At 42.6% G+C, this 144,179-nt stretch overlaps 1 protein-coding gene across 1 annotated transcript; it reads left to right on the top strand.

The window, feature by feature from the left end:
• The first annotated feature begins 1,375 nt into the window (after positions 1–1,375).
• LOC148526546 (uncharacterized) lies at positions 1,376–64,376 on the top strand. Its single transcript, XM_088470170.1, has 10 exons — positions 1,376–1,460; positions 15,229–15,264; positions 22,447–22,716; positions 47,024–47,311; positions 47,934–48,044; positions 48,277–48,387; positions 53,730–53,816; positions 58,752–58,859; positions 62,058–62,089; positions 64,009–64,376. Exons 1-10 carry the CDS (start codon positions 1,376–1,378, stop codon positions 64,273–64,275), a joined length of 1,395 nt encoding a protein of 464 aa, XP_088326296.1. The 3' UTR covers positions 64,276–64,376.
• The last annotated feature ends 79,803 nt before the right edge of the window (positions 64,377–144,179 follow it).

Raw genomic sequence — 144,179 nt, forward strand, 5'->3', positions numbered from 1 at the left:
CCTTTAGGGCCTCATGCCCTCAGTACCACGGCCTAGCGTCAACTTTACAGTGCCCATGGCCTAGCGCCAAACTTACCAATGTCCACGGCCTAGCGCCGAGTTAACAGGTCCACAGCCTAACGCCAAACTTTACAGTGCCCACGGCCTAGCGCTGAACTTTACAGTGCCCATGGCCTAGCGCATGTCCTAGCACCGATCTTTACAGTGCCCACTGCCTAGCACCAAATTTACCAATGTCCACAGCCTAGCACCGAACTTTACATGGCCACGGCCTAGTGCCGAACTCTACAGTGCCCATGGCCTAGCAACGAATACCTTTGTCCATAGCCTAGCGCCAAACTTACCAGTCTTTGAGTCTTTGGCTGTGCCAAGCTGGGCTCAGCCACAGCCTCCGTGTGGTCTTCACTGGAGGTGGAATGCCTTCCCCCTCCTGAAGACTTCACCGGCCTCACTCCGGGTGGGCATTGGCCAAATCCTCTTCAAACCCTTTTGTCCTGGCCGTCGCCCTCCGGGTTTTCTGGTGACTTCTTCATTCTTCTGTCTTCTGGAGCTCTTCACCGCGCCTTCCCAGCAGACGGACTCCTCTCCGCTCCCTCACACCAGCTAATAGAAGCCGGCACCAGGGGGCAGGGCGATGATGCGGGGAGCAGCCATTGGCTTGCAGCGACCATTCCCTGCTGGCTGCCGGGTGCAAGCCCTAATTGGCTCACAGTCATCGCCAAGTTCAAATTGACACGTGCCGATTGGCGAAGTCTGAATCCTGGTAGATTCAGACCTGCTGCCATTACACACATGGAGCAGTGGTGGTAGTCCACCACTACCTCCACATCCGCTGCGGCAGGTGGGGGGCAGGATCACGACCGAACCTGGCCCGCCGCCCTACCTGCTGCTCCAAATGGGCCCCACCACATCTTTGCTCTGGATCCCATCCCACCATGATGCCTGGGACCCCCTCTGACCCAAGATGCCCCCACCCTCCAGGCGTGGAAGGTGAGGATGCTTAGTAGCAGGGCCAGTGACCGTACCAGTACACTGGCCCTTGCTTGAGGTCCTCTGCATAAATAGAACCCCCAAATCTAAGACAGAACCCTGCTGCCTATCATGGTCATGAATCGACCGAATACTGTATTAACTGCCAAAACTGCCACACGCAGACATTTTAGGACAGGACATTCTATAGCCAACATCAGCTCGCATGTAAACTAATCTGTCTCCATGAGTTGGTGATATACTGAGTAACACCACCCCTCTGTACATGTTAAATCTTATCTCGAATCTTACACTCTCTTAAATCTACCTGTGACTTGCCTTTCCTCTGATAGCCATCTCTCACTGCTGCCCACCAAACTTCCCACTGACGTAATACAGACTCTCAATGAACCTCAAAATCATTAGATGCTCACTGAAAGCTCACCTCTTTACTAGGGCTGACTCTAATCCCAACTATATTACACAGACTGGTACAGTAAAACCACACAGCTATCTCAGTCTGTACTCTATGCTACACTTGATCCCCATGTGCCCTTTTCCCATGAAATTGTCAGCCCTCTCCTAAGCAGCACTCTGCTTTCGTGTCTGCTTTTATTTTGTTGCTCTAGTATGTCACTGTTCTATGTATGCTGTTTTGACACTGCCTGGCTCTGTGGAGCACTGGGGTCTTTATAATCCATGACAATAATAATAACAATATAAAAGCTTGGTGGTTATTTCTGAAAGTTCCTAAAATATATGTACGAAATTAGTAAGTTTTTAGGATTTCAGTTCATATTTGAGGTCTGCACAGTATGAGCCAGGTAGAGAAGTAAAACTTATATAAGGAGAAATTAAAAGCAGAAGAAAATTGGTTGCAAAATATCTGCTGAATAAATATGTTTTGGGCAGGGATAGTCCAGGGACTTCAGTTTTGTGCAATAGTTAATACAGCACTTCCATCAGTCATTACATCTCGGTGAGTAGAGGCTTAACTCTGTAATTCAATAGGTCAGACCCCATCTGGCTGCCTTCATTCATGTCTGAAATGTTTGTATGTATTCTATAAATTATTGAAATAGTTGCACATTTCTGTGGGAACAGGTCTTTTCACATTGGTGCTAAGATCTAGTGATATAACCTACTGTATGAGTTGCAATTGTTGATTTTCTATTCTATGGAATGAGTACTTCATACTGTATTTTTAAATTACGAATTCAATGAGTTTATATTCTATGGGGTTAATTCAATTAGCCACAAAGAGGGAAAGTAGTCATTGTGAAAACACTGGCAACTGTACTTCATCTCACCCTCTTATGGACCAATCTTGCCCCAGACTTGCAGATTTTTGTACACAGCCAGTCTGGAGCTACCATAAGTGCATATATAGAGCGCTCTTAGGGGTATGTTTACTAAAGTGCGGGTTTTTAGAAGTGGAGATGTTGCCCATAAACCAATCAGATTCTAGTTTTTATTTTTTAAAGTTGCTAGATAAATGTTAAGGAGAATCTGATTGGTTGCTATGGGCAACATCACTTTTAAAACTCACTTCTAAAAACTATCACTTTAGTAATTTACCCCTAGAGATATAAATGCCCATCCCTCTAGTAAACATTCGTATGAGGGACACTAGAGGTATAAGTTCCCTCACCTCTAGTAATTATTTTTTGCCAATGACGGGATTGGCTCCATATTCCGGTTGCCATGACAACTGCAGCAAGTCCAGACAAACCGAAAGTTCATCAGTATAGGTGAAAAGAATTCTATTAAGGTTTTAAGGTATTTGAAAATGCTCTTAGAATTATTTTTAACCTAAGTTATTTAGTTTTACCTCAGGATGTGTTTTAAGTGTGTGATATACCCCTATTGGATAGTATTAGGATTATTGCTGCATCATTGGCTGTCACTAAGGGAGGGTCATACCTCCCTATTTAAGACCTGTTTATGGACATTTGCACCATCACCTTAAGACTGAATCGGTCGAAACGCGTTGGATGGATGGTGCAGTTTGGATGACTCTGCTGTCTAGGAAGGATACATACTCCACTGAGAAGTTGAGGAATCCGGGACTTTAACTTTTTTTAAGGTGGAGTAATCGATATTATTGTGCTGCACATTATTAAATATACCCCCTACTCTCATAGACTGTCAGGGCAAATCTAATTGAATCAACACCTATGGATAGATTTGATATGACATATTTATCTTATTCTGTGGTGGTGTGTTTTTTTAAGCCAAATGTAAAAGGAGACACAAATGTTATGGAATAGTTTTAAAAATGTCTCTTATCTCTACTGTACACTGACATACAAATGGAACATGTTTGAAACAGGTTAATGGTGGAGACAAGCACCTGGTGCCATTCACATTTTGCACCACTCATGTAATGATGTTCAATAGAAGAGGTAGAAGAGGTAGGTCTCAGGGTGACTCCATTTCCCTCAATTAAACATGTTCCACCTGTAGTTTAGATCATCCAGAAGTGTTGATAAATAAGGGAACCTATTTTATGTTAACAATCATTGCACTATAGAAAGTGTCCATTGAGCATTATCTGGTCCATTTTTAAATATGTTATTTTTAAGGGAATCACTTTTAGTTTAAGAAAATTATCATTTAATGATAGAAACAAGTCATCCAATGTGAGGTGGATTACACAAGCTTAAGCCATATTTAATTTTAGACAAAGTACATGGTAAAATCAGACATGAAAGGCTTTTAAGAAGAGCTATCTGCAAGGCTTAGGTACATAATGTAAAACATGGTACAAAGTTTGGCATTAGTACAGCTATGTAGTTGGAATTAAGTAATTGCAATAATGGTCAACGTGAGACAAAGGTAGTTCAGATGTTCTCTAAAACCGCTTTAACGGAAGAGTCCAATGATCTTTTTGGCTCTTAGAGATATTTGCTCATGTGCTTCTCTTTACATTTTCTTCTACTCTTTACTCCCCATAAGGGCACCTAACATGCGACTGCCAACTCCCAGCTGCTTATTGTGAGAGCTTTAATCGCTATAGTACTGTTTACTGCTGCTTGCCCCAATAAGTCCCAGTTAAAAACTGCTTTCTGGACTATTGAAGCATATTTTTTAACCCAATCCCTTTCACCTACAGGTGATTGACCCTACACAAATAATGTATTGCTATTTAATTTGACTGGTATATGCTATATGTAATATATGGGGACATTCGCATGTACTGTAAACACACACACATATATTATCGGCTTATCCATACTGGATCTGTACATGTTGCTCAATAAGAACAAAGGTGCATTGATATAATAGTGTACAATATTTTTTTCAAATATGCACAGAATGAATGGATTGTTTGACATACCTCCTGCAAACATTTTGACTTGATCAATTAAACTAAACTAAACCATATTTACATCTTAATACATTTGCATTTTCTTATCTCTGCTTTAAAATCACATGTAACCCTATGTCTCCTACAGTATGTTCTAGGACTCTGCTATTCCAGTTCTCCCTGAACATCACCTGACAACATGATACTAAGCTGTGCGGTCCTGATGGGTGAGTAGAGAACAGGAAACATACAGTGCATGTCTAATAAGGCAAAGTAAATACATTATGTTTTCTGAGGTACAGTAGGAACGTGTAAACCTTTATATTATTCAGCATGGTTTATTTAATGAAATACAAATGTGCAAACCAGCATCACAAATGCTATTATAACATGCCCAGGTTTGCTCAGTTGCACCTGGTTTTACAGAGAAGTGTTTGATTGTTTTTTAGATGGCAGCGTGAATAGGATCAGGTATAGTCCACATGTGTGTGAGTAAGGGGGTTCCATATATGAGAATGTCGACATGGTCGTAATGAAAACATTGAAAATATCAACATGCTTATGAGTCATCACTCAGCATGTTGACACGGATGTTATAGCAACATTGTTAAAATCTTAACATGTTGGTTTTTATTTCATTCTGCACCTAACCCTAACCACAATGGCAACACTAACCCTAACCACAATCATAACCCTCCGAGAAATATTGAAATTTCCAATGCTGACATTCAGTTAATGTCAAAATTGTGTAGGTGTCAACATTTAAGTATTTAAACATTTTAACCATCGACCTTCTGCTATCGACATTGTGAATGTTGACATGTTAGTCAACATATTACTGAGTAAGGCGCTTATGTGCACCTACTCTCTGTGCCTACAGGAATAAACATTATTTCATCTTGTGGGACAAGAGGTGGGAAATAAAGGTAGGAAAGGGGAATTTTTAGGTATATTTCATTTTCCAGGAGTGGATACAACCTTTTTCTCCCTGCAAGAAAGTCTGATTTCTTCACCATCTCTGACATGACAGAGCTAGCATCCCTTCACACTCGTCACCGTCTCTGACATGACAGAGATAGGATCCCTTCACACACTTCACCATCTCTGACATGACAGAGATCGCATCCCTTCACACACATCACCATCTCTGACATGACAGAGATAGCATCGCTTCACACACGTCACCATCTCTGACATGACAGAGATAGGATCCCTTCACACACTTCACCATCTCTGACATGACAGAGATAGGATCCCTTCACACACGTCACCATCTCTGACATGACAGAGATAGGATCCCTTCACACCCTTCACCATCTCTGACATGACAGAGATAGGATTCCTTCACACACTTTACCATCGCTGACATGACAGAGATAGCATTCTTTCACACACTTCACCATCTCTGACATTACAGAGATAGGATCCCTTCACACACTTCACCATCTCTGACATGACAGAGATAGGATCCCTTCACACACTTCACCATCTCTGACATGACAGAGATAGGATCCCTTCACACACTTCTCCATCTCTGACATGACAGAGATAGGATCCCTTCACACACTTTACCATCGCTGACATGACAGAGATAGCATTCCTTCACACACTTTACCATTGCTAACATGACAGAGATAGCATCCCTTCACACACGTCACCATCTCTGACATGACAGAGATAGGATCCCTTCACACACGTCACCATCTCTGACATGACAGAGATAGGATCCCTTCACACACTTCACCATCTCTGACATGACAGAGATAGCATTCCTTCACACACATCACCATCTCTGACATGACAGAGATAGGATCCCTTCACACACTTTACCATCGCTGACATGACAGAGATAGCATTCCTTCACACACTTTACCATCTCTGACATGACAGAGATAGGATCCCTTCACACACTTCACCATCTCTGACATGACAGAGATAGGATCCCTTCACACACTTCACCATCTCTGACATGACAGAGATAGGATCCCTTCACACACTTCACCATCTCTGACATGACAGAGATAGGATCCCTTCACACACTTCACCATCTCTGACATGACAGAGATAGGATCCCTTCACACACGTCACCATCTCTGACATGACAGAGCTAGGATCCCTTCACACACTGTACCATCGCTGACATGACAGAGATAGCATCCCTTCTCACACTTTACCATCGCTGACATGACAGAGATAGCATTCTTTCACACACTTTACCATCTCAGACATGACAGAGATAGGATCCCTTCACACACTTCACCATCTCTGACATGACAGAGCTAGCATCCCTTCACACACTTTACCATCGCTGACATGACAGAGATAGCATCCCTTCACACATTTTACCATCTCTGACATGACAGAGATAGGATCCCTTCACACACTTCACCATCTCTGACATGACAGAGATAGCATGCCTTCACACACTTTACCATCTCTGACATGACAGAGATAGGATCCATTCACACACTTTACCATCGCTGACATGACAGAGATAGCATTCCTTCACACACTTTACCATCGCTGACATGACAGAGATAGCATCCCTTCACACACGTCACCATCTCTGACATGACAGAGATAGGATCCCTTCACACACTTCACCATCTCTGACATGACAGAAATAGAATCCCTTCACGCACTTCACCATCTCTGACATGACAGAGATAGGATCCCTTCACACACTTCACCATCTCTGACATGACAGAGATAGGATCCCTTCACACACTTTACCATAGCAGACATGACAGAGATATGATCCCTTCACACACTTCACCATCTCTGACATGACAGAAATAGGATCCCTTCACGCACTTCACCATCTCTGACATGACAGAGATAGGATCCGTTCACACACTTCACCACCTCTGACATGACAGAGATAGGATCCCTTCACACACATCACCATCTCTGACATGACAGAGATAGGATCCCTTCACACACTTTACCATCGCTGACATGACAGAGATAGCATTCCTTCACACACTTTACCATCGCTGACATGACAGAGATAGCATCCCTTCACACACGTCACCATCTCTGACATGACAGAGATAGGATCCCTTCACACACTTCACCATCTCTGACATGACAGAGATAGGATCCCTTCACACACTTTACCATCGCTGACATGACAGAGATAGCATTCCTTCACAAACTTTACCATCGCTAACATGACAGAGATAGCATCCCTTCACACACGTCACCATCTCTGACATGACAGAGATAGGATCCCTTCACACACGTCACCATCTCTGACATGACAGAGATAGGATCCCTTCACACACTTCACCATCTCTGACATGACAGAGATAGCATTCCTTCACACACATCACCATCTCTGACATGACAGAGATAGGATCCCTTCACATACTTTACCATCGCTGACATGAGAGTGATAGCATTCCTTCACACACTTTACCATCTCTGACATGACAGAGATAGGATCCCTTCACACACTTCACCATCTCTGACATGACAGAGATAGGATCCCTTCACACACTTCACCATCTCTGACATGACAGAGATAGGATCCCTTCACACACTTCACCATCTCTGACATGACAGAGATAGGATCCCTTCACACACTTCACCATCACTGACATGACAGAGATAGGATCCCTTCACACACTTCACCATCTCTGACATGACAGAGCTAGGATCCCTTCACACACTTTACCTTCGCTGACATGACAGAGATAGCATCCCTTCACACACTTTACCATCTCTGACATGACAGAGATAGGATCCCTTCACACACTTTACCATCGCTGACATGACAGAGCTAGCATCCCTTCACACACTTCACCATCTCTGACATGACAGAGATAGGATCCCTTCACACACTTTACCATCTCTGACATGACAGAGATAGGATCCCTACACACACTTCACCATCGCTGACATGACAGAGATAGGATCCCTTCACACACTTCACCAACTCTGACATAACAGAGATAGGATCCCTTCACAAACGTCACCATCTCTGACATGACAGAGCTAGGATGCCTTCACACACTTTACCATCGCTGACATGACAGAGATAGCCTCCCTTCACACACTTTACCATCGCTGACATGACAGAGATAGCATTCTTTCACACACTTTACCATCTCTGACATGACAGAGATAGGATCCCTTCACACACTTCACCATTTCTGACATGACAGAGATAGGATCCCTTCACACACTTCACCATCTCTGACATGACAGAGATAGGATCCCTTCACACACGTCACCATCTCTGACATGACAGAGCTAGCATCCCTTCACACACTTTACCATCGCTGACATGACAGAGATAGCATCCCTTCACACACTTTACCATCTCTGACATGACAGAGATAGGATCCCTTCACACACTTCACCATCTCTGACATGACAGAGATAGCATCCCTTCACACACTTTACCATCTCTGACATGACAGAGATAGGATCCCTTCACACACTTTACCATCTCTGACATGACAGAGCTAGCATCCCTTCACACACTTTACCATCACTGACATGACAGAGATAGGATCCCTTCACACACTTCACCATCGCTGACATGACAGAGATAGGATCCCTTCACACACTTCACCATCTCTGACATGACAGAGATAGGATCCCTTCACACACTTCACCATCTCTGACATGACAGAGATAGCATCCCTTCACACACTTCACCATCTCTGACATTACAGAGATAGGATCCCTTCACACACTTTACCATCGCTGACATGACAGAGATAGCATTCCTTCACGCACTTTACCATCGCTAACATGACAGAGATAGCATCCCTTCACACACGTCACCATCTCTGACATGACAGAGATAGGATCCCTTCACACACTTCACCATCTCTGACATGACAGAGATAGGATCCCTTCACACACTTCACCATCTCTGACATGACAGAGATAGCATTCCTTCACACACATCACCATCTCTGACATGACAGAGATAGGATCCCTTCACACACTTTACCATCGCTGACATGACAGAGATAGCATTCCTTCACACACTATACCATCTCTGACATGACAAAGATAGGATCCCTTCACACACTTCACTATCTCTGACATGACAGAGATAGGATCCCTTCACACACTTCACCATCTCTGACATGACAGAGATAGGATCCCTTCACACACTTCACCATCTCTGACATGACAGAGATAGGATCCTTCACACACGTCACCATCTCTGACATGACAGAGCTAGGATGCCTTCACACACTGTACCATCGCTGACATGACAGAGATAGCCGCCCTTCACACACTTTACCATCGCTGACATGACAGAGATAGCATTCTTTCACACACTTTACCATCTCTGACATGACAGAGATAGGATCCCTTCACACACTTCACCATCTCTGACATGACAGAGATAGGATCCCTTCACACACGTCACCATCTCTGACATGACAGAGCTAGCATCCCTTCACACACTTTACCATCGCTGACATGACAGAGATAGCATCCCTTCACACACTTTACCATCGCTGACATGACAGAGCTAGCATCCCTTCACACACTTCACCATCTCTGACATGACAGAGATAGGATCCCTTCACACACTTCACCATCTCTGACATGACAGAGATAGCATCCCTTCACACACTTTACCATCGCTGACATGACAGAGATAGCATCCCTTCACACACTTCACCATCTCTGACATGACAGAGATAGGATCCCTTCACACACTTCACCATCTCTGACATGACAGAGATAGGATCCCTTCACACACTTCACCATCTCTGACATGACAGAGATAGGATCCCTTCACACACTTCACCATCTCTGACATGACAGAGATAGGATCCCTTCACACACTTCACCATCTCTGACATGACAGAGATAGGATCCCTTCACACACTTCACCATCTCTGACATGACAGAGCTAGGATCCCTTCACACACTTTACCATCGCTGACATGACAGAGATAGCATCCCTTCACACACTTTACCATCGCTGACATGACAGAGATAGCATTCTTTCACACACTTTACCATCTCTGACATGACAGAGATAGGATCCCTTCACACACTTCTCCATCTCTGACATGACAGAGATATGATCCCTTCACACACTTCACCATCTCTGACATGACAGAGATAGGATCCCTTCACACACTACACCATCTCTGACATGATAGAGATTGCATTCCTTCACACACATCACCATCTCTGACATGACAGAGATAGGATCCCTTCACACACTTTACCATCGTTGACATGACAGAGATAGCATTCCTTCACACACATCACCATCTCTGACATGACAGATATAGCATCCCTTCACACACTTCACCATCTCTGACATGACAGAGATAGGATCCCTTCACACACTTCACCATCTCTGACATGACAGAGATAGCATCCTTTCACACACTTGGAGCCGTATTTAATTTGAGTTGGACTCGCGATACTTTTCTGCCTCCTGGGCTTTTCGTCTGTTTTGAAGGCGGAAAAGTATTGCACTTGTCCCCGTGTATCCCCGTATTCAAATTGAAAGTATGCAAAAACGGGACCCGGCGAAACTGAAGCAAGCTGAAAGTCCTGTCAGATTTGGGGAAATCAGCCTATGACCCCCCAAAAGATGCCTGACATGGGGGTTAGCTATGGTTACCCCCGATTTGGCTTGCTGAAGGTATTTGGTGTTTTTAAACGGGCTCAATAGCTGCTAAATAGCGTTTTTGTATACCGTATACACTCGAGTATAAGCCGAGTTTTCCAGCACAAAAAATGTGCTGAAAATGTACCCCCTCGGCTTATACTCGAGTGAAGTGTAGCGCTAACCGGACGGAGTTCGGTCAGCGCTACACACTGCCAAACACACAGCCGCCGGAGCCGGCAGCTGTGTGTTTGCTGTAATCAGCAACCGCTGAGAGTCTGTCAGACTCTAAGCGGTTGCTGCTGCTCCCGCTGCAGGAGCCATTTTCCGGCTACCGCAGTGGGTGATGGGAGACACGTCGTCATGACGACGTCTCTCGCATGCAAAGCGGCCGGAGGAGCGGACATCGGCGGGACCAGGAGCGGGAGTTTCAGCTAATTGTTTATTTTTTTTTATTCTTACCACGTCTCTCTCTACTAGGGGGCGACTACTACAGGGGGCACTACCAGGGGGCGATTACTACAGGGGGCACTACCAGGGGTCGATTACTACAGGGGGCATTATCAGGGGGTGATTACTACAGGGGGCACTAAAAGGGGGGATTACCACTGGGGGAACTACCAGGGGGGATTACTACAGGGGGCACTACCAGGGGGGGATTACTACAGGGGGGATTTACTACAGGGGGCACTAAAAGGGGGGATTACCACTGGGGGAACTACCAGAGGAGGATTACTACAGGTGGCACTACCAGTGGGGGATTACTACAGGGGGCACTAAAAGGGGGGATTACCACTGGGGGTACTACCAGGGGGGGATTACTACTGGAGGCACTGAAAGGGGGGATTACCACTGGGGGCACTACCAGGAGGGATTACTACTGGGGGCACAACCAGGGGGAATTACTACTGGGGGGACTACCAGCTGCTGCCATTTCCCACACTAGGCTTATACTTGAGTCAATAAGTTTTCCCAGTTTTTGGGGGTAAAAGTAGCTCGGCTTATATTCGGGTCGGCTTATACTCGAGTATATACGGTAAGTGGTAAAGAATAGTATTCAGGAGGTTATTTTTGCAGAAAATAACTTTTCCCAGCAAATTTGGGGTACTTGAAAAGGGGGGCCAGCATATTTTAACATTGTTAAAGTTAAGTTTAAAAAATCATGAAAAATCCACCTTCCACAAGCACCTGCAATGATAAAACACATGGGGTATACTTGAGGACCCCCCTGGAGTCTAGTTCACTAGTTTTTAACTTTGTCCCCCAACTTTTTTTTTTTGCCTCGAAAATGAAAGTTATTTTTTGGGGTGTTAAGTGTTTTTTTTTTTTTTGATGCAGTCTCCTTTTGGGGGATGGTCTGAAAGCTGCACAGGGGTTCCCGCAACGTTGCACCCCAAAACCCCAATTCTGCACTTTTTTCCGCCTGCTATTCATAGGCAAAACTTTTTTGCCTATTACATTGCATTGACTTTCCGCCTAGTTGGAAAGTCTTTGAAATTGAATATGGTAATAAATGAAGCTAAACCATGCTGTATTTTAGGAGGAGAAATAATTGGAAAATGCTAGCACTATGGACAATGTTAAAACTAAAACGTGTTATTAATACAAAATAATATTGTGTATATGATTGCAACACTAATTAAGTACTTTTAAAAGCATTAATAATTTAATTTTAGAAATTGGAGGTGAGATCATCTCTATGCACCGTCTCGTCATGTGTTACCAATGGCATCATCATCACCAGCATTAGTGCCGGGTCTGAAAGGGGTCTCAGCCGTGTCACACCTGGGTTGGGCATGAGAATATAATCCCGTGTGCAACCCAGCATACAGATGTAAAAGAGGTTTCGGTAATCAGGACCCTTCCCCTCTAATTTGTTCACAGTTTCTGGAGTTTCGATTTGCAAACCTCTCTTCTTTAGTTCTCCCAGCCTTAAATAGTCTCCTCCCTATCCCACCTGTGGCAATGATAGTTCCTGCTTGCTGGTAGCTGAACCTGTATTTCTGTGTGCTGTCACATGTTGCTGACTTGGGGCCTGATTCAGACCCACTCGCGAGCGGCTGTCCGCTCGCAAGTGGGTCGATGTTCTGCACTGAGCATGCGCACGACCGAGGGAGCTCCGTCGTGCGCATGCGCCAGACACGACGAGCGAAGGACTTTCCTTCGCTCATTGTGTCTGATCAAAGGGGGCGTGCTGTCGATGTTGATTGATAGCACGCCCCCTTTGGTGGGCGTGCCGGGGGCGTGCCTCCCTGCCGGGGGCGTTCCTAAGGGAACGCCTACCGTCAGAAGCCGGCCCACTGACATCACTAGTGATGTCAGTGGGAGTGATTTTGGCTCTGATAGAGAAAAAATCACTCCGGGCCTTGCGGTTGAAAACCTCAACCGCAGGCTCCGGCTCGCAGTTTCGATGGTCGCGATGGTCAAGACCATCGCGGCCATCAAACTGCACGCTCGTATAGGCTGTGGGTGGTAATCCACAGCTATACGAGCGTCCAGGAGGACGCTCCATAGTTAGGGAGGACGGCCCTAATTCAGAGCGTGCGCTCTGCTCAGAGCGTACGGCTCTGAATGAGGGCCTTGATTTGTAATTCAGATTCTGCCTAGGTCTCCTTCCCCTGACCTTTCCCTGATCTTGCATTACAAGTCTGTCAGCCATGACCCAGCATTGTCTGATCATTACAGTCTGCCTGTCTCAAGCTGTAACCCAACATTGCCTAAACAATTCTGTCTGTCTGCTGCAAGCTCTAACCCATCATTGGGCCTGATTCAGAGCCGGACGCTAATTGCGCTCGCTCGTCAAGAAAATAGGGGTGGCTATTCAAATGAACCGTTCGCTGTTTGCGGTCTGTTCATGCCTCTAGGTCTGAACGAGCGTACAAAACTTGCGGTCGTTTTTTGGGAAACTACGCCCCCTGGCCGCTCGCATCCTACGTCATGTCCGCTATTTATTAGATTAATCGAGTACATCGAACAGGGTATGAGTTGCTCGCTATTCCTGTGGTTGGTTTTTGCTACCACAATTTTGCGAGCAGTTCAGGCAAAAAAAAAACCCGTGACGTTGTCAATGACGCTGAAGTTTTAATTATGCACACCCATAAAACGCCCATTTTGACCTTTAAGCACGCCTGCGATCGGATCTCCTCTCCCCGTTTTCAAGCACCTTCCCCTGTTACCACCCACATACACCTCATTCTGTCACTCAAAATAGCAGCGATTCGCTATTTTGCAAGCACACGATTTTCGGCCGCACTGAGTGGTTCGCGCATGCGTATTACGATCTGTATGCATGCGCAGTTGGGCAAACATCGCTCGGAGCGAACGAGCAGCCACTTGCGTCCAGCTCTGAATCAGGGCCATTGTCTAATAATTACAGTCTGCCCTGATCCAGCATTATCTATTATTGTATATTTAGTATATATATTATTAGTATGTTTGCTGCCAGCCCATATCAGCCGATCGCCCGTACACAGGGGTGTAGAGAGGGGGGTGGAGCCGTGAGCGGGTACTACTAACCCGGGTCCGGCACAGTTCCCCATCCACAGCAGCCCAGCACATGCTGCTGTGTGCTGGGCTGCACTGGGAGACTGTCTGAAGCTGCTAATGCAGCAGCCCGAGCAGTCTCCTATGCCAAAGGGGGGAGCAATCACACTGCGCTCCCCCCTCCCCAGCACGTGGCCACGCCTTCCGTGATTAGGCTACGCCCCCTACCCGCCGGGACCCGCTGCAGCATGCAGATGATGGTCGTTCAGTGTGTATGAATGACCATCATCTGCAGATCACTCGATCTGCAGATATATCTGTCAGGTGTGTACCCACCTTTAGTCTCCTGCCAGCATCACCTTTGTGCAGATGACTAGCACATCTTAAAATCTCAGGAACACCTTGTGATGATAAGTATCTAAGCACTTTTAAACATGTTTTGGTTTAAGGGAAAGGTTATTTGGTAAAGACCTCATAAAGTGGTAATAATGGTCTTATCATCACTCTACAGGCACTTCCTTATCAGTCAGACCCATTTGCATGCATTGTGATAGCATTACAAATGTTAGTAAACACAGGTAATTTAATAACAGTGGGTATGTGGCCTCTCACATGTACTATACAGTATCAGCAGTAAAGAGTTCAAAAGAATTGTTCAGGAAATGATGGATCCACTGAGATCCATAGATTCTATTGCTGTGATTTTGTTTGCCTGTAGTTCAAACAAATCCTTTGATGAATTAAATTGAATTATTAGTTTCTAAATGGAGTAGTGAGATATTTCTGTATTTGTTGCAGTATGACTATGAAAGGTTTTGTTATGTGTATAGTTAATTAACATTAGTTTCATCCTGTGTTTCAGCCATACTATGCAACAGATCTATATGTGACCTAGTAGGTAAGCATTTAACTGTGTGCTTTCTTAAATGATATACAATATGCTTAGTGTGTAAACATTATATGTCACTCTCAAGTTACATTACATTATTAATAAATAATATAAAATATTGCTTAAGGGGGGCATTCACTAGACAGTTTTATCCCTGTCCAACCTCTTAACGATTTGCCCTTGAAGTTTCCCTTGAAATTTGATCTTCCACTCTGAACAATTTGCAAAAGATTTGCAAAAGATTTGCAAACGATTTGCAAAAGATCTAATGATAAACTATGTTCTTTCAATCTGTGATTGAGAGCTTTCAGCTATAGTGGGCAGATTGTAGTTCATCGTTTGATCGTTCAGCGTAAACGATGTGTAAACGATTTGTAAGCAATCAAGTGAAATTGACCTGCATGCTCAGTCGATGGAGGAGACGATCAAACGACCAGCGGGAGCGCGCATCGTACATCGTTAGAAACAATTACTGCACGATTTGCAAACGATGTTCAAACGATTATCGAACGATTATCGAATGATTTTATCATTATCGTTCAATCGTTCAACTTATCCTCTAGTGGATACCCCCCTTTAGTGTGTGAATCTATATAATATAATCGACTGCTGATAGAAGTTATGCCATCACTTTGGCATACAATGACAGTGGGTATGACCTTTGACCCCTCCCACCTGTGAACAGGAGAGAGTAAAGATGGGTACACAGACCAATGGTTATCAAACTAGGTCCTTAGGACCCCACACAGTTCACGTTTTTTTCTGTTGATGTGCACAAATAAGTAAACTACTGTCCGTCCATCAGCAATGAGTGATAACAGTAATACTCGCCAAGTTTCTCATATGTAGAGTAACATTTGAAACAGTGTCCAATGTATCCAAGTGTGACAAAGAGTATTTCAGTGAGGCAGCTAATGATATAATGTTGTAATTCCAATGAAGCTAGAACTGGATAAAACAAATGACTAATGCAGGCTATTCCTGGAGCTATAAGTAGTGTTAGTGCTGGGTGTATAAGGCTCACTAATACAAATGTAATACCCCGGAACTGTGGAGTATTACGAAGCTTCTGATAATTTGACAATTCTCCTCTCAGCTACACCTAATGGTAATGTTGCTAAAAGTTACTTTTCGATGATATATGCAGTCTCACATTTTTCTCCCAATGTAACAAGTCAATTGGTACTTTAACACGTTTCTTTTATTAACAATTACCTTGATAACAAGATAAGGTTTGAACACATGTGCGTATACTTTTCTAAACATATGAATTAGATCAATACATTCAATCACAGTTTGGCACATAAAATACACAAAATAACTGAAGTTTTATTATTCTGGAACAATCTCGTCTCTGGGCTGTGGAGCCAAAAATGGTTAGACCAGGGCATACAATACGATTCAAACACATCAGACCAGATCCTGCTCTCTGTAACATATAATCTACCTAAGTATACTGGTTCAAGTCAAAACATTACACACGTTGCTGGCCAGTTAATTCTTTAGAGGCGGTGCACTTTATGGAATTATATCCTGATTTTAAGTAAATTATTCTTGTTCTATAGTTATTTTCCGTTGCCCAGGATAATATTTTAAATTGAAGTTTCAGACACATTAGCTTCCTCTTCTATTAAACTTTGCTACCTCTGTATAACAAGTTCTGCAACTTTTTGTCCGTTTAGTAATAAAACTGGATACTTTAGGTAAGATAGTGACATTAGCTACCAAATGACTCTTGAACTGTTACTCCAAAGTTCAATTAGTATATAATGTATCTGTGGTGGATCTCTTTCCTCCCTGCAACTATGGGGTTACCGCTGCTTAGTGAATATATCCTTTTCTAAGGCATAAGAAGAACCCCACTTCTCTCCTGAACACAATGTGCTGGTTAGCTCCATAAAAGATAAGCTGGCTAGTCTCTGTAACTGGCAGCAGCTATATTGTACAGTAATTATCTATATGTAGATAGTGTTATTCCTGTGCTGTCTGATAGGGTAATTACTTTTCCTCAGAGTACTATAATGGGTATGTATGTCTCGGTGGAGGAATCAGGGAGATACTCCTCCTGCTTACCCATCTCCTGCAGTGTTGCTCACTGGGAACCACCCTCGGTCTCTGGGTAGGTTTGGGTACACTGGGTAGTGTGCAGGGCATTGTCTGATTGTAGCCACCTCGATCTGCCTCCACCTCTTGGCATCCGCAACAAAAGACCAGCAGTCTAGGTCACTGCTCCAAAGATTTCAGATCACCGTACCATTTATTAGCGTTACTCTGCGTCCCGGTCACGATCAGCGGTTACTGGACACCCGTAAGTAAAGCTGCGCAGCCCCTCTCCATCTGACAGCCTGCTCAGGGCTCCCTGTAACTGCCCTATACAAGGGCACACTACTATAAGTGGTACTCCTAGTATCTGGAGTACCACACAAGGGCATACAGTAACTCTGGTAACCTGGGTCCTCAGCTCCTGCACAGGACGTACTCATAGACAGGATTGTTTGCCTGCTGACATAAATCTCTGCATGTATAACTGTGACCACCAGGGCCATATTAAGGGCCACATGAGCCTGGGGCCAAAAATATTCAAAGGTCTATACTGGGAACCAGTGCTGTGTGGGCATGGCCAGAGCCACATGGGTGTGCACACACCCTACACTATCAGTCCCAATGTCTCCTTAAATACGTAGAGATTGAAAAATGGCATAACTTTATGCGAAAACTAGAAATACAGTTTTAATACTTATGATCTGTGGCGGGCCGTGTGTCAGCTAGGCAGCTGGTCATCATCATGCTGCCATGATGTTAGGCTTATTTTTATGAGGAGGCCTGTAGCTGTAGCTCCTTCTGCCCCATTGTTAATCTGGCCCTGGTTCCCACAATGTAGACAAACTGTGGAATGAGATGCAGTAACTGTGCCTCTGTCTGGAGCTGTGGATGCCTGTGTCCATAAACGCATCTCTATGGGCTCCATTTACTAACGAAACATAACCCCTTTAGCGCTTGCTAAAGGAGTTATGCCACCTTTCTGCATTAATAAACAGCGGTAATCTAAGATTACCGCTGTTTTCACTGCATCACACACAGATAGCGATGCAGTCCCCATTGCCGGCAATGGAGACCCAGCTTCAGCGAAGCCTTCCAGGCGCTGCCGGGTCCCCCTGTCATGCACATGCGCAGACGGACCTTCGCGCATGCGCATAACACTGTAGCCCCGTTGCTAGCAGCATTAGGCTGCCAGCAGCCCAATGGAGGACCTCGCCGAGGACCTGGACTTCACTGGAGTTTGCGGGACCTCGCTGGAGGGGTAATTATTAATAAATACTAGTGGCATTTTCATTTGTATCACAGTGATACTAAATTGAAATTTCCACTGGTATTTTCATTCGTTTATAAATGGGGCCCTATATAAGGAAACAGGCAACCGCAACTGCCGACAGAGGTACAGTTATTGGGCAGGATGTACTAAGCATTGCATTAGCGATCCAGTACATCCCCCCTGACTTCGGGTACATACCGTGGTTCATTACCACGGTATGTGCCAAAAATTTCACAAAGGACAGCTCTCCTGATAAGAGTTGTCCTTTGCGATGCTGCCGGGCAGAAAGACTTCCGGATTTAACACCCAGAAGTCCCTCTGGCTGTTTCAATTTCTACTTTACCTATAAGAAACTTGGCAAGTATTACTGTTATCACTCATTGCTAATGGACAGATGGTTGCCTACTTATTTGTGCACTTATATAGTTTAATATAGTACTAGACATTAGGATTTTTTTTTTGTGCTTTCTTAGTATATGCTAAGCTCCACTGTTATTGTTATTTTTGTTATTTATTTATATTATTTATATTTTTATTTAGTATTGATTAAATGTCATTGATATTATCTACTAATCTCTATTTATGAATTCCAAGCACTACACTACCTTTCTTTAAGGACATTGGTGTAGACTTACAAAGCAGGGCCTTCTGTATACAGTTGCTTCTCAGCGGGTTTGAACTGGACATTTAAAGCAGCAGTAATATAAAGTGCAAATAACATCATAATATTATTGCCACTTTAAATCTGCCGAGAAGTGATGTCTTAGTAAATATTACCCCTTATTTTGGGATTAGGAGAAATCCTGCCACTTCAACACCATAAATGATGGGGCACACGGTAAATGCTTTATGTACACTGGCCATAAAAAACATATATGATTTGATCCTATAAGTGAAAATGTGTCACTTTGGCAATCAGGCAAATGTTCAAGATATAAATGTTCAAGCGTCAGACCCTACAGCTATTTCCTATACATGTGAGTACTTTTGCACTTATATTGCTGTTGCAAAGTTGTGCAAATTGCATGCACGAATAATGAAAATTTGTCATATCAGTGTAGCCCTCTTAACGGCAGATTGGTGTTTTTTGTGATGGAATCACATTGGGAAGTTTGTTGTAGTATTATCTGCCAGCATGGTGTAGGAGAGATGTATCAAATCGTGGAGAGAGAAAAAGTAGATAAAGCTAAAGTGCCAACCATTCAGCTTCTGTCATTTTACAGGCTCTGTTTCAAAAAATGACAGTTTGAAGCTGATTTGTTGGTACTACCATTTAATGATTGTTCTTTCAACTATGTATTAAGGCCTCTGCTGGTGTGTGGGACTAAATCAAGAAGCTAGTTCCCCATTGGTGCAAATGGGGAATGTCTGTAGCAGACATATCAACATTTTTTGGATTTTATTATTAACTTTTTGACTGATTTGGTCAAAATTACATTATTGAATTAGTTAATAAAAAATGCATGCTTGTTATCAACTGATTAACTCAGCAAGAACTAATTAATTAAAAAATATGAAATCCAGAACAGGATTAAAGTGTCCCTCCTGACATGGGTCATGTTAGTACAGTACGCCTGGTATAGGAAGTCTGTAAGAAGTGGAGGACACAGAATATAAGATATGTAGAAGTGAAAAGCAGGAAGCACCAGAATAGAGTAATATGCAATGAGCTGGCAGGTGCAGCCCGACAATAATACAGGAACTAGGAATGCTGCAGTTTTAGTAGTCTTGGCAACAATAATGTTTTTACTGAAAATATACTCACATTTAATTTATTATAAATGTATTTTCAACATGGAAAATAAAGTAACTAGACAACACTTTACATTGCACATGTTTCATTGAAATACAGTTATCAAATGAAAAATGAGCAATTCCAAGAATGGAAAAAGGATAAATGAAAAAAATGCTGTTAGTAATAAATTACACCTTGATAAGATAAATACATTGGAGATGTAATCCTAGAAATAACATTCCAAGAGACCTTTCAATCAATGCGGTGGCTCATGTATGTCAATTTGCAGTTTGCATGTTTTGACAAAGTATTTTGAATTTACGTCTGTCTGCACCAGGGGGCCAGGACAGGGGGGATGGAGGGCTGGAGGGTGCATGTAGTCCCAGCCAGATTACAGTAAGGGCATGTTGAAATGCGTTCCAAGATAGCAACTGTTCCTGTTTAGAGAGGGGTGACTTAAGGGTACATGACCCCTGGTATATGCTGCGAGCTCTTGATGATTCACTGAATAAGTCTTAGACACCGATTTACTGTATACAATATAATATAACTGTTGTGGCTGCAATCCAATGGCAGGATTATAGTGCACACTCTTTTTTACAAAACATATCATGATTCCTACTATGTTTATTAGCACAGCCTTGGTATTTGTTATCTACACTTTCTGCTCATTTACTGTAATGTATATGAACTGTATATTCTGTTTTTGCTCGTCTTTTGTAGTCACAGTGAAGCCACACTTCTTGTCCTATTCCACACTCTATGGATAAGAAATGATGAGTGTATGAGGACACATCTGTAAACTGATGATAGCTTGTGGCTTCTGTTATACCTTGTAAACTCATTTATTTCAACATAAACTTTATTGCTATAAATAAGTAGGCAAGATAACAGAATATGGCATAAAAATTGTCATTTGTTGATAGCAACAGCAAACTATAGCGTCAATGAAAGGGCACCCAGAACCAGAGCCAATGGAAGGGAATGAAACTATCATACGCATTGGGCCTGAATCTGAGCCAAATGAGAACCAAACATGTTTTAGGGCCATAGTGGGTTAAAGAAGGCAGCAGCCTGCCCAAGGTGCCTGTTCCAGCAGGGCTTCCACTTCTTCATATTATGTCTACTGTGTCCCAGATAGAATGGTCATGTCATTGACCTCTGGCATTGTGGTATCAGCCAAGCTCATTCTGTAGTGATTAACACTCAACTATTGCACTAGTATGCTACTGATCTGCCCCTCTTTCCCACCAGAAACAAAACACAGTACCTTAAATGGCAGGGAGGGTGGAAAGATCAGGAACAAAGATGCCTAAGTCACTGCAAGGCTAGCAAATAAAACACCCATCCCTTAAACCACCCCTACAACTCAGTTTATTGGTCTAGACAATATGCCATGATGCAAAACCCATCTTCAGGGTTTAACCCTTCAGGATTATGGGCAGCCATCTGTAAGCATTCAGTGAAAAAAAAGTTTTAAAGTTTGTCCTTTGATGTTAAGGGGTCTATTTACTAAGCAGTGTTAGGAGACAGAGTGAAAAGTGATAAGAAAGTGATAAGGTGCCAGCCAATCAGCTCCCAACTGTCATTTTTCAAACACAGCTTGTGAGATGACAGTTGGGATCTGATTGGCTGGCACCTTATCACTTTCTCATCACTTTTCAGTCTTTCTCCTAACACTGCTTAGTAAATAGACCCCCAAGTTTTTTATATTGTTCTCAATGTGTTATACAATAGAACTTCCATATTGTGTAGTTTGAATAGTTATATGAAGTACACAGATATATGTAATAAAGTGTCTTTCCGAAGTATACAGTCCCTTAACAAATGCTTTAATTTTACTGAATAACAAATGATTCACTGACATTTTGTTCTGTGATATTTTTATTCCAAAGAGCTAATACTCAAAATAACTTTTTCTATTGTGACATTATTTTATGGGACCCCTTTTCTTTTCTGGCCTAGGGCTGCCTCTGCACAGTAGTATATTTTAATTGTAACGTCCCCTATATGTTATTTTGCCCATCAGGAAATCATTTATACTGTACATTCACAGCTACAACATGTTAGCTGGCGTGCAACATCTAAAACCTTACTGGGGACTTCAGCAAATGTAAATGTAATTCCAAAATTTTTCTTTCAGATGCAAAATTAACCCCAGTACTCACAGCAGACCCTGACTACCATGTGTATGTAACAGGAGAAGCAGTTAAACTGACATGCAAGGTTCCTGATGAAGAAATACAACACAACATTATGTTTTTTAAGGACAGTACCATGTGTGCTTCAAAGAACAGCTCAACTCTTCACATCCCGGGGCTTGATTCCTCTTATGTGGCGATTTACACCTGCAAATACAGGGACTCAGAATCCACCTCTCCACGAAGTAACCAGAAAGCAATCCATGTGCATGGTAAGAAACAATGGAACTATTGTTATTATTACTTTATATATAAATAGTAGACCAGCATTACGATCACTGTTTGGATTGTTTGATTCACACACAGAGCTAATAATGGCACAGTAACTGTAATGGCTGCATTGTGACTTGTATATGATCCCTTCAGTCACTGAAGAAAGATGTGAGAGGAGGTTACACTAGCTCTAATATACTGTAGACTAAATTCAATAGGTTTTAACAGAGCTTCAGTGTATCTTACCTTCATATTTAATATCTGAAAATGTATTTGATAGAGCTGGAGTGTCTAAGTAAGGCGGCAACTACCATTTATCCGCATACCATGTTTAAGTGGCTGGATTGGTATTCTTTATGGGAGGATGCTGAGTTTTCTGAGGCACATGGTCAGACCTTTCGATGCTCCTCCCTTACCTGATCATGTTATTTTCACAGTTGGTGTTGTTCCCGAAAAAGACATCCGGTGTTTAACATATGATACAGTATCTCTCTTACCTATCTGGGGAATTGGTCAATGACGCAATTCCTGTGGAGGTCTGATGCGTGAGCTATCAGTCTTCTGATTTTGCTCTTGCGATGGTATGTTCCTTTAGAGTTGGGTCCCTTATGGCTAAGGTGGATGTTGAATCCACTTTTCGAATATTGCCTTTGCATTCTGATTCTTTCAGGTTCATGAGCTTTAGACTGGATGATGGGTTTTATCTGGATAGGTGCCTTCCCATGGGACAATAATCAAAATAATGTTATATTCACAATAGAACATAGCAAGACACAGATCAATTCTTTGGACAAAACCATCTTCATCGAAGATGTACCATAAACAGGTGGACATTAATAGTTTTATACTATCAAGTAGCAGGCACCATGAAAACTGACTCAAAAATACCCCCTAGGACAATTTAAGAGAGTCAGGAGAAACTGCAGTATTTGAAAGATTACCACACACACGGAACCAGACTTAAAGAACAATTTATAGAGAAGGTATATCCAGAAGACCAGATACACAAGGAATTTCAACAGGTAGAGAGTGAGCACAGGAACACACTGCCAGAATACAAAGAAATAAATAAAGATGATAAAAAGAAATTCAAAACAGCATTCATCACACAGTACAACAAAAATAATAGAAAGCATTGGCGCATCCTTTTAGAGTATAAGAACCTCAATGACATCGTACATAACAACCCCAAAATCATATAGAGGAAGGCCCCAGACCTGAAAAAACATCTGGTCCATAGCTACATCACCAGTTATTCCTACCAGCTAATACCCTCTGAACCATCCCTTACATTCCCCACATTTGAGGTTCATGCTATACACCTCTACACATCTATACACCTCTTCCAACCAGTACACCTCAGAGTAGCTGTCATTTACCATCCCCCTGGTCCTCCCTCTAAATTCTTTGTCAACTTCGCTTCCTGGCTCCCTCACTTTCTCTCCTCAGATCTTACCCCCATTATCCTAGGTGATTTTAATATTCCAATAGACATTCCCACAGAATCCTCTGCCTCTAAACTCCTTACCCTCACCTCTTCATTTGGTCTCTCCCAATGGACCTCTTCACCCTCCCATGTGAGTGGGCATTCACTTGGCCTGGTCATTACTTACCGTTGTGATATTTCTGATTACTCCAATTCCCAATTCCCCCTCTCTGACCATCACCTTCTCTCTTTTAACTTATCCCTCTCTCTTTCCCCTTCTCTACCTCCTAAGGCTACCATTACTAAGCATAACATTGAGACTATCTACACCGTTTCTTTTTCTTCCCTGCTTGACTCATTTCTCTCAGCTATCCTCTCTCTCTCCTGTCCTGAACAAGCCACTTCTCTGTACAATGCCTCCCTTACTTCTGCTCTTGACTCTGTTGCTCCGGCAATGACTACTCACCCTCGCAGAACCACATCACAACCTTGGCATTCAAACACACCAGATACCTGCAAAAGTGTTCACGAATTGCCGAGCTTCAGTGGAGGAAATTGCGCTCTAAGGCAGACTTCCTCCATTTCAAATTTATTCTCTCATCCTACATTGGTACCCTGTCCCTCTCCAAACAATGAAGAACTTCATCTCCTCCCAATCCTCAAACCCCCAGAGCCTCTTTTCCACTTTCAACTCCCTCCTCTGCCCTTCCCTTTTTCGCATCCCCTCCTTGCTCTCTGCCCTTGACTTTGTCACCTACTTTACACCTAAAATTTACTCCATATGTGAGGGCATCATATCCCATCAGACCCTCAGCACTCCTGCCCCTCCTTTCCCTGACCACCCCTCCCTATCTGTCTCACCAACTCTGACATCCTTCTCCCCTGTTTCTGGAGAGAAAGTCATGGCCCCCCCTTGACCCTATCCCTTCCCATCTCCTCTGTTACCTGTCTCATTCTCCCTATTCCCATGTTGCCCACCTCCTCAATTTCTCCCTATCATCTGGCACTGTCCCTTTCTCATTGAAACATGCTCTTGTCTTCCCCATTCTTAAAAAACCTACCCTTGATCCTAAAATACTCTCCAACTACCGACCCAACTCTCTCCTCCCTTTTGCTTCCAAACTCCTTGAGTGTATTGTTTACAACTGCCTTACCACCTTTCTTTCTTCCCACTCCCTCCTTGACTCATTTCAATCTGGCTTCTGTTCTCTCCACTCCACTGAAACTGCCCTCATGAAAGTATGCAATGACCTCCTTGCTGTCAAATCCAAGGGCCACTACTCTCTGCTCATTCTCCTTGACCTTTCTGCTGCATTTGACACTGTAGACCACCCTCTCCTCCTGCAAATCCTTCACTTTCTTGGTCTAGGTGGCACTGCCCTCCTGGCTGTCATCCTACCTCTCTGATTGTTCCTTCTCTGTCTCCTCTCATGACTCCTCTTCCCCCCCACTTTCACTAACAGTAGGTGTTCCCCAAGGTTCTGTTCTTGGACCTCTGTTATTCTCCCTATATATGTCCTCTTTAGGTGAGCTTATCAACTCTTTTGACCTCCAATATCATGTCTGTGCTGATGATACTCAAATCTACCATTCCACCCCTGAACTCTCCCCCTCTCTCCTCACCCGTATCTCCAACTGTCTCTCTGCTATCTCTTCCTGGATGTCCCAACACTTTCTTAAACTTAACATGTCTAAGACTGAGCTGATCATCTTCCCACCCTCTCCCATTACCTCACTTCCCACAATTTCATTATCTATTGATGGCACAACTATCTCATCTAGCCCCAAAGTGTACTGTCTTGGAGTTTCTGACCAGTGGCATCCCGACAGCTGGGATTTCATACCCAACTCCTCCCACACACCCTTATTTTGTATAATAACAAGGACATTTAACAAACCAAGCACATCAGCAACAGGGACTGTCAACAGGCTAAGGTGGGTAACAGTGTTTTAATCATGTCTACAGTTGGAAGATGTTATTATCATCCTCACCCTCATCATTGTTGTTATCATCATCACACAATATTAGCTCATCCTTACTGGAAACCAACGTTATTGAAGTCTCTGTTCTTTGTTGTTGTAATTGATGGCAAAGGTCTTCCTCATAGAATTTGTAGTCCATTTTTATGAACATCAGTTTTTCCATATTTTTAGTGAAGAAGCCTTCTACATCGATCATTTGCAATGTTTCCGGCTGTGCTAAATACTCTTTACAAGTACACACTGGAGGGTGGGCAGCTTAAGTAAAGCAAAGCTAGTTTGTACAAATTCCAATTTCCCCTTTTCTTTCCCAATATTTAAAGGTACTTGAAGGGATTAATATTTACATTGTCATTAAAATTATTCTCCACCATTCTATTGATGCATATTGCATCAGGTTGAGTCATGGTAGAGGCTTCAATAATTTTGGTTACTTCTTTTAATCCTGACCAGATGTCATAATGTTGATTCACTTTCATGCTCTGAATTGACTCCTCATCACTAGTGGGTCTCTTGTGAAAGGTTAGTTTTTTTCCTGGCAGCAGCAGTTACAGGAGAAACTGATGAAGGAGATGTTTTGGTGCCATGTGCCACTTGAACTGTCAACTTTCTGGGAAGAAGATCTTTGCATCTCTTAAGATTTGGGTCAGTCAGGAAAAAGACATTACATATGATTTAAACCTAGGCTCAAAAAAGGTTGTCAAAATGTAGTGATCAAATTGCAAGATGTTGCAAACCATTTATACCTGGTAAATGGAATAAAGAATTTGATCTCCAAGTCTGACATACTTAGTGGTATCACTTAGTTTCATCTCCTTCTTCAGTTTCTCTAGCTGCTTTTCTTGAAGTTTAACTAACTGAATTACCTGACTTAGGCTGGCAGTTTCTGAATTCTTTTCATTGGTTACTATTTCAAATGGTTTCAGTATTTTGCATAAAATGGAGAGTATTCTCCACTGTGATGGATTTGGGTACATTCTCCTCTTCACCCTATGTCATGGCTTGTGGTGTAGGTTTGAATGGCTTTTTGTTGTTCCTTGAGTTGCTGAAGCAAATAGTGGGTGTAATTCCACCTGGTTGCTACTTTCCTGCTTCAGTTGGTGGTATGGCAAATTGAACTGTTCTTGCAGCTGCTGCAATCTTTTACATGTGGTGGCTAAATGCTGAAAATTCCCATAAATGTTGCTGGTCACAGACAACATCTCCTGCATTTAATTTTTCTTAAATTCTGAACCAAGTTTATTGTGTGGGCAAAACATGGTACATGTTCAAATTCAGGGCCCCCCAAAACCAGCCCAGCCAAAAGAAACCAAGGGCATAATACTGGTGAAAATTAGCGGTGGAGTGTTACAGATTATCAGGTGTGTGAAAGCAGCTACCCAGTTTTAAGAGTGTTACAAGAACAAAACATTTACCCCAAACAAACCTGAAATTACATATTCTTGGAAGAGTCTTAGGGGGGTCAGCCATTATGATATGACATCCCTGAGTTTTTTCAACAGGTTGATACTGGTGTGCCTCTTAGTGAGGCCAGTGATACAAAGAGTAGCCTGCCTGTGGAAGAGCTTGTGTTAGATACTGCTGCTCCTGCCAAAGATGATACACCCACCCAGTGGGCTGTCACAGTCATGTAATCTTTCATTTGACAGTACCGCTTGTAAACAAATCTGTAGTTAGATGGATACTCAGGATGATAGCATTTTTTAGGCCAAGAATAAGGGTATTTTTTAACGTCCTGGTAGAGGTGAGAAATTGCTGATTTGGTAAAATGGAATTGAGATGGAATTTGGTAGCGGGGGCACATGACCTCAACTAACGGTCTAAAGCTAGATGCATTGGTGGTAGATATTGGATGTAGATCTAATGCTAGCATAGTTGCCATGACTGTGCAGCTGGATGTTAACTTTCATACTTGTTTCTTCTTGCAAATGATTGTTTCATAGTCAGTGTTGTTGGAAACTACTAGTCTTCTTGGTCCTCTTCTGTGTTGAAGATTCACTACCAGCAGCAACAGTGTGCAAGGATTCTTCTTGGGAATCCTTGATATGGGAGTCAGTCTTTGCAAATTTAATGAAGGAAGACTATCTCAGACTAATAATAAGGAGATTGATGATGAAGATGTTGGCAGTGGAGATTGTATGTTCTGGGATCTATCCCTGCTGCTGCTAGCTGATGCTGTGGTGCTTGTTATTATTTTTTACAGGATTTTTGAGAATTTCCCAAATAATTTGCATGAACTTGCTGCAAATGACGTAACAGGGAGGAGGTTCCTAGGTGGCTAATGTCCCTACCTCTACTTACTTTGGCTTCACAAATGGTACAGATGGCTTGACATACTGTATGTTGTCAGGATTTGAGTAAAAGTATTGACACAAACAATATCCTCCTCCTGAATTTTATGAACTTCTTCTTGTCCAACACTTTCATCATCAACATTCTCATTAGCATCAGATACACAAATATCCCCCCAATCATGTTGCACTTCTACAGTAGCATCCTCACTTTCTGTGTCACCATCCTTACCTTTACTGACACTCATCCCACATTTGCAGAAGGTGCAGAAATGCTGGAAGGAGGCTTCTCTAGGATTGCAGTGTCAGAATTGTCAGACTCACACATAGCACTTGTGAACACCCTTAGGTTGTCCTCAGGGATTTGTAAAGTTTGTGAACACAAAGTTTGTTCTTCAGTCTCAGTGGCTTTTTTTTGTGCACCGATTTTACTGTTTTAAAAGTGACATCTCTAGACTGAGAACGAGAAGGTGTTGCATGTGAGGTTACAGAAGATGCCTGACTGTGTTTGGCCCTGGCTTCTGCAATAGCCATTCTAGGGCATGAAAAAGCAGTAGCTAGACCACCACTCTCAAAGAAAGACCATGGCAATTTTACATTTTTCAGCAGTAAATTTCCACGTTATTGTTAGAGGTGATGCTTTTTTTCATTCCGACGCAGATATCATACATATTGTTCAAGATGGTAGCTCATTGCATTGTCCAATCTTGGATCGTGCAGTGAGCATGACACGTGTAATGTATCATTACTGCATCATATAGTGTGTACTCAGCTTTAGCTGAGTCCCAATGAATAAGGGTAATAGTTTAATCTACAGTATATACCCTCATGTAAAGCCATTTCTAACCAGTTCTCACAGCATACAGTAGCTTATTTACCTAGTATAAATATTAACAACTGCAATATCTTACTACAATTACTTACTACAATTAGCCCCCACTCTTTCTTACTAACGCTGGATTAAAACTACATAAATGACATTCCTAGTCATATATGTCTTTACAGACAATAAAGTACATGATCATAAAATATTCAATTATTAAGGAAATTTATTGGTGCTGAAGTGTTTGGAAAGATATAATTGATTACATTGCTGCAAGGTCTCTCACCAGGCTTTTTCAGGCCTTCTACAACCTCTTTCAGTTAAAAAAAGAAGTTGTAGACCCACATTTTGATAGATTTCATATGTAAAGGATATTTGAAAGAGCATTTCCCAAAACCCCCAATTTCTTTGTGGTTCCCACCTTGCTGACATCGTAATCAAAATTGTTTTGATTTTATATGGGTTCCCACTGGAAATTGTCTGGTAAAATTGTGACCAATGTCTGGAGAGCTCTCTGACTTTTTGTAGGAAATTAAGTGAAAGAAATATTCAGCTAGACTCCTAAATACCACTATCAAGTGGCCAGAATGAAAGATTCAACCATGTTAATAATCAAGGCAATATACATTCATTAATAAGTATGCTGAGTTTGCCCACAATACCCACATTCATAGCAAAACTTATTTCATAACTGTATATGTTACTCATCCACAACTATTATGGTGGGTACACACTGACAGATATATTGCCCGTTCCATTGAATGGGCGATATATTTATAGTGCATCGCCGGATCTGTACAGCGGATATGTCTGTGAACAACATCGTTCATAGACAAATCTGATCTGGTGTGCAGCACAGTAGATGACTGATATATCTGAAAGAAAAATCTGTCAGCTGCTGGTATGTACGGGCGACACGCCGATCGCCCGTACTCATGCTGCGGTGACCCAGTGGTGATTGACAGCTCAACTGGGTGGTCAATTTAAATGCCCACCCAATTGAACTGTCAAGCCTGGCACATCGGGCAGATCATTGGTAAGTGTGTATACACTTACCAATCGTCAGATAGGTCAGCAGGATCGGCCGATCTAGTGTGTACCCAGCATTAGATCCATCTCCTTAATCTACTTGTGTGCCAGCTGCTGAATACATCATAATTAGTCTGTCTGGTCCATTTAGCTTGTACTTGTAAAGCTACATATTATAAACAGGAAGTGGCAGATAAACAACAAAGGTCTGTTCCTCATTTAAAACCATGAACAAAGAATCTCAAAGTCAAACTGAAAGTAATGGTGCATACACACGGTCAGATTTTTCCTTCAGATATGAACGATAACGATTTAAAAATCGTTCAGTCGTTCATATCTGAAGGAAAATCTGACATATCTGACATGCCTGAACGATGGACGATCAACGATGCGCGTTCCCGTTTGTCAGATAATGATATCTGGCATCTGATGTGTTTGCAGTCAGACTTGGACGATTCCATTCATTTTAATGCAGTCAAAAATCGTTCAAATCGTTCAAAACTTTGGTAAAATCGTTCAAATCGTTCAATCGTTCATCTGACAAATCTGACAAGTCTGACAAATCTGACCGTGTGTATGCTCCATTACTTGCTACAGGTTTTATTGTTCCTTAAAAAGTCACTGAATAAATCAATAAAGTCTCCTTTCATTTCCAGAACAGATGCATGAGTTCTGGGTGACCCAGGCGTGCACGCCTAAGGCGCAGCCCAATCTATGGCCTTTACCTAGTGTGGAGCAGCGGCAGGGCAGCACCTTCTATTATTGGGTATGTTGTGCTGGGCTGTGACATCATAGTCCAGTACCACACCATCAGGCACTTCCTAATATGGAGGAGCAACAATTATCAGCTTTACACATAAGAAGCTGTCAGCTGCTGCCTCTCCATGTCAGCAACCAGACAATGAACACTGGGTCTGATTCAGAGCCGGACGCTCTGAACGAGTGCCCGCTCTGAATCAGGGCGTGTTTTTTTTTTTGCAAGGCGGCCTCGTGGACGCTCGCATAGCTGTGGGTTACCACCCACAGCTTATGCGAGCGTCCATGATGATGGTTGCGATGGTCAAGACCATCGCGACCATCGGGCTTGCGACGAGACCCTTGCGGTAGGGTCTCGTCTTCCGCAAGCCCTGGAGTGATTTTGGCTCTATCAGAGCCCAAATCACTCCCACTGACATCACTAGTGATGTCAGTGGGGCCGGACCCAGATGGTAGGCGTTCCCATGGGAACGCCTCCGTCTGGGCAGCCACGCCCCCGGCACGCCCACCAAAGGAGGCGTGCTGTCAATCACCATCGACAGCACGCCCCCTTTGGTGCGAGACCCATAACGATGGCTACCCCGTCGCTATTCGGGTCTCGCGCATACTCACGACGGAGGCGCCTCCGTCGTGCGCATGCGCATTTGGGAAACATCGACCCGCTTGCGAGCGGATCTGAATGAGACCCGCTGTACAGTACACTGCATAAATGACATTGACACCTTTTTAATGTTCTATACACTCTGGCACCCAATGCAACCCTGGCACACTAGGTTCACCTAGTGGTAACACTAGACCTGTTAATCTCAAATGACCCTCTTGATGTCAAATATACCATTTTTATTATGAATCATTGTTATAACCTCTTATACTGAATTATTTAGCTTGTTGCATCCATTTTCCCAAAGCAATTCCTGTGGAGGATCAGCAAATATTTAGAATAAATCATATCCTTTGTCCAAAAATATTTTGGGGATAAGAAAGCTTTTAGATCAAAGCATACAATGTTTATGTTCCTCTTCTTGTTAAACACTTTCAGTTTCTATTTTCCCTCAAAGCAAACATTTCATGGACACCTATTGCATTACAGCCTTCCTAGACACTGGGGCCTATTCATCAACACTAAAATAATGTTTTTAAGGACATTTTCCTTAATTACCATTATTTTAGTATTCATACATTAGTATGGGGATATGGAAATTATGGTAATCATCAATTCCGAAAATTATGTATTTTCGGAATTTGATGGAGTTACTATCCGCGACTGTGAGGTGGCGAATAGCAGGTGAGACTTACCTGCTTCCAGCTGGTGAGGTCCTCCGGCGCTCTGGTCTGTCCTCTGGCTCCGGTGGCTGCTCAGACACTGTGTTCTCCCAGCAGAACACAATAAAGTTTAGAAGAAAATAATTTTTTCTTTCTCTAAACTGTATAGTGTTGTGCCGGGAGAACACGTGTCAGAACAGCCACTGGATCCAGAGGCAGCTGCAGCGGCCAGGTAAGTGCGGGACAGGGGGAGGTTTTCGGAAGGGGGAGAAGGGGTTGGGGGGGACACTCAAAATGACCGCAGCTGTAGGTAGTGCTGCGCATGCGTAGGTTTTACGAATGTAACAGCGCATGCGCAGCACAGATTCCAGCTGCGGTAAGATAGTGTAGAGAGGGAAAACTATCTATTTCCCGAACAGCTGTCATCGCAAAAATGACAGCTTTTCAGAATAGATAGTAATGGAGAGGAATTCCTCTGGTAATTAGGTAGAACTCCATGCGAGTTCTAAACCTAATTACCTCCAGAGAATTTTAAGTTATGATGAATAGGCCCCACTGTCTCTATTGTTAGATAGTTGTGCAATTTATATAACCTACTGTATGTAACTACTATGCTGCTTGCCACAACTTATGGACTCTGATACAGTAACGCATATTAGGCAGCTCGTACAGAGTGCCTGATTCTTTACAGATCGCTATTGTAATCGCAGCACACAGTTCTGCTCCAAAAATATGCTGTTTGCAACTGCTCAGCCTGCATAGAGATGCCGACTTTTGCTCGTAATCCTGCATATACATTGGTAACATTGAGTAACATTGGTCCCTCACGCACAATTCAAGCATAACCAGTAGTTTTTGGTGTGTTGGAAATTGGAGCAACCAAGGAAAAACACCAGGGGGTAAATTTACTAAAGGTCGATTTGATGGTCGATTTGAAGTGTGATTTAGCTCACCTCAAACCGACTCAAATCACATTGTGACTACCCCGTTTTTTTACCGGATTTACTAATGGTCGATTTGTTTTGCAAAACAAATTCGATTTGATTCGGTTTTGAACAGTGATTTGCTGTTCGATTTGACATGTTCAGGTACAAATCGAACGGTAAATCCCACTTCAAACCGAACTGCAAAGCCCCGACTGCATAGAACTGCTTCATGCTATCACCGGGCCCCCCAGCCGCAGCATCCGCCCTGACCGCTAGTCAGCCCAGGCCAGGAATCCCTGGGGAGTTGGGGACCCCACCAAAACGGGGCACCCCTAGCCTAGATTGATAGCCCGGGGCTATCCCCGCCACCCATGGGCAGTGGGTTGATTGTGCTAATGTAGTGTAAAAAAAGGATATGTTTAACATTGTCTTTACAGTAGAACTGCAGGTCCCAGCAAGCCTCTCCGCATGCTGGTACTTGGAGAACCACAAGTACCAGCATGCGGGGCATTAAGGGCCCACTGGGACCTGCAGTTCACCTGTAAAGAAATGTTGAAAGAACATTTCAACATTTCTTTACAGGTGAACTACAGGTCCCAGTGGGCTCTTAATGCCCTGCATGCTGGTACTTGTGGTTCTCCAAGTATCAGCATGCGGGGGAGGCTTGCTGGGACCTGCAGTTCTACTGTAAAGACAATGTTAAAGATATTCTTTTTTACACTACATTAAATCAATCAACCCGCCACCCACCGCCCAAAGTTGGCGGGGATAGCCCCAGGCTATCAGCCTGGGCTAGGGGTACCCTGGAGAGGGGGCCCCCTTTATTGGAGGGGTCCCCAACTCCCAAGGGATCCCTGCCCTTGGCTGACTAGCGGTCAGGGCTGATGCTGCGTCTGGGGGGCCTGGTGATAGGGCTCCCCTGGCTGTGGCATCAGTCCCCCGCTAGAAATTGTCCAGGGCTGGTTTTGTGAATTACAGGGAGACCCTACGCAAATTTTTCCCTGTACTTAGTCAACCAGGACTGGGTTTGAAAAGTCTGGGGCTGGTTGTGTTTTGGGGGTGGACCTCACATTAATTTTTTTTACATTTAACTCTTTATTTGCTTTTTTACAGTCAGATACATGAAGGCATCTCACTGATGTCTGCATGTATCTGTGTCAATCCGACCTGCTCATGCTCAAATCGAAAGCATGAAGCAGGTCTTTTCATTTGGGGATTTGAAGTTTGATTTGAAGTACGATTTTGAGGTCGATTTCAAATCGAATGATAGTAAATAAGGGTTTTGTATGTTGGGCTATGTAAAAGCACCAATGTTTTCCTGATGTTCGATTTGAGGTCGATTTGACTAAAATTCAATTTGAAATTTTACATTCGATTTGGCCTTTAGTAAATACCCAAATGCAAATCGCACCTCAAATCACTCAAAATGTAAAAATCGACCTTTAGTAAATTTACCCCAAGGTGTTATCTACCCAGAAACAAATAATGCAAAAATATACAAATGTAAAATTCCACGTACCTCTTATGGAATAGTCCAGATATTCAAATTCGATCAAGATATAGTAGGGGGATGTATAACAGGTTCTTGAAATCCCTCAAAGTTGTCTCTCGATGTGGAACATAAATATAAGAAACATACAACAATACTATGTATCAGTATAAATATGAGATGCTAAGATTGCATTCTACCCAACACTTTATGTTTAAATAAATGAGATAGGGTATAGATGAATCAAATAACGCTCACATGTGTGCTTACTTGAGAAATATGGGATGGAAACCAATAAAGGTTTCTTTAGGTGAAAAGAATCTTCCTGTATATCAACATTACTCCTACACACCACGTGTACACACGATTCAATTTATGGATGCTTACATGTATGCTTACTTGTGGGTAATCTTTTGTAGACATATAAAGGTAACTTTTTCAGCGGCAGTATAATTCCACCTTCCACTACGCAAATCATATGTTGATCACAAATGATGATTTATTAAACATATTCAATAGATAAAATAAAATACAGCAGCTTGTAGAATGTCTCTGAAAGTCCAGCACAATAAAATCGATTACTCCACCTTAAAAAAAAGTTAAAGTTCCGGATTCCTCAACCTCTCAGTGGAGTATATATCCTTTCTAGACAGTAGAGTCAACCAAACTGCACCATCCAACCAATGTGTTTCGACCGATTCAGTCTTTATCAAGGTGATGGTGCAAATGTCCATAAACAGGTCTTGAATAGGGAAGTAAGACCCTCCCAATAATCCTAATACTATCCAGTATGGGTATATCACACACTTAAAACACATCCTGAGGTAATACTAAATAACTTAGGTTAAAAATAATTCTAAGAGCATTTTCTAATACCTTAAAAACCTTAATAGAAATCTTTTTGCCCATACTGATAAACTTCCGGTTTGTCCGGACTTGTTGCGGTTATCATGGAAACCGGAATACAGAGCCAATCCCGTCATTGGCAAAAAATAATTACTAGAGGTAAGGGAACTTTTACCTCTAGTGTCCCTCATATGAATGTTTACTAGAGGGACGGGCATTTATACCTCTAGTGTCTTGGATGTTAACCCTAGAGGAGCAATTATTTTTCCACTGTTGCGTTCCACCGCATATACTTGAATTAAAAGAAACCTTCCGGAATGCGGACCACATAAATAAATAAACACATTAATAGCAGCATAATGAAATGTACATAAAATATGTTAAACAAATAAAATATCATATGAAATAAAAGGTACCTATAAGTATACACCTAAAATATAATCCATATAATATAAAAGATTAAAATCAAAAGATTGATGCAAATATATGTGACCCAGAATAAAAAAATTTCATAATTTTGAGTTCAAAGTCGGAATTTAGACCAAATGGGGCAAGTGTTTTCATATTATAAATCAGGGATGGGGAACCTCATGCCCGGGGACCATATAAGGCCCTCGGAATCATTTGGCCTGGCCCTCTGAGCTTTTTATGCTAGCCTCATCTGGCTAGCAGAGTGCCTAGAATGGCACCATGCACCATCCTCAGGATGCTCCGGGCATTGCTGTAATCATCGGCCATTGTGTCCCCGCCCTCGTGTGACGTCACCAGGCCCTCGAATAATGTTATATATATATCAAAATGGCCCTCGGCAGAAAATAGGTTCCCCATCCCTGTTATAAATTTATTTCATTTTGCTTTTTACCAACAGGATGTCTCTCTCTTTGTTTCTCCAATGGCCTTCGACTTTTTTAATGCCTATAACATTTCTAATAGAATTTAAAGAGCACTTGTGGGAATATTTAAAATGATCAGGCAATGAATGTGAAATCAAACCTTTTTTAATGTTACATACGTGCTCTGACCATCTTTCTCTTAAAGTGCGGGATGTTTTGCCTATATATTGTTAATTGCAGTCACATTCTGAGATCTACGCAGTTTTGCTATTGCAAATAATAAAATTTTAAAAGAGGATCCAGTGCTGTTTGATGTAAAATTTTCTATTTTATTAGTTGTTTTGGTAACTTTACACGTCGCACATGACCCACATCTGTGGAAACCGATGGTTTTGATGTGCCCTTGTCTTTTGGTAGGGTATGCGCTTTTTACAAGATGGTTTCTCAAATTATTGGTACACTTATAAATACATATAGGTTTCGGAGGAATGATATCCTTAAGTATTGGATCTTTAGTTAATAGGTACCAATATTTACATATAATTTTTTCCATATGTCTATGTTGATTATTATATTGGGAAATTAAAGCAACTTGAGGTTTTGCGTTTTTTTTTTGGTTTCCTTGTTTTTGTATTTAAGAAGGTCCAATCTGTTGATATTTGTAATTTTTTTCACCTGAGTGACTATAGGGGCTGCCTCATATCCTTTTTCCAAAAATCTTAATTTCATGTCACCAACTTGTTCTTCAAAGACCTTAATCTCAGAACAATTTCATCACAATCTCTGAATTTGGTTATTGGGAACAATTTTAAGCCAGTTTCTGTGATGGTTGCTGGTAGTCTGGATATATGTATTGTTATCGGTGGGTTTGATGTAGATGGATTACATTATGTAGTGTGGATTACATTATCTTTGATGTAAATGTCAAGATCTAAAAAATTAACATTACTTTGGCTAATATCGTAGGACAGGACTATATTGTAATGATTAATAATACAGCAGGTCTCAGAAATTGCAAGTTTCGTCACACGCAGTGAGTACTCAAGCTGCGAATGCCGTCGCAGTAGTTAATTTATGCATGCCCAAGAAACGGCATTCAAACGGACAGGCATGTTTGCGTTTCTCTCTGACCACTCCCTCGTCACCACTCCCAAATGCTCATGTCCCATCAGAGCCGTAACCAGACTTTTTGGTGCCCTGTGCCAGAGAGAGCATTGGCGCCCCCCCCTCCCCACAAATTTTTTAAATAGGGACATAAGATAGTGCACCTGAAAAAGAGCCATGGCCTCATGGGGAAGGGCCAGGGAAGAGATAGGGGAGGCCAGGAGATGCTGGGGATAAAAGAAGAGGAAGCTACAAGTGAGGATGATAATAAATAGGAAAATTGACAGGCCCAAACAGCGCCCCCTGCCCTGCAGTGCCCCATGCATGGCACTGGTTGCACTACCCTAGTTACGGCCTTATGTCCCGTCACTCACTCTGCGATGGCTTTCTGTCTGCATGTGTGATTGTAATGTTATTGCAATCCTAACCTGCACATGCGCACTGTGGTGCATATGCAGGTGCAGTACGCACCATCGGCCGATCTGCGTAAGTTGTTGCAATTGTGATCCATAATGAATCAGGCACAGAGACTCTCAGCTCTTATGATGATAACTTTGATATAATTTTGAACATTAACTAAAAATATTTGATGGTACTGAGACTAATTATAATCTATTCAATATCGATGTTATAAGTACTGTAGTATGTTTGAATAAGGGCTCTATTTCTGAAGATTCAGTGATTTCAAACACTTTATATTGCTGATTATCACTATGATAGAAAATATAATATCAACATGAATTAGCAGAAAACCTTGGCAGCTGTAAGAGTAGTACTAGTGTTCTCTGGAAAGTCTGAGTGCTCTCAAAGCGTGTGTGACCTGACATCGCTATGTTATGTATATGCTCTCTAGTTCTCAAGCTTCCAGGAGTAGATATATTAAAACATTTTAAAAGAAAGATGATAAAAAAGGTATGCACCAAACTCCCATCAGATTCCTCAGGTATGTTTCGATGAGATCCAGAGAGTTAGAAAGGTTCATCAATGTAATGGAGGACATCAATCTCATCTCTGATGTCAAATAATAAATCCATAATTGTTATTCTTATTTTTACTTTATATTGCTAGACAAGTGGCTGCAACTGCAAAGCTGTCCGTGTAAAATACTCCCTAATGTGTGGTCAGATCCAGCTTCAATAACGTGGACCTCAGATAGTGGTAGAAATGTCACATAGTCTACGGACTTCCCAGAAGCTTCTGTCCTCCCCAGAAGCGATGCAATTTCTTTCAGAATCCTTTTCTTTCAGAGGCCTTGTCAGGCTGCTTACAGCCCAGGGGAAACTTCAATCTCCACATACTGGTATGCCCATAAGGCAGTCCTCTGGGGAGTTGCCATCCAAACTAGTTCTCACCTAAAGAATCAGTGTTTACAACAACAGTCTGAACTAGAACTTCGTCTAGCACGGGTAGAGGACCAAAAATGGTCCAATCCTCTCCCACCCTTAAAAAGCAATTTGTTGCCCTCTGAAATTATTTACAATACTTCTTTATTTCTCACATGAAAGGGGCTCTGACAAAGATGCAGCAGAAATTCTATACATTAGGCAACAGGGCAGGTAAACTTCTGACCCTTAGACTTTGTAGCTGTCAGGCTAGGAATACAGTTTTGTATCTTGTATCTGTTGAAGCTGGAGAGCACTACTGTGCATACTCCACATTGGTTCCTACAGGGAAGCTTCAAGTCCCTAACCAAGTTGGACACCGACCTTACTTCTGCGTATGCATGGTGCCATCTTGTTACTGTGTTAGAGTGCCACATTGGAAGATATACGTCTTCTACTTCACTTGTACCAGGTATTATGACACTGGTACCACTTGCATACTGCACTGCTAACCATATACAGTATAGTCACAGGCTGGTGACCTGTATGCTCCGCTTCATGTGATAAGTCTGTGTATGCATATGAGTATGGCTGTACATTTCACATTGCTACAGAATAAACTACCACATTGGTTAAGTAATGGGCTGTATGCTGACTTAGGGCATCGGCTGGTGTATACTGTATACCTACACTCTATTATACTACCGCCAGTTGTACACACATATTCCAACAGTATCCCCATTAGGAAAAAAAACTTCATAACAAGGCGGATATCATCAATGCTTTTGCTGATTATTACACTATATTATACAATTTGAGAGACACTGTAGATATGCCCCAACCCTCCAAAATATCTTTATTCTCTTTCCTTCTGGGCCTTCAACTCCTTGTGCTTGATGCTGTTTCTATAGTCCTTCTGAATAGCCCCTGGACTGAACGTGAGATTGTTGAGGTAATAAATTCCTTCGTGCAGAGAAAGACCTAGCGTGGATGGCTTCCCAATCTCATTTAACAAAACTATCATTGACCAGGTGGCCCCTATCCTTTCTACATTATCTAATTCAGCTACAGGTTCCTTCCTGGCTAAAATGCTAGGGGTCCTAATTGTTACGAGGATCATAGTAAATGTGAAAACTATCAACCAATAGTGCTCCTTAATACAGACATTAAAGTCTATGCCAAACTGATCGCAATTTGTTTAGGCCTCCCTATACCCCAAGTGATCAGGACCAGGTGGGCTTTGTCCCTGGGAGGCAGGCATCTGACAACACCTGACAGGTTTTTGATGTTATCAAATTCATGGTTCATTGAGAACAATTGCTCCTCATATCTTTGGATGCCAAAAAGGTGTTTGAAAATCTCCACTGTTCATATCTGCGAGCTGTTCTCCAAAGAATTGGGTTTTGTGGTGAAATTTTGCCATCAATTTTTGCCCTCTACGATGTCCCTTCAGTCAGGGTATTTAGCAATGGGTTTCTGTCAGACAAATTCCTCATCTCTAACAGCACGTGTCAATGGTTCCCTCTCTCCTAAAACTGCATCACCACAGCGGAAGGTTTATGCAGGACCTCTCCAGTGAATGCAAATTTGTTAAATATCTGCTCTAACACAACCTACAGTATATCGCTGTATAGATGCAAAAATATTAGTAGTGTTGAGTGCTACACATCCAATGTTTCATAGTTGTCTGGTAATTGGTTCTTCTTAAAGGGATAACGGGGGAAATTTATCAAAGAGAGATAAAGTGGAGAAGTTGGTCATAGCAATGAATCAGCCTCTATAACTGTACATTTTCTAGCACATCCTGTAAAATTACAGTTATAAGCCGATTGGTTGGTATTTTATCTCTCTCCATTCTATGTCTCTCCAATATTTGATAAATCCCCTCCAATATGTTCAAACTTTGTCTGTCACTCTCCCTCTGTTCGGGTAGCTGCTTTTTCTCCAAAATAACTGTTACTGGAATAGTCAAAAAATATAAAAGATAAGTGAGAAATAGCACCATCTAGTGTAGTATCGTGTAATATTAAGACTGTGTAGTATTTTACATACAGTAACAATGAAGCAGTGCTCAAAGAATTCCAATAATGTGCAACAGTAACGTATATACAGAATCAAAGGCTTCTCTGTGAGTAACTTTGAATTCGTGTTTTCCATAAATTCTTGCATCAGACATCTATAATGATAAAATTAAAAACAAAAACAGAAAACAACATTGTTGTGGCCGGAGGCAGACCACACGTGCTTAAAATGTTTGCCACGGTGCTGAAAGGGTTAACCCCCTGTGCTGCGGCGTCATATTTAAAGAGACAAAGGGCGCTTGGCGCCATGTTTAAATGTATTACCGGTGCTAGGCGCTGAGTGTTTAAACATAAAAACGTATTCAAGATGGTATGTGCAGCACTGAGCCAGGACATGTATTTAAAATGTATGATTTTAAATGTAAAATGGTTTTAATGCACTTCTTGAATATGCCTGTATAAGACATGACCAGCTTGTGACTGTAGGAAACCAGATGCTAATTGTGATTGCCTAGCAGGAGGTCTGATGAAAAGAAAGACCTGTTATGGTCAGTGAACTCTGGCTGGAAGCTTTCTGTGTGAAGGTGTGAAGACAGTCAAATGGCCAAGTCTTCCTGTGATATGTCCCTGAGATTGTTTCTTGTGTGTTTGCACTTTTGGGGAGAAAAGTGTTTGATTAATTAATCATTTCCTGAATATTGCAGGAGACGAAAGCGAATATTATTGCTGGTTATCCTACATAGATATTTTGTCACTGTGTGATAAATGTATCAAAGGATGAAAGTAAATTACCAGTTCCTGTGGAATGTGAGTTGTAATTACCGTACATTTGGGATAGATGGTCTGATTGGGGTACAAGACCAACTGTGGGTGGATTTCACCATGCTGTATTATGTGTTCTGACTATAAAAAGAGGGACTGTGAGCCCTGTATGTGGTACAACCCTGTAACTTCTTTGAGGAGAAGAATTGCTGTAACATCTTATGTATGCTGATTATTCCCCTTCAATCCGAAGGGAAGGTCTTTTTTAAGACATTGAGCAAATAAACACCATTTACCTTTACTTCAATTGCCTCAATCTTGCGACCAACAGAATTGCGCCAAAACGCTATTCCGTTCTCCTGCTGTTCTGGGTAAGAGCTCCGTGTCTCCAAATTCAAGCCCTCTGCCGAGCTACCGTGCAGACCTGGTCCATTGCGAGGCATTAGGTGGGAACAGCCGACACCAAACAGGAGGTGTGTCCGCAGTTAGTCAAACGCATAGGCAGCAGAAGCGGTTCCAAACGCCGATGGTAGAGTTTGGTGGTGGCAGCTTCGTTAAATGCCCACGGCGCAGTGGGCGGAGTCAGTGACAGGCGGTCACTGACGGTGAGTGGGAGTCCAAAAGCGCTAACCCGTGACCAGGGCCGGCCTAGGCGAAAGGCGTCCGGTCACATCTGGTGGCATAGCGGTGGGATAGTCCCAGGCGGCTTTTCGGTCACCCGACGAGAGAAGCCGAGTTACTCAGGAGAGGAGTAACTGCAGTTCAGGAGAACGCGCAGGATGACTGATTACAGCAGGATGGAGTTGCATCAGACGGAGGTGGAAAGTGCGGCCAGCGTAACAATGGATGCCCCTCAGAACGTGGTGAGAGCAACAAGTCCCGCCCCCTCTCGCAGCAGTTATGTTTCTCAGCATTCCCCAGCATGGCAGGGATCCCCACGAATGGATACCCTAGCGGAGCAGCTAGCGGAATTGGGAGAAAAGGCAACGGAACAAGAACGTATGCTCATCATTCGCATGTGGCATGATGAGTGGGTACCACGGGCCGTGGTACCCCAAGCACCGTTGCAGACTGCTGTACTGGGATCAGATCGTATCCAGTTTGCCAAGTTTGCAGACAGTGATGGGGACATTGATGGACATTTGCAAGTATTTGAAGGGACTTCTAAACTACACGATTTATCCAAGCAGGAGTGGGTCAGACACCTGGTGCCCACACTGCATGGAGAGGCCCTGGAGGCCTATCGTGGAGTGGCCACTGAGGACTGCGGTGACTATGACGAAGTCGTAAGGGCCCTCCTACAGCGATACTTTGTCACTCCTGAGTCCTACAGGAAAACGTTCCGGGACTTGCCCAAGAACCATACCAGCACCCATGAGCAGTTCGCCACCCAGCTGAGGCAGTACGTGGTGAAGTGGGTGAAGGGATCAGGTGCCACTACCTGGGACGCACTGATTAATCTGCTATGCCAAGAGCAGTTCTACTGCAGGTGCGCCCCAGAGGTGAAGGAGTGGGTGCTAGACCGGGAGCCACCCAGCTTGAAGATGGCGGCCCAGTTAGCAGACAAGTATGTGGCAATTCGGCCACAAGGGCAGAAGTGCCCGACTAGCAGCAGACCCCAATGGACTATACAACCAGGGGAACACCCCTCTTCTGCTCATCACCCCCCAAAGCGGGCATCCTCCAACCCGGGTGCTCTTGGCCAGCAATCGCCCTGCCCTGTCCCTGCAAATCATCAGAGACCACCGGGGCCCTGACTGGACAAGAAGTGTTATGACTGTGTGAAAATCGGACATCTGAGGATGAACTGTTCCATACCCCAAGCACCCCAGACTCGTGCCCCAAATCCGAGTGCTGGAGCCCGGCTTGCTTGCCTGACCCGGGGAGATGAGCTCAAAGAGACTGTTCCTACTCCAGTCAGTCCAATGGAGTGTGGGGAGAATCAGGTGAACTCTACAGAGAGAGTCACCTGCATGGCCAAGGGGCCACCCCAAAATATGTGGCGGCACCTGCAGACGGTCCAAGTGGGGCCTATGCAGGGACAAGGATTAAGAGACTCTTTGACCTCAATCACTGTTGTGAGCCCCTTCCTTATTGATCCTGCTGCAGTACTGCCAGGTCGCACTACCAAAGTGACCGTGGCAGGGGGAATGGAGCGAGAGGTACTTGTGGCGAGAGTCTACCTGGACTGGGGAGCTGGCCCAGAGTTGAGGGAAGTTGCCGTCATGGATGGCCTTCCACCCGATGTGGTCCTGGAGAATGACCTTGGTGGTGGAATCGTTACCACATTTGCTGACGCCATCGCCCGGAGTCAAGTTTCCGGATCACAGTCTACATCAACTGCACCAGAACCGTCCAGCCCAGAGGAAAAGACTACAGCGGCTAGATCAGCACATCTACCCAGCATGCCTTTTGCCTCTGGTATGCCTACGTCCCCTAGCAATGCAGAGGATGTTGGTTCCGGCTCGTTGGATCCTGTGAGGGTGCCCAGTGATGCTCCTGAACCTAGTGGTTTGCCAACTCCGGCGGTGAGTATGAATGACCACACTGACTTCCCTTTGACTGACCTCAACCAAACTGACCCTAGCGATGCCAACCCATATCCCCCTGTTGACTGTCCCTACTTAGAAGGAAGTGAGGGCCCCAGACAGGAGTTCAGGGAAGCTCAGCTTGCTGACCCATATCTGGAAGGCATATCGTGCCAAGCTGGCAGCGGCCTTTCAGGGATAACGGCAGTGAGTGTGACCTGGCGGGGAGGGTTAAGGTACAGGGTAACCAGGAAGGTAGAAGGGGATAGGCCAGTTAGGGAGCAAGGTCCCCTGCTTGTGCCAAGTAGATCGGGGAAGACACACAGCTTACCCGTGGTGGATTCCACATGGAGCTCAGAGGCTGGTGATCTGTCCGCCATCACTACGGAACAGGTAGCGGACGAGGTGGTGAGAAAAAGCCTAGGTGACAGGGTAGGTTCCCCTAGGTATAGGTCGTTGGAGGAGGATGGTAGGGCAGGTCTGACAGGTAGCGCAGACAGGTGCCAGGTGGAGATGACAGAGGTGCAGTGCCCAGGGTATAGTGTGGGGGGAGACAGGGGTAGGCCCAGACCAGTGGAGGTAGAGCCAACCAGAAACTTTCCCCAGCCGACAACCCCAAGACAGGCACTGACCTTAGAAACTGTAAGGTGCTATGGACGAGTTGTCCCTGACCTTAGTGCTGTAGTGACACCCCTTACAGAGTTGACCAGGGAGGGACTTCCCAAGTCAGTGGACCGGATACCCGCTTGTGAGATGGCATTACAGTCATTGAAGGAGGCTCTGATACCAGCTCCAGTGCAGATGGCGCAATTTCAGGACCAGGACATGGTGGTATGAACTAATATGTCATTGCACGGACTGGGAGCAGTACAGAGCCAGGAGGAGCAAGATGGGCAGGAGCACCCTTTGGCTTGTTTGAGCAGGATACTGCCATGGTGGGAGGTGGGGTATGCCACAATTGGAACACAGTGGTTGGCAATTGTTTGGGCACCACCTTCAGCACTATTTGTGCGACTGGCCCCCCAAAAGGGAAACTGACAGACTGTTGTGGTGGAGCCTTGGACTTCAGTGTGACTATTTGGACATTGTGCACCGACAAGGAAAGGCCCACTGCAATATGGATGAACTGTCAAGGCCGGAGCTGAAACCCCCAGGTAGCTTCCCTGAACCCCCCAAGAGACTGCGGGACCAGGAGCCAAATCGTTGGGACATGGCCCTCTGGTAGCCCACTTGAGGGGGGGGGGGGAGAAGTGTGGCCGGAGGCAGACAACACGTGCTTAAAATGTTTGCCACGGCGCTGAAAGGGTTAACCCCCTGTGCTGCGGCGTCATATTTAAAGAGACAAAGGGCGCTTGGCGCCATATTTAAATGTATTACTGGTGCTAGGCACTGAGTGTTTAAACATAAAAACGTATTCAAGATGGTATGTGCAGCACTGAGCCAGGACATGTATTTAAAATGTATGATTTTAATTGTAAAATGGTTTTAATGCACTTCTTGAATATGCCTGTATAAGACATGACCAGCTTGTGACTGTAGGAAACCAGATGCTAATTATGATTGCCTAGCAGGAGGTCTGTTGAAAAGAAAGACCCGTTATGGTCAGTGAACTCTGGCTGGAAGCTTTCTGTGTGAAGGTGTGAAGACAGTCAAATGGCCAAGTCTTCCTGTGATATGTCCCTGAGATTGTTTCTTGTGTGTTTGCACTTTTGGGGAGAAAAGTGTTTGATTAATTTATCATTTCCTGAATATTGCAGGAGACGAAAGCGAATATTATAGCTGGTTATCCTACATAGATATTTTGTCACTCTGTGATAAATGTATCAAAGGAGGAAAGTAAATTACCAGTTCCTGTGGAATGTGAGTTGTAATTACCGTACATTTGGGATAGATGGTCTGATTGGGTTACAAGACCAACTGTGGGTGGATTTCACCATGCTGTATTATGTGTTCTGACTATAAAAAGAGGGACTGTGAGCCCTGTATGTGGTACAACCCTGTAACTTCTTTCAGGAGAAGAATTGCTGTAACATCTTATGTATGCTGATTATTCCCCTTCAATCCGAAGTGAAGGTCTTTTTTAAGACATTGAGCAAATAAACACTGTTTGCCTTTACTTCAATTGCCTCAATCTTGCGACCAACAGAATTGCGCCAAAACACTATTCTGTTCTCCTGCTGTTCTGGGTAAGAGCTCCGTGTCTCCAAGTTCAAGCCCTCTGCCAAGCTACTGGTCCATTGCGAGGGATCAGGTGGGAACAGCCAACACCAAACAGGAGGTGTGTCCGCAGTTAGTCAAACGCATAGGCAGCAGAAGCGGTTCCAAACGCCGATGGTAGAGTTTGGTGATGACAGCTTCGTTAAATGCCCACGGCGCAGTGGGCGGAGTCAGTGACAGGCGGTCACTGACAGTGAGTGGGAGTCCAAAAGCGCTACCCGTGTCCAGGGCCGGCCTAGGCGAAAGGCGTCCGGTCACAATTGTATAATACTGATAATATAACATATAGTGCCTAGGTGGAGTAAAGTGCCTGTGTAACTTAAATTGTATCAACAACATTATCAATAATAATAATGCTTGTCATTGGCTGGCTTTAACTTATTCATTTATTTACAGTATTTACAGTATTCTCTCGGTCTCCATCTCTTTACTCTCTTCTCTTTCTTCTTCCCATATCTCTCTCTTTCTCTCTCTTCTCTCTCTCTTTTTATTCCCACCTCTCCGTCTCCCTTCCTTTCTGCCTCTTTCTATAACCACTGCCACAATCTCTCTTGTGCATCACTGACACAGGTGGGAGGGGTCAGAGTTTATACCAGCTCACATTACATTCCAACTTAATGACATCATTTTTATCAGTAGTCAAATTCATTATATACTGTAGTTAAAATAAAATACTTTTGTTTCTTACAGAACCTTTTCCTGCACCATTAATTACACTGATCCCATCACACCAGCTAAATTTGGGTGGAAAGCCCATAGGTCTGATTTGTTCTGCTGCAGGTGGCTCTGAGAGGAGACTGTTTCAATTTTACAGGAATGGACAGAAAATCCTATTAGCAGAGTCCTTTTCAGAAATGGTCATCAGTGAAATAGGTATATATGTACAAGTTACTAGTGGAACATTTTCTTGTGATTATCGGATAGAGAAACTTGGAAGATGGATTTACTCACTGACTAGTGAAAATTTGAGCATATCAGGTAAGTCTCTCAGTAATTGCTGTATAAAGGGGATAAATCCTCTACTGTAGGCATAGTCTTATGCATGGGGTGTGGAGGTTGTATGTCTGCACACTCATTAGGCAGACCTAACTCCTACCTAAAGAGTCTCCTCCTTGATTCTCAGCCAGCTGTCAGGGAAGAGGCTGCCTTTTTTGAATCCAAGATTGCCAATGTGAAACTGCTGCATCTAAATAGAACAGTCTCACATCGGCCAACTTGTCTGGGATTCAGAACAAGGCTGCCTCATCCCTCGGGCCACTGAGATGTGGGGAAGAGACAACAGCAGTGACTGCTGCCCAGGTGAGTAGTTTATGTGCCAGTGGGTGTGTGTAGAGTGGGCAGTCTATGTCCTGGGGGATGGTTAGGGCAGGTAAGCTGTGTCCTGGGCGGTGGGTAGGGCAGGTAATCTATGTCCTGGGGGAATTAGAGCATGGGTTAGCCTATGTCCTAGGATGAGGGTGGTGATTAGTTTGAGCAGTCTATGTCCTTGTTTGGTTTAGGACTATACAATATCAATAATTCTTGGCAGATAATCCTCATTTTAAAAAATGTCACTTCTCCCAAAGCACATTAAGCAGTGTGGTTTTCTTTTTATAAGCAGACTTTATAACGGGGATCCCAACCCTAATTACTCGCATCTCCCAGACATCTGAACATCAAACAGAATATGATGTAAACATAAATACATCACCGACACCCTTCACATCTACAGGTAACAATGAACATTCTTTAGTGTCCAGTGTTCAGTGAATTCTCAAATATCCTCTAGCTGTCATCTGTAAATAATCAGTGTCACCTCTGTCACCAAATGTGAATAAAATACTGTACAAAAAATAACAGTATAGAGTGACATCACTGTAACTAAGCAATAGGCACATAATTTCTTCCAAAAGTCCATTTGTTACTATTTTAAAAAAAATTATAATTTTGTGTTCTCTTTATAGCAGAATATACAGCAGTGGATTCCATCTCTATGTCTTCTACCCTCTCCACAACAAAACAAGGCATAAACAATGAGGCAAAAAAGACATCACCAGTATCTCACACAAATACAGGTAAACTAAACAAAAATAAAATAATAATTCTGGTAGTCCAATATTGTTTTAATTGCTGACAGAATTCTTAATTCTCAATAATGTCACTATGTATTGTGAAATTGTGCATGATGTCACTTGTCCTATACATTAAAGACATTAGATGTGAATCAAAGCTGGACACAGTTGCAGCTGTTTTGCAGAGCTGCAGCGGGGGTAATATGCAAATGCTAGTTTCAAGCTGGCCACAGATAGGGGCTGGCTGGCAACTTTTAGCCTGGGGAGCAAATGCATGCAGGCGGCCCTGGCAGAGGAGTAGCGTGTAGCCAGGGTGCCCGAAGAACGTGCGTGCTATGGCGACCCTCCTCTCAAGTGTTCCAGGGAGGAGGCGGGTCCATATGGGATTAATGTAAGGTAAAAATAAAGATTATGGACAGCCCCGTCATGGTGCCCATATGCAGTGCCCCCCTGTGCCCCAGGAAAGGACCCCCTTATGTAGGCCTCCAGTAGTGCCCCCAGTAGTGATCCCCCCTATGCAGTGCCCCTTATACAGTGCCCCCAGTAGTGGTCCCCCTGTGCAGTGCCCCTTGTGCCCCCAGTAGTAAGAACCTTATATATTGCCCCCAGTAGTGGTACCCCCTATGCAGTGCTCCTTATATAGAGCCCCCAGTAGCAGTCCACACCCCATGCAGTGCCCCCAATACTGGTAACCCTTATGCAGTGCCCCTTAAATAGTGGCCCCAGTTGTAGTCTCCCCCCTATGCAGTACCCCCAGTATTGCCCTTTTATAGAGCCCCCAGCAGTGGTCCCTCGATGCAGTGCCCCCAGTGGTAGTCCCCTCCCCCCTATGTAGTGCCCCTAGTAGTAGTCCCCTCCCCCCTATGCAGTGCCCCTAGTAGTTGTCCCCTCCCCTTGTAGTGCCCCTAGTAGCAGTAGTCCCCCCTTGTAGTGCCCCCGGTAGTAGTCCCCCCAGTTGTAGTCCCCCCCTTGAAGTGCCCCTAGTTATAATCCCCAGTAGTGGTCCCCCCTTGTAGTGCCCCCCCTGTAGTGCCCCCAGTAGTGATCTCCCCCTTGTAGTACCCCCAGTATTGGTCTCCATCTTGTAGTGCCCCCAGTAGTAGTCCCTCCCTCTTGTAGTGCCCCCAGTAGTGGTTCCCCCTTTGTAGTGCCCCCAGTAGTAGTCCCTCCCTCTTGTAGTGCCCCCAGTAGTGGTTCCCCCTTTGTAGTGCCCCCAGTAGTCCCCCCCCTTGTAGTGCCCCCTGTAGTCCCCCCCTTGTATTGCCCCCAGTAGTAGTAGTCCCCCTTGTATTGCCCCCATTAGTAGTAGTCCCCACTCTTGTAGTGCCCCCAGTAGTAGTCCCCCCCTTGTATTGCCCCCATTAGTAGTAGTCCTCCCTTGCAGTGCCTCCTATAGTGGCTCCCCCCTTGTGGTGCCCCCAGTAGTGGTCTCCCCCCTTGTAGTGCCAGCCCCCCCAGTAAACACACGTAGTTAAAAAAAAAAAACACTTACCTGAATCCCCGCTCCCGCCACCGCCATCCGCTCCTCCATTTGTCCTCCTGGGCCGGGCCGCTCTGCATTATGGGAGAGACGTCATATGAGGTCAAGATGCCTCTCCCATTACCCACTGCGGGAGCCGGAAGATGGAGCGGCTCCTGCAGTGGGCACAGCAGCAGCTAATGAGAGTCTGACAGACTCTCATTGGCTGCTGATCAAAACAAACACACAGCTGCCGGAGCCGGCAGTTGTGTGTTTGTCACTTGTGTAGTGCTGACCGAACTCCGTCCGGTCAGCGCTACACACGCGGTGCAGTCTGTGTCACAGTGACACAGACTGCCCGTGGCCCGCGGCCCGCATGACACTGCGGCCTGGGGGGCACATGACACCCTGCCCCCCGGCCAAGCCCGCCACTGGCCACAGACATAGCGATGTGCTCACAATCAGCCAATGTGTACGATTTGTGTACTATTTCCCTTGAAACTCTCCGCGGCAGCTCAGCACACGATCTCCACACGATCTGCACACAATTTGGTGTCCAATCTTCATACGATCTCTCCTGCATCCAGACTTTCACAGTGCATCGCTTCCTAGATTGTCAGATCTGCCCTACTGCACGGCAGATCTGAAGATGTGATGTGTGACCACGGGGGACGCCCATCGCATCGTGATCGTGAGTGGGGACTCACATTTACTCCCGATTTTTCATATTTTACATGATCTGTCATTCCAATGTGTCGGAATCGGCCAGATCGGGTAAAATATCACTATGTGTGTGGCCAGCATTAGTCTTCCCCTTGTGTACTAGAGTGCGCCAGACATTCCAAGCCCTAAATGTTTACTTTCAATGTCCATGGATGGTGCAACTCCGCACAACTTGGTGCACCATTGTGTTCCCCATTGACACTTAAACCAGCCTATAGCAGGTGCAGTGTTCTGCTTCTAAACTCCGGCTAAACATGGGCTCTGTGGCTGCAACTCTGCATTTGGGAACACAGCCACAATCACTGACTTGCCTGTGACACTCCCATAACATGCCCATGAGGGTATATGGCTGCTTTAATACCGGCAGCCGGCTTCCCGACTGTCATATCTAGATGTAGACGCCTGACATTTCCCCAACGCCGGGACACCACCTTCGATTGGGATGCCGGGCGCCGCAAGCGGCCAGCCACGGGGGGGAGGGTTAGGTTTATAGCTCCCGGGGGGGACTTAGGGTTAGGCACCCCCCGGGAGGGTTAGAGTTAGGCTAGGGGGAGGGAGGGTTAGGGTTAGGCACCCCGGGGGGGGACTTAGGGTTAGGAACCCCCCCGGGGGACTTAGGTTTAGGCAGCGGGGAATGAGGGGGTTAGGCTTAGGCACTTAGAGGGGGGATTTGGGTTAGGCACTTGGGGGGAGGTTAGGGTTAGTCACCCCTAAGGAGGGTTAGGGGGTTAGGTTAGGTTAGTTAGTACTTACCTATCCACGATCGGGATTTCCAGCGCTGTCGGGCTTCCGCTGCCGGGAACTCTGCTGATGTCGACCAGGCACTGCCGGGAATCGAACCACCGGCCTTGCAGCCGGCGGTATTTCATACCGATTCCCCAATGAGATAGCCTTTTTTTGCGCTCACTTCAGGCCATCTCCCAGATACCGCCCATGAATGACACTGCCTGTTCTAATGTGAACGCCTCCATACGCAACAGCAAACTCCACATACACTCAGGGCAATGCATGTGCCGTAAAGTTTTCAGGACTTCTTGCACATGCTCAGTACAAAATAATTGCTGAACTGCGCAAAAATTGGCTTTAAGTCAACCTCTTAATCAGTCCCATTATGTTTGATGTTCAGAACCAGCACAGGGTAAGTGTATTATGGGTCCAAATTACAGTACTAGTAAATATAACTAGATTAAAAATAGACTTTGAGTCCAATACAATGAGAAATTGCCAATATTATTCTTCAATATATTCATATGGGCTGGGTATGGGATCCCGGCGGTCGGTTAGAATTCCAATAGCGGCATCCTGACAGTAAGAATCCCTACCCGATTAGGGGGCATATTCAATTGGGTGCGAGAATAGCAAAAAACCTGCACCTGCAAGGTTTTTCCTGCAGGTGCGGGTTTTTGCAATTCAATTAGGTGCGTGGTTTTTTATTTTCATGTCGGGAAGTTTTTTTTCTCGCACCTCCAGAACAAGCGTGATCAGTGACGTCCCGCGGTGTCAACTAGTGTGGGGAGGGACACTGTGTACGCACGCCGCCACAAAGGGGTGTGGCCTCACATGATGGGGGTGTGGCCTCGTGGGATGGGCGTGGCCTCGCGGCTCGAACCCCGGTGGTCCCATTCTTGTTACTGCAGGGGGGTGCAGAAGGTGCCTTGTGGCAGCGGCGGCTCCCTTACAATGTCAGGACCCGAGTGCTGCACTCAATGCTACAGTGCAACACTCGGCTCCTGTCACTGATGGGGGGTCTGTACCTTGGTGTCACCCTTCGTCAGGTGACACCCGGGTGCATGGCGCAACCCCCTTGTGATGCCACTTAGCGTGATGTTTCCTAAAATCTTTATTTATTTATTTGCACCCCAGCGGCACCCCCCCCCCTTAGACTAATTAAGCAATTGGAAGTTTCCAATTAGCTTAATTAGTCCTTAATTACTCACCTTCCGAAGTGCTGTATTCTGCATCCAGTGTCGGGAGCCGGCTCTTCTGAAGCAGGGTGACTATGTCAGCGTGTGTGGTGCTAGTAAGTGTGAATGAGAGACTGTGTGTGTGTGTGTGTGTGTGTGTGTGTGAACCCCAATGTTTGTGTTGGCCCCACAGAATGGGTGCTGGGAGAACTACATCTCCTAGCAGCCCTTGCCCCTCCCACCAGCCCCTGGATCCTCCCAGGGGCCCCCGGTACTCCCAGCAGCCCCCTCTCCAGTAAGAAGAGAGAGGGGAAGCCACCGGGAGCCACGGAGACCACCGAAGACCCCCGTGCAGATAAGTAAAGATTTTTTTTTTCGTTTACGCGGCGCAGGGTTTCCAGAGCTGAAAACCCCACGACCACTATTTTATTAATTGAATACTGCTATTGGCCGGAGGGCGCATACCTGCGGTATTCCTAAAATTGGGCTCGAGGGGCGCGCGGTTTTTGACTCGCTAAACCTCGCGCCCAATTGTATATGCCCCTAGGTAACTTTCCTAAACCAAACCCACCTTTCCCATAGCCTAACCCTAACCCTCACACCCTGCAGCCTAACTCTAACCCTCCCTCCCCACAATCTAACCTTAACCCTCCCCCCCACAGCCTATCCCTAACCCTCCCCTTAGTGCCTAGCCCTAACCCCTAACCCTAATACATTCAATTGGGATGCCGGTGGATGGGATTCTGGCCCCGGGATTCCGACTGCTGGCGGGATTCCGGTGCCAGTATTCTGAGCATCATCATCCAGACCTCCGGGATGTTAACTACATCCCAATCAGGTAAACTGTTTCCACAGGCAGCTATCTTTAATATCAACCAGACCTCATATGTCCCAATATGCTATTTGTGCATGAAGTCCAGATCCCTCAGCAGAAAACATGAGCCGCATTTGCGTGAACTTACTATGCTTGTGAGCTCCCCCTTTGCATAAAGGGGCTGCTTATGGATGAAAGCATATGATTTTTCTTTGTGCTTGTAACCAGTATGAAAGTGCACATTATACCCCAAACAATTATGCTTATTTTCAACTCTACATCAGGCCTTAAGTGTCGATGAATGACACATTATTTTTCAAATATGGCCAATATTGGCTAACATTTAATTTTAAAATGTTCTAATAAAAACAATGTTTTTATTGTCATGCTGGCTTGCTGTTGTTTTTAATTGTTGTGTCATGTTTAAGATTTGTTCTCTTTTCAGCAATAATTCCATCTACCTCGCAACACTATGCAATGTCACAGTGGACAACCCACAACAACTGGATGAATTCTTCCTCCAATAGTAACGGTACACATATATTAAACTAATTTTATATATAGATTAATACTTAATGCAAAATTTAATATTTTTAATTGCATACCTAGGTCTGATAATATATAGTTAATATATTTATAGTAGACCGGCTTAGATTATTTATTTTATCATATTGGTCCACTATTTAAACAAAAAAACATAAATGCTTCTTTAATATAAATTTAATATATAAAGTAAATAAATAATACAGTATTTACATTTTAATGCCATCCTGCACTTACATTTATAACAGTCTACAGCTATTCCACTGACAACAAGATAACTGATCACTTTGTTTAATAATTCTCCATCAGTAGATTCAGGGTAGATGCAGTTTTTATGTTTCCACATTACATATTGCATACTATATCATAGTGAATAAAACATGGAGTGTGAGAATAGATCAACAGGTTTATACCAATGTTCGAGTGTCTGGTGCGGCTGCCCAGGACAAAAGGCCGAGATGGCAGCACGATTGTTGACCCGGTGGCACCTGTCTTGATCTTATGGGCTGCCTGGTGTATACAGTAGCAATTATTTAGGACAACTAGGTGCCAGGGGCATAACTAAGTATTTGAAGGCCCCATAGCAAAAGTTTGTAAGAGCCCACTATGTACCACCCAATGATGAAAACTGTATATAACACATGTAACTTTGACAAGGAAGATGGGCCCCCCTAAGCTCTGGGCCCCATAGCAGCTGCACCCTTTGCACATATGGTAGTTACACCAATGTTAGGTGCCCAGCTTATTGCTCCCGGCCTCCTTTTTGCAGAACATGTGTCATGTTGCTCTGTTACAGCACTGATACTAAGTGTATAAAATATATATTATTATACTTACTGCTGATAAAAATTAGGTAATCACCTTATGTGTAAGGAGCGCACCTGCTGCTGAGCTTCTGTAGCAGCCGTATCTAGGGGGGGCTAGGGGAGCATGTGCACCGGGGGCCGGATTTGAGGGGGATCCAAGACGAGATATGTCATGTGACTGATGATGTCAGCTCACCTCCGGCCACGCCTCCCAGTTGTGTCTATGGCAGCACTCCCCTCTCTCCCTCATTGGCTGCGCACAGGCATTCGGGTCCCGGGCAGCAAGGCAAACCAGGTCGCCATAGCAATTCGAAGCCCTCCCTCTGTCAGTCCCCTGCCCTGACACCTCCTCTGGGGCCCCCTGCTGATGGCACTCCAGGATGTAGTGGCTTCTGGGAAGTGTAGCTTCTCCGGTTTCCGGCACAAGGCCTTGAGTGACTGCTGGAGCTGGATGTTTACTTCATGTTGTGAGGCTGCAGACAGGTGTGGGACCCGGCAGTGGCAGGTGTGATGTCAGAGGGCCTGGGTACAGGGAGAACAGCATGTCCTTAGCATCATCTGTGTGTCATGTATTGTTGGTCCATGTAGTCGCACATCAGCAGGGAAGTGTATAATATAGAGCTGGGACAACCTATGTTTAGAGCTGAAACTCCCTATACAGCTGAGCACCCTCTATGTATACAGCTCAGCCGCTCCCCCCCATGTATACAGCTAATGCTGACCCACCCCTATCTATGCAGCTGAGCCCCCACCCCCTATGTATACAACTGTAGAGCCAGATTAAGGAGGAGGCACAGGGGGTATATATATATATATATATATATATATCACTCTTACTATATCAGCTGTTGCACACAGCGGGGGGTTGAAAAAGCAACCACTGGCCCACTAAGTTCCTGATTGGTCTGCTTATATGTCCAGCTCGGACACTTTTTATTTTGAAGGAAGAAATCTCCTGATAAAAGACAGCCAATACTAACAATAACTAGTGAGCTGTCCAGTGAACAAGCCCTGTTGGCCACACGCACATCTGGTGGGCTGATTCAGTACTATACTCACATTGATTTTCACTGAGCCATTGTGCCTACCCACTCATCCCCGATCCAATGCAGCAGCAAACAGGGTAAAGCGACAGTCAGATGGCCTGATTCAGTGTTCTGTGCTAGTCTGATGTACTGTACTCGCAGTTGAGCAATTTTTTTATGCGAAACGCAGAGGAAAATCTCACTGTGCACGCGTAAGCTGTAGTTTTACTTGGGATTTGCAATATCTCCATGATCGCAAGGTCCTGAGCAGACCACTGTGATCTATGGGCATTCCTGAGTGCAGTCGGGGAGGTGGCCAAAAGGAGGCCGGCCCGTGGGCATGTTATGGGAGTTCCAATGTTGTGTCTTCGATCATGGCTGCATTCACAATCACAGAACCAGTTTCAGAGGCCATTTTTAGAGGGAAAGTTGACCCTGAATTTGCATAGCACTGGACTTACTTGAGGAGTTGATGTGCATCCAATGTTGTGTATATTTATAATTGTTCAATCATGTTGCTTGAACAAGTGAATCTGAATTAATTGTATATGTGCTTTTGTCAAATCTTTGTATATCTGCACAATATAGAAACAAGTTTTTGTTATTTTAGTGGGTTTCCTGTCTAATTATTACATTAGTGGCATTGGTAGAGTTTATCAAATGTTTGTAATTTTGTTTCACTAATCTACCCCATAATTACATCACATATTTTTACCCTTCCTTTCCCACCCAGGTCTAGTATACAGTGTATATGATTTTAAATATCCCAAAGTATAAGGCATACAAGACTCTCTCACCTACATATATTTGTTAATTTAGGATAATTTACTCAGAGGTCCATACATCCAATTGCTTCTCCTTTTTGTTCTATGTATGTTTGTCTGTGATGAGTTTATTTATTAACAAAGAGTTACATTTTAGCTGTTAGTATTGTATAGTGTGCCCCACAGTGGTAATTTTCCACCCTTTTTCCTGTTACTAAACATGCACTTGGCACTGAGATACAGATACTATTGAGTGCTAAAGATATCTGTGCTAATAAAGTGGAACTCTGTTTAATGTGCTCCATAATTAGAAAGTTGAAGCTATTGTTCTCTGGAATTAAAAAAGACCAGCATTAGATGCTAATTTTGTTATATTTGCCCATTGTGGATTACAAGTACATGCATGTAATGGGACAGTGACCACCTAGCAAGAGAGTACTCCAATGAATGAACTTTGTGTTCATTTTAAATGACTGATCAATCTGGGGTTTTGCTAGTCTGCTGAGTATTAATCTCTTTTGCTCTTTTTTCATATATACACCCACTATGAGCCTGAATTTTAGTACACTGTTCAAAATTAGAATTAAAATTATAATCTTCCTTTTTGATAATTGAGGGACACACACCACATGTCTAGTGGAGTTGTCATGGCTGCTACTGGTAGTGATTTTATTGGGACTCAGACAAATCAAGCAGAGATGCTTATTTAATGACTAACATTTTCAGCTAACCAGACAACAAGCTGCAGCCTTTGCCATTGCTGATATTTTGAAACACAGTAGTCATTATAGAATAAACTAAAAATGAATCTTAATTATATCCATACTAATAGAGAAACAAAAAATAATGCTGAGGTTTTGACAATACCAATACTAAGTCTAGTTTGGAAATAAAACCAAAGCATAAGTTGGTTCACTCATCTCTACTAATACTACTACTACTACTGTACTACTACTACTACTACTACTACTACTACTACTACTACTGCTGTACTATGACTACTACTACTCCCAATAGTACTACTACTGTACTACTGCTACTACTGTACCACTGTAGTACTACTACTACTGTACTACTACTTCTTTACAACTTCTACTACTACTAGTACTGTACTACTACTACATCCACTACTACTACTACTACTACTACTGTACTACTACTACTGTACTACTACTACTCCCAATACTACTACTACTGTACCACTGTAGTACTACTACTACTACAACTGTTCTACTACTACTACTTCTACTACTAGTACTATAATACTACTACATCCACTACTACTACTGTACTACTACTAATTTACTACTATTACTTTACTACTACTACTACTACTACTACTACTACTACTACTACTACTGTACTACTACTACTGTACTACTGTACTACTACTACAACTGTTCTACTACTACTACTTCTACTACTAGTACTTTACTTCTACTACATCTACTACTACTGTACTACTACTAATTTACTACTATTACTTTACTACTACTACTACTACTACTGTACTACTACTACTGTACTACTGTACTACTACTACAACTGTTCTACTACTACTACTTCTACTACTAGTACTTTACTTCTACTACATCTACTACTACTGTACTACTACTACTACTGTACTACTACTCTACTACTACTACTACTGTACTACTACTACACTACTACTACTACTGTAGTACTACTACTACTACTACTGCTGTACTACTACTACTACTACTACTGTTGTACAAATACTACTCCCACTACTACTACTACTACTACTACTACAACTGTTCTACTACTACTACTTCTACTACTAGTACTTTACTTCTACTACATCTACTACTACTGTACTACTACTACTACTGTACTACTACTCTACTACTATTACTTTACTACTACTACTACTGTACTACTACTACACTACTACTACTACTGTAGTACTACTACTACTACTACTACTACTGTACTACTACTACTACTACTACTGTTGTACAAATACTACTCCCACTACTACTACTACTGTTACTACTACTACTGTAGCACTGCTACTACTAATGTACTACTAATAATAATAATATTAATACTTTACTAATGCTACTACTGTACCACTACTACTGTACTACTACTACTTATTATTATTATTATTATTATTATTATTATTATTATTATTATTATTATTATTATCATTATTATGTGCATGTTGGATTTGTCTTTATATTCACTGTGTCACTTCTGTACAAAAAAGCTAAATAAGTGGCACAAGCAGAATAGAAATGAGTAATTAATTATTATCATTATTATTTGTATATCAGCTTACAACTAGGGTACATTTATTTTTTAGATCTGACACCAACATGGATATATTACTCCATTGGCGGCAGCCTAGTCTTTGTGTCAATGTGTGCCTTAATGACCATTCTCCTGCTTAGGTCATGCTGTATCAGGAAGGGTAAGTCTATTAATCAGTTTGTGAGAAATATATTTGCAGAAAAATAAGGCATTCATCAATGACAGATGTCCTCTGAAACGCACCTCATTAATGAGAAGCAATGGATGGCATACCACAACATCCCTTGGTTTTGCACTGGTGCCCCTATATGGTCTGCCCAGCACATTTCAGGGTGCACAAATAACTTCCTTTCTTGGAAGAGTCTTCCACAAACTAAAATAAAAAGTCTATAGATGCACACTGTGCAACAATGTAAGTATCACAACCTAATATCAATACGCTTCTGATTATTTTGTGCCTACTCCCCAGACCTTGGACCTGTCCCAGTAAGAGAGGGATGTGTATACTTTTGCAAGTTTGCATGTATATTGTACATTAATTGCAGAATCAAGTAGAACCTACTACCACTTTAGGATTACTCCCTTCATTAGCTTAATTTTATTTATTTTAAAAAGGCACATCCAACAATATGAATATTATTTAAAAAATTTGGTGCAAAACTAGCTGCATTTGTGCTCTTAATAAAAACTTAGCAAAGCACAACCTAGTCAGACCAACTCCTCCCATTCGCATGTTCAAACATTTGCACCCCTCTAAACACCACAATTTTGACTCTCATATACATATTTTTTCCATAAATTTGGTACATGTGTATAATGTGTCACAAAAGAAGCTCTGTGATGTTGATTTGCATGGTTCTAAATTTATTTTCTTGTAAGTGAAATCTGCACAGGGTGCAATTCCATGGGTAAAAACATGTGGAAACTTCCCCACAGCAATTTATCCCTGTGTTAGAAAGCACTCGGGTACCCCTGAATTGATCAATGCCAGGGTAATGGTAAAAAGAAAAAGTTAATGTTATTGTGGAACTACAAGTCACAGAACAGCTGATGTGTGATCTGGACATAGGTGGTGGACAGGAGTTTTATTCAGCAAAGGAGAAGAGTTGGGCAAGAGTGAAGGTGTTCCTAATGGAGTAACGAGTAGGTCCATCTGAACCCCCTGGTTTAACTGAGCAGTGCAGAAGCAATATTTCATTTGTGCAGCAAGATTATTGTAATGAGATACATTAAATTGAGGTGGGGGTTTTTATTGACTATGGGGAGAATCTACAAAGCAGCGATTCTGTAAGCCGATGCTTCCAGGTGGGTTGCAGGTGCATATTTTAAATGGCAGCCCGAGGGGGGGTATAAAGTACGCTGGGCTTTACACTGACTCCGGGTGCCGTTTAAAATATTCACCTGCAATCCGCCGGGAAGCAGCGGCCCGTAAATTCTCCCCAATAAATGCTTTTCTCTGCTGAATGTCTGCTCATCTTATCTTCTTTATACTGTACCTCTCCCACACAATAGTATTCCTTTTTATTATCAACGCTGTTTAAAGTTACTAAATGCCTTGTTGATTCATAACATAATAATCAAAGAAACAATTGTATCTGGCTTCTGAAATGTCAGAGGTGTTATTGCACAACCCTCTATAGCATTATACTGTACACATATTTTATTTGATCCATTAGTCTCTCTCTCTCTGTCTCTGTCTCTCTCTCTCTCTCTCTCTCTCTAGTAAATTTACTGAGAATCATGTTTGGTCGAGATTGCAATCTCTGGTGAGTTTAGACATGTTTTTCAACTCGCAAATTTACTAAAGACAAACTCAGGTGAGTTTGGGAGAGTTTTCTATATTTCCACTGAAAAATTCGGGTGAGATTGCAAACCCAATTAAACTCACTATCGGCCAAACTTGAAAGTACTTCACTGAAAGGTATACAACTTGGGAATTTACCAAGAATCGTGATTACAATCACGGATGTAATTGTAGCAAACTTGGACCTATATAGAAGTTTTAAATAGAACACCTCCTGAGCTGCGGGTTTGGATGAAAAATATACAGAGTGGTCTGAGTGTTTTTCTACCTTAACAGATAGTTTTAATAAAAATTAAAAAAAAGACGTAGCACCCCCCCCCCCTAAAAAAAAACAACACAGCCCTGGGCTGCTCAGCCAGTCCTGGTTTCTATAAATATGGGAAAAAAACGAGTAGGGTTCCCCCGTATTATAGGAACCAGTACTGGGCTGCTGAGCTTGTCCTGGCTTGTCCTGGTTTTAAAAATAGGAGGAAAAATAGCGTAAGGGTCCCCCTATTATCAAAACTAGCACTGGGCTTAAATCCGGCCGGGGTGTAATGCCGCAGCCAGGGGACCCTGTAGATCGGCCGCTGATTGGCTGGCAGCTCCAGCTACTGACAGATTCCACGTGGGATGTGCAGTCAATAGCTGGGTAGCAATGTATGTGGTCACACATACATCACTACAGTCCGTTCTGGTGTGGGTGATGGTTTGTTATTTTGCCAAGATCCGTGGATGGAACAGAGACCAGGAAAGTATCGACCAGCTGGCGGTAGGTAGGTATATGTGAGTGTGGAAGGTGTGTGCAATAACATTTTAGTTTGGAATTCAGACAAATGAAAATAATCTTTAGCAAGATTTGTACCTGAGCAAATCCTTATGATTGCTTTAACCATTAGAATTCTGAATTCCATATTATTTTAGTTGACACAGTTATTGATTCCACGGTCTCGTTGTTTTACTCTATTTTCACCACTATTACCCCCGCACCCACAGTCCAGGGGTGCGGGGAAGAGCCCCGGGCTTCAGCTTAAGCCTGGGGTACTCAGGAGAGGGGGGACCCCTTTATTGGGGGGTCCCCATCTCCACTGAGATCTCCTGCTTGGGCTGACCAGCTTGGGGTGATAATGCTTTTTCCGGGGAGACCCAGTTAAAAAGGTCCCCTGGCTGTGGCATTAAACCCCAGTCAGATTCGAGCCCAGTGCAGGGAACCCCACGCAATTTCCCGCCCTATTTTTAAAACCAGGACTCGCTCAGCAGCCCAGTGCTGGTTTCTAAAATATTGAGGAACCCTACTTGTTTTTTCCCCCGTATTTTTCGGAACCAGGACTATGTAAATTTGAGTGTTTCGCCTAAAATCACCCGAGTTTCAGCGAGTCAAATCCAGTTTAAAAATGGCAAAACTCAACCAAACACGATTCTTAGTAATTTACCCCTTTGTCTCTCTCCAATTACAGTATCTGCCTCTCTCTGTATCTCCCTATATGTTATATATATGCACTGAACCCTTCAGTTTCCACTTGATAATCTTGTACTTGAAAACATTGTATAAACAGTTATGTGATCTTTTATTAGGAAAGAAAAGGAAAGGTCTGAAAGGATCCCTGGTAAGTTACTGAATTATTCTTATAACGTAGCATTTTACTTACAGTATTTTTATACAAAGCTACTGGGGTGAAAAAAAATCTTCTGATAACAGCCAAGTGATTCTGTCTGACACATACTGTATGGACAAGCAAAATTTAGAATAAAATAATGAAGATACAATGTTCTGCTCTGCTCCACTATCAGAAATATGCTGACAATTAGAAACGAGAAGGGGCAGCTCTGGAGAAGTACCAGCCTATCACACATTATGTTAATAGTGAAGTTAGAGATGTTACAACTATTATTGCTCTATTTTGGTTCCAGCCTATTACACATTATGTTTATAGTGAAGTTAGAGATGTTACAAATATTATTGCTCTACTTTGGTTCCAGCCTATCACACATGTTTATAGTGAAGTTAGAGATGTTACAACTATTATTGCTCTACTTTAGTTAGAGCCTATTACACATTACGAGATGTTAGAACTCCAGTAACACTGCTCTGTTTTGGTTAGCAGGAATTTATTATTATTGAAGGAAACTTAGGGCCTCACTTATCAACAAGTTTTATCATTCACAATGGGGGGAATTCAAATCCAGCAGCTATTCAATTTAATGCGCTGTGTGCCTTGTCGGGAAGCAGGTAAGTCAGAGAATGCCGGTTCTGGCAACTTAACCTGGGTGTTAAGGCGCAGTAACCGGCATTCTCTGACTAAAGTGCCGGGTGCGTGGGTGTTAGCGTCGCGCTAAGCCGGCAAACAGCTGCTTGCCCGGCACTTTTGTCGGATTTCTCCTCGCATCCCCAGGGGGGTGCGAGTATAAATCTTTTGCCCGCCCAAACAGCGCGTTGAATTGAATAGCTGCTGGAGCTCCCTCCGTGGCTATTCATCATCGCGCTGAATTGAATTCCCCCCAATGAGTGGTAAAAGTTGTAGTGTATGATAAATGGTGCTCCAGCCAATCAGCTCCAAACTGTCATTTTTCAAACAGATGGGAGCTTATTGGCTGGAGCACTATTATCATACTCAACGGGTATTATCACTGAATGATAAAACTCTTTAATAAATGAGGCCCTGAGACTCCGGATTTGGGTAGTTATGTAGGCATCAAAATGAAGTAAATGAATCTGAAATATTCTATATTTCTTGCTACAAAATCTGCATGACTGTTTTTTTACCTTGTTATGTCTAATATTGACTGAAGTAAAACTTTTTCTTTTATAGATTACACTACACTAACAATCATGTTTGTAGTATATTTTCAAAGGCATAATAAGCTTAAAGGTCATACATATGTAAAGATTTTCTGTCCAACCATAGTTGATTGATTGGAATGAAAATCTGGTAAGGTATGGGAGTAACTGATGATCAGCAATTTGCTCCTAAATGCCAGAAAACAGATGAAAATGGTCGTCAGACAAGTTTGTTAAATGTTTGATCGAAACAATTTGTTCAAACAACAGTTTTTGTCCATTTTCTGACATTTGGGAGCAGATTGCTGATTGTCATATACTCCCATACATTACCAGATTTTCATTCCAACCAATCAACTAGTTGGATGGTTGAACAGAAAATCTTTATGTGTGTATGCAGCCTTAGATTGCTTAGAATGTACTACAGTGACATATGCTGGGTACACACCAGAATGATATATCTTTTGTTCGAGTAATTAACAAGATCGTCCATCTGCTGTGCTGCAGAACTGATCCGAATTGTCTGTGAACGATATCATTCACTGACATATCGGGTGTACACATGCCGAAGTACTATAGATATAGCGACAATGAAACGGCTGATATATCTATCAGTGTGTACCCAGCTTAAGATGACTTTTTGCTACACAGACTAGCCTGAAAATCTATACTTAAAATTGTATCAATGTGTTTGTATCACAGATTGAGGGTAAATGATTCTCACAAGCTGTGTTTTTCTATTATTAGTGGATGAGCTCTAACAACCGTGACTCAGGAAAATCAATGAAAACGTCTCCACTAGTGCAGATACCAATGATTGAGCAGGAGAAAGAACAACATTTATATACAGAAATCAATCTGTGCCCAACCTTAGGCAAACCGTCACCTACACCAAGACGTTCAACCAGTGTGGGATCTTTGGTTTACTGTTTAGATTCAGGGGGAGATGTCTACACCAATGTGCAGGAAATTGATGCTCTCTCCCCTGTATATTATACACCAGTGCCACAATGATGATGACTGCAAAGAGAAATAACTGTATGCAGTTACAATGGAGCTAGAAAATATTACTTTATGCAATATGCGTATTATTAAATGAGATGCACCAAGCCCACTGATCAGTTTGGAATTCAGACAAATTAAAATTATCAAGATTTAGCAAGATTTTTACCTAAGCAAATCCTTGTGATTAATTTAACCATTTGAATTCTGAATTCCATATGATTTTAGTTGACACAGTTATTGACTCCACGGTTTCGTTGTTTCCAGGAACAATACTTGGTGACTGACATGATTTTGCCAAACCTTAAAATATGTGTTTATTGCTCCCTTATTATATTCACTATATTTTTGTTTATTGCTGCAGATGTAATAATAAAAAAAATATTTATTTTAACCATTGGTAAAATACATATTAGAAAATAAAAATCCTGTATGATGTGGAAGTAGTCAGCTGTACACATGTATGACTGCCTTATAATGCAAACAATCATTTGGGATATTCACACGTTGTGACTGTAAATCTGATATTGTGAGTGATCACTAAGCACATGGGCAGGTTGTATCATGCATCGCAAATATTTTACCATACATTCTGCCCCTATTCACATGCATACCAGCATGTTTTTAACGTCACTATGCGACAAATCTTACCCTCTGAGACAGCTCTTCCAATATAGGGCCTGATTCAGCAAGGATCGCAACTACCATTATGCACGTAATCGGCTGATTGTTGCTTTCTGCGCATACATATGCATCGCAGTGTGCATGCGCAAACCAGCCATTGCAGTCAGAACTGTGATCGCAGTCACTACGCAGACCCATCACAGAGCAATTGATAGGAAGTAAAGTTTGGGGGTGGTGACGGGGGGTGGTCAATGAAATGCAGGCGTGCCAGTGCGTTTGAACTTTACAGGGGCATGCATAAATTATCCACTGAGATGTTTTACGCAGCTCGAGTACTCACTGCGTGTGACGAGGTTAGCAATTCCTGAGTAAGGTCAGAACTTGAGCAAGTGTGCATGAGGCTTTGATGGTACTCAATGTTACCGATGGTTCACAGTCTTACTATGTATTACGGATGTGTGTAAGGTAAGGTGGGCTTCCTTATATTGTGCTATGATGGCATAGCTATCGCAGTGGATTAGCATATCATCGCAGTGAGACCGCGTGCATAATCACTATTGCATTTACAGTTGTGATCCGTAATGAATCAGGCCCATAGAGCAGTCCCAACAAAGTGTACAAACATCGGCATTGCATCCACCTATGAATCAGGCCCTATGTGTTCTGTTGCCCACCAGGGGTAAAATGTAATAGGGTCAGAGTCACTCGCACTTTTCAGAACTCACCCTCTGTAATGGGTGCGAGCACATGCAAATTCACATGTTTCTCACACTCCCACAACTAGCACTACCAAAACTCGCATCCAGATGTTTTCCCATGGCAAACATACAACTTGACCAATGTAATATTGTGCAAGTTTTTAACTCACACAATATTACTTACGTAAAACTTGCTAATAAATAAACCTGTGAGATCTGTGCATGCTTCTGTGTGAAAAAACTTAGAAAAATGTAAAGATCCAAAGAAAAATAAATCATGGAGGTCCCCAATAAAAGCACAACCAGCACTGGACATTTACGAGCAAGTCCTTATTGTGAAAATACAGGGGGGAACAAATGTAGGGTTCCCCGGTATTTTCATAAACCAGCACTAGGCTCAATGAGCCAGTCCTGGTTGTGGAAATACGGGGGACAAAATGAGTAGGGGTCTCCCGTATTATCCACTACCAGAATCGGACTCTTTAGTAACCTACAGTAGTGGTTCCCACATTTGAAGTCAATGGTGGGAAATGCTCATTGGTTGAGAGAGGTGGAGGCTCGCCTCTCTCAGCCAATGAACATTCAGCCAATGCATTTCTATGGGAAATGCAGTGGCTGAGTCGTCATTTGCGGCTAAGAAAAGCCCAGTGCTGGTTTTGCTTTTAGGATGTATTTTTTTTCTATTTTTACACTTTTAATTAATACTTTTATAGTTTTTTTTTAACACAGAAGCACGCACAGATCTCACTGATGCATGTTTCTGTATAACTTGCACCTTGAATTGAAAGTCGCATGTGTTGTCCATTTAGTGCCGGGAGGAGCAGCTGCCGAAATTCTGGGCTTTCCCCCAGCACAACGAAAAATGGGGAGGTACACACAGTCACACCCATGAAACATTGCACCAAGAGGTGTGGCCTCATGGGTACCCATATTCGTGTCCTTTAAAGTCATGTGCAGGAGGAGAGAAATAAAATGTGTATTTTATTTCATGTGCCCAAATAATTTTATTAGGAACTGTTACTGTCTATACCTGTTACCTGTTTTCATAATGTACTGTTATAAAGCCTACATGGCATGGACCTCTTTCTCAGATATTGTCCACACCCTGGGGAGCTAGTCTGGGGCAATGGGAGGTGTATCACTCCAAGTGCACCTTGTATCAGACCACACACTGAAGGGGGTTACAAATATAATACATAGACCTGCTATGCCTGTAGTATTTTTGGAACACCCTGAAACCTGCAGACATATCTCATGCCTTAATACAGACTACAAGCTTCTGATGAAAATTCTGGCAGATGGTTTGAAACTTTTATTGCCCTCTTTAATTCATGGAAACCAGACGGGCTTCATATGGGGCCATCATTCCCTGGTAAACATTAGAAGGGTGCTTTTGGCAATTTAGTGGCTTCAGTCTTCAGGAATCCTGGATCCTAATGCCATTTTCTTTATAGTTGCCAAAAAAAGCATTCAGCCTGTTCTCCAGTAATCACCTCTTTGAATCTCTTGATCGCTTTGGCCTTTCAGATTACTTTATAGCTGTTATTAAAACCCTGTACTAAAATTTTACTTTGCAAGTTTCCTGTAGAAGATATCTTTCCAACCCCTTTGCCATACAAAGTGGCACCTGGCAAGGCAGTTTACTGTCACCATCATTAGTTGTGATCCCATTGGAGCCATTAGCAATAGAGATATGTAGTTTCCCTTTGTTCCATGGGATCTGGGTGGGCCAGGTTGATTTGTTTGCTGATGAAATGTTGTTGTTTACTTGTATTTCTAAATTTGAATCCTTTGCTGGTTATCTTACTGGCTCGACTTTTAGGTTTACTCTCCTATTACTCTCCTATTACTCTCCTATTTCAAATAGGCCAAAATAAAGCTTAAATACTTAGGGATTTATGTATACTAAGCCTTTACTACATCAATTTTACACCTTTGAATAAAATGATTGCTCAGCTGCTTGACAATTGGATGTCCCTGCCTCTAGCTTTGCTAAGGAGGGTCACAGTACAGAGAAGCATGACTTTCCCAAAATAGTCTTATGCTTATGCCACACTAATCTGATATCTCCCATTGTTTTTGCCTTTATTTTGTCAGTTTCTATGGTGTAACAAAAAAAAAAGAATAGCCATGGTCAAATTGTGTCTACTTAGGTAGAGGGGGTGGTCTTGGGAATTTATTCTTTGAACCCACTATGAAGCATTTACAAATGTCCAGCTTAAAGTACTGTATCCAAAGTATACTGTATATAAAAATCCCCTAAAAGTAAGGGTCTGGTTGCAGAACAGAAATTACATGCAATATGCATTTTACTCATTATTTATACTTATACTAGATTCTGCCATAGAACAACTCTCTGTTATTTAAATGCTGATCCACACAAAAGGGATGTCCAGTAAAAGGCAATAGGATTGCACAGGTGTCCACAGTACTTGTGTATATCTTGTGTATCTCTACAGGGGGTGGTGGGAGATCCCTATATAACTGGCCAGCTTTGTCAAAAGGTTTTGTATCTGTACTGCTTGCTGGGTGTGCACTGTACCTTCAAGCTTTCCTGGCCCTATCTGTCTTCCTCCCCAGGATATGAGCGGTGCATTGAGGGTCTACTAGCAGACTATGCCTGATGTGTCCGTCCTTAGTGCTGATGGATCTTCTGGGCTCGATTGCCTCCATGATTGATGCATTTTTCCTGGATAAGGCTATTTAAGTATTGTCGAGCAATTGCTTCAGTCCAGTACCAGTGTCTTTATCCCTGAGCCATGGGGCTGAATCCTCATCACTTTTGCCCTCACACGGATCCGTCGACCATCTATAGCAGTGATGCCCAATCTCGGTCCTCAAGGCACACTAGCAGTCCTGGTTTGTGATATCCATGCTTGAGCACAGATGGTTAAATTAAAATAACCGAGTTACTAATTAAGTCACCTGTGCTGAAGTATAGCTATCCTTATAACCTGTACTGTTAGTGTGCCTTGAGGACTGTGGTTGGGAACCCCTGATCTATAGGCACTCCAAATGGGAATTGTATGGAGATAAAATGTTTTAAAAGTTTAGAAATAGTCCAATAAATTATTGTTTTATATTAATGGATATATGTCAAAAGGAGAAGGCTTGAAAAGATAACATGTAACAATTAATATGTAACGTGTGACATAAAACAGATAAAGAATAATGTAGTGTGACAGGGACAGCATGCTTTCACATGAGGTTAATGTGGAGCAGCAGGTTTGTGCAGAGATGGAGCAATAAACATCATGGTAATGAGATCCAGTTCAGGTTTTCCTGGGATAAGTTGTAAGCCACAAAGCAAGGCTAATTAGCAGCACCTGTTATCTGTCTTTATAGTTGTGTCAGTGCAAATCCACAATGCTTCTAATGGTGAATCAGTCGCCCAGATGATAGGCTGAGGAGAAGTGGGGCTACAATAGGAAGTCATATGGATGTGTTAGCAACTTGCTTGTGAACTGAAAATTGCAACACTGTGAAGTATATGCTGCCTGATGCTGTTTACCTGCCTGAGAATAAAGGTACTGCTTGAACCTTTTAATCCAGCATATGTGTTTCTTTTCACAGTAGCTTGTACTCAATTTATTAAAAGATGAGTATAACATGGAAATATGATAAAATATCTAAAATGTGAATATAGAACTATAGAGCTACATCTTAAAAGAAGAGTAAGAGAGTCCATATGACAGACAGTTATGTATGGATTAGGATCAGTACTTGTTATTTGGGATGTATAAATGTACTTGAGATATATAGATAAGGGAATATAATATGAAACTCGAAAAAACTCTAAATTTATGGTTATGGTTGATAATATTAAATATAAAGGTTATATCCTAAAGGGAAAGGCTTTAGAGTCCATATACAAACACAGCAATATATGGATAGGGATCAATATTTTTACCATAATGGTATTACTTTAAGTACAACTAATGGAAGCAAATTGGAGGAAACCGATAATGGTGTCATGATATAAGTGGGTTGAGAAGTGAAACTATGTACTCAGATGTGCTAGCTGGTGTGTACAATATAGTTAGAGAATAATGATAACATTTTGCTCATAGGGGACATGTATTTAGATTGTCCTAGATGGGGGAAATGACAATCAGTTGCAGGTTAAGGAAGTGATTTATACCTACAAATTTTAATTTGGATGCATCACTGTCATGTTTCTCCATGAAGTGTATTGGTATGCTGTGGTTATCGCGTCTGATTTTTATACTACATAGGTGTTCTTGAATTCTCACGTGTAATTTGCTTTTGTCATACCTATATACTGGGCATGTCAGAAGGTAGATGATACCTCTAGTATGGCAAGTAATTTGATCCTGTATCTTAAATTCCTTGTTATTTTGGTGAGATATTATCTTTTTCACTGGTCTTTTAGTGTGATATTTGTATGTCTGGTTTTCTTGCAAACATGTTGCATCTGAACAACAAAAATTTTTTTATTTTGTTGAGACAAGTTGCAGTTGTAGATTTTTATTATTATTTTCTATTATGCAGCCCCTTACTACAGATGATTTGATGGTTGGGGCTCTGCTATGTATTACCTTTGGTCGATGGAGTAGTATTTTCTGTAGTCCTACATTGGCCAATAGGATTTGCCCAATGTTTTTCTACGCTCTTTTCTAGCAGAACACTTTGGGCTGTGTAGGTTGATATGAACAAATGATGTGTTTGATCTCTCATGAGTTTATTTCTGAACTCTAGAAGCTCTTTCTAATCAATGTCTTTTACCTTATTTTTTTCTTCCTTTAGCTTTTCAATTTCATTATTTTTTTTTCCATGAATTGGCTAAGTAATTCTTTTCATTGTGCTTGGGAATCACTTCTCTAGAAGAATTTATTTCAATGCTTCTGAGTTGTCCTCCGGGTATGTTTGATAGCCACACTTTGTAGTGGTTGCTGGTAGCATCCAAATAACTATTACAGTTGGTTGGTTTTATGAATGTTTTAGTCTCCAATTGATTATTCTCCACAAAGATGGTTAGGTCCAGGAAATTACTCTTGTCTACACTGATCTCACTGGTAAATACCAAATTAATTGAATTATTGTTCAGTTCTTGGATGAAGGTCTCCAAATCTTCTCTAGTGCCTTTACATATGATTGATGATCATGTCATCTATATATCTTGCCCATAATTTCAGGTTCTCTGTATGATGATCATTGGTCCAAATTGTTCCTGTTCCCATTGTGCAAGGAAAAATTTGTGCAAGAGGGTGCACATTTGGTCCCCATCGCTGTTCTCCATTGTTGTAAGTAGAACTTGTCATTGAACTAGAAGTAATTGTGTCTAAGGATAAAGGAGATTGCTTCCATATTAAATTCAATCTGCTTTGGAGTGAGGTCTGTGACCTCTAACATCTTCTTCACATATGTGCATCTTACTTCATGGTTAATGGATGTGTATAGAGATTTAATGTCACACATAGCTATTAGGAAATCTTCCTCCCATTGTGTCTCTTTCAGAATTTTTAGCACATGGATGGTGTCTTTCAGATACCTTTGTTGTTTTGTTACTATTGGTTGAAGGAATTTATCAATATAACCAGATAAATTTATGGTAATCCCTAATATGATGGGTCTACCCGGGGGTTTATACAGGTTCTTGAGGATCTTTGGCAGTAAATATAATATTTTTATAATTGGATCCTTTGGGTAGAGGAAGTCATATTCCTTCTTTGTAAGGATTCCTATCTCCAAACCTTTTCTTAGAACTGATATAACTAAACCAGTATATTCTTTTGTTGGATGATTGTTTAATGGTCAGTATGCGTCATCATTTCCCAACTGTCTTGATGCTTCTTCTTCATATGCTGTTTTGTTCATAATAATGATCCCACCCCCTTTATCTGCTGGTTTAATAATTATTTCTTATTTTTTTTCTCAGGAATTCTAGGGTTTATTTTTATTTTTTGTAGTAATATCCCATTTTATTTTTCCTACTTTCTCTGGTATATTCTGGATATCTTCCTCAACTAACTTCTGAAAGGTGCTGATGAATTGTCAGTTGAGTTGTTGTGGGTAGTTGATTTAACCTTAAGGTTAGTGAATTTTCTGTCTATCCATTCCTCAGTGGTGTCTTCCTTTTCCTTGTTGATTTTTTTTAAAATTTTCGAATACATTTGTGGAAATCTAGCACTGTGTCAAATTTTCTTAGATTATTAGTTGGGGCAAATATTAGCCCTTTTATGAAAATTTCTGCCTCGTTTAATTTGTAGCTGCTTAAATTTAAATGCCTTGCACTGCTGTTGTCTCTTTGTTCCCTTTCTTTTATTCTTTTTTTGTTTACTCAGTAAATTTTTACTTCTCCTAGTTTATTCTTTCTTTGTGTGATCTCTATTGAGGAATGTTTTATTCTTCCTTTCCGAGGATATGATTCTACTAAGACGGTAATCTTTTCCATCTTCTTTGAATCTATTACTTTCCATCTATTATCATGGACATCTGGGCAGAACTTTTTTGTCCATAATATAGGTTTCGCACGTATCTGGTATTCTTCTGACACCTGTTTCAGAATTCCTAGGATATGGATATTTGTCTGAGTCCTGCGTGAAGCGTCTTTTTGAATCATTGCCACTCTGTGGCCCAAATCTTCTCTCTTCATTCCAATTTCTGAGGTGTTTCTTGTATAGTCATCTATACCCATTAAAAACATGTTTTTCTTTTGTTCTATCACTCTCGTCTCTAATTTCCTTAGTTTACTATTTGTGAGGGCCTCCAGGTTTTTGAAATCTTCCAATTCTTTAAGAAGTTTATTTTTTTTCCTAATGGCATCTATTTCTGCTTCTATTTTGTTGATAGATGTTTCTCTATCATGTATTATCAGTTTCATCAGGTTAATAGAACATATATCTAATATCTCATTCCATTTTTCATTTTTGTTCTATATAGCAGCTCAGTGTATTACTCTCCCACCACTGTTTAATCTCTGTGATCTCTAATCTTTCTAAACTTAGATATAGATTGCAGAAGTTGTCATCTGAGACTTGTGCTCTTTCTGGTCTCAGTTGGTTATAAAAGTTTCCAAATTTCTGTACCTTTCCTCTATTTAGAGCCATGTTTTATTAAAGAAGGAACAGATATATATTTCTAAAGTGATATGCTTAAAAGACTGTAAATGTAATTAAAATCTATTTCAACACTATGATTTATGAAAAAGAAGGGATGGAGGCTGCGCTAATACTGTAATTGGATAGGGTGTGGTCGCAAAAACAGATTGCAACTTCGGTTGTCAAGCACTATGTAGCTTGAAAAAAGGACAATACAAACACCTATATACAGTACATGCCCTGTCAGGGACCTCTTACTAGAAGCAATAAGCAAGACTAGCGAAATATATAAAAGTATTATTAAGCAGCAATGCATCAGAAATAAATTACAAATGTTGAACCATACAATAGACAATATGTGTACTAAAATATGAAACTATACAAATGTGATCCTAATACCTAATAGCGGTACTGATCAAACTAAAGATTACCTGACTGTGACCGCCCACTGGGTGGGTGTATCGCCTTCAGCAGCAATATCTAACACACTGTGGTCCTAATACCGGTATACTTAACATATATGACAAACACAATATAGAAAAGGGTGGAATAAAAAGTGGTATCTTTGCTTTAGATTGTAGATTGTAAGCTCCTAGGAGCAGGGTCCTCCTCCCCACTGTCTCACAGCCTTCTTCTCTAGCACTTCTATGACAGCCTTCACCTTCCCAGCTGTATTGTGTATGGAGAATTGTGTTGCTAATTGTTACTTGTGCTCTGTTTATAAGTGGGTTACTGTATTGTAATGTAATGTTCTGTGTACCCTTTACTGTGTGTACGGTGCTGCGGACCTCAAATTACTGTAGCCAAAGTACAGTATGTAAAAAATCGCCTAAAATTAAGGGGCTGGTTGCAGAACAGAAATGACATGCACTCACTATTTTATACTAGATTCTGTCATAGAACTGTAGTCATTGGCACAAATGTTTTACAGATGATCCAAAGAATACTTAAATGGTGTGCTCACTTTCAGGACATTGGGCATGCCCTTTAGTAGTATCTCCGCCCCCGGGGGAGGAGACATTTCCCTATTCCTTCCATAGGAAGGAACACAGGAAATGTCTGTCTGTCGGCCGTGGCTGGGCATAAACTGCCCGATGTGGCCGACAGTTTACCGGGAAATATCGCATCAGACGGGCATGCGGGACAATCCGGCATGCCCGACCGAGCAATATTTAACCCTCGGTCACCCCCCCACACGCTACAATTATCGGGGCGATCCGCCGATATCAGGCGGATCGCCCCGATAATTGTAGAGTGTATGGCCAGCATAATGTTTTAATGTTTTGCCATATTTATATTCTTCTCTCCAGAAATAGCTACGCCTACCCCTCAATCTGATGTAGCTTAACAGTTTCATGCTTAATGCAAAATGTAATATTTTCTATTTAAAGTCTATCTTTAATATTATATGATTAACAGATTAATTGCAGGCAGGACTATGATCTCTAGTCATGTTCATGATAATTGTTAGTGCAGAAATAAACATTATCTTTTGCCATGCCATAAAAATTTGCAGGCTTTAAAAAATAACTTAATCGTATCAAAAATATTTGATTTAGCTTTTCTGTCTGTTAGTGCAAACCTAAAAAGGCAATAACATAACAGGTATCGTTGCAACATTTAATAAAAGGCTTTCATCTGCATGTATACTTTGCTACCAAAAGTGTTATCGACAATGGCAACCCCTATTATGTATAGGGACGAAGTTACATAAAAGCTCACCCCAGATCCGATACCAAAGCAAAATATCACCTTCCCACAATGTAAGAATCTTCCAGACTTTGGACTCTGCAATTTATACTCCCTGTGATGGTCGCCATTTTCTTTAGGGAAGTGGGGAGTAGAATGTCTAAAGACTGCAGCATTCTGAGTCTTCAGCAAACAACAGTGCTGCAAATGCAAATAATTTAAAGTATTGATATTTTTGTGTTCTATCTGCCAGTCAGTGTACACACGCATGGGCTGACGACTTCTGCGTAGCTTGATCTCAATCAAATACCACCAAATTACAATCCTCTTAACTAAAATAATGACACAACACAATGATTGGCAGTTAGAGCTCAATTAATTTGTTAAATGGAATTTATTGAAATAATTAATAAAGGGTGGATGAGAAAACATTGCTTAACTATCATGCGCCAGAATAGGATGATTAAAACAGAGGGGCATAGCTCATACTGTACACTGGATTGTGAAAACCTCCTTCTACCAGTTAAATATTCTTCATGGATACCCCCATGTGCCCTCACAAGAGCAGGACCCCTCCCCCCCTTACTACAATAGGGAAGGTGCCTCACAATCCACAGGTGCTAAAACCAAAGCTATCTGCTAACACCCATCTTTTAGGACAATGGCAATTGCTACTGGACCCAAAATGAACCAAAATGTCGAATCATAAAAAAGGAAAACTAAGCCTCCAAGAACAAGAAGCTGACCTCATTCTAATGAACATTATTGGGCCGTTACAGGCCAACCTCAGCCAAACCCAAAGGATGCCAGATAGCAGAACAAACTTGGCCACAAAGGATTTGACCTGCAGCTGTAGCCTGTTATTGACAACAGAACCATGTGGACCCCTCCAAACCAGTGTCTGACTAAACCTCCCCACTGCACTGGCACTAGATCACAGACAAGTCAGTCTTAATAGGATGAGATCAATACCATTGCAGTGGCCCAAATCATTACCCCTCTAAAGGGATCACCACCCACTCGGGGATCCCATGTCTGGCTAGCACTGACCAAACAAAACTAAGCAAGCCATCTCAATGTACACCCTCACACGAAACCCACATAAAGACCTGCCATCCTGACATAAAAGAGGAAGGACAAACTAAGCCAAAAAAAGCAGTCTGAGGTGCAAGCACATGGAAAAAGGTGCTAAACCTCCCTAAGAAGTTGAATGAAACAGCACAGCCCATAGACAGTCAACAAACTTCCATCGAAGATGAAACCCATGTAGCAAAATTAATCAAAGTGAAGCTGCAGCAAGTGAAACACTATCTTGATGTTATCCTTCACCAGGACCCATAACCTTGGACCAGCTGAAGAGCATCACCAAATGACTGAAAAACAACACTGCAAACTGTTAGGTCACTACTGTTAGGTAACTGTATGAAATCATTAACTGAAGTCACTGTGTAGTGAGACAAGTGCTGTATCAGATGGTACTTACTGGGAATCTTCTTGGGAACAATGCTGAGTGAGGAAACACACAACCTTAGAAGAAGCTGGAAAAGGAAAGGGAGTCACATACCCAAAAAAACAACTTTCACTGCCACCTTCCCCTGCACAACCTCCAGGAAGTTGTGAGTGGACCTGGCAAAAATGGCAAGTCTTCCAAGAGGGACACTCAACCAATGGATCAAGGTTGCAACAAATGGAGAAGGCCCTTATTTAGGCTATCACCCCGTTTCAATTTCAGCAATGCCAATGAGTGAAAACGTTGCAACTGGGTGACAGCCAGGAACACATTGCCGCCCAGCCCATATTGCTCAGTGACATCTAGCAAAACCTCAACATTTTTAAAACCAAACACACAGAGGCATAGCAATCCTGTTTAGGCTCGCCAAGTGGTGTCTAAAAACTCAGATGGCCAAGGCTCAAGGTAGCAAGCATTAGAGATGTACATTCCACACAGCTAAAAAGAATAACCATGAAATGCCTCCTCCCCGATACACACAGAAGATATAGCCTTTGCCTATGCTTTGTTCACAGTATCAATGACCGGAAAAATATCTATAAACTGGCTGTGATGGACGGATTCTCAAACATAAGGACTTACTCCAGATGTGAGAGCAGTGTTAGCACAGTACACTAAATAACCAACCCGGGGAACCGTTGCAACAGGAAAAGAAAGTTCAGGAAGCCTTGGGAACCCATTATTGTGGCAACATAAGTGACAAAGAAGCACAATTACCAGCTTGTGTGGACATGCCTGCAAACCAGAGAAGTTGCTTGCACCACTGAAAACAGAGCTACCCACATCCAAGAACAGAGAATAAGGACCATGTTCACTGAGAGTATCAAGGTAGGCCACTGTATCCAGAACAGGCCAACCAAGTGACACACCAGAATTGCCAGGGCAAACAACAGGGGTGATGCCACATATCAAAGCATCTGAAGGTGAAGCACACACGGAACCTGAAAAAGACAGCATGTCACACACAAGCCAGAACACTGGAGAAATGGGAGAGCAGTTACAAAAAAAGCAGAAGAAGCAGAAGGAGCAGCCCGAGAATGCTGCCCCAAAACATGAATAGAACTGGTCCAGATGACTGAGGCCAAGACCCACACCATGGAAATAGAGCAATGGGCTGGGAAGACTGGAAATACATGAGGAGTAAAACTGGTTGGGGCACATAGCAATATGCCAAGCCAAAACTCTGGCCATGGCTCCCCCCTGGAGGCAGGCCTAAGTGCGGAGGTGAGACCGTGAGAGAGTTGGAAATCAGAGAGTCAAAGGAGTAGGTACAGCCGGGCAAGACATAGCAGAAAAGAGGCTGCAGGAATAAAAAATGGAAAGATGGAGAAATTCGGATAAGGTGGTATACAGACAAAGGGACTATGGAAAATGGTCACATGATGAAGGTACAGCAGTGTAGGCAAAAGCTGCAAGGCAAGCAGAGATCTAGAGAACTATTGAAGCTGGTTACAGGCTTGATGTGAAGCAGAGCATAGCTAGGGCCTTAACTATGGGTATGCAAGCAGTGCCGCCACCCATGGCACAGAGCTCTAGGGGCAGCAGCATTGCTGCCCCAAAGCCCCTGCATCTGGCTAGCAGGTGCCTGGAGCAGCACCCTGCAGCCAGTTTTCTTCCCAGTGCTGGCGGCTCCGCCCACTGTCAGAGATCAAAACAGTCAAGGCAATCCAGGGGTCAGCAACAGGAGGCAGGTCAGCAGATATCAGAAAAGATGAGATTTTCCATATAAAACAAAGCTAAAAACAAATGGAATTCTTCTTTCCATATGAATAGATGGCTGGGTCTTGATATCATATAGCAGCCACACTAATGTATTAACTATTAACAGCTAAATGAATCAACATAAAAGCAGCCAATAAGAAGTGCCTAGTTAGTTATTCATCACCATCATCTATATCTACTCCATGGAGGACTCTTCCATCCAGCTATGACTGGGAATAATAAGATGGCATTATAGGAAGTGTCATCACCTTTGAAAAAGTCACAAGGTCTGTGATGAAACACATTAGGTATATACTGGTATCAAATGGACATATCTGTGTACAACCTGAATACTGATGCTCCCTAGGACCTCTGGTAATTACCTTGGAATGAATTACTTGGGTGGGTAGCGCACAATCTGGCTGTCGACCTTGGGCAGATTGCCGACACCTCTGCAGCCCACTCGCTGTGATGGAATCTGGACCGGATGTGTTTACTGCCAGCATCCTCGATACAGGTAGGAGCAGGGGACCTGTTACAAGTACCGGTACATGCAGATGGCTCAGTGCTTATTGATATACCAAACTCAGGGACTTTATTGTAGAACCAGCAGTTATTCTATCATCTGGGGCATTCTATCTGTGTGAAGACTCCGGATAGTTAAACTTTCTTCTTAAAATGCAGTTTATTTAATTTTTTTTTTTTTATAGAAATAAAAATGCATCTGAATCTAATTATGTACCTAAATGAGCATGCCCTTTCTGCAGTCAACAAAGCCTTTGCTGCCCTCATTCAGGCTCTTATATTCAATGGTAAAAATAAGCATTAACTTGTAATTGTTATCATCATTAACTGTTTATCTGGTGCTTTATTTCTTTTTTAGATCTGAAACCAACATGGATATATTTAGCCTCTGACGCTAGCCTATTCTTTGTGTTAATGTGTGTTCTATTAACAGTTCTGCTGTTCAGGTCTTGCTACCCAAGGAAGGGTAAGTTTAGTGATTACTGTGTGAGAAGTGTATTTGCAGTAATATAAGGTATTCTCCAATGCCAGAACAATTTTGACACTCTGGACCGCATACCGAGGCTTATTAAGAGAGGAGGAGGCCCTGTGCCAGAGTCTACTGCACATGTGCAGGTCTCTGGCAAGATGGTACAGTAACCATTTCCTTGTGATTTTTTATCACTGCGCATACGCAATTTGCTGGGAAAATTGCAGCCAGGGCATTTTCCTGGTTATTTGTGCAGCTCTGCAGCCTCCAACTCGGGACTCTGGAGTGGTAAGTAAAGAACATGGGTGCAGGGTGTGCAGTGCAGGGTGTGCACACCCATTATATATACACTACTGCTTCACACAGTATGGCCTAAAATAATCAGAGTGTGTAGACCTATGGGCTGTCTTTATTATTTGTACCACATTTGTGTTTTACAGGAGATTTTTTTTTAATTACAGAACACCTAGAAAAGGTGAAATGTAACTGGAGTCTCATAGAACATATAGGATGAGGACTTATCTCCACAGCTTTGAGCTTGTGCAGAATTTCAGGCCTTTTGTAAAGTGGATGAATGTAGACCCCCCCACACACACACACACACACACACGCAAGCACACACACACACTCAGCTAGATACGCTCCTAGAATTCATCCTCTCTTGTTTGCAAAACTGTAGCTGCAATGTGCTTACTCTGTATTTAGCAAGGAGTGTACTCAATCTTTCAGTGTACAATTGTGCTCCTCTGCAATACTTCATTAACTTGTGTGTTTGTCCATACGGCAGGAAATATAGCCTGGCAGCTCCACTGGAGTACGCACAATATAAATATCTTTTAATTAATAAATATAAGGTTGTGGGTTCGATTCCCACTACGGCTCTAACTGTGTGGAGTTTGTATATTCTCCCTGTGCTTGCGTGGGTTTCCTCCGAGTGCTCTGGTTTCCCCCCACAATCCAAAAATATACTGGTAGGTTAATTGGCTCCCAACAAAAATTAACCCTAGTTTGTGTGTGTGGTAGGGAATATTAATTGTATAGTCCACTGGGGCAGGGACTGATGTGAATGGCCAAATATTCTCTATAAAGCGCTGCGGAATATGTGTGCGCTATATAAATAAATGGTAATAAATAATTGCACTGATTCCCTTTCCCTGGTCATGTCTGGCCACCACATAAACTAATTACCCTCTTTCAACTCTCCCAAGTTCACGATAAATAGATCACCTCCCGAAATAGTTTCATAGCTGATCTCCACAAAATTGGCACGCTATATATAATTCTCCCAGATCATGACAATACCCGAAACTGATCTTCTCTATAAAGACTGGCGTTACCTGAATTGATTAGACCACAAATACACACTCTCTGTACTTACTTTTTGCCTTGTGAAATTAGAATTTTATCATATCTCACTGATGAGACTTAGGGCCCTATTTACTACAATCCAGATTTAAAATGCAGATTGTAGTGTCATATGTAATCACAGGGATTTATTAAAAATCCCTTGCAGGGACAGAGCTTGCAATAAAGCTCTGTCCTTGTGAATCCCCACCATAATCTTTTCACTGTATTTTTCGGAAAAAAAACAGTGACAAGGTGCCGCTCATGCGCCGCCAGTCGCCGCTACCCCCCCATATGACTGTGTGTTCACAAACTTCACAAATCCATGAGTGCTATTTGTGACTCTGTCATTTTTGACTCTACTCTTAGAGAAGCCTCCTTTCACCATTTCCACAAACTTTGAAAATTTGGGGATGATCATCAGTAAAAGTAATGATGTTGACATATAAATTGAGAATGCTACTGTGGAAGTGCAACAGGATAAGGGGAATATTTGTGAATCTGACACTAATGAGGATGTTGATAATAAGGATGTTGTTTGTATCAAAGTAAGTCAGCCATCAGTGGCAGCAGTTCTTGTCTGTGATAAGAAGAAGGCCATTGTTATGCCTGGGCATAAGACCAAAAAAACCACCTCTGTTTTTGCAATTATTTTTACCCAAATCTTCACAACATTTTTCAAGCTATCTGTACCATTTGTGAAGCTACTGTAAATTAGTAGCTGTAGGGATGTTATCTATGTAGGAAACTCCTCCCTGTTACATCATTTGCAACGAGTGCATGCTAATTATTTGGGAAAATATAAAAAATCCTTTAACATAATACCAAGCAATCCAGCATCAACTTGCAACTTGTATAGGTCCCAGCACATGCAATCTCCAACACCAACACCTTCATCATCAAACTCCTCATTACTGATGAGAGATAGTCCTCCTGAATCCAATTTACAAAGGCTAACCGAGTCCTCCCCTATCCAGGATTCCCAAGAAGAATCCATGCAAGCTAGGGTTGCTGCTGCTGCTGGGGGTGATATCTTCATCCAAGAGAACTAGTAGCTTCAAACAACAATTGACTTTGAAACAATTATTTGCAAGAGGAAGCAAGTATGAAAGCAGCCTTCCAGTTGCACAGCAGATCACTGAAGCAATTACGGCTATGCTAGCATTAGCTCTGCTTTCAATATCCGCCATCAATGCATCTGGTTTTAGACAGTTAATTGAGGTCCTGTGCCCTTGCTACCAAATTCCATCTCGATTCCATGAATAGCAATTCCTCGCCTGTACCAAGACTTTAAAAGAAAACTAGTTCTTGGCCTACAAAATGCCATTGTTCCTAATGTCCACTTAACCATAGATATGTGGACAAGCAGTACTAGTCAAACTAAAGATTACATTACTGTGACAGCACACTGGGTGGGTGTAGAGCCTTTAGCAGCAGCTGTATCTAACACACAACACCAGTTCATACACAGGCAGGCTACTCTCTATATCACTGGCCTCACTAAGGCACACTGGTGTCAACCTGTTAGAAAAACTAGGGATGTCATAGCAAAATGGCTTACCCAGCTACTGTAGGTCTCTCTTTAGGATTTCTCATTTCCTATAACGCAAGTAACATTGAGAGTATTACAGCTGGGTGAATTTGAACACGTCCTATGTTTTGCACACACAATAAACTTGGTGGTTCTGAATTTTTTACAAAATGACAGGAAAATTCCGGTGGGTGAGATGCTTTTTATCTGGGTTCTTCCATTCTTAGGACTTTTCCTGGTTCTCAGGACAGAACCTAGCAGTCTGAGAACACCATTTGGCACTGTACATCAGGAAGATTGCCCGGGAGTGTAAGATTGTCCTCTTGGACCTCCTGATACCTACATTCCCCAGATTCAGGCTCATGCTGCTAGGCACCCTGTCTATCCGCCATCCTGATTGGCCCACTGTGGTAAGCATCTTATACCTCCTTGCTGCAGACCGGAGACTATAGAGTGGAGTCCTTGACTAGACTGGACTGCTGCTGTTGTCCTAGGTATCCAGCCGTCATTCCTGCCAGGCTCTGTGACTGTCTGACCCTGTGTGTGGCTGATGTCTCTGCTGGCACTGGGCCTGCCCGCATGGGACCAGTGAGGAGGTCGCGGCATGGTGGTAACTGGGAGCTGGCTGTGAGGAACGGTCTCACTCAGAGCCGTAACTAGACTTTTTGGTGCCCTGTGCCAGAAAGAGCATTGGCATTTTTAAATAGGGAGATAACAACCCAAAAAAGGGCCATGGCCTCATGGAGAAGGATAGGGGAGACCAGGAGATGCTGGGGATAAAATAAGAGGAAGCTACAAGTGAGAATGATAATAAACAGAAAATAGACAGGCCCAAACAGCGCCCCCTGCCCTGTGGTGCCCTGTGCCATCGCACAGGTCACACTACCCTAGTTAGGGCCCTGGTCTCACTTACCTGTTGGAACCTTTATTGTCTGACCGAGGGAAAGTTTTCAGTTCTGCCTGTGTGACTGTGACTGGTATAGCTGTCCAAGAGACTCCAGCTTCCTCCCTACTGCTTTTGGACACTGCATTGCTCTGGGCTAGGCTCTATACTGCCACATTTGCATTTTACCTTCAGTGGCCCCTGGCTACATAGCTTTTACCTGCTTATCACCTGGCTATTGTGATTTGAATTGGCTGCGGGTACACTTGGAGCTGAGCAAGTGTGACCCCCAGGTATTCTGGCTCTGCTTCCTTTGACATAAAAGCTGTTTGGAAGCACTTTACTGACCAAGCTGTGACTCTATGGAAGCTTTGTGTTGCCTTATTGCAAGGGGGCTTGAATCAGGACTTCAACTCTACTCCTCTACCTGGTTATCATTATCCCTCGTGATTCCTGTGTCTTTTTCTGGACCCCTAGCTGGAACTGCTTCTCCTCAAGTGGGGCTGCGTTTCTGCTGTTTAGTCTGGACCTTCCCAATTTTTGCATCACTTGGTTCTTGGACTTTGGGACTATTCCCTGGGAATGGTTGCAGATTCTTTTTTATTAGGATAGATGATGTATATCTATGATATTGCTCATATTTTTATATCTCTGTTTAGCATGTTGTTTTACATTAATGTTTTATGGTTAATGTACAGTAACAGGGGTGGGCAACCATTTTTCTGCCGAGGGCCATTTTCATATATACAGTATTTAACATTATTCATGGGCCTGGTGCAGGCCACGCCCCCTCTGTGTGACGTCACATGGGGCGGGACCACAACCGCCGGTGATTTTAGCAATGCCCGGAGCATCCTGAGGATGCTCTGGGGAGCTGTAAGGGCAGAGGTGTGACTGTCTGAAGTGTCCTAAGGATGCTCCAGACGTCACTACTGCATAGATTCTGGGTGCACCCTGCTAGTCTTATGAGGCTAGCATAATAAAGCTCAGAGGGCCAGACCATATGATTCCGTGGGCCTTATATGGCCCCCGGCCTGAGGTTCCCCATCTCTGCTCTACAACTTCTCAAACCTTTAGGCTTCTTTTACTATGGTTATCTTGGTTATGCACAAATATTTCAATATGACCAGAAAGTCTGTTAAGACAAACACCTTACAGGCAAAGTCATCAGCCTCTCATGTTTCTTCTTGTAAAATGAAAAATCACCATAGACTGTGTAATTCATTTGCTTGATGACCTGGCAAAGCTAAAAATGATGTGCACTCTGGACTGATTCAGACCCGCTTGCTAAGATGCGTTCGCAGGCAACCAGCCGATTGTTTGCATTCTGCGCATGCATACGCATCGCAATGCGCGAACCAGTGCGAAGGATCTGGATGCGTACGCTCACTGTGCATAGACTGCCCAGAGAGTGACAGGAGAAGCAATTTGTGGGTGGTGACATGGGCTGGTCGCTAGAAATGGGGGAGTGGAGGTGCGAACGCAGGCGTGCCTAAGCGTCTCAACGCCATTTCAGAGGTGTGCATAATTAAGAGGCAGCGTCATAGTACACATCACTTGGCAGAAATTTACACTGAAGCGCTCGCAGTGCTTGCGGCAGGGTATGGTCAACCACAAGTGCTGCGATCACATCCGATGGTACTCGATGTTACCGATGGTTGCATACACTTCCTGGATATGAGGTGCGCAAGTGGGCGTCTTAAGACAGGCTCATGGGCATCTGCATACACAATGCGATCGCACGCTAAGACAAAGTGGGCGTGCTATTGCCTTGCTGTGCGATCGCCTGCCTTGTCGAATTTGCATACGGATCTAGCAAGCGGGTATGAATTGAGCCCTCTATACTTACTGTACTCTAAATGTATATTGTTCTGGATCGCAAACCTGATGTCTGCTTTTATTATTATATACGTTTTTATAATAGAGGGACACGTATTGTTGTTGTGCTTGTGATTCTGGTTCATATATATAGAGATATATATATATATATATTTCATGTAGCAAGGTCGGGGAACTGGTACCATCTCCTGGGGTAGATGGTACTGCGCAGCAGCTGAGAAATCACACAAAGTTCACTGGTCTGGTGCAACTGGCCTCCGCCAGTTTTATTAGTCAACCAAAAAAAATAAACATAAATAAACACCTTGCCATCTGGCACTAACTATACAGACGTGATCCTAGCTCACTAATATACAAAATATAAGAAGGTGTTTCCAGGTTTAGTTTACCTGCTTTCATAAACCTGATTCTCTCACAGAGACACGATAGACTGTCCTTTCCCAGGCAGTGTCTTCCTGTAATGATCAGCCTTACAGCACTGAAAAACAGCCACACAGCTGAAAACCCTAATTAGCCTCCTATGAAGCTAATAATCCAAAAAGCTCCTAACACAAACACCTTCCTGAGGTTTCAAAAGACATAGGTCAGGAATCTAGGGCAAATATACCTGCCTTCCACTATGATGCCAGTGACCTTGTCACATATCCCCCTCCCCTGTTTCAGCCACAAAACAAAAGATGCATTAGCCAGTTGGGACCAGGCCTATGTTCCACAGTAAATGTAAACTCCTGCAAAGCTAAAACCATCTTGTTACCCTCGCATTTTGGCCTCGCTTTACTGACATCCATTTTAATGGGGCATGATCCGTTACGAGCTTAAACTGTCTGCCCAAGAGGTAATACCTCAAAGTGTCCAATGCTCACTTAATGGACAAAGTCTCTTTTTCAACAACAGCATACCTTTTTTCATGGTCATTGAGTTTTCTGCTAAGATAAACAATGGGGTGCTCCTCCCCATCCCTACTTTGGGACAACACTGCTCCTACGCCTACCTCTGAGGCATCCATCTGAACCACAAACTCTTGAGAAAAGTCTGGTGTTATCAACACCGGTTGTGAACACCAGGCCACTTTCAATGCCTTAAACGCTTCTTCAGTCTCAGGGCCCCATTTCATCAAGTTAGACTATTTCCCTTTTGTAAGGACTGTTAGTGGCCCTGCTGTGGCGGCAAAATTTATGATAAACCATCTGTAGTACCCAGTGATCCCTAAAAAAGCTCTAATCTGTTTTTTTGATTACAGGACGGGGCCAGTTTTGTATGGCTTCAATTTTGTTTGACTGGGGCTTAATCAAGCCTCTCCCTATGGTGTACCCCAAGTATTGAACATCTTCCATTGCAAGGCAACATTTCTTAAGGTTGGCTGTTAGGCCGGCCTTCCTAATTGAGTCCAGTACCGCCTGTACTCTGGCTAAGTGAGACTCCCAGTCTGGACTGTGGATGACCACATCGTCCAGATAGGCCGCTGCATACTGTTTGTTTGGTTTCATAATTCTATCCATTGTACGTTGGAAGGTTGCTGGGGCCCCATGCAACCCAAAAGGCAACATCCTATACTGGAATAGCCCTTCTGGGACAGAAAAGGCTGTTTTTCTTTCACCCTATCAGTTAATGGTATTTGCCAAAAACCCCTTGTCAGGTCCAGTGTGGTGAGATATCTGGCTGTCCCTAGCCTCTCTATCATCCACACGAGACATGGGATACGCATCAAACTTGGAAACTGCATTTAACTTACAAAAATCGTTACAGAAGCATAGGCTGCCATCAGGCTTCGGAATCAGAACTGTGGGACTGAACCACTCACTATTAGACTCCTCGATGACACCAAGTTCTATCATATTCTTAACCTATTTAGAGACAGCCTCACGCTGTGCTTCAGGAATTCTATATGACTTTAGATTGACCTTAACTCCTGGCTCTGTAATGATATCATGTTTTATTATGGCCATGCGGCCGGGCAGTGATGAAATAATTCCTATTATGTTCCTAATAAGCAACTCCTTAGCCTCATTCTTTTGAGCGGCTGACAGGGTTTCGGACACTTTTACTTCTGGAACCAAAGGGACTGACGCTACTGGTGGGCTTGATTTAGCTAACAGAGCTAACCTATCTTTCCAGGGTTTGATAAGGTTAACATGGTAAATTTGTTCAGGCTTCCTCTTGCCTGGTTGGTATACTTTATAGTTAACCTCACCCACTTTCTCCCTGATTTCATACGGACCTTGCCATTTAGCTAAAAACTTGCGTTCCACTGTGGGCATCAAAACATGCACTCTGTCCCCAGGGGGAAATGTACGTACCCGGGCATTCCGGTGATACACTCTCTGTTGGCCTTTTGGGCCTGCTCCGTATTTTCTTTGACAATGGGCACCATGGCCGCAACCCTATCTTGCATATGAGAGACATGTTCAATTACACTTTTATAGGGTGTGGGTTGTCCTTTCCATGTCTCCTTAGCAACATCTAGCGACCCTTTGTGATGTCTTCCATACAACAGATCAAAAGGAGAGAATCCTGTGGAAGACTGTGGCACTACTCTAACAGACATCATCAAAAATGGCAACAAATAATCCCAGCTTTTTCCATCCTTGTCAACAACCTTTTTTAGCATACTTTTTAAAGTTTTGTTGAATCTCTCGACCAATCCATCCGTATGGGGATGGTAAACGGAGGTTCTCAAGTGATAAACTTTAAACAATTTGCACAACTCCTTCATATTTCTAGACATAAAGGGGGTAGCTTGGTCAGTTAAAATTTCTTTTGGTATTTCCACCCTGCTGAAAACACGCACCAGCTCTCTAGCTATACCCTTGGTTGACATATTACGCAAAGGGATTGCCTCATTATATCGAGTAGCATAATCCACTATTACGAGGATATACTGATGTCCCCGAGTGGACTTTAACAAGGGCCCAACCAAATCCTTGGCTATCCATTCAAATGGGCTCTCTATAACAGGCATGGACACTAGAGGACTCTTGAAATGGGGTCTAGCAGCATGATACTGGCACTTTGGGCAGGAAGAACAGAACTCGGACACATCTTTATACACCCCAGGCCAAAAGAACCGCTGCAAAACCCTTTCAATGGTCTTTTCAGCCCCAAGGTGTCATGCAGTTATATGACCATGAGCAAGGTCCAATACAGTTCTTCTATATGTCTGGGGAACAACAAGCTGTTCTACCACATCCTCACCCCTTTTTGTCACATGATACAAGACTGATGAGGTAACTCCTAGGCGAGTCTGCTTTTAGCTTTTCATTCATCTGCTATGCTTAAGTAAAAGTATGCTTTTTGAGGCTTACCGGAGAGAAAGGGGGCCAGCAATCCAGCCCACTGATCCTTAGGCCTACTCTCCAACTCGGCCATCCTCTCAAAGGCAGTCAAGTACGCTGCTACATCATCAGTCTCTGTAAATTTTTTAAGGAAATGTAGCCGTTTCGAACATTTGGTGAAGCATTTCCAGGCCGTGCTGTAAGATGCTGCACCACCTCTTTTAGAACCTCACTGTCCTCGTGCTGTTGCCGCCTGGTTTCCTCAATCTCTAGGTGATGTTGCCACCATGCCTCCTCAACCTCCAGTTAATGTTGTCGCCGTACCTCCTCAATCTCCAGTTACTGTACCCTAGAGTCTTCTTGCTGTGCTGCTGTCACTTGTAGCAACTCCTTGACAATATCCTCCATATTGCTGGGTTTTTCCAGCAACTTTGAAGCCTCTTTTACCCAGGACATGTATCAGTACTGGTTTCTAGCAAAACAGGAAGGTCTGGCCCTTTAACTGAACCAGATTCCACAACTCTGTAGGCAAAGCACCACCTGGACTTGCTTCTATGTGTGAGGCACCACAGCTCCCAGCATGTCCCACTGTGCAAACGCCTCTGCAGAGTATCACACCTGCAGTTTTACTCTGTGACACATTTAAATTCAGTCCAGACAGACACAGACCTGCTTCCTGCAGAACTCTCAAAGCTGCTGCTGACTTCACCTATGCGCAGACCATTGATGCCCACGTTCTCCACCACATGTAGCAGGGTCGGGGAACTGGTACCATCTCCTGGGGTAGATGGCACTGCGCAGCAGCTGAGAAATCACACAAAGTCCACTGGTCTGGCGCAACTGGCCTCCGCCAGTTTTATTAGGCAAACAAACAAAATAAACAGAAATAAATACCTTGCCGTCTGGCACTAACTATACAGACGTGATCCTAGCTCACTAATATACAAAATATAAGGTTTTCCCAGGATAGTTTACCTGCTTTCATAAACCTGATTCTCTCACAGAGACACGATGGACTGTCCTTTTCCCAGGCAGTGTCTCCCTGTAATGATCAGCCTCAAAGCACTGAAAAACAGCCACACAGCTGAAAACCCTAATTAGCCTCCTGCGAAGCTAATAACCCAAAACATTCCTAACACAATCACCTTCCTGAGGTTTCAAAAGATATAGGTCAGGAATCTAGGGTAGATTATGTGATGATAATAATTACTATGATGCCAGTGACCTTGTCACAATATATATATATATATATATATATATATATATATTTGTATTAGGGGTGTGCACCGGCCACTTTTCGTGTTCTGTGTTTTGGTTTTGGTTTTGGTTTTGGTTTTGGATCTTTCTTCGTGTTTTAGATTTGGATTGGTTTTGCCAAAACCACCCTTCCGGGTTTTGTGTTTTGGATCTGTATTTTTTTGGAAAAAAGCATAAAAACAGCTAAAATCCCAGAATTTGTTTTTTTGTTCCTACGCTATTATTAACCTCAATATCATTCATTTCCACTCATTTCCAGTCTATTCTGAACACCCCACACCTCACAATATTGTTTTTAGGCCAAAAGGTTGCACTGAGGTAGCTGGATGACTTTGCCTAGCGACACAAGTGGGCGGCACACAGGGCAGCGTAGCCCTACACCACACAGAGCAGCCCCTGTAAAAATTATTTGGATGAATTAAATAACCCCTCTAAAAATTATTTGGATGCATTAAATCACCCCTTTTTATTTGGAGTGAATATACACAGGGCACACAGCAGCGTACCCCAACACCACACAGGGAAGCCCCTGTAAAAATTATTTGGATGAATTAAATAACCTATTTTTATTTGGAGTGAATTTACACAGGGCACAGGGCAGCGTGCCCCTACACCACACAGGGCAGCCCCTGTAAAAATTATTTGGATTAATTAAATAACCCCTGTAAAAATTATTTGGATATAGGGCAGCTAACACCACACAGGACAGCCCCTGTAAAAATTATTTGGATGAAGGGCAGCGTACACCACACAGGGCAGCTCCTGTAAAAATTATTTGTATGAGTGTACACCTACAGCAGACAGGGCAGCCTCTGTAAAAATTATTTGTATGAGTGTACCCCTACAGCAGACAGGGTACCCCCTGTAAAAATTATTTGTATGAGTGTACCCCTACAGCAGACAGGGCACCCCCTGTAAAAATTATTTGTATGAGTGTACCCCTACAGCAGGCAGGGCACCCCCTGTAAAAATTATTTGTAAGAGCGTACTGCTACAGCAGACATGGCACCCGCTGTAAAAATTATTTGTATGAGTGTACCCCTACAGCAGACGGGGCACCCCCTGTAAAAAATATTTGTATGAGCGTACCCCTATAGCAGACAGGGCAGCCCCTGGACAACACAGCACTACAGTCAGCCAGCCCCTATGGACAGGACAACAGCCAGCCCCTATTTGGACAAGGACAACAGTAGCCAGCCAGTGCCTATGTATTGTATATGGAAAACAGTAGTCAGCCAGCCCCTATGGTCAGCGTCAGCAACAGCTCCCTCCCTCTTCACAGTAGCCAGTCGTACTTTATTATTTTTTATTTTTATAGCAGTCCGTCTAACACACTGAGTTCCCAGCTCCCCCCTAACTCACAGCTGGAATGAAAATTTGCGGTAATCACGGGACCTTTTTTAGAATCCAAAACCCGTGAGATCCCGACAGCAGGATGATGACATTTTGCCTCGATTTCAGATCTGAGCCTGGCAGGAAAACCCGAGCCGGACTCGGATTCCGGCTCGGATCGGGGGAACACGGGGAGGTTCGGATTTCAGAAATCCGAACCCGCTCATCCCATATATATATATATATATACACACGCTACCGTTCAAAAGTTTGGGGTCACCCAGACAATTTCGTGTTTTACATAAAAACTGACTTTTATCAAATGAGTTGCACAATTAATAGAACATATAGTGAAGACATTGGCAAGGTTAGAAATAATGATTTTTATTGAACTAATAATTTTGTCCTTCAAACTTTGCTTTCGTCAAAGAATGCTCCTTTTGCAGCAATTACAGCATTGCAGACCTTTGGCATTCTAGCTGTTGATTTGTTGAGGTAATCTGAAGAAATTTCACCCCACGCTTCCTGAAGCACCTCCCACAAGTTGGAGTAGCTTGATGGGCTCTTCTTGCATACCGTACGATCAAGCTGCTCCCACAACAGCTCAATGGGGTTGAGATCTGGTGACTGAGCTGTCCACTCCATTACAGACTGCCTGCTTCTTCCTTAAATAGTTTTTGTATAATTTGGAGGTGTGCTTTGGGTCATTGTCCTGTTGGAGGTGGAAATTTGCCCAATCAAGTTCTATCCACAGGGTATGGCATGGCGTTGCAAAATGGAGTGATGGCCTTACTTATTCAAAATCCCTTTTATCTTGTACAAATCTCCCACTTTACCAGCACCAAAGCAGCCCCAGACCATCACATTACCTCCACCATGCTTGACAGATGGTGTCAGGCACTTCCCCAGCATCTTTTCACTTGTTCTCCAAACACCTCAAACTTTGATTCGTCTGTCCATAACACTTTTTTCAATCCTTCCTCTGTCCAATGTCTGTGTTCTTTTGCCCATATTAATCTTTTCCTTTTATTGGCCAGTCTCAGATATGGCTTTTTCTTTGCCACTCTGCCTAGAAGGCCAGCATCCCGGAGTCACCTCTTCACTGTAGACGTTGACACTGGCATTTTGCGGGTACCATTTAATGAAGCTGCCAGTGGAAGACTTGTGAGGTGTCTATTTCTCAAACTAGAGACTCTAATGTACTTGTCTTTTTGCACAGTTGTGCATCGGGGCCTCCCACTTCTCTTTCTACTCTGGTTAGAGCCTGTTTGTGCTGTTCTCTGAAGGGAGTAGTACACACCATTGTAGGAAATGTTCAGTTTCTTGCCAATTTCTCGCATGGAATAGCCTTCATTTCTAAGAACAAGAATAAACTGTCGAGTTTCACATGAAAGTTCTCTCTTCTTCTGGCCATTTGGAGTGTATAATCGAACCCACAAATGTGATGCTTCAGATACTCAACTAGCTCAAAGGAAGGCCAGTTTTATAGCTTCTCTAATGAGCAAAGCCATTTTCAGCTGTGCTATCATAATTGCACAAGGGTTTTCAAGAGTTTTCTAATCATCCATTAGTCTCTAACACATTTAGCAAACACAATGTACCATTAGAACACTGGAGTGATGGTTGCTGGAAATGGGCCTCTATACACCTATGTATACATTCCTTTAAAAACCAGACATTTGCAGCTAGTATAGTCATTTACCACATTAACAATGTATAGAGTGTATTTCTGATTAATTTAATGTTATTTTCATTGAAAAAAACAGTGCTTCTCTTTCAAAAATAATGAAATTTCTAAGTAACCCCAAACTTTTGAACAGTAGTGTATATATAAATCAATAGAAGAAAACAGCGCCAAATTTGTCCACTCTGTTTAACGTGAAATACCTTTCACATGTGTGTGTTTTTTGTTTCTTTATATTGGTAAATCTAATAGAAATATAATAGAAATATTATACATATATATATATATATATACATATACTATTTGTATATGTAGCACTCCCTTGATAAGTATAAGGTGTCTGCTTGGTCAACAAAAAATGGTGGCCATGGCTAGGCCACCTTGGTACAGGAAACAATATGACAATATAGCTGACCACAAGTGCCTCCTAGTGCATATACAGTGAACCAATTAAACCTGTGCAAATCTCGCAACCTGTGCAAAAACAATTTTTTGTGTTTATATCCTTGTCCTTATCCAGGACCGTGACATACAAGTGACTTTGTGCAATAAATACAACCGTGTAATATATATGAATAAATATATTTAAAACTGCATAAATAATGTGCATAAAATTTTTTTAATTAAATAAAACAATTCATAGACAACACACAATGACATAAATACACAGAAATAATGGATAAAAAGCTAGTACTAAAAGATAATAAATAGCGATTTTTAGTGAAAAAAAAATATATATTTTCTAAAATAAATCGGATTTATAGCTTATCTTTTCCAACAGTATTTTGGGAAGAGTTCATAAAGTGCAAGGTCAGGGTCCCTGACCTTGCAAAAATGTTGACGCTAATGTGTATTATATATATATGAATAGCAAACTACTGCTGCACTTACATAACAGGTCCTAAACTCAAAAATAAAATTAAGTGCGCTGTCAGAAATATATATTTAAAAAGTATAACATTTAGTTTGATACAATATCCAATAAATAAATTTAATTTACATATAATAAAAATGTAAGAATAAAAATGTATGAAAAAACCAGCTTTAGAACGTTACCTTAGTTGAAACAATATACTATGTATGCACAATCTATTTTATAAATATAATAAATTAGTACCAGACATTTTCATATATGAAAAAAACATAGCATCATGCTCCTGGTGATATTATAATGGAGTTAGCACTGGGAATAGCAGTCACTTTTCCTTTTGGAATTAGTACACTCAATTAAAAACAATAGCAGCAACAGATACTAGCAGCAATTCTCTTGGAAGAGATAGGACTCTGTGAAAACAGGGCCGGCTCTAGGGGTGTTTGACCTGTGCGGTCGCACAGGGGCGCCACCTATAGAGGGTGCACCCATCCCCATCATCCCGATTTCAGAGGGACAGTACTGTCCCGCTGTACCACCCGTGAGCCGAAGTGGCCCAAGGGTGGTCAAATCGGTAGGTTGGGGACCCCTACCGCCGCAGCTGTACAACCACGCATGCTATCAGGCCTCAGACTGCGTATGGCATTGGCTAATTTATGCACGCCCCTGCAATGGCATGTGAACGCACTGGCAGGCCTGCGTTTCCCCAACTACCTCCCGTCACCACCCAGAAATGGTGCTTTCTGACAGTCACTCTGCGAGGGATCTGCGCGGCCTTTGCAATCGCAGTCCCGATCGCAATAGCTAGTTCACGCACAGCGATGCATACACATGCACAGAATAAAACAATTGGCCGATTGCGTGCTTATTAGCAACTGCGATCCTTGCTGAATCAGGGCCTTAGACAAATTATTATTATAGATGGGGTAATAGGTCTGGTCGTTTGTTAGGTAATATGGCCAAATTGCAGCATCTGCATCATTTTAGTAAAGCACTACATGATCCTGACACATTGACGCAAGCCCTATCCACTTCAGATATTTTCCAACTTTACTGTGAGACTTTATATATGGCTTCCCCAGAGATCCCTTGATTGCATAATAATTTGTTGAGTGAAGTGCATCTTCAGTAACCTTCTTCTTCACAACACGAGGTTCTAACTAAGGACTTCACTATGGAAGAGGTTTCTGAGGTTATCACACATGTCCATAACAATAATTCACTGGGCCCTGATGGTTTTTCAGGGGAATTTACAACCACAGGTAGTACCATTCCTCACTACCAAGGTATTGGGACTGACCGTCTCCATATGATCAGGCTTATACCATTGGTTTGTCCAACCCCTCAAAAGATCCTGAACTGATAACCTCTTATATGCCAATAACCGTTTTAAACCAGGATTTAAGATATTGACATAAATCATGGCTAATCATCTTCAAACTATTCTGCATCAAATCTTAACACATCACCAGTTAGGCTTTACACATGGTAGATTTGTGTTAGCCTGCCAGATGGTTTAGGGTGGTGCTGTAGTGTTCACCTGTTCACTCTTACCAGAAGGATTAGATGGTCACACTCCACGTCAGAGGTAAAGGAGTAATCCCGCTACAGTAAACGATGATGACTGTTGTCAAGTAAGATTCTATTTATCAGAAGAGGTAAATCTTAAAACTAGTTGGAACAGTGTAATTTGTCTAAGTTTTAGCTCAATTTAACAGAATAATACAATCCTAAACATTCTCAGGCTAGTAACATACACAAAAAGATTAAATTATTTATTTTACTGGAATTCAGCAATATCTGCAGTTTTCTTTGATTAATACGTGTTAGGTCTATGTGACCTTGAGGACATAAATCGGTTTTGACAGTACCAATACAGGTAATCATAACAACACTCTACTACATTACCAAATACAATATGGCTAACACTTAAATCAACAAGCACAATTTACTTCTATAAGCATTAAGATATCAGGAACAATTTAAAATATAGTGAGATAAAACACTTTGGGGAATATTTACTAAAGTGCGGGTTTTTAGACGTGGAGATGTTGCCCATAGCAACCAATCACTATATGGACAAAAGTATTTGGCCACACCTGTTAATTATTGAATTGAGGTGTTTCAATCAGACCCGTTGCCACAGGTGTATAAAATCAAGCACCTAGCAATGCAGTTTCCAATTGCAAACATTTATGATACAAAATGAGACTTCAAGCGTGGTACTGTGATAGGATGCCACCTTTGCAATAAGACGGTTCATGAAATTTCATTCCTGCTGGATTTTCCATGGTCAACTGTAAGTGATATTATTAGAAAGTGAAAGCATTTAGGAACAACAGCAACTCAGCGAAAAAGAGGAAAGCCATGTAAACTTACAGAGCAGGGTCAACGACTGCTAAGGTGCATGGTGCGTAAAAGTCGCTAACACTCTGCTGATTCTATGGCTGAAGAGTTTCAAACTTCCACTGGCATTAACATAAGCACAAAAACTGTGCAGTGGGAGCTTAATGGAATGGTTTTCCATGGCCGAGCAGCTGCATGCAAGCCTCACATCACCAGTCCAATGCCAAGCGTCAGATGGAGTGGTATTAAGCACACCGACGCAGGACTGTAGAGCAGTGGAAACGTGTTCTGTGGAGTGACAAATCACGCTTCTCTGTTTGGCAGTCAGATGGGTGAGTCTGGGTTTGGCAGATGCCGGGAGAACGTTACCTACTGACTGCATTGTGCCAACAGTGAAGTTTGGTGGAGGAGGGATAATTCTATGGGGCTATGTTTCAGGGTTTGGGCTAGGCCCCTTATCTCCAGTGAAGGGCAATCTTAATGCTTCAGCATACCAAGACATTTTGGACAATGCTATGCTTCCAACTTTGTGGCAAAAGTTTTAGGAAGGCCCTTTTCTATTCCAACATGACTGTGCACAAAGCAAGGACTATAAAGACCTGGTTTGATGAGTTTGGTGTGGAAGAACTTGACTAGCCTGCACAGAGCCATGACCTCAACCCGATTGAGCATCTTAGGGATGACCTGGAATGGGGTTTGTAAGCCAGGCGTTCTAGTCTAACATCAGTGCCTGACCTCATAAATGCTCTACAGGATGAATGGGCACAAATTCCCACAGACACACTCCAAAATCTTGTGGAAAGGAATCCAAGAAGAGTGGAAGCTGTTATAGCTGCAAAAGGGGGACCAACTCCATATTAAAGTATATGTATTTGAATACAATGTAATTACAGTCCCTGTCGGCGTAATTGTCAGGTGCCCGAATACTTTTGTAAATATAGTGTATATATACATATATATATAATATATCCAGACTCTGGTGGGGCATCAGGTTAACATTCAAATATAATTTGGTTCCATATTACCGATTCTTTGCCATATGCACAGTGCATAATGTATTTACATGTTGTAATTACAGTATTTACATATCTACATTAATAATACATCTCTAGCTTTAGTGGGGTATCACAGATTCTCTGTAAAGGGGGTCAGCACAGCTTTGGCAGCTATTGTGTCTCATTCAATTTCTCAAAATTCTTCTCCAGCAATGCTTTTGAGTTTAGATGCAGAATAAGCATTTGACACAGTGTACTGGGGCAATCTGCTGAAGATCTTTGTACTACGTGAGTTTGGTAGGTCTATTTTGCAATTTTACCAATCTTTGTACAGTTCTCTGGTTACCTCTCTAATAATCAATGGCACTTGTAGCTCCCTGATCACTTGCCATTTGTCAACCTTGCTGTTTAATATTGCTTTGGACCTGTTACTGTGGATTCTGCAATCTTGGGTAACATTTAGGGGGATCACTGTGGGCTCTCGAGAACTTAAAATTCAAGCATTTGCTGACAACTTACTCTTGTGTATATTAAATCCTGAACACAGAGCCGTAGCTAGTCATTTTGGTGCCATGTGCGAGAAAGCACCGGTGCCCCCCCCCCCACCAAAAAAAATAAAAAAATAAAGAAATAAATGGGACATCACTTTTATTTTCACTTTTTCAATATCTGTTATGCTGGGTTTACTGTGTGCATGGAATGACTGCTCCAGCCAGAAGGCACAAACTTATGGTCTGACTTTTTCACGGCACACACACATATGTAGTCTCTGTAGTCTCAGCACACATGCACACACCCTGCAGTCTCAGTAAACAAACAGATACATAGGTAGGTTCAGCACAGATACATACAAAAACACACATGTAGCCTGAGCACATCCATATATACATGACAGAATTATCAGTAGGAGGAAACAGCAGCACTGCTTTGGAGTTACTGTTGTCAGTACTTACTATTAGCACTGGCGAGTCTCTGCATGCAGGAGAAGAGAGAGGTGGCCAGAAGGGAGTCCACTGAAGAGAGACCTGCCCCTGTATGTATCCATGCTGCTGGTCCCTGCCCCGAAAACACCAGCCACCTGACATCCTTTGCATCAGCCAAAGGACGTTCCGCAGGGGCCGCAGGGAAACGTAGTCCCTTCCACCTCTGTGACACTGGTCACAGAGGTGGAAGGGACTACATTTCCCAGCAAACTGACTTATTGTCATGCCTGTGGGTTGGTTTTGGGTGGGAACAGGCATGGGAGACTGAAGAAGAGATTTGTGAGGCGTGGATGAACTGTGATGGTGGTTTGAGCTAGGACATCCTCATATATAGATGTGAGGAGGTAGATATGGCAGTGCATGATGGGCCCAAAGGAAATAGAACACCTTTATTGAACAGCAGGTTGGATTGGAACTGAATATGTAATACTGAATGAATGAGCAGAATTGGATTGGGACCGGTGATGCTGGATTGAGAGCTGGATGTTGATGATTTGAAGACCTTGATGGAATTGAATCCGATGTTGAAGAATTGATGAACTTGATCGGTTTGAGACCGATGTTGAAGAATTGAAGAACTTAATTGATATGAGTCCGATATTAATGAATTTATGAACTTGATCGGTTGGGACTGATGTTGATGAATTGAAGAACTTATCTGATAAGAGTCCGATGTTGATGAATTGATTAACTTGATTGGCTGGGACCGATGTTGATGAATGTTGGAAGCATCGGATGAGATCAATGGTTGAAGGTATTGGCTGAACCGATGGTCGCTGTAAGAAGTCTCAGTGCAGAAAAATAAGGGTCCCTTGATGATGATGGGCTGCAGGCTTATATGCTTTGATAAATTCATGACAAAATCCCCTTAGATTTATTTGCTGCACACACATAGATTTGCAGTATATTATTGTTAGCGCCGATAGCAAAAGTTTTTTCTGTTTTGTATACATTTATGGCATTAATATTGCCATGCTGCTGGTACCATGTATGATATGGGTAAAACTGAGCACGGGCTTATTTATTTTCTGTTTTTGTTTAAAAATTTTGCCTTGTGCTATCATGGCAGCTTTCATTTAAGGCTATAAGGGCGATATTCAATTGTTATAGCGCACCCGATCTCCCTTCTAAAGTGACGGCAGATCGTGGGGCGCTATTCAATTGCTGCAGTTCTTCTTGCTGATAGCATCCAAAGTGGTCAGGTTTAGCCGCGTAAAGCAGCTACCCCCAACCAAAGTCCTGAGCGCGACCGCGAAAAGTGAGTATATGCTAGAGTATGGACCTGCAGAAAAAGAAGGGGTCCCTTGACAATGGGCTGCAGGCTTATATGCTTTGATCAAATCATGACAAAATCCCCTTGGTTTTATTTGCTGTGCACACATAGATTTGCAGTACATTATTGTTAGCACCGATAGCAAAAGTTTTTCAGTGGTAAAAACAGACTGGTGTGCAAGATTGTATAGGATATTCAGCAACCACATGTAGAAATTTTCAGCAGCTGCAAGAATAGTTAATTTTGCCATGCTACCAACTAAAGCAAGAGGTAGTGACTAGGTGGAATTTCACCCCTTATATACTTCAGTGAATAGAGGAACAGCAAGCCATCCAAACCTACACAATAAGCCATGACATAGGGAGAAGGGGAATGTACCTTAGTCAGTAGGGGGATACCCTGTTTTATGCAAGCTAATGAAGCCATTTGAAATAGTCCAATGAAATGAATTGAGACACTGCCAGCCTAAGTCACGTGATTCCCATAATTAAACTACTGGAAAAACAGCTAAAAAAATTGAGGGAGGAAATTACCCAAAGTGATACTGCTAAGTATATTAGACTTGTAGATCAAGTTCATTATTTGCTTCACCAGAACCAAAGGGTTGTCAACATCTTTCAATTGGATCACTAGATTTTGGCAACCATGCTTGATACTAGGTTTAAATCGAACATAATGTCTTTCTTTCCAACTGACAGATCTTGAGAGATGCAAAGTGTTCCTTGCGAGCAAGTTGTCTGCTCAAGTGTCACATGGCACAACAACGTCTTCTGCTTCACTTTCTGGCAAATGCTGCTGCCAGGAAAAAAAAAATCACCTTTTCTAAGAGATGCACTGGTGAGGAGGATGAGTCAACTTAGCGCACCAGAGTGAACTAAAATTATGACATCTGGTCAGGCCTAAAAGAATTGCCCATAATTATTGACACCTCTAACGTCACTCAATCTGATACAGTAACCATCAATAGAATGCTAGAGAAATTAACATGTAACACAGTCCCTTTGAATACTGGGAGAAAAAAAAAGGAAAATTGGAGCCCCTTGTACAAACTAGCTTTGGTGTACTTACTGGGAGCCTTCTGAGTGATCAGTGTAGGAGTCTGCTTCCTAAAAATTTGGAAAAACTGATGTTCAAAAAAATGAACTACAATGTCCATGAGGATGGCCTTAGCTGCCAATTACATCAAAGTACAGAGACTTGTGTAATGGTGGACTCCAGTGGGGATGAGCTAATATTGTGTGATGAATATATTAATGCTGGTGAGGATGAGAATGACATCTTACAACTGTAAAGATGATTAACAACACTGTTAGCTGCCTTAAGCCCACTGGTAGCTTGTTTTGTAGGGGCCCAAACAAACCAAGCACTTTAACCACAGAAGTAGCAATCCCTGTTGCTGAAGTGCATGTCCGTTTTAACATTCAACATAAGGGTGGGTGGAAGGTCCCAAGGACAATTCCATCATGCACCACTTTTATTTTCATTATGGGCTGTATTTTTTGTGAGTATTGATGACGGTCTTCTGTCTCTCACAAGGCCATTTGAATCTTTTGTATTGTCCTGACTCCTGAGGCCTGTGATTTGCTGCATGGATCAGTTTGCAATTGCTGAATGAAAATGCACATTTGGATGTTTTTGGTTTAATAATTTCCTTCACATATCAAGTTTCCTTAATTTTATTTAGAATCAAACAATCATTTAATCAATCAATCCTTTACCTACCTTCCACTACATACTCCACATCAATTTCCTTTTTCTGTCCTTGGGCCTCTGATCTAGTTCTTGATTAATGAAAACATTATTTCTATGGGTTTGTATAGTATATTAAACTGCCATCCTGTCTGCCACTGCTGTGCAGCAATGTTTCATAGATTTGTTATATTATTTTAAACTGCTGTGTTTGTGCCGCTGCTTTGTTTCATAATTTAGCCAACCAGCTTGCTACAGACTATGGCCAATATTTGTGAGCAATGAGTTGGTCAACATTGACTGGAGCTGTGAGGTGATTGAGGTTAATCATACTGATTTTAGTGGTGTTTATCAATTTAAAAAAAATCCAGATCCAAAACAAAAAAAACATGATAGATTAGAACCAAAACATAAGGGTCTGCGCACATCTCTAATCCTCATAATTGTTTTTTTTTTTATGCAGTGTCCTGAATAGAGTACCAGTGTTTCTCCTGTGTATATCAGTGTTCAGTATACCAGTCTGGCAGACTTATGCACTTTTGTGGACTTTTTACAACTTGAAGAAGATTTATGCTGAACTATACCCATTGCTAATTTAACTCGGCTAAGGAAACACCTTTTGATAAACTGACCTGTCCTTGAATATTTCATTCATTGTTTATTGGTGGCAGGATAATTGGTATATTTACTACCTCTAATACTAATGGGTACATTGGCAGGGTGTGATATGTATTACTGTTGGCCAAATGGCCGGCGGTTCAATTCTCGACAGCAGCTGCCCGACAAAAGAGGAAATCCCGATTGTCGTAAAGGTAAGTATTTCCTAACCTAACCCCCCTAACCCTCCTTAGGGGCGCCTAACCCTAACCTCCCCCCCGTGCCTAACCCTAACTCCCCCTCTAAGTGCCAAAACCTAACCCCCCCTTCCCTGCTGCCTAAACCTAAGTCCTCCGGGGGGGTGCCTAACCCTAACCTCCCCCTGGGGGTGCCTAACCCTCCCTCCCCATAGCCTAACCCTAACCTCCCGGGAGGGTGCCTAACCCTAAGTCCCCCCCGGGAGCCCTAAACCTAACCCTCCCTCCCCGCGCGGCTGTCTGCTGCGGTGCCCAGCATCCGATCGATCGGGATGCCAGGCGCTGGGCTCCCGACGTCAGGCAAATGACAGGCGGCTAGATTTAGATGCCTGTCATTCGGCCCTAGTCAGGATAAAGCAGTCTGGAAGACGGCGGTCGGCATTTAGACCGCCGGCTCCCAGACTACATCCCCACTGGCATTCTAATCAGCAGTGCACAGTCCAGAAACTTACCACTACTGCACACATGAACTCCAGATAAACCTTATCTGTTCCTCTTTTATCTGCACTAAATGTGCTTTTCATGCACTCAGTTGAAGCTTTAAGCTAGTTTTTCTGCCTCAGAGACTACTTTCAGATTCAATATTTCCACTACCCTTTTGCAGCCATCTAGGAAGCCTCCTGTTCTTGGTAAAAGGGCTGTTAAACTAAGAGTTAAATTGTATGCACTACCATACATATTCCTGCACAGAAACCCGCTGGTATTGTGGCACATTCCAATTCAACTTCTGAAATGACATCTTTGGTACCATAGCAAGTCATAAAGTAGAGAGGTCCAATATTTGGTGTCCTGAAAAAGACTGCTCATGTCCCACTTTCCTAGGACATAGTTCTTCATCTTGAAGAATATCATGAACTTATAAGCAAAAACAGATTGTCTTGTTTTTTCCTGATGTTTTTTTTTCTAATAAATGGAAAGAAAGAACAATAACAGTAACATTATCCTCATCATCCCCTACCACAGCTCTCCTGCACCATTTGCAGCAATACTTAATGTGTTTGCTCCTTCTAAGGCTGAGAGAATATGTTCTTCCTGTCTAAATATCTGCAACATCTGTATTTCTCTCCTAAATTTTCTATTAATATTTACCACTGTTTCCTTCTTAACAATCCTTTTGCTGTTTATTTTCTCCTTTTCAGTCATGACTAATGGCAGCCTTCCTAGACTCTAATGTGCATCAGCTGCAGCTCAGCTACATTATGATTAGGGGTGTGCACCGGCCACTTTTCGTGTTCTGTGTTTTGGTTTTGGATCTTTCTTCGTGTTTTAGATTTGGATTGGTTTTGCCAAAACCACCCTTCCGGGTTTTGTGTTTTGGATCTGTATTTTTTTGGAAAAAAGCATAAAAACAGCTAAAATCCCAGAATTTGTTTTTTTTTTGTTCCTACAATATTATTAACCACAATATCATTAATTTCCACTCATTTCCAGTCTATTCTGAACACCCCACACCTCACAATATTGTTTTTAGGCCAAAAGGTTGCACCGAGGTAGCTGGATGACTTTGCCTAGCGACACAAGTGGGCGGCACACAGGGCAGCGTAGCCCTACACCACACAGAGCAGCCCCTGTAAAAATTATTTGGATGAATTAAATAACCCCTCTAAAAATTATTTGGATGCATTAAATCACCCCTTTTTATTTGGAGTGAATATACACAGGGCACACAGCAGCGTACCCCAACACGACACAGGGAAGCCCCTGTAAAAATTATTTGGATGAATTAAATAACCTATTTTTATTTGGAGTGAATTTACACAGGGCACAGGGCAGCGTGCCCCTACACCACACAGGGCAGCCCCTGTAAAAATTATTTGGATTAATTAAATAACCCCTGTAAAAATTATTTGGATATAGGGCAGCTAACACCACACAGGACAGCCCCTGTAAAAATTATTTGGATGAAGGGCAGCGTACACCACACAGGGCAGTTCCTGTAAAAATTATTTGTATGAGTGTACACCTACAGCAGACAGGGCAGCCTCTGTAAAAATTATTTGTATGAGTGTACCCCTACAGCAGACAGGGTACCCCCTGTAAAAATTATTTGTATGAGTGTACCCCTACAGCAGACAGGGCACCCCCTGTAAAAATTATTTGTATGAGTGTACCCCTACAGCAGGCAGGGCACCCCCTGTAAAAATTATTTGTAAGAGCGTACTGCTACAGCAGACATGGCACCCCCTGTAAAAATTATTTGTATGAGTGTACCCCTACAGCAGACGGGGCACCCCCTGTAAAAAATATTTGTATGAGCGTACCCCTATAGCAGACAGGGCAGCCCCTGGACAACACAGCACTACAGCCAGCCAGCCCCTATGGACAGGACAACAGCCAGCCCCTATTTGGACAAGGACAACAGTAGCCAGCCAGTGCCTATGTATTGTATATGGAAAACAGTAGTCAGCCAGCCCCTATGGTCAGCGTCAGCAACAGCTCCCTCCCTCTTCACAGTAGCCAGTCGTACTTTATTATTTTTTATTTTTATAGCAGTCCGTCTAACACACTGAGTTCCCAGCTCCCCCCTTACTCACAGCTGGAATGAAAATTTGCGGCAATCACGGGACCTTTTTTAGAATCCAAAACCCGTGAGATCCCGACAGCAGGATGATGACATTTTGCCTCGATTTCAGATCTGAGCCAGGCAGGAAAACCCGAGCCTGACTCGGATTCCGGCTCGGATCGGGGGAACACGGGGAGGTTCGGATTTCAGAAATCCGAACCCGCTCATCCCATATATATATATATATATATATATACACACACGCTACCGTTCAAAAGTTTGGGGTCACCCAGACAATTTCGTGTTTTACATAAAAACTGACTTTTATCAAATGAGTTGCACAATTAATAGAACATATAGTGAAGACATTGGCAAGGTTAGAAATAATGATTTTTATTGAACTAATAATTTTGTCCTTCAAACTTTGCTTTCGTCAAAGAATGCTCCTTTTGCAGCAATTACAGACCTTTGGCATTCTAGCTGTTGATTTGTTGAGGTAATCTGAAGAAATTTCACCCCACGCTTCTTGAAGCACCTCCCACAAGTTGGAGTAGCTTGATGGGCTCTTCTTGCATACCGTACAATCAAGCTGCTCCCACAACAGCTCAATGGGGTTGAGATCTGGTGACTGAGCTGTCCACTCCATTACAGACTGCCTGCTTCTTCCTTAAATAATTTTTGTATAATTTGGAGGTGTGCTTTGGGTCATTGTCCTGTTGGAGGTGGAAATTTGCCCAATCAAGTGCTATCCACAGGGTATGGCATGGCGTTGCAAAATGGAGTGATGGCCTTACTTATTCAAAATCCCTTTTATCTTGTACAAATCTCCCACTTTACCAGCACCAAAGCAGCCCCAGACCATCACATTACCTCCACCATGCTTGACAGATGGTGTCAGGCACTTCCCCAGCATCTTTTCACTTGTTCTCCAAACACCTCAAACTTTGATTCGTCTGTCCATAACACTTTTTTCCATCCTTCCTCTGTCCAATGTCTGTGTTCTTTTGCCCATATTAATCTTTTCCTTTTATTGGCCAGTCTCAGATATGGCTTTTTCTTTGCCACTCTGCCTAGAAGGCCAGCATCCCGGAGTCACCTCTTCACTGTAGACGTTGACACTGGCATTTTGTGGGTACCATTTAATAAAGCTGCCAGTGGAAGACTTGTGAGGTGTCTATTTCTCAAACTAGAGACTCTAATGTACTTGTCTTTTTGCACAGTTGTGCATCGGGGCCTCCCACTTCTCTTTCTACTCTGGTTAGAGCCTGTTTGTGCTGTTCTCTGAAGGGAGTAGTACACACCATTGTAGGAAATGTTCAGTTTCTTGGCAATTTCTCGCATGGAATAGCCTTCATTTCTAAGAACAAGAATAAACTGTCGAGTTTCACATGAAAGTTCTCTCTTCTTCTGGCCATTTGGAGTGTATATTCGAACCCACAAATGTGATGCTTCAGATACTCAACTAGCTCAAAGGAAGGCCAGTTTTATAGCTTCTCTAACGAGCAAACCCATTTTCAGCTGTGCTATCATAATTGCACAAGGGTTTTCAAGAGTTTTCTAATCATCCATTAGTCTCTAACACATTTAGCAAACACAATGTACCATTAGAACACTGGAGTGATGGTTGCTGGAAATGGGCCTCTATACACCTATGTATACATTCCTTTAAAAACCAGACATTTGCAGCTAGTATAGTCATTTACCACATTAACAATGTATAGAGTGTATTTCTGATTAATTTAATGTTATTTTCATTGAAAAAAACAGTGCTTCCCTTTCAAAAATAATGAAATTTCTAAGTGTCTCTTTATATTTTCTATCTGAATCCTTAGCATGGTCGGTGGAACCCTCCTTTCTTCGTTGCTATTTTCTGCAGTCGCTGGGATGGGGGGTGGCACGGTGGTATTGGTTATATGCATTGTTATATTTCATTTTTTATGTTTGTTAGTACTGATGGCTGCAATTGCTGACCCAACCCTTTCCCCTGCTGTTCATAAGAATATGCGTATAGTGTCTTGAGATGTTCGTGGTTTGGATTCCCCAATTTAGCAGAGATGGGTGGCTGCTCATCTCTGGCCACTAGGACCTGACATTGTATATTTGCAAGAGACTCACTGGGCAGCCTCTCATAATATGTAAGAAAAATGTTGACGCTAATGTGTATTATATATATATGAATAGCAAACTACTGCTGCACTTACATAACAGGTCCTAAACTCAAAAATAAAAATAAGTGCGCTGTCAGAAATATATATTTAAAAAGTATAACATTTAGTTTGATACAATATCCAATAAATAAATTTAATTTACATATAATAAAAATGTAAGAATAAAAATGTATGAAAAAAACAGCTTTAGAACGTTACCTTAGTTGAAACAATATACTATGTATGCACAATCTATTTTATAAATATAATAAATTAGTACCAGACATTTTCATATATGAAAAAAACATAGCATAATGCTCCTGGTGATATTATAATGGAGTTAGCACTGGGAATAGCAGTCACTTTTCCTTTTGGAATTAGTACACTCAATTAAAAACAATAGCAGCAACAGATACTAGCAGCAATTCTCTTGGAAGAGATAGGACTCTGTGAAAACAGGGCCGGCTCTAGGGGTGTTTGACCTGTGCGGTTGCACAGGGGCGCCACCCATAGAGGGTGCACCCATCCCCATCATCCCGATTTCAGAGGGACAGTACTGTCCTGCTGTACCACCTGTGGGCTGAAGTGGCCCGTGGGTGGTCAAATCGGTAGGTTGGGGACCCCTACCGCCGCAGCTGTACAACCACGCATGCTATCAGGCCTCAGACTGCGTATGGCATTGGCTAATTTATGCACGCTCCTGCAACGGCATGTGAACGCACTGGCAGGCCTGCGATTCCCCAACTACCTCCCGTCACTACCCAGAAATGGTGCTTTCTGACAGTCACTCTGCGAGGGATCTGCGCGGCCTTTGCAATCGCAGTCCCGATCGCAATAGCTAGTTCACGCACAGCGATGCATACACATGCACAGAATAAAACAATTGGCCGATTGCGTGCTTATTAGCAACTGCGATCCTTGCTGAATCAGGGCCTTAGACAAATTATTATTATAGATGGGGTAATAGGTCTGGTCGTTTGTTAGGTAATATGGCCAAATTGCAGCATCTGCATCATTTTAGTAAAGCACTACATGATCCTGACACATTGACGCAAGCCCTATCCACTTCAGATATTTTCCAACTTTACTGTGAGACTTTATATATGGCTTCCCCAGAGATCCCTTGATTGCATAATAATTTGTTGAGTGAAGTGCATCTTCAGTAACCTTCTTCACAACACGAGGTTCTAACTAAGGACTTCACTATGGAAGAGGTTTCTGAGGTTATCACACATGTCCATAACAATAAATCACTGGGCCCTGATGGTTTTTCAGGGGAATTTACAACCACAGGTAGTACCATTCCTCACTACCAAGGTATTGGGACTGACCGTCTCCATTTGATCAGGCTTATACCATTGGTTTGTCCAACCCCTCAAAAGATCCTGAACTGATAACCTCTTATATGCCAATAACCGTTTTAAACCAGGATTTAAGATATTGACATAAATCATGGCTAATCATCTTCAAACTATTCTGCATCAAATCTTAACACATCACCAGTTAGGCTTTACACATGGTAGATTTGTGTTAGCCTGCCAGATGGTTTAGGGTGGTGCTGTAGTGTTCACCTGTTCACTCTTACCAGAAGGATTAGATGGTCACACTCCACGTCAGAGGTAAAGGAGTAATCCCGCTACAGTAAACGATGATGACTGTTGTCAAGTAAGATTCTATTTATCAGAAGAGGTAAATCTTAAAACTAGTTGGAACAGTGTAATTTGTCTAAGTTTTAGCTCAATTTAACAGACTAATACAATCCTAAACATTCTCAGGCTAGTAACATACACAAAAAGATTAAATTATTTATTTTACTGGAATTCAGCAATATCTGCAGTTTTCTTTGATTAATACGTGTTAGGTCTATGTGACCTTGAGGACATAAATCGGTTTTGACAGTACCAATACAGGTAATCATAACAACACTCTACTACATTATCAAATACAATATGGCTAACACTTAAATCAACAAGCACAATTTACTTCTATAAGCATTAAGATATCAGGAACAATTTAAAATATAGTGAGATAAAACACTAGGGGGTATATTTACTAAAGTGCGGGTTTTTAGACGTGGAGATGTTGCCCATAGCAACCAATCACTATATGGACAAAAGTATTTGGCCACACCTGTTAATTGTTGAATTGAGGTGTTTCAATCAGACCCGTTGCCACAGGTGTATAAAATCAAGCACCTAGCAATGCAGTTTCCATTTGCAAACATTTATGATACAAAATGAGACTTCAAGCGTGGTACTGTGATAGGATGCCACCTTTGCAATAAGACGGTTCATGAAATTTCATTCCTGCTGGATTTTCCATGGTCAACTGTAAGTGATATTATTAGAAAGTGAAAGCATTTAGGAACAACAGCAACTCAGCCAAAAAGAGGAAAGCCATGTAAACTTACAGAGCAGGGTCAACGACTGCTAAGGTGCATGGTGCGTAAAAGTCGCTAACACTCTGCTGATTCTATGGCTGAAGAGTTTCAAACTTCCACTGGCATTAACATAAGCACAAAAACTGTGCAGTGGGAGCTTAATGGAATGGTTTTCCATGGCCGAGCAGCTGCATGCAAGCCTCACATCACCAGTTCAATGCCTAGCGTCAGATGGAGTGGTATTAAGCACACCGACGCAGGACTGTAGAGCAGTGGAAACGTGTTCTGTGGAGTGACAAATCACGCTTCTCTGTTTGGCAGTCAGATGGGTGAGTCTGGGTTTGGCAGATGCCGGGAGAACGTTACCTACTGACTGCATTGTGCCAACAGTGAAGTTTGGTGGAGGAGGGATAATTCTATGGGGCTATGTTTCAGGGTTTGGGCTAGGCCCCTTATCTCCAGTGAAGGGCAATCTTAATGCTTCAGCATACCAAGACATTTTGGACAATGCTATGCTTCCAACTTTGTGGCAAAAGTTTTAGGAAGGCCCTTTTCTATTCCAACATGACTGTGCACAAAGCAAGGACTATAAAGACCTGGTTTGATGAGTTTGGTGTGGAAGAACTTGACTAGCCTGCACAGAGCCATGACCTCAACCCGATTGAGCATCTTAGGGATGAACTGGAATGGAGTTTGTAAGCCAGGCGTTCTAGTCTAACATCAGTGCCTGACCTCATAAATGCTCTACAGGATGAATGGGCACAAATTCCCACAGACACACTCCAAAATCTTGTGGAAAGGAATCCAAGAAGAGTGGAAGCTGTTATAGCTGCAAAAGGGGGACCAACTCCATATTAAAGTATATGTATTTGAATACAATGTAATTACAGTCCCTGTCGGCGTAATTGTCAGGTGCCCGAATACTTTTGTAAATATAGTGTATATATAGTATATATATAATATATCCAGACTCTGGTGGGGCATCAGGTTAACATTCAAATATAATTTGGTTCCATATTACCGATTCTTTGCCATATGCACAGTGCATAATGTATTTACATGTTGTAATTACAGTATTTACATATCTACATTAATAATACATCTCTAGCTTTAGTGGGGTATCACAGATTCTCTGTAAAGGGGGTCAGCACAGCTTTGGCAGCTATTGTGTCTCATTCAATTTCTCAAAATTCTTCTCCAGCAATGCTTTTGAGTTTAGATGCAGAATAAGCATTTGACACAGTGTACTGGGGCAATCTGCTGAAGATCTTTGTACTACGTGAGTTTGGTATGTCTATTTTGCAATTTTACCAATCTTTGTACAGTTCTCTGGTTACCTCTCTAATAATCAATGGCACTTGTAGCTCCCTGATCACTTGCCATTTGTCAACCTTGCTGTTTAATATTGCTTTGGACCTGTTACTGTGGATTCTGCAATCTTGGGTAACATTTAGGGGGATCACTGTGGGCTCTTGAGAACTTAAAATTCAAGCATTTGCTGACAACTTACTCTTGTGTATATTAAATCCTGAACACAGAGCCATAGCTAGTCATTTTGGTGCCCTGTGCGAGAAAGCACCGGTGCCCCCCCCCAAAAAAAAAATAAAAAAATAAAGAAATAAATGGGACATCACTTTTATTTTCACTTTTTCAATATCTGTTATGCTGGGTTTAGCTGTGTGCATGGAATGACTGCTCCAGCCAGAAGGCACAAACTTATGGTCTGACTTTTTCACGGCACACACAAATATGTAGTCTCTGTAGTCTCAGCACACATGCACACACCCTGCAGTCTCTGTAAACAAACAGATACATAGGTAGGTTCAGCACAGATACATACAAAAACACACATGTAGCCTGAGCACATCCATATATACATGACAGAATTATCAGTAGGAGGAAACAGCAGCACTGCTTTGGAGTTACTGTTGTCAGTACTTACTATTAGCACTGGCGAGTCTCTGCATGCAGGAGAAGAGAGAGGTGGCCAGAAGGGAGTCCACTGAAGAGAGACCTGCCCCTGTATGTATCCATGCTGCTGGTCCCTGCCCCGAAAACACCAGCCACCTGACATCCTTTGCATCAGCCAAAGGACGTTCCGCAGGGGCCGCAGGGAAACGTAGTCCCTTCCACCTCTGTGACACTGGTCACAGAGGTGGAAGGGACTACATTTCCCAGCAAACTGACTTATTGTCATGCCTGTGGGTTGGTTTTGGGTTGGAACAGGCATGGGAGACTGAAGAAGAGATTTGTGAGGCGTGGATGAACTGTGATGGTGGTTTGAGCTAGGACATCCTCATATATAGATGTGAGGAGGTAGATATGGCAGTGCATGATGGGCCCAAAGGAAATAGAACACCTTTATTGAACAGCAGGTTGGATTGGAACTGAATATGTAATACTGAATGAATGAGCAGAATTGGATTGGGACCGGTGATGCTGGATTGAGAGCTGGATGTTGATGATTTGAATAACTTGATGGAATTGAATCTGATGTTGAAGAATTGATGAACTTGATCGGTTTGAGACCGATGTTGAAGAATTGAAGAACTTAATTGATATGAGTCCGATATTAATGAATTTATGAACTTGATCGGTTGGGACTGATGTTGATGAATTGAAGAACTTATCTGATAAGAGTCCGATGTTGATGAATTGATTAACTTGATCGGCTGGGACCGATGTTGATGAATGTTGGAAGCATCGAATGAGATCAATGGTTGAAGGTATTGGCTGAACCGATGGTCGCTGTAAGAAGTCTCAGTGCAGAAAAATAAGGGTCCCTTGATGATGATGGGCTGCAGGCTTATATGCTTTGATAAATTCATGACAAAATCCCCTTAGTCTTATTTGCTGCACACACATAGATTTGCAGTATATTATTGTTAGCGCTGATAGCAAAAGTTTTTCTGTTTTGTATACATTTATGGCATTAATATTGCCATGCTGCTGGTACCATGTATGATATGGGTAAAACTGAGCACGGGCTTATTTATTTTCTGTTTTTGTTTAAAAATTTTGCCTTGTGCTATCATGGCAGCTTTCATTTAAGGCTATAAGGGCGATATTCAATTGTTATAGCGCACCCGATCTCCCTTCTAAAGTGACGGCAGATCGTGGGGCGCTATTCAATTGTTGCAGTTCTTCTTGCTGATCGCATCCAAAGTGGTCAGGTTTAGCCGCGTAAAGCAGCTACCCCCAACCAAAGTCCTGAGCGCGACCGCGAAAAGTGAGTATATGCTAGAGTATGGACCTGCAGAAAAAGAAGGGGTCCCTTGACAATGGGCTGCAGGCTTATATGCTTTGATCAAATCATGACAAAATCCCCTTGGTTTTATTTGCTGCGCACACATAGATTTGCAGTACATTATTGTTAGCACCGATAGCAAAAGTTTTTCAGTGGTAAAAACAGACTGGTGTGCAAGATTGTATAGGATATTCAGCAACCACATGTAGAAATTTTCAGCAGCTGCAAGAATAGTTAATTTTGCCATGCTACCAACTAAAGCAAGAGGTAGTGACTTGGTGGAATTTCACCCCTTATATACTTCAGTGAATAGAGGAACAGCAAGCCATCCAAACCTACACAATAAGCCATGACATAGGGAGAAGGGGAATGTACCTTAGTCAGTAGGGGGATACCCTGTTTTATGCAAGCTAATGAAGCCATTTGAAATAGTCCAATGAAATGAATTGAGACACTGCCAGCCTAAGTCACGTGATTCCCATAATTAAACTACTGGAAAAACAGCTAAAAAAATTGAGGGAGGAAATTACCCAAAGTGATACTGATAAGTATATTAGACTTGTAGATCAAGTTCATTATTTGCTTCACCAGAACCAAAGGGTTGTCAACATCTTTCAATTGGATCACTAGATTTTGGCAACCATGCTTGATACTAGGTTTAAATCGAACATAATGTCTTTCTTTCCAACTGACAGATCTTGAGAGATGCAAAGTGTTCCTTGCGAGCAAGTTGTCTGCTCAAGTGTCACATGGCACAACAACGTCTTCTGCTTCACTTTCTGGCAAATGCTGCTGCCAGGAAAAAAAAAATCACCTTTTCTAAGAGATGCACTGGTGAGGAGGATGAGTCAACTTAGCGCACCAGAGTGAACTAAAATTATGACATCTGGTCAGGCCTAAAAGAATTGTCCATAATTATTGACACCTCTAACGTCACTCAATCTGATACAGTAACCATCAATAGAATGCTAGAGAAATTAACATGTAACACAGTCCCTTTGAATACTGGGAGAAAAAAAAAGGAAAATTGGAGCCCCTTGTACAAACTAGCTTTGGTGTACTTACTGGGAGCCTTCTGAGTGATCAGTGTAGGAGTCTGCTTCCTAAAAATTTGGAAAAACTGATGTTCAAAAAAATGAACTACAATGTCCATGAGGATGGCCTTAGCTGCCAATTACATCAAAGTACAGAGACTTGTGTAATGGTGGACTCCAGTGGGGATGAGCTAATATTGTGTGATGATTATATTAATGCTGGTGAGGATGAGAATGACATCTTACAACTGTAAAGATGATTAACAACACTGTTAGCTGCCTTAAGCCCACTGGTAGCTTGTTTTGTAGGGGCCCAAACAAACCAAGCACTTTAACCACAGAAGTAGCAATCCCTGTTGCTGAAGTGCATGTCCGTTTTAACATTCAACATAAGGGTGGGTGGAAGGTCCCAAGGACAATTCCATCATGCACCACTTTTATTTTCATTATGGGCTGTATTTTTTGTGAGTATTGATGACGGTCTTCTGTCTCTCACAAGGCCATTTGAATCTTTTGTATTGTCCTGACTCCTGAGGCCTGTGATTTGCTGCATGGATCAGTTTGCAATTGCTGAATGAAAATGCACATTTGGATGTTTTTGGTTTAATAATTTCCTTCACATATCAAGTTTCCTTAATTTTATTTAGAATCAAACAATCATTTAATCAATCAATCCTTTACCTACCTTCCACTACATACTCCACATCAATTTCCTTTTTCTGTCCTTGGGCCTCTGATCTAGTTCTTGATTAATGAAAACATTATTTCTATGGGTTTGTATAGTATATTAAACTGCCATCCTGTCTGCCACTGCTGTGCAGCAATGTTTCATAGATTTGTTATATTATTTTAAACTGCTGTGTTTGTGCCGCTGCTTTGTTTCATAATTTAGCCAACCAGCTTGCTACAGACTATGGCCAATATTTGTGAGCAATGAGTTGGTCAACATTGACTGGAGCTGTGAGGTGATTGAGGTTAATCATACTGATTTTAGTGGTGTTTATCAATTTAAAAAAAATCCAGATCCAAAACAAAAAAAACATGATAAATTAGAACCAAAACATAAGGGTCTGCGCACATCTCTAATCCTCATAATTGTTTTTTTTTATGCAGTGTCCTGAATAGAGTACCAGTGTTTCTCCTGTGTATATCAGTGTTCAGTATACCAGTCTGGCAGACTTATGCACTTTTGTGGACTTTTTACAACTTGAAGAAGATTTATGCTGAACTATACCCATTGCTAATTTAACTCGGCTAAGGAAACACCTTTTGATAAACTGGCCTGTCCTTGAATATTTCATTCATTGTTTATTGCTGGCAGGATAATTGGTATATTTACTACCTCTAATACTAATGGGTACACTGGCAGGGTGTGATATGTATTACTGTTGGCCAAATGGCCGGCGGTTCAATTCTGGACAGCAGCTGCCCGACAAAAGAGGAAATCCCGATTGTCGTAAAGGTAAGTATTTCCTAACCTAACCCCCCTAACCCTCCTTAGGGGTGCCTAACCCTAACCTCCCCCCCGTGCCTAACCCTAACTCCCCCTCTAAGTGCCAAAACCTAACCCCCCCTTCCCTGCTGCCTAAACCTAAGTCCCCCGGGGGGGTGCCTAACCCTAACCTCCCCCTGGGGGTGCCTAACCCTCCCTCCCCATAGCCTAACCCTAACCTCCCGGGAGGGTGCCTAACCCTAAGTCCCCCCCGGGAGCCCTAAACCTAACCCTCCCTCCCCGCGCGGCTGTCTGCTGCGGTGCCCAGCATCCGATCGATCGGGATGCCAGGCGCTGGGCTCCCGACGTCAGGCAAATGACAGGCGGCTAGATTTAGATGCCTGTCATTCGGCCCTAGTCAGGATAAAGCAGTCTGGAAGACGGCGGTCGGCATTTAGACCGCCGGCTCCCAGACTACATCCCCACTGGCATTCTAATCAGCAGTGCACAGTCCAGAAACTTACCACTACTGCACACATGAACTCCAGATAAACCTTATCTGTTCCTCTTTTATCTGCACTAAATGTGCTTTTCATGCACTCAGTTGAAGCTTTAAGCTAGTTTTTCTGCCTCAGAGACTACTTTCAGATTCAATATTTCCACTACCCTTTTGCAGCCATCTAGGAAGCCTCCTGTTCTTGGTAAAAGGGCTGTTAAACTAAGAGTTAAATTGTATGCACTACCATACATATTCCTGCACAGAAACCCGCTGGTATTGTGGCACATTCCAATTCAACTTCTGAAATGACATCTTTGGTACCATAGCAAGTCATAAAGTAGAGAGGTCCAATATTTGGTGTCCTGAAAAAGACTGCTCACGTCCCACTTTCCTAGGACATAGTTCTTCATCTTGAAGAATATCATGAACTTATAAGCAAAAACAGATTGTCTTGTTTTTTCCTGATGTTTTTTTTTCTAATAAATGGAAAGAAAGAACAATAACAGTAACATTATCCTCATCATCCCCTACCACAGCTCTCCTGCACCATTTGCACCAATACTTAATGTGTTTGCTCCTTCTAAGGCTGAGAGAATATGTTCTTCCTGTCTAAATATCTGCAACATCTGTATTTCTCTCCTAAATTTTCTATTAATATTTACCACTGTTTCCTTCTTAACAATCCTTTTGCTGTTTATTTTCTCCTTTTCAGTCATGACTAATGGCAGCCTTCCTAGACTCTAATGTGCATCAGCTGCAGCTCAGCTACATTATGATTAGGGGTGTGCACCGGCCACTTTTCGTGTTCTGTGTTTTGGATCTTTCTTCGTGTTTTAGATTTGGATTGGTTTTGCCAAAACCACCCTTCCGGGTTTTGTGTTTTGGATCTGTATTTTTTTTGAAAAAAGCATAAAAACAGCTAAAATCCCAGAATTTGTTTTTTTTTTTGTTCCTACAATATTATTAACCACAATATCATTAATTTCCACTCATTTCCAGTCTATTCTGAACACCCCACACCTCACAATATTGTTTTTAGGCCAAAAGGTTGCACCGAGGTAGCTGGATGACTTTGCCTAGCGACACAAGTGGGCGGCACACAGGGCAGCGTAGCCCTACACCACACAGAGCAGCCCCTGTAAAAATTATTTGGATGAATTAAATAACCCCTCTAAAAATTATTTGGATGCATAAAATCACCCCTTTTTATTTGGAGTGAATATACACAGGGCACACAGCAGCGTACCCCAACACCACACAGGGAAGCCCCTGTAAAAATTATTTGGATGAATTAAATAACCTATTTTTATTTGGAGTGAATTTACACAGGGCACAGGGCAGCGTGCCCCTACACCACACAGGGCAGCCCCTGTAAAAATTATTTGGATTAATTAAATAACCCCTGTAAAAATTATTTGGATATAGGGCAGCTAACACCACACAGGACAGCCCCTGTAAAAATTATTTGGATGAAGGGCAGCGTACACCACACAGGGCAGCTCCTGTAAAAATTATTTGTATGAGTGTACACCTACAGCAGACAGGGCAGCCTCTGTAAAAATTATTTGTATGAGTGTACCCCTACAGCAGACAGGGTACCCCCTGTAAAAATTATTTGTATGAGTGTACCCCTACAGCAGACAGGGCACCCCCTGTAAAAATTATTTGTATGAGTGTACCCCTACAGCAGGCAGGGCACCCCCTGTAAAAATTATTTGTAAGAGCGTACTGCTACAGCAGACATGGCACCCCCTGTAAAAATTATTTGTATGAGTGTACCCCTACAGCAGACGGGGCACCCCCTGTAAAAAATATTTGTATGAGCGTACCCCTATAGCAGACAGGGCAGCCCCTGGACAACACAGCACTACAGCCAGCCAGCCCCTATGGACAGGACAACAGCCAGCCCCTATTTGGACAAGGACAACAGTAGCCAGCCAGTGCCTATGTATTGTATATGGAAAACAGTAGTCAGCCAGCCCCTATGGTCAGCGTCAGCAACAGCTCCCTCCCTCTTCACAGTAGCCAGTCGTACTTTATTATTTTTTATTTTTATAGCAGTCCGTCTAACACACTGAGTTCCCAGCTCCCCCCTTACTCACAGCTGGAATGAAAATTTGTGGCAATCACGGGACCTTTTTTAGAATCCAAAACCCGTGAGATCCCGACAGCAGGATGATGACATTTTGCCTCGATTTCAGATCTGAGCCAGGCAGGAAAACCCGAGCCTGACTCGGATTCCGGCTCGGATCGGGGGAACACGGGGAGGTTCGGATTTCAGAAATCCGAACCCGCTCATCCCATATATATATATACATAAACACACGCTACCGTTCAAAAGTTTGGGGTCACCCAGACAATTTCGTGTTTTACATAAAAACTGACTTTTATCAAATGAGTTGCACAATTAATAGAACATATAGTGAAGACATTGGCAAGGTTAGAAATAATGATTTTTATTGAACTAATAATTTTGTCCTTCAAACTTTGCTTTCGTCAAAGAATGCTCCTTTTGCAGCAATTACAGCATTGCAGACCTTTGGCATTCTAGCTGTTGATTTGTTGAGGTAATCTGAAGAAATTTCACCCCACGCTTCTTGAAGCACCTCCCACAAGTTGGAGTAGCTTGATGGGCTCTTCTTGCATACCGTACAATCAAGCTGCTCCCACAACAGCTCAATGGGGTTGAGATCTGGTGACTGAGCTGTCCACTCCATTACAGACTGCCTGCTTCTTCCTTAAATAATTTTTGTATAATTTGGAGGTGTGCTTTGGGTCATTGTCCTGTTGGAGGTGGAAATTTGCCCAATCAAGTGCTATCCACAGGGTATGGCATGGCGTTGCAAAATGGAGTGATGGCCTTCCTTATTCAAAATCCCTTTTATCTTGTACAAATCGCCCACTTTACCAGCACCAAAGCAGCCCCAGACCATCACATTACCTCCACCATGCTTGACAGATGGTGTCAGGCACTTCCCCAGCATCTTTTCACTTGTTCTCCAAACACCTCAAACTTTGATTCGTCTGTCCATAACACTTTTTTCCATCCTTCCTCTGTCCAATGTCTGTGTTCTTTTGCCCATATTAATCTTTTCCTTTTATTGGCCAGTCTCAGATATGGCTTTTTCTTTGCCACTCTGCCTAGAAGGCCAGCATCCCGGAGTCACCTCTTCACTGTAGACGTTGACACTGGCATTTTGTGGGTACCATTTAATAAAGCTGCCAGTGGAAGACTTGTGAGGTGTCTATTTCTCAAACTAGAGACTCTAATGTACTTGTCTTTTTGCACAGTTGTGCATCGGGGCCTCCCACTTCTCTTTCTACTCTGGTTAGAGCCTGTTTGTGCTGTTCTCTGAAGGGAGTAGTACACACCATTGTAGGAAATGTTCAGTTTCTTGGCAATTTCTCGCATGGAATAGCCTTCATTTCTAAGAACAAGAATAAACTGTCGAGTTTCACATGAAAGTTCTCTCTTCTTCTGGCCATTTGGAGTGTATATTCGAACCCACAAATGTGATGCTTCAGATACTCAACTAGCTCAAAGGAAGGCCAGTTTTATAGCTTCTCTAACGAGCAAACCCATTTTCAGCTGTGCTATCATAATTGCACAAGGGTTTTCAAGAGTTTTCTAATCATCCATTAGTCTCTAACACATTTAGCAAACACAATGTACCATTAGAACACTGGAGTGATGGTTGCTGGAAATGGGCCTCTATACACCTATGTATACATTCCTTTAAAAACCAGACATTTGCAGCTAGTATAGTCATTTACCACATTAACAATGTATAGAGTGTATTTCTGATTAATTTAATGTTATTTTCATTGAAAAAAACAGTGCTTCCCTTTCAAAAATAATGAAATTTCTAAGTGTCTCTTTATATTTTCTATCTGAATCCTTAGCATGGTCGGTGGAACCCTCCTTTCTTCGTTGCTATTTTCTGCAGTCGCTGGGATGGGGGGTGGCACGGTGGTATTGGTTATATGCATTGTTATATTTCATTTTTTATGTTTGTTAGTACTGATGGCTGCAATTGCTGACCCAACCCTTTCCCCTGCTGTTCATAAGAATATGCGTATAGTGTCTTGAGATGTTCGTGGTTTGGATTCCCCAATTTAGCAGAGATGGGTGGCTGCTCATCTCTGGCCACTAGGACCTGACATTGTATATTTGCAAGAGACTCACTGGGCAGCCTCTCATAATATGTAAGAAAAATGTTGACGCTAATGTGTATTATATATATATGAATAACAAACTACTGCTGCACTTACATAACAGGTCCTAAACTCAAAAATAAAAATAAGTGCGCTGTCAGAAATATATATTTAAAAAGTATAACATTTAGTTTGATACAATATCCAATAAATAAATTTAATTTACATATAATAAAAATGTAAGAATAAAAATGTATGAAAAAACCAGCTTTAGAACGTTACCTTAGTTGAAACAATATACTATGTATGCACAATCTATTTTATAAATATAATAAATTAGTACCAGACATTTTCATATATGAAAAAAACATAGCATAATGCTCCTGGTGATATTATAATGGAGTTAGCACTGGGAATAGCAGTCACTTTTCCTTTTGGAATTAGTACACTCAATTAAAAACAATAGCAGCAACAGATACTAGCAGCAATTCTCTTGGAAGAGATAGGACTCTGTGAAAACAGGGCCGGCTCTAGGGGTGTTTGACCTGTGCGGTTGCACAGGGGCGCCACCCATAGAGGGTGCACCCATCCCCATCATCCCGATTTCAGAGGGACAGTACTGTCCCGCTGTACCACCTGTGGGCTGAAGTGGCCCAAGGGTGGTCAAATCGGTAGGTTGGGGACCCCTACCGCCGCAGCTGTACAACCACGCATGCTATCAGGCCTCAGACTGCGTATGGCATTGGCTAATTTATGCACGCTCCTGCAACGGCATGTGAACGCACTGGCAGGCCTGCGATTCCCCAACTACCTCCCGTCACTACCCAGAAATGGTGCTTTCTGACAGTCACTCTGCGAGGGATCTGCGCGGCCTTTGCAATCGCAGTCCCGATCGCAATAGCTAGTTCACGCACAGCGATGCATACACATGCACAGAATAAAACAATTGGCCGATTGCGTGCTTATTAGCAACTGCGATCCTTGCTGAATCAGGGCCTTAGACAAATTATTATTATAGATGGGGTAATAGGTCTGGTCGTTTGTTAGGTAATATGGCCAAATTGCAGCATCTGCATCATTTTAGTAAAGCACTACATGATCCTGACACATTGACGCAAGTCCTATCCACTTCAGATATTTTCCAACTTTACTGTGAGACTTTATATATGGCTTCCCCAGAGATCCCTTGATTGCATAATAATTTGTTGAGTGAAGTGCATCTTCAGTAACCTTCTTCTTCACAACACGAGGTTCTAACTAAGGACTTCACTATGGAAGAGGTTTCTGAGGTTATCACACATGTCCATAACAATAAATCACTGGGCCCTGATGGTTTTTCAGGGGAATTTACAACCACAGGTAGTACCATTCCTCACTACCAAGGTATTGGGACTGACCGTCTCCATTTGATCAGGCTTATACCATTGGTTTGTCCAACCCCTCAAAAGATCCTGAACTGATAACCTCTTATATGCCAATAACCGTTTTAAACCAGGATTTAAGATATTGACATAAATCATGGCTAATCATCTTCAAACTATTCTGCATCAAATCTTAACACATCACCAGTTAGGCTTTACACATGGTAGATTTGTGTTAGCCTGCCAGATGGTTTAGGGTGGTGCTGTAGTGTTCACCTGTTCACTCTTACCAGAAGGATTAGATGGTCACACTCCACGTCAGAGGTAAAGGAGTAATCCCGCTACAGTAAACGATGATGACTGTTGTCAAGTAAGATTCTATTTATCAGAAGAGGTAAATCTTAAAACTAGTTGGAACAGTGTAATTTGTCTAAGTTTTAGCTCAATTTAACAGACTAATACAATCCTAAACATTCTCAGGCTAGTAACATACACAAAAAGATTAAATTATTTATTTTACTGGAATTCAGCAATATCTGCAGTTTTCTTTGATTAATACGTGTTAGGTCTATGTGACCTTGAGGACATAAATCGGTTTTGACAGTACCAATACAGGTAATCATAACAACACTCTACTACATTACCAAATACAATATGGCTAACACTTAAATCAACAAGCACAATTTACTTCTATAAGCATTAAGATATCAGGAACAATTTAAAATATAGTGAGATAAAACACTAGGGGGTATATTTACTAAAGTGCGGGTTTTTAGACGTGGAGATGTTGCCCATAGCAACCAATCACTATATGGACAAAAGTATTTGGCCACACCTGTTAATTATTGAATTGAGGTGTTTCAATCAGACCCGTTGCCACAGGTGTATAAAATCAAGCACCTAGCAATGCAGTTTCCATTTGCAAACATTTATGATACAAAATGAGACTTCAAGCGTGGTACTGTGATAGGATGCCACCTTTGCAATAAGACGGTTCATGAAATTTCATTCCTGCTGGATTTTCCATGGTCAACTGTAAGTGATATTATTAGAAAGTGAAAGCATTTAGGAACAACAGCAACTCAGCCAAAAAGAGGAAAGCCATGTAAACTTACAGAGCAGGGTCAACGACTGCTAAGGTGCATGGTGCGTAAAAGTCGCTAACACTCTGCTGATTCTATGGCTAAAGAGTTTCAAACTTCCACTGGCATTAACATAAGCACAAAAACTGTGCAGTGGGAGCTTAATGGAATGGTTTTCCATGGCCGAGCAGCTGCATGCAAGCCTCACATCACCAGTCCAATGCCAAGCGTCAGATGGAGTGGTATTAAGCACACCGACGCAGGACTGTAGAGCAGTGGAAACGTGTTCTGTGGAGTGACAAATCACGCTTCTCTGTTTGGCAGTCAGATGGCTGAGTCTGGGTTTGGCAGATGCCGGGAGAACGTTACCTACTGACTGCATTGTGCCAACAGTGAAGTTTGGTGGAGGAGGGATAATTCTATGGGGCTATGTTTCAGGGTTTGGGCTAGGCCCCTTATCTCCAGTGAAGGGCAATCTTAATGCTTCAGCATACCAAGACATTTTGGACAATGCTATGCTTCCAACTTTGTGGCAAAAGTTTTAGGAAGGCCCTTTTCTATTCCAACATGACTGTGCACAAAGCAAGGACTATAAAGACCTGGTTTGATGAGTTTGGTGTGGAAGAACTTGACTAGCCTGCACAGAGCCATGACCTCAACCCGATTGAGCATCTTAGGGATGAACTGGAATGGAGTTTGTAAGCCAGGCGTTCTAGTCTAACATCAGTGCCTGACCTCATAAATGCTCTACAGGATGAATGGGCACAAATTCCCACAGACACACTCCAAAATCTTGTGGAAAGGAATCCAAGAAGAGTGGAAGCTGTTATAGCTGCAAAAGGGGGACCAACTCCATATTAAAGTATATGTATTTGAATACAATGTAATTACAGTCCCTGTCGGCGTAATTGTCAGGCGCCCGAATACTTTTGTAAATATAGTGTATATATACATATATATATTAGAGATGAGCGGTTCGGATTCTGTGGAATCCGAACCGCTCCGAACATTGGGGATCCGAGTCCACCCGAACCCTGTTCGGGTGTTCACCGCCTGACTCGGATCCCCGTTCGGGGCTGAACGGCGGCCGCCTGATGTCGGATTCTCACTAGAGAATCCGACATCAGGTCTCCTCGCGTGTAGGGCAGAGCGCAGTGATAGCGCTCTGCCCTACACAGACACAGACACACAGCCGCCAGCGGCAGCTGTGTGTTTGTTACAGCAGCCAATGAGAGTCACACAGACTCTCATTGGCTGTTGCACGGAGGGAGCCGGCTGGAGCTCACACATGAGCTCCGTCTTCCGGCTCCTTCCTCAGCGTGTGACAGAGCGGACGGCGCGGGAGCGGGGAATCAGGTAAGTTTTATTTTTTTTATTTTTTTACTTGTCAAAGGTCCGGGGGCGCTACTGGGGGGGGTCTGCACTACTGGGGGGGTCTGCTACTGGGGGGGGCTATACTACTGGGGGGGCCATACTACAGAGGGGCCTGCTACTGGGGGGGCTATACTACTGGGGGGGGGGTCTGCACTACTGGGGGGGGTCTGCTACTGGGGGGGGCAATACTACTGGGGGGGCCATACTACAGAGGGGCCTGCTACTGGGGGGGGCTATACTACTGGGGGGGTCTGCTACTGGGGGGGCCATACTACTGGGGGGGATCTGCACTATTGGGGGGCCATACTACAGAGGGGCCTGCTACTGGGGGGGGCTATACTACTGGGGGGGTCTGCACTACTGGGGGGGGGTCTGCTACTGGGCGGGGCTATACTACTGGGGGGGCCATACTACAGAGGGGCCTGCTACTGGGGGGGGCTATACTACTGGGGGGGGTCTGCTACTGGGGGGCCATACTACTGAGGGGCCTGCTACTGGGGGGGGGCATACTACTGGGGGGGGCTTACTACTACTGGGGGGGGGCTGCTACTGGGGCAGCCTACTACAGGGGGGGCCATACTACAGGGGGGGCCATACTACAGGGGGGGCTACTACTGGGGCAGCCTACTACTGGGGGGCCTGCTACTGGGGCAGCCTACTACTGGGGGAGCCATACTACTGGGGGGGCATACTACTGGGTAGCATGCTAATGGGGGGCATACTACTGGGGGGGCCTGCTAATGGGGGGCATACTACTGGGGGGGCCTGCTAATGGGGGGCCATACTACTGGGGGGCATTCTACTGGGGGCACTGCATAGTGGACCCTACTACTAAGGGGACTGCATAGGGGGCACCACTGCTGGGGGACATTGTGTAAGGGACACCGCTACTGTGGGCATTGTGTAAAAGGGTCACTACTGTGGGCATTGTGTAAAAGGGGCACTACTGTGTGTCGTAACATAAATAAGAGACACTACTTTATGGTGTAATGTGAATCAGGCCCTATGTGCGGTGTAATGCTAATAAGATTGTGCACTGTGACTCCTAGGGCCGTAGCCCACTTTGTAAACAAGTACTGTGACTCTGCTGGCCGTACCTCACTGGGTGGGTGCACTACTTTTCATTTCTGCCACTGCTGTGTGGCAATGTGTCATAGATGTGCTTTATACTGTGGTGTCTGTGTCGTTGTGCCGCTGCTTTGTCGCTTAGTAACCAGTCAGCTCACTGCAACCTTTGGCCAATAATGTTGAAAACAATATTATAAGCTGTGATATGGTCTAAATTGACTGGAAATTAATGTTATTGAGGTTAATAATACTCTAGGAAGAAAAAAAAGACCAATTTATGTGATTTTAGCTTTTTTTGTCAATTTTTGTAAAAAAATCCAAATCCAAATCCAAATCCAAAGCCAGTCACCGCAGTTTGGCAAATCCAAATCCAAATCCAAAGCCGGACGACGAATTAGAACCAAATCCAAATCCGGCAAAAATGGTCCGGCGCACATCCCTAATATATATAATATATCCAGACTCTGGTGGGGCATCAGGTTAACATTCAAATATAATTTGGTTCCATATTACCGATTCTTTGCCATATGCACAGTGCATAATGTATTTACATGTTGTAATTACAGTATTTACATATCTACATTAATAATACATCTCTAGCTTTAGTGGGGTATCACAGATTCTCTGTAAAGGGGGTCAGCACAGCTTTGGCAGCTATTGTGTCTCATTCAATTTCTCAAAATTCTTCTCCAGCAATGCTTTTGAGTTTAGATGCAGAATAAGCATTTGACACAGTGTACTGGGGCAATCTGCTGAAGATCTTTGTACTACGTGAGTTTGGTAGGTCTATTTTGCAATTTTACCAATCTTTGTACAGTTCTCTGGTTACCTCTCTAATAATCAATGGCACTTGTAGCTCCCTGATCACTTGCCATTTGTCAACCTTGCTGTTTAATATTGCTTTGGACCTGTTACTGTGGATTCTGCAATCTTGGGTAACATTTAGGGGGATCACTGTGGGCTCTCGAGAACTTAAAATTCAAGCATTTGCTGACAACTTACTCTTGTGTATATTAAATCCTGAAAACAGAGCCATATCTAGTCATTTTGGTGCCCTGTGCGAGAAAGCACCGGTGCCCCCCCCCCCCTAAAAAAATAAAGAAATAAATGGGACATCACTTTTATTTTCACTTTTTCAATATCTGTTATGCTGGGTTTACTGTGTGCATGGAATGACTGCTCCAGCCAGAAGACACAAACTTATGGTCTGACTTTTTCACGGCACACACACATATGTAGTCTCTGTAGTCTCAGCACACATGCACACACCCTGCAGTCTCAGTAAACAAACAGATACATAGGTAGGTTCAGCACAGATACATACAAAAACACACATGTAGCCTGAGCACATCCATATATACATGACAGAATTATCAGTAGGAGGAAACAGCAGCACTGCTTTGGAGTTACTGTTGTCAGTACTTACTATTAGCACTGGCGAGTCTCTGCATGCAGGAGAAGAGAGAGGTGGCCAGAAGGGAGTCCACTGAAGAGAGACCTGCCCCTGTATGTATCCATGCTGCTGGTCCCTGCCCCGAAAACACCAGCCACCTGACATCCTTTGCATCAGCCAAAGGACGTTCCGCAGGGGCCGCAGGGAAACGTAGTCCCTTCCACCTCTGTGACACTGGTCACAGAGGTGGAAGGGACTACATTTCCCAGCAAACTGACTTATTGTCATGCCTGTGGGTTGGTTTTGGGTTGGAACAGGCATGGGAGACTGAAGAAGAGATTTGTGAGGCGTGGATGAACTGTGATGGTGGTTTGAGCTAGTACATCCTCATATATAGATGTGAGGAGGTAGATATGGCAGTGCATGATGGGCCCAAAGGAAATAGAACACCTTTATTGAACAGCAGGTTGGATTGGAACTGAATATGTAATACTGAATGAATGAGCAGAATTGGATTGGGACCGGTGATGCTGGATTGAGAGCTGGATGTTGATGATTTGAATAACTTGATGGAATTGAATCTGATGTTGAAGAATTGATGAACTTGATCGGTTTGAGACCGATGTTGAAGAATTGAAGAACTTAATTGATATGAGTCCGATATTAATGAATTTATGAACTTGATCGGTTGGGACTGATGTTGATGAATTGAAGAACTTATCTGATAAGAGTCCGATGTTGATGAATTGATTAACTTGATCGGCTGGGACCGATGTTGATGAATGTTGGAAGCATCGAATGAGATCAATGGTTGAAGGTATTGGCTGAACCGATGGTCGCTGTAAGAAGTCTCAGTGCAGAAAAATAAGGGTCCCTTGATGATGATGGGCTGCAGGCTTATATGCTTTGATAAATTCATGACAAAATCCCCTTAGTCTTATTTGCTGCACACACATAGATTTGCAGTATATTATTGTTAGCGCTGATAGCAAAAGTTTTTCTGTTTTGTATACATTTATGGCATTAATATTGCCATGCTGCTGGTACCATGTATGATATGGGTAAAACTGAGCACGGGCTTATTTATTTTCTGTTTTTGTTTAAAAATTTTGCCTTGTGCTATCATGGCAGCTTTCATTTAAGGCTATAAGGGCGATATTCAATTGTTATAGCGCACCCAATCTCCCTTCTAAAGTGACGGCAGATCGTGGGGCGCTATTCAATTGTTGCAGTTCTTCTTGCTGATCACATCCAAAGTGGTCAGGTTTAGCCGCGTAAAGCAGCTACCCCCAACCAAAGTCCTGAGCGCGACCGCGAAAAGTGAGTATATGCTAGAGTATGGACCTGCAGAAAAGAAGGGGTCCCTTGACAATGGGCTGCAGGCTTATATGCTTTGATCAAATCATGACAAAATCCCCTTGGTTTTATTTGCTGCGCACACATAGATTTGCAGTACATTATTGTTAGCACCGATAGCAAAAGTTTTTCAGTGGTAAAAACAGACTGGTGTGCAAGATTGTATAGGATATTCAGCAACCACATGTAGAAATTTTCAGCAGCTGCAAGAATAGTTAATTTTGCCATGCTACCAACTAAAGCAAGAGGTAGTGACTAGTTGGAATTTCACCCCTTATATACTTCAGTGAATAGAGGAACAGCAAGCCATCCAAACCTACACAATAAGCCATGACATAGGGAGAAGGGGAATGTACCTTAGTCAGTAGGGGGATACCCTGTTTTATGCAAGCTAATGAAGCCATTTGAAATAGTCCAATGAAATGAATTGAGACACTGCCAGCCTAAGTCACGTGATTCCAATAATTAAACTACTGGAAAAACAGCTAAAAAAATTGAGGGAGGAAATTACCCAAAGTGATACTGCTAAGTATATTAGACTTGTAGATCAAGTTCATTATTTGCTTCACCAGAACCAAAGGGTTGTCAACATCTTTCAATTGGATCACTAGATTTTGGCAACCATGCTTGATACTAGGTTTAAATCGAACATAATGTCTTTCTTTCCAAATGACAGATCTTGAGAGATGCAAAGTGTTCCTTGCGAGCAAGTTGTCTGCTCAAGTGTCACATGGCACAACAACGTCTTCTGCTTCACTTTCTGGCAAATGCTGCTGCCAGGAAAAAAAAAATCACCTTTTCTAAGAGATGCACTGGTGAGGAGGATGAGTCAACTTAGCGCACCAGAGTGAACTAAAATTATGACATCTGGTCAGGCCTAAAAGAATTGCCCATAATTATTGACACCTCTAACGTCACTCAATCTGATACAGTAACCATCAATAGAATGCTAGAGAAATTAACATGTAACACAGTCCCTTTGAATACTGGGAGAAAAAAAAAGGAAAATTGGAGCCCCTTGTACAAACTAGCTTTGGTGTACTTACTGGGAGCCTTCTGAGTGATCAGTGTAGGAGTCTGCTTCCTAAAAATTTGGAAAAACTGATGTTCAAAAAAATGAACTACAATGTCCATGAGGATGGCCTTAGCTGCCAATTACATCAAAGTACAGAGACTTGTGTAATGGTGGACTCCAGTGGGGATGAGCTAATATTGTGTGATGATTATATTAATGCTGGTGAGGATGAGAATGACATCTTACAACTGTAAAGATGATTAACAACACTGTTAGCTGCCTTAAGCCCACTGGTAGCTTGTTTTGTAGGGGCCCAAACAAACCAAGCACTTTAACCACAGAAGTAGCAATCCTTGTTGCTGAAGTGCATGTCCGTTTTAACATTCAACATAAGGGTGGGTGGAAGGTCCCAAGGACAATTCCATCATGCACCACTTTTATTTTCATTATGGGCTGTATTTTTTGTGAGTATTGATGACGGTCTTCTGTCTCTCACAAGGCCATTTTAATCTTTTGTATTGTCCTGACTCCTGAGGCCTGTGATTTGCTGCATGGATCAGTTTGCAATTGCTGAATGAAAATGCACATTTGGATGTTTTTGGTTTAATAATTTCCTTCACATATCAAGTTTCCTTAATTTTATTTAGAATCAAACAATCATTTAATCAATCAATCCTTTACCTACCTTCCACTACATACTCCACATCAATTTCCTTTTTCTGTCCTTGGGCCTCTGATCTAGTTCTTGATTAATGAAAACATTATTTCTATGGGTTTGTATAGTATATTAAACTGCCATCCTGTCTGCCACTGCTGTGCAGCAATGTTTCATAGATTTGTTATATTATTTTAAACTGCTGTGTTTGTGCCGCTGCTTTGTTTCATAATTTAGCCAAACAGCTTGCTACAGACTATGGCCAATATTTGTGAGCAATGAGTTGGTCAACATTGACTGGAGCTGTGAGGTGATTGAGGTTAATCATACTGATTTTAGTGGTGTTTATCAATTTAAAAAAAATCCAGATCCAAAACAAAAAAAACATGATAAATTAGAACCAAAACATAAGGGTCTGCGCACATCTCTAATCCTCATAATTGTTTTTTTTTATGCAGTGTCCTGAATAGAGTACCAGTGTTTCTCCTGTGTATATCAGTGTTCAGTATACCAGTCTGGCAGACTTATGCACTTTTGTGGACTTTTTACAACTTGAAGAAGATTTATGCTGAACTATACCCATTGCTAATTTAACTCGGCTAAGGAAACACCTTTTGATAAACTGGCCTGTCCTTGAATATTTCATTCATTGTTTATTGCTGGCAGGATAATTGGTATATTTACTACCTCTAATACTAATGGGTACACTGGCAGGGTGTGATATGTATTACTGTTGGCCAAATGGCCGGCGGTTCAATTCTGGACAGCAGCTGCCCGACAAAAGAGGAAATCCCGATTGTCGTAAAGGTAAGTATTTCCTAACCTAACCCCCCTAACCCTCCTTAGGGGTGCCTAACCCTAACCTCCCCCCCGTGCCTAACCCTAACTCCCCCTCTAAGTGCCAAAACCTAACCCCCCCTTCCCTGCTGCCTAAACCTAAGTCCCCCGGGGGGGTGCCTAACCCTAACCTCCCCCTGGGGGTGCCTAACCCTCCCTCCCCATAGCCTAACCCTAACCTCCCGGGAGGGTGCCTAACCCTAAGTCCCCCCCGGGAGCCCTAAACCTAACCCTCCCTCCCCGCGCGGCTGTCTGCTGCGGTGCCCAGCATCCGATCGATCGGGATGCCAGGCGCTGGGCTCCCGACGTCAGGCAAATGACAGGCGGCTAGATTTAGATGCCTGTCATTCGGCCCTAGTCAGGATAAAGCAGTCTGGAAGACGGCGGTCGGCATTTAGACCGCCGGCTCCCAGACTACATCCCCACTGGCATTCTAATCAGCAGTGCACAGTCCAGAAACTTACCACTACTGCACACATGAACTCCAGATAAACCTTATCTGTTCCTCTTTTATCTGCACTAAATGTGCTTTTCATGCACTCAGTTGAAGCTTTAAGCTAGTTTTTCTGCCTCAGAGACTACTTTCAGATTCAATATTTCCACTACCCTTTTGCAGCCATCTAGGAAGCCTCCTGTTCTTGGTAAAAGGGCTGTTAAACTAAGAGTTAAATTGTATGCACTACCATACATATTCCTGCACAGAAACCCGCTGGTATTGTGGCACATTCCAATTCAACTTCTGAAATGACATCTTTGGTACCATAGCAAGTCATAAAGTAGAGAGGTCCAATATTTGGTGTCCTGAAAAAGACTGCTCACGTCCCACTTTCCTAGGACATAGTTCTTCATCTTGAAGAATATCATGAACTTATAAGCAAAAACAGATTGTCTTGTTTTTTCCTGATGTTTTTTTTTCTAATAAATGGAAAGAAAGAACAATAACAGTAACATTATCCTCATCATCCCCTACCACAGCTCTCCTGCACCATTTGCAGCAATACTTAATGTGTTTGCTCCTTCTAAGGCTGAGAGAATATGTTCTTCCTGTCTAAATATCTGCAACATCTGTATTTCTCTCCTAAATTTTCTATTAATATTTACCACTGTTTCCTTCTTAACAATCCTTTTGCTGTTTATTTTCTCCTTTTCAGTCATGACTAATGGCAGCCTTCCTAGACTCTAATGTGCATCAGCTGCAGCTCAGCTACATTATGATTAGGGGTGTGCACCGGCCACTTTTCGTGTTCTGTGTTTTGGATCTTTCTTCGTGTTTTAGATTTGGATTGGTTTTGCCAAAACCACCCTTCCGGGTTTTGTGTTTTGGATCTGTATTTTTTTGGAAAAAAGCATAAAAACAGCTAAAATCCCAGAATTTGTTTTTTTTTTTGTTCCTACAATATTATTAACCACAATATCATTAATTTCCACTCATTTCCAGTCTATTCTGAACACCCCACACCTCACAATATTGTTTTTAGGCCAAAAGGTTGCACCGAGGTAGCTGGATGACTTTGCCTAGCGACACAAGTGGGCGGCACACAGGGCAGCGTAGCCCTACACCACACAGAGCAGCCCCTGTAAAAATTATTTGGATGAATTAAATAACCCCTCTAAAAATTATTTGGATGCATAAAATCACCCCTTTTTATTTGGAGTGAATATACACAGGGCACACAGCAGCGTACCCCAACACCACACAGGGAAGCCCCTGTAAAAATTATTTGGATGAATTAAATAACTTATTTTTATTTGGAGTGAATTTACACAGGGCACAGGGCAGCGTGCCCCTACACCACACAGGGCAGCCCCTGTAAAAATTATTTGGATTAATTAAATAACCCCTGTAAAAATTATTTGGATATAGGGCAGCTAACACCACACAGGACAGCCCCTGTAAAAATTATTTGGATGAAGGGCAGCGTACACCACACAGGGCAGCTCCTGTAAAAATTATTTGTATGAGTGTACACCTACAGCAGACAGGGCAGCCTCTGTAAAAATTATTTGTATGAGTGTACCCCTACAGCAGACAGGGTACCCCCTGTAAAAATTATTTGTATGAGTGTACCCCTACAGCAGACAGGGCACCCCCTGTAAAAATTATTTGTATGAGTGTACCCCTACAGCAGGCAGGGCACCCCCTGTAAAAATTATTTGTAAGAGCGTACTGCTACAGCAGACATGGCACCCCCTGTAAAAATTATTTGTATGAGTGTACCCCTACAGCAGACGGGGCACCCCCTGTAAAAAATATTTGTATGAGCGTACCCCTATAGCAGACAGGGCAGCCCCTGGACAACACAGCACTACAGCCAGCCAGCCCCTATGGACAGGACAACAGCCAGCCCCTATTTGGACAAGGACAACAGTAGCCAGCCAGTGCCTATGTATTGTATATGGAAAACAGTAGTCAGCCAGCCCCTATGGTCAGCGTCAGCAACAGCTCCCTCCCTCTTCACAGTAGCCAGTCGTACTTTATTATTTTTTATTTTTATAGCAGTCCGTCTAACACACTGAGTTCCCAGCTCCCCCCTTACTCACAGCTGGAATGAAAATTTGCGGCAATCACGGGACCTTTTTTAGAATCCAAAACCCGTGAGATCCCGACAGCAGGATGATGACATTTTGCCTCGATTTCAGATCTGAGCCAGGCAGGAAAACCCGAGCCTGACTCGGATCCCGGCTCGGATCGGGGGAACACGGGGAGGTTCGGATTTCAGAAATCCGAACCCGCTCATCCCATATATATATATATATATATATATATATATATATACACACGCTACCGTTCAAAAGTTTGGGGTCACCCAGACAATTTCGTGTTTTACATAAAAACTGACTTTTAACAAATGAGTTGCATAATTAATAGAACATATAGTGAAGACATTGGCAAGGTTAGAAATAATGATTTTTATTGAACTAATAATTTTGTCCTTCAAACTTTGCTTTCGTCAAAGAATGCTCCTTTTGCAGCAATTACAGCATTGCAGACCTTTGGCATTCTAGCTGTTGATTTGTTGAGGTAATCTGAAGAAATTTCACCCCACGCTTCTTGAAGCACCTCCCACAAGTTGGAGTAGCTTGATGGGCTCTTCTTGCATACCGTACAATCAAGCTGCTCCCACAACAGCTCAATGGGGTTGAGATCTGGTGACTGAGCTGTCCACTCCATTACAGACTGCCTGCTTCTTCCTTAAATAATTTTTGTATAATTTGGAGGTGTGCTTTGGGTCATTGTCCTGTTGGAGGTGGAAATTTGCCCAATCAAGTGCTATCCACAGGGTATGGCATGGCGTTGCAAAATGGAGTGATGGCCTTCCTTATTCAAAATCCCTTTTATCTTGTACAAATCTCCCACTTTACCAGCACCAAAGCAGCCCCAGACCATCACATTACCTCCACCATGCTTGACAGATGGTGTCAGGCACTTCCCCAGCATCTTTTCACTTGTTCGCCAAACACCTCAAACTTTGATTCGTCTGTCCATAACACTTTTTTCCATCCTTCCTCTGTCCAATGTCTGTGTTCTTTTGCCCATATTAATCTTTTCCTTTTATTGGCCAGTCTCAGATATGGCTTTTTCTTTGCCACTCTGCCTAGAAGGCCAGCATCCCGGAGTCACCTCTTCACTGTAGACGTTGACACTGGCATTTTGTGGGTACCATTTAATAAATCTGCCAGTGGAAGACTTGTGAGGTGTCTATTTCTCAAACTAGAGACTCTAATGTACTTGTCTTTTTGCACAGTTGTGCATCGGGGCCTCCCACTTCTCTTTCTACTCTGGTTAGAGCCTGTTTGTGCTGTTCTCTGAAGGGAGTAGTACACACCATTGTAGGAAATGTTCAGTTTCTTGGCAATTTCTCGCATGGAATAGCCTTCATTTCTAAGAACAAGAATAAACTGTCGAGTTTCACATGAAAGTTCTCTCTTCTTCTGGCCATTTGGAGTGTATATTCGAACCCACAAATGTGATGCTTCAGATACTCAACTAGCTCAAAGGAAGGCCAGTTTTATAGCTTCTCTAACGAGCAAACCCATTTTCAGCTGTGCTATCATAATTGCACAAGGGTTTTCAAGAGTTTTCTAATCATCCATTAGTCTCTAACACATTTAGCAAACACAATGTACCATTAGAACACTGGAGTGATGGTTGCTGGAAATGGACCTCTATACACCTATGTATACATTCCTTTAAAATCCAGACATTTGCAGCTAGTATAGTCATTTACCACATTAACAATGTATAGAGTGTATTTCTGATTAATTTAATGTTATTTTCATTGAAAAAAACAGTGCTTCCCTTTCAAAAATAATGAAATTTCTAAGTGTCTCTTTATATTTTCTATCTGAATCCTTAGCATGGTCGGTGGAACCCTCCTTTCTTCGTTGCTATTTTCTGCAGTCGCTGGGATGGGGGGTGGCACGGTGGTATTGGTTATATGCATTGTTATATTTCATTTTTTATGTTTGTTAGTACTGATGGCTGCAATTGCTGACCCAACCCTTTCCCCTGCTGTTCATAAGAATATGCGTATAGTGTCTTGAGATGTTCGTGGTTTGGATTCCCCAATTTAGCAGAGATGGGTGGCTGCTCATCTCTGGCCACTAGGACCTGACATTGTATATTTGCAAGAGACTCACTGGGCAGCCTCTCATAATATGTAAGAAAAATGTTGACGCTAAAGTGTATTATATATATATGAATAGCAAACTACTGCTGCACTTACATAACAGGTCCTAAACTCAAAAATAAAAATAAGTGCGCTGTCAGAAATATATATTTAAAAAGTATAACATTTAGTTTGATACAATATCCAATAAATAAATTTAATTTACATATAATAAAAATGTAAGAATAAAAATGTATGAAAAAACCAGCTTTAGAACGTTACCTTAGTTGAAACAATATACTATGTATGCACAATCTATTTTATAAATATAATAAATTAGTACCAGACATTTTCATATATGAAAAAAACATAGCATAATGCTCCTGGTGATATTATAATGGAGTTAGCACTGGGAATAGCAGTCACTTTTCCTTTTGGAATTAGTACACTCAATTAAAAACAATAGCAGCAACAGATACTAGCAGCAATTCTCTTGGAAGAGATAGGACTCTGTGAAAACAGGGCCGGCTCTAGGGGTGTTTGACCTGTGCGGTTGCACAGGGGCGCCACCCATAGAGGGTGCACCCATCCCCATCATCCCGATTTCAGAGGGACAGTACTGTCCCGCTGTACCACCTGTGGGCCGAAGTGGCCCGTGGGTGGTCAAATCGGTAGGTTGGGGACCCCTACCGCCGCAGCTGTACAACCACGCATGCTATCAGGCCTCAGACTGCGTATGGCATTGGCTAATTTATGCACGCCCCTGCAACGGCATGTGAACGCACTGGCAGGCCTGCGATTCCCCAACTACCTCCCGTCACTACCCAGAAATGGTGCTTTCTGACAGTCACTCTGCGAGGGATCTGCGCGGCCTTTGCAATCGCAGTCCCGATCGCAATAGCTAGTTCACGCACAGCGATGCATACACATGCACAGAATAAAACAATTGGCCGATTGCGTGCTTATTAGCAACTGCGATCCTTGCTGAATCAGGGCCTTAGACAAATTATTATTATAGATGGGGTAATAGGTCTGGTCGTTTGTTAGGTAATATGGCCAAATTGCAGCATCTGCATCATTTTAGTAAAGCACTACATGATCCTGACACATTGACGCAAGCCCTATCCACTTCAGATATTTTCCAACTTTACTGTGAGACTTTATATATGGCTTCCCCAGAGATCCCTTGATTGCATAATAATTTGTTGAGTGAAGTGCATCTTCAGTAACCTTCTTCACAACACGAGGTTCTAACTAAGGACTTCACTATGGAAGAGGTTTCTGAGGTTATCACACATGTCCATAACAATAAATCACTGGGCCCTGATGGTTTTTCAGGGGAATTTACAACCACAGGTAGTACCATTCCTCACTACCAAGGTATTGGGACTGACCGTCTCCATTTGATCAGGCTTATACCATTGGTTTGTCCAACCCCTCAAAAGATCCTGAACTGATAACCTCTTATATGCCAATAACCGTTTTAAACTAGGATTTAAGATATTGACATAAATCATGGCTAATCATCTTCAAACTATTCTGCATCAAATCTTAACACATCACCAGTTAGGCTTTACACATGGTAGATTTGTGTTAGCCTGCCAGATGGTTTAGGGTGGTGCTGTAGTGTTCACCTGTTCACTCTTACCAGAAGGATTAGATGGTCACACTCCACGTCAGAGGTAAAGGAGTAATCCCGCTACAGTAAACAATGATGACTGTTGTCAAGTAAGATTCTATTTATCAGAAGAGGTAAATCTTAAAACTAGTTGGAACAGTGTAATTTGTCTAAGTTTTAGCTCAATTTAACAGTCTAATACAATCCTAAACATTCTCAGGCTAGTAACATACACAAAAAGATTAAATTATTTATTTTACTGGAATTCAGCAATATCTGCAGTTTTCTTTGATTAATACGTGTTAGGTCTATGTGACCTTGAGGACATAAATCGGTTTTGACAGTACCAATACAGGTAATCATAACAACACTCTACTACATTACCAAATACAATATGGCTAACACTTAAATCAACAAGCACAATTTACTTCTATAAGCATTAAGATATCAGGAACAATTTAAAATATAGTGAGATAAAACACTAGGGGGTATATTTACTAAAGTGCGGGTTTTTAGACGTGGAGATGTTGCCCATAGCAACCAATCACAATATGGACAAAAGTATTTGGCCACACCTGTTAATTATTGAATTGAGGTGTTTCAATCAGACCCGTTGCCACAGGTGTATAAAATCAAGCACCTAGCAATGCAGTTTCCATTTGCAAACATTTATGATACAAAATGAGACTTCAAGCGTGGTACTGTGATAGGATGCCACCTTTGCAATAAGACGGTTCATGAAATTTCATTCCTGCTGGATTTTCCATGGTCAACTGTAAGTGATATTATTAGAAAGTGAAAGCATTTAGGAACAACAGCAACTCAGCCAAAAAGAGGAAAGCCATGTAAACTTACAGAGCAGGGTCAACGACTGCTAAGGTGCATGGTGCGTAAAAGTCGCTAACACTCTGCTGATTCTATGGCTGAAGAGTTTCAAACTTTCACTGGCATTAACATAAGCACAAAAACTGTGCAGTGGGAGCTTAATGGAATGGTTTTCCATGGCCGAGCAGCTGCATGCAAGCCTCACATCACCAGTCCAATGCCTAGCGTCAGATGGAGTGGTATTAAGCACACCGACGCAGGACTGTAGAGCAGTGGAAACGTGTTCTGTGGAGTGACAAATCACGCTTCTCTGTTTGGCAGTCAGATGGCTGAGTCTGGGTTTGGCAGATGCCGGGAGAACGTTACCTACTGACTGCATTGTGCCAACAGTGAAGTTTGGTGGAGGAGGGATAATTCTATGGGGCTATGTTTCAGGGTTTGGGCTAGGCCCCTTATCTCCAGTGAAGGGCAATCTTAATGCTTCAGCATACCAAGACATTTTGGACAATGCTATGCTTTCAACTTTGTGGCAAAAGTTTTAGGAAGGCCCTTTTCTATTCCAACATGACTGTGCACAAAGCAAGGACTATAAAGACCTGGTTTGATGAGTTTGGTGTGGAAGAACTTGACTAGCCTGCACAGAGCCATGACCTCAACCCGATTGAGCATCTTAGGGATGAACTGGAATGGAGTTTGTAAGCCAGGCGTTCTAGTCTAACATCAGTGCCTGACCTCATAAATGCTCTACAGGATGAATGGGCACAAATTCCCACAGACACACTCCAAAATCTTGTGGAAAGGAATCCAAGAAGAGTGGAAGCTGTTATAGCTGCAAAAGGGGGACCAACTCCATATTAAAGTATATGTATTTGAATACAATGTAATTACAGTCCCTGTCGGCGTAATTGTCAGGCGCCCGAATACTTTTGTAAATATAGTGTATATATACATATATATATAATATATCCAGACTCTGGTGGGGCATCAGGTTAACATTCAAATATAATTTGGTTCCATATTACCGATTCTTTGCCATATGCACAGTGCATAATGTATTTACATGTTGTAATTACAGTATTTACATATCTACATTAATAATACATCTCTAGCTTTAGTGGGGTATCACAGATTCTCTGTAAAGGGGGTCAGCACAGCTTTGGCAGCTATTGTGTCTCATTCAATTTCTCAAAATTCTTCTCCAGCAATGCTTTTGAGTTTAGATGCAGAATAAGCATTTGACACAGTGTACTGGGGCAATCTGCTGAAGATCTTTGTACTACGTGAGTTTGGTAGGTCTATTTTGCAATTTTACCAATCTTTGTACAGTTCTCTGGTTACCTCTCTAATAATCAATGGCACTTGTAGCTCCCTGATCACTTGCCATTTGTCAACCTTGCTGTTTAATATTGCTTTGGACCTGTTACTGTGGATTCTGCAATCTTGGGTAACATTTAGGGGGAATCACTGTGGGCTCTCGAGAACTTAAAATTCAAGCATTTGCTGACAACTTACTCTTGTGTATATTAAATCCTGAACACTGAGCCATAGCTAGTCATTTTGGTGCCCTGTGCGAGAAAGCACCGGTGCCCCCCCCCCCCAAAAAAAATAAAAAAATAAATAAATAAATGGGACATCACTTTTATTTTCACTTTTTCAATATCTGTTACGCTGGGTTTACTGTGTGCATGGAATGACTGCTCCAGCCAGAAGGCACAAACTTATGGTCTGACTTTTTCACGGCACACACACATATGTAGTCTCTGTAGTCTCAGCACACATGCACACACCCTGCAGTCTCAGTAAACAAACAGATATATAGGTAGGTTCAGCACAGATACATACAAAAACACACATGTAGCCTGAGCACATCCATATATACATGACAGAATTATCAGTAGGAGGAAACAGCAGCACTGCTTTGGAGTTACTGTTGTCAGTACTTACTATTAGCACTGGCGAGTCTCTGCATGCAGGAGAAGAGAGAGGTGGCCAGAAGGGAGTCCACTGAAGAGAGACCTGCCCCTGTATGTATCCATGCTGCTGGTCCCTGCCCCGAAAACACCAGCCACCTGACATCCTTTGCATCAGCCAAAGGACGTTCCGCAGGGGCCGCAGGGAAACGTAGTCCCTTCCACCTCTGTGACACTGGTCACAGAGGTGGAAGGGACTACATTTCCCAGCAAACTGACTTATTGTCATGCCTGTGGGTTGGTTTTGGGTTGGAACAGGCATGGGAGACTGAAGAAGAGATTTGTGAGGCGTGGATGAACTGTGATGGTGGTTTGAGCTAGAACATCCTCATATATAGATGTGAGGAGGTAGATATGGCAGTGCATGATGGGCCCAAAGGAAATAGAACACCTTTATTGAACAGCAGGTTGGATTGGAACTGAATATGTAATACTGAATGAATGAGCAGAATTGGATTGGGACCGGTGATGCTGGATTGAGAGCTGGATGTTGATGATTTGAATAACTTGATGGAATTGAATCTGATGTTGAAGAATTGATGAACTTGATCGGTTTGAGACCGATGTTGAAGAATTGAAGAACTTAATTGATATGAGTCCGATATTAATGAATTTATGAACTTGATCGGTTGGGACTGATGTTGATGAATTGAAGAACTTATCTGATAAGAGTCCGATGCTGATGAATTGATTAACTTGCCATGCTGCTGGTACCATGTATGATATGGGTAAAACTGAGCACGGGCTTATTTATTTTCTGTTTTTGTTTAAAAATTTTGCCTTGTGCTATCATGGCAGCTTTCATTTAAGGCTATAAGGGCGATATTCAATTGTTATAGCGCACCCGATCTCCCTTCTAAAGTGACGGCAGATCATGGGGCGCTATTCAATTGTTGCAGTTCTTCTTGCTGATCGCATCCAAAGTGGTCAGGTTTAGCCGCGTAAAGCAGCTACCCCCAACCAAAGTCCTGAGCGCGACCGCGAAAAGTGAGTATATGCTAGAGTATGGACCTGCAGAAAAAGAAGGGGTCCCTTGACAATGGGCTGCAGGCTTATATGCTTTGATCAAATCATGACAAAATCCCCTTGGTTTTATTTGCTGTGCACACATAGATTTGCAGTACATTATTGTTAGCACCGATAGCAAAAGTTTTTCAGTGGTAAAAACAGACTGGTGTGCAAGATTGTATAGGATATTCAGCAACCACATGTAGAAATTTTCAGCAGCTGCAAGAATAGTTAATTTTGCCATGCTACCAACTAAAGCAAGAGGTAGTGACTAGGTGGAATTTCACCCCTTATATACTTCAGTGAATAGAGGAACAGCAAGCCATCCAAACCTACACAATAAGCCATGACATAGGGAGAAGGGGAATGTACCTTAGTCAGTAGGGGGATACCCTGTTTTATGCAAGCTAATGAAGCCATTTGAAATAGTCCAATGAAATGAATTGAGACACTGCCAGCCTAAGTCACGTGATTCCCATAATTAAACTACTGGAAAAACAGCTAAAAAAATTGAGGGAGGAAATTACCCAAAGTGATACTGCTAAGTATATTAGACTTGTAGATCAAGTTCATTATTTGCTTCACCAGAACCAAAGGGTTGTCAACATCTTTCAATTGGATCACTAGATTTTGGCAACCATGCTTGATACTAGGTTTAAATCGAACATAATGTCTTTCTTTCCAACTGACAGATCTTGAGAGATGCAAAGTGTTCCTTGCGAGCAAGTTGTCTGCTCAAGTGTCACATGGCACAACAACGTCTTCTGCTTCACTTTCTGGCAAATGCTGCTGCCAGGAAAAAAAAAATCACCTTTTCTAAGAGATGCACTGGTGAGGAGGATGAGTCAACTTAGCGCACCAGAGTGAACTAAAATTATGACATCTGGTCAGGCCTAAAAGAATTGCCCATAATTATTGACACCTCTAACGTCACTCAATCTGATACAGTAACCATCAATAGAATGCTAGAGAAATTAACATGTAACACAGTCCCTTTGAATACTGGGAGAAAAAAAAAGGAAAATTGGAGCCCCTTGTACAAACTAGCTTTGGTGTACTTACTGGGAGCCTTCTGAGTGATCAGTGTAGGAGTCTGCTTCCTAAAAATTTGGAAAAACTGATGTTCAAAAAAATGAACTACAATGTCCATGAGGATGGCCTTAGCTGCCAATTACATCAAAGTACAGAGACTTGTGTAATGGTGGACTCCAGTGGGGATGAGCTAATATTGTGTGATGATTATATTAATGCTGGTGAGGATGAGAATGACATCTTACAACTGTAAAGATGATTAACAACACTGTTAGCTGCCTTAAGCCCACTGGTAGCTTGTTTTGTAGGGGCCCAAACAAACCAAGCACTTTAACCACAGAAGTAGCAATCCTTGTTGCTGAAGTGCATGTCCGTTTTAACATTCAACATAAGGGTGGGTGGAAGGTCCCAAGGACAATTCCATCATGCACCACTTTTATTTTCATTATGGGCTGTATTTTTTGTGAGTATTGATGACGGTCTTCTGTCTCTCACAAGGCCATTTGAATCTTTTGTATTGTCCTGACTCCTGAGGCCTGTGATTTGCTGCATGGATCAGTTTGCAATTGCTGAATGAAAATGCACATTTGGATGTTTTTGGTTTAATAATTTCCTTCACATATCAAGTTTCCTTAATTTTATTTAGAATCAAACAATCATTTAATCAATCAATCCTTTACCTACCTTCCACTACATACTCCACATCAATTTCCTTTTTCTGTCCTTGGGCCTCTGATCTAGTTCTTGATTAATGAAAACATTATTTCTATGGGTTTGTATAGTATATTAAACTGCCATCCTGTCTGCCACTGCTGTGCAGCAATGTTTCATAGATTTGTTATATTATTTTAAACTGCTGTGTTTGTGCCGCTGCTTTGTTTCATAATTTAGCCAAACAGCTTGCTACAGACTATGGCCAATATTTGTGAGCAATGAGTTGGTCAACATTGACTGGAGCTGTGAGGTGATTGAGGTTAATCATACCGATTTTAGTGGTGTTTATCAATTTTAAAAAAATCCAGATCCAAAACAAAAAAAACATGATAAATTAGAATCAAAACATAAGGGTCTGCGCACATCTCTAATCCTCATAATTGTTTTTTTTTTATGCAGTGTCCTGAATAGAGTACCAGTGTTTCTCCTGTGTATATCAGTGTTCAGTATACCAGTCTGGCAGACTTATGCACTTTTGTGGACTTTTTACAACTTGAAGAAGATTTATGCTGAACTATACCCATTGCTAATTTAACTCGGCTAAGGAAACACCTTTTGATAAACTGACCTGTCCTTGAATATTTCATTCATTGTTTATTGCTGGCAAGATAATTGGTATATTTACTACCTCTAATACTAATGGGTACACTGGCAGGGTGTGATATGTATTACTGTTGGCCAAATGGCCGGCGGTTCAATTCTCGACAGCAGCTGCCCGACAAAAGAGGAAATCCCGATTGTCGTAAAGGTAAGTATTTCCTAACCTAACCCCCCTAACCCTCCTTAGGGGTGCCTAACCCTAACCTCCCCCCCGTGCCTAACCCTAACTCCCCCTCTAAGTGCCAAAACCTAACCCCCCCTTCCCTGCTGCCTAAACCTAAGTCCCCCGGGGGGGTGCCTAACCCTAACCTCCCCCTGGGGGTGCCTAACCCTCCCTCCCCATAGCCTAACCCTAACCTCCCGGGAGGGTGCCTAACCCTAAGTCCCCCCCGGGAGCCCTAAACCTAACCCTCCCTCCCCGCGCGGCTGTCTGCTGCGGTGCCCAGCATCCGATCGATCGGGATGCCAGGCGCTGGGTTCCCGACGTCAGGCAAATGACAGGCGGCTAGATTTAGATGCCTGTCATTCGGCCCTAGTCAGGATAAAGCAGTCTGGAAGACGGCGGTCGGCATTTAGACCGCCGGCTCCCAGACTACATCCCCACTGGCATTCTAATCAGCAGTGCACAGTCCAGAAACTTACCACTACTGCACACATGAACTCCAGATAAACCTTATCTGTTCCTCTTTTATCTGCACTAAATGTGCTTTTCATGCACTCAGTTGAAGCTTTAAGCTAGTTTTTCTGCCTCAGAGACTACTTTCAGATTCAATATTTCCACTACCCTTTTGCAGCCATCTAGGAAGCCTCCTGTTCTTGGTAAAAGGGCTGTTAAACTAAGAGTTAAATTGTATGCACTACCATACATATTCCTGCACAGAAACCCGCTGGTATTGTGGCACATTCCAATTCAACTTCTGAAATGACATCTTTGGTACCATAGCAAGTCATAAAGTAGAGAGGTCCAATATTTGGTGTCCTGAAAAAGACTGCTCATGTCCCACTTTCCTAGGACATAGTTCTTCATCTTGAAGAATATCATGAACTTATAAGCAAAAACAGATTGTCTTGTTTTTTCCTGATGTTTTTTTTTCTAATAAATGGAAAGAAAGAACAATAACAGTAACATTATCCTCATCATCCCCTACCACAGCTCTCCTGCACCATTTGCACCAATACTTAATGTGTTTGCTCCTTCTAAGGCTGAGAGAATATGTTCTTCCTGTCTAAATATCTGCAACATCTGTATTTCTCTCCTAAATTTTCTATTAATATTTACCACTGTTTCCTTCTTAACAATCCTTTTGCTGTTTATTTTCTCCTTTTCAGTCATGACTAATGGCAGCCTTCCTAGACTCTAATGTGCATCAGCTGCAGCTCAGCTACATTATGATTAGGGGTGTGCACCGGCCACTTTTCGTGTTCTGTGTTTTGGATCTTTCTTCGTGTTTTAGATTTGGATTGGTTTTGCCAAAACCACCCTTCCGGGTTTTGTGTTTTGGATCTGTATTTTTTTGGAAAAAAGCATAAAAACAGCTAAAATCCCAGAATTTGTTTTTTTTTTTGTTCCTACAATATTATTAACCACAATATCATTAATTTCCACTCATTTCCAGTCTATTCTGAACACCCCACACCTCACAATATTGTTTTTAGGCCAAAAGGTTGCACCGAGGTAGCTGGATGACTTTGCCTAGCGACACAAGTGGGCGGCACACAGGGCAGCGTAGCCCTACACCACACAGAGCAGCCCCTGTAAAAATTATTTGGATGAATTAAATAACCCCTCTAAAAATTATTTGGATGCATAAAATCACCCCTTTTTATTTGGAGTGAATATACACAGGGCACACAGCAGCGTACCCCAACACCACACAGGGAAGCCCCTGTAAAAATTATTTGGATGAATTAAATAACCTATTTTTATTTGGAGTGAATTTACACAGGGCACAGGGCAGCGTGCCCCTACACCACACAGGGCAGCCCCTGTAAAAATTATTTGGATTAATTAAATAACCCCTGTAAAAATTATTTGGATATAGGGCAGCTAACACCACACAGGACAGCCCCTGTAAAAATTATTTGGATGAAGGGCAGCGTACACCACACAGGGCAGCTCCTGTAAAAATTATTTGTATGAGTGTACACCTACAGCAGACAGGGCAGCCTCTGTAAAAATTATTTGTATGAGTGTACCCCTACAGCAGACAGGGTACCCCCTGTAAAAATTATTTGTATGAGTGTACCCCTACAGCAGACAGGGCACCCCCTGTAAAAATTATTTGTATGAGTGTACCCCTACAGCAGGCAGGGCACCCCCTGTAAAAATTATTTGTAAGAGCGTACTGCTACAGCAGACATGGCACCCCCTGTAAAAATTATTTGTATGAGTGTACCCCTACAGCAGACGGGGCACCCCCTGTAAAAAATATTTGTATGAGCGTACCCCTATAGCAGACAGGGCAGCCCCTGGACAACACAGCACTACAGCCAGCCAGCCCCTATGGACAGGACAACAGCCAGACCCTATTTGGACAAGGACAACAGTAGCCAGCCAGTGCCTATGTATTGTATATGGAAAACAGTAGTCAGCCAGCCCCTATGGTCAGCGTCAGCAACAGCTCCCTCCCTCTTCACAGTAGCCAGTCGTACTTTATTATTTTTTATTTTTATAGCAGTCCGTCTAACACACTGAGTTCCCAGCTCCCCCCTTACTCACAGCTGGAATGAAAATTTGCGGCAATCACGGGACCTTTTTTAGAATCCAAAACCCGTGAGATCCCGACAGCAGGATGATGACATTTTGCCTCGATTTCAGATCTGAGCCAGGCAGGAAAACCCGAGCCTGACTCGGATCCCGGCTCGGATCGGGGGAACACGGGGAGGTTCGGATTTCAGAAATCCGAACCCGCTCATCCCATATATATATATATATATATATATATATATATATACACACACGCTACCGTTCAAAAGTTTGGGGTCACCCAGACAATTTCGTGTTTTACATAAAAACTGACTTTTAACAAATGAGTTGCATAATTAATAGAACATATAGTGAAGACATTGGCAAGGTTAGAAATAATGATTTTTATTGAACTAATAATTTTGTCCTTCAAACTTTGCTTTCGTCAAAGAATGCTCCTTTTGCAGCAATTACAGCATTGCAGACCTTTGGCATTCTAGCTGTTGATTTGTTGAGGTAATCTGAAGAAATTTCACCCCACGCTTCTTGAAGCACCTCCCACAAGTTGGAGTAGCTTGATGGGCTCTTCTTGCATACCGTACAATCAAGCTGCTCCCACAACAGCTCAATGGGGTTGAGATCTGGTGACTGAGCTGTCCACTCCATTACAGACTGCCTGCTTCTTCCTTAAATAATTTTTGTATAATTTGGAGGTGTGCTTTGGGTCATTGTCCTGTTGGAGGTGGAAATTTGCCCAATCAAGTGCTATCCACAGGGTATGGCATGGCGTTGCAAAATGGAGTGATGGCCTTCCTTATTCAAAATCCCTTTTATCTTGTACAAATCTCCCACTTTACCAGCACCAAAGCAGCCCCAGACCATCAC

Source organism: Taudactylus pleione, unplaced genomic scaffold (genome assembly GCF_031769625.1).
Source record: "Taudactylus pleione unplaced genomic scaffold, aTauple2 ptg000095l, whole genome shotgun sequence".
Lineage (NCBI taxonomy): Eukaryota > Metazoa > Chordata > Amphibia > Anura > Myobatrachidae > Taudactylus > Taudactylus pleione.

Excerpts from the sequence above, each read along its gene's own strand:
- LOC148526546 (XM_088470170.1), top strand. The coding sequence starts at position 1,376 with ATGAACCTCAAAATCATTAGATGCTCACTGAAAGCTCACCTCTTTACT. Across the intron at positions 1,461-15,228 it reads CAACTATATTACACAGACTG|CCATACTATGCAACAGATCT; the intron begins GTACAGTAAAAC and ends CCTGTGTTTCAG. Across the intron at positions 15,265-22,446 it reads ATCTATATGTGACCTAGTAG|ATGCAAAATTAACCCCAGTA; the intron begins GTAAGCATTTAA and ends TTTTTCTTTCAG.